This window comes from Rhinoderma darwinii, chromosome 4 (genome assembly GCF_050947455.1).
Source record: "Rhinoderma darwinii isolate aRhiDar2 chromosome 4, aRhiDar2.hap1, whole genome shotgun sequence".
NCBI classification, from domain to species: Eukaryota; Metazoa; Chordata; class Amphibia; order Anura; family Rhinodermatidae; genus Rhinoderma; species Rhinoderma darwinii.
The window spans coordinates 245,594,981-245,739,159 of record NC_134690.1 but is presented as its reverse complement, the minus strand read 5'-3'; the positions used below and the strand labels follow the sequence as shown (position 1 = coordinate 245,739,159).

General features: G+C 42.3%; 2 protein-coding genes across 5 annotated transcripts; both read right to left on the bottom strand.

Annotated features, from left to right (window-relative positions):
- Positions 1 to 27,811: 27,811 nt before the first annotated feature.
- On the bottom strand, positions 27,812 to 46,089 carry KIAA0408 (KIAA0408 ortholog). The gene is made up of 7 exons (XM_075862347.1): positions 46,008 to 46,089; positions 42,102 to 42,269; positions 39,958 to 40,209; positions 38,114 to 38,431; positions 37,944 to 38,023; positions 34,057 to 35,251; positions 27,812 to 30,774 (listed from the first exon to the last, which is right to left on the bottom strand). The coding sequence occupies exons 3-7, from the start codon at positions 40,090 to 40,092 to the stop codon at positions 30,643 to 30,645; spliced, it is 1,860 nt and encodes a 619-aa protein (XP_075718462.1). The 5' UTR covers positions 40,093 to 40,209; positions 42,102 to 42,269; positions 46,008 to 46,089; the 3' UTR covers positions 27,812 to 30,642.
- MTCL3 (MTCL family member 3) lies at positions 46,045 to 92,737 on the bottom strand. 4 transcript variants are annotated; one of them, XM_075862346.1, is made up of 7 exons: positions 91,924 to 92,737; positions 91,206 to 91,430; positions 86,794 to 86,952; positions 75,986 to 76,057; positions 72,113 to 73,285; positions 67,602 to 67,896; positions 46,045 to 46,129 (listed from the first exon to the last, which is right to left on the bottom strand). In XM_075862346.1, exons 1-6 carry the CDS (start codon positions 92,686 to 92,688, stop codon positions 67,786 to 67,788), a joined length of 2,505 nt encoding a protein of 834 aa, XP_075718461.1. In that variant the 5' UTR covers positions 92,689 to 92,737; the 3' UTR covers positions 46,045 to 46,129; positions 67,602 to 67,785. The 4 variants fall into 4 exon arrangements, with proteins under 4 accessions (XP_075718461.1, XP_075718457.1, XP_075718458.1 ...); XM_075862342.1 differs by having other exon boundaries at positions 72,113 to 73,288; positions 91,924 to 92,736; XM_075862343.1 differs by lacking the exon at positions 46,045 to 46,129 and adding an exon at positions 58,584 to 58,762 and having other exon boundaries at positions 72,113 to 73,288; positions 91,924 to 92,736.
- Between the last annotated feature and the right edge of the window lie 51,442 nt (positions 92,738 to 144,179).

Sequence of the window (144,179 nt, the reverse complement as noted above, 5' to 3'; positions counted from 1 at the left end):
TTCACTCAGGTCTTTGGTCTTTACTTTGAACTTTGCTGATGTCATCAGGACTTGGTTTGGTCCTTCTCATCTTTCAGACCCCGTCTCTTTTTGTATACATCACCGGGCTGTATATAGCACCTCATGCTGTGAGCCTGGGGTGAGATCCCACGTAGGTGGATTAGTGGAGTGTTATTGTGACCACCACAAACCCTCCGCTCAGCTGTCTTCTTCCTCCGGTAAGTTACTTGTCTGGGCGGCTGCTTGGAATTGTGACACTGCCGTCAGTACATGACAAATGCGTTGTACTGGCTCCAGCTGCGCCTGCCGCACCTCAGTAATGGAGTTCATCGTATTAAAAATCTTTTAGTTCATGTTTACTGGCACTTGCTGGGGACCCCCAACCCTTGTCAATTGTTAAAATAAATACTAATCCGGTGATAACATCTACGTACTATAAAAGTTGTTCTAAGTACATACAATAACAATGTCAGGCCCTTAAACTAAATCAAACAAACACCTTTTATATAAGAAAAACTTCACTGTTCCAATGGACATGGCACCTAGAAGATGTGTAATTATTGGGTACATTTCATTTGCACTTGGTGTCACGCTTTCCAGGAGGATTTGTACCTTGATCTGAGCTGATTGCCTGGAACATTTCCAGCTCACCAAAATATACACAGATTCCACATGTTTATCTGACAAATGTCGCAAACCAATTTTTCTTACTCTAATTTGTATTGCATGGGAAGGCCTCTCAAGGTCTGTTCTCTTCGTGGGAGGCGGGTATGATAAGGTTGGCACCGGTCTGCCAGGACTGTTCTGTAGGCAAATCAAACAGCTCTAACAAAATTTAGCAGCAACAGCTGTAAAGCCTGGGACATACCAATTAGATCTTACCAAATCGATCCTTGCAGTCTTGGGGCATATGTGAGGTCATACACCATCAATGCAAGGGCCATCAAGAGTGCCTTGGGTGTTACCGGTTCACCTTCCCTTATCCGTCCACATTCTCTTAGAATCTGGTTCTCACGCCTTCCGCTCCCAGTTGGACTTTTCCTGTGGAGAACAAGCTTTTTCATTGTATAAACATTAATTGATCTTAATCAAATAATTAATTTGAAGAAAAACATTAACAAATAACATCTTTACATCAAACGTTCACATTGAGCAATAACTAGAAATGATACATGCAAACTCATTTTTCTTCTTTATATATATATATATATATATATATATATATATATATATATACATATATATATATATATATATATATATATATATATATACACACACACACACACACACACACACACACACACAAACACTGCACAGAATTTTCCTTTCACAATAACAACAAAAAAAACAAATGACTAAAAAATTTTTCAAATGGGAATATTCCACTTCTGTACCTTTTATCTGACGCATGACTCTAATAGTCCAATGCTAAGGCTGGTCCAGAACTTTACATGAAACTTAACTTCAGTATTTAATATTCCCACAACACTTCTTAAATACAATTATTAAACAAACTAACTTTGGAATAACATCTGGAGAACTGCTGATATCTTATTGTACAAACATCAGGTCAATACTTGGGATAACATTGTTCCCCTGTCACTTACACACAACGTCTGCAGTGGGGGAAATACAGGCCGGGCTTCAGGCCCCCCTGAGAACAGGTCTACACACACGAGCACATTGTCATACACTTCTACCTCGGGTAGTTGTATGTTCTGCAGTCGCTGGGACTGGTAATCTGGCCGGGCTGCACTTTTCACAGGTACCTTTGCTGTTTTACCTATGTCATGCCGTGCGCACATCATGCAGGCTGCTACAAACCTAGTGGTGGCATTATTGTATCCAGGGACAAGCCAATTTACTGATACCTGGCTGCACATACCCGTGTTGTCAGGTCTGTCTTCTCTTGCTCTCTCAATTGGCTTACCCGATGATCCAATAAAGTTCCTACTACCAATGGGCCCATAATTGTGGGCGATGCCAAAAGCGTACCTAGAGTCAGTGTAAATGTCGGCCGTCTTTCCTTCTGCCGGGTTACAAGCCTCAGCGAGCACCTCCAGCTCCGCTCCTTGAGATGAACAAGAAGGTGAGAGTGGTTTCTGGGTAATTTACCTTGTGCCTCGTATCCTGTTCTACACATACTGTATATGATAAAGTATGTCTATATTACAAATTTACATTGAAAACCCATGTCACATATAGATAGAACATTTCAAAAGGGTGGAGTTTTATTGTTCCACATTCATCTGATAATCCAGAACACTTATAAATCCCACCCACAAGGTCCTGTAAATACCTGATTAATACAAAAACAAACAAAATATGTTACTGAAATCTGGCATAAAATAAACAATATTCAAACTATTTTTTTGTTTTGCCTTCTCCCCATCTAAATCTATAAAGATTCATCTGTGGGTGACGTCACCTCTGCCTCCTGTGTAAATTTGCTGGAGGGGGATGGTCTTTTACACAATACCTCATATTGGATGGAGACTACAGCACAGCTTACCCAGTGCCATATTTACCGTTCTGGAAGGATCTGGAACCATCTACACAGAAAAACCTCAAAATGTAGGTTACTGTCATACACATTTAATCTGGGTTACTCCTTGAAGCTCATACACATTTTGTAGATCTCCTAGAACCAAATTCATTAATTCAAAACAAAATAAAACACAAAACAAAACTACCTGATCAGTCCCTTCAACATTCCCTCCTATTTGAACTCTGCGAAAGTAATGTAGCAGGGTTCAAAACGACATATCAACATAATAAAATTAGGCACTCTATCGGGGTGGCACTAATTTAACCCCCTGTAATACACAACAGCCTGGAACAAAAAAGATTACTTTCTCCTGACAAAAATAAATTTTATCTTTAAAATAACCTGCAACCATTTACCTGTAAAACATCTCACATTTTCAAAAATAACATTTAGGCAGCACCATAGCACGTGCCTCATGTGTGAAAACAAAAAAAAAAAAAACAAGACAAATGTAATTAGTTATTCAATAACACAGAAAATATTATATCTGGTAATATTAATTACTGCAAACCAATAAGCTGTACATAAAAATAGGGAACAGAGGGGGCACATACATTTTCAAGACCCCGTGTCTCACAATATCTGTAGTTTAATACATTTGAATTAACATCAAAACATTCCAACATTAAATCTTAACACTAACACATTAATATGCAGTATAGCTTTTATCTTTTTACAAACAGATCCAGCCGGCTGTAATATTTTCCTCACTTGGTGTAGTTACAGACGACTGCACATGCGCGAAGATAAGACACGTTCCATAAAAAAATGAAAAAAAAGTGGAACTGATTTTAACCCCATACACAAAACACTAACATTTTTAGACATTACTGCTGTTAAAAATAGGAAACATACAATATAGTTCTGCTTTTATTTGGCCATTAGTTTCAAACTTCAGACATGTTACATTACACACATCACATCACACATGTTACATTACACACATCACACAGATGTCTCGTCTCATCACATCACACATGTTACATTACACACATCACACATCACACAGATGGCTGATTACATTACATATGTATCACACATCACACAGATGTCACATCACACCTGTTCACATTACACTCCCCCCGTTCTGACCCACGTTAGTCACTGCAATGTACCCGACTGCTCCGTTTTCTTCACTCTTCCAATGAAAATTTACACCTGTATTTAAATTGTTCTTTCTCACATCATCTTACTTGTAACCACCTGTAATCACCTGCTTTGTCCTTTTAACTTATGCCTTGTCTTGGCCACTCCACTCCCTTTCTCAACTTTCCACAAACCATTGTCTTTATCACATGCAAACATCCTTCTTACGGCTTGCCAGCCTCTTCAACAATTTTTTTCCAGTGTGTTATTTTGCCTTCACATACTTTACAATTAAAGCCCCAGCTCCTTTTGCTCATTCTAATGTTGGCCGGGACCAGTGCCCCAAAGCATCTTTGTCCAACTTCCTCCTGACCCCATGGTCGGAGAGCAGTAGGGTGATATCCGGTAAATCCCCCACCTCCAGGCAAACAGGCCACGTTTGCCGACAGATATCTCAGACCAGTCTATCTCCTAGACTGTCTTACCAATACGATATCAAAAGTCGTTCCTCCAGACATTCTAGCAGTAGGATCCTCTGATCCCTCACTGTATTGAACATCAAGAATAGACAAAATGCTGCCAATCAACAATTACAAGAGCAAATTCTTCAACACAATCGACATTCATGAACCTCCATTGATTCAAGCAGGAGTTGGTAACACTTCACTTATGCAGAACACTTGCTGCCGGGGTGTGTCTTTCGGTTCATACAGCCCGTGATGTAGCATATATCCCAAACTCTTTCCTCTAGCACTTTGCAATGGTTTCACATGCAAATTATATTTGGTAACATATATATATTATCCTCCCCGCTCAGCCGTACACTCTGTGGGTTGTAGTTTAGGGGGCTGTTATGTATGTTGGTGATAATTTCTTTAGGGGCTCTGGGTCTGAGCCAATACCAATGTCCTTCACTGTAATTACTACTACGACACAGGTGGTGGCATCAGGGGTAAATGTCAGGGTCATTCATTGAATACAGGATGTTATATTACAACGGTATTCAATCCAGCGGTCTGATGTTATACTACTACAGACTTAATTACTTGGATGTTATTTTACATCAAAGTGTATATGCCGGATTATCATGTGTGCTAGAAATCAGTCTGTACTGATTCCCAACTTGTGCCAGTCTGGCAATGCATACAACTGGTTTATGGACCCTTACACACAATATCACTGTCTGGCAATGAGTTAGGAAAATATAAATGATTTTCTAATACAGTATTCAAAGTTGTCCCTGTTGCACTGGGTAATGGTATTGAGTGCAAATTCAATATAAACACAATTGCTTCTCCTTGCACTGGATTCTCCATTATCAGGACTTAACCATTGAAGCCCCTGTGGTACTACAGGATATTACTCACAACTATCCAACTGTCCTCTCACCTACAAACAGTCAATACCTCCCAACTATAATCCCAGACAAACGGGTAACAGAACAACTATTAATCCTCAACAATTTTACACAACTAAATAACAAATGACACTACAACAAAGCAGCAAGCAGAAGTTTTGTTTTTTCCCTCACAGTCCAGACTACAATCTTTTCATTTCAAATACTTCACATGTGAGTTACGACTTCTCTCCGCCATGCACTACGTCACTGCATTCCAAAGGCGGAGGTCTTACACTTCTCACAATTTTTCTGGTTAACAATGTAATTGCTGGCAAAAATTCTCTCATGTCTTTCATATCAACAGTTTAAGATCACGTACACACCTGCAATCCCTCATCACACAAAAAGCTTCAACATACCTTTTTGGATCCATCTTTCAACCCACTTCTGACTAAGGAGCCTCGTCCAAAAGAAGAGACGTCTGACAGCTAGATTCCAAGGCTTACGCAATACATGTGTGAATGGTGTAAGAATAAGCTCCTTACCTACCGCGGTTTTTTGTAATTCACAGATGCAAAGCCAGACCTCTCCAGTGACAGCTTATCAGACGTGCAATCTTCCTGGGTTTTATCGGCACCATTACTGTCGTGGAAATCCATCGCTCAAAATATATTAGACTGAAATTTATACGAGTCCAAACAGACTCTCAAGGCCAGACCCCATTAGTCAGTATCCTAATTAGGATATTTCACCGATATATATCGAGAGAGGAGAAGAAAACACACAGACACGCTGATATGTTCAAAAATACTCCTCTGAAGGATTTATTATCAGACTCAAACTGTTAAACTGAAATTCAGAAGGAGTGTAGGCTTGAGGTAAACCAATCAGAGACAATGTAACAATATTTGTTATTCAGTAAAAAGCATACAATAAAATACATCCCAGATACATCATTATAATTCTTCACACATTAGATTTTGCAGGTGTCTTATCTCTTTTGGACAGAATATTCTCGTGGAGATGGGGGAGACCTTCCCTCACGCATACTTGCCACCCTCCCATCTCCCTCCCTGTCCATTCCTTACCAACTTCGCATGGGAACCAAGGTCAAAGATAAAACATACGAAATCAACATTACTTGTATTAAAGGAACAATGACTTTTCTATTCACTACAAAGAACCAAGATGGGAACTCCAGACAAGATGGCTGCTGCACGAAACTAAATCATTTAAACATTATCATCACTTTCACATAATACATATCTTAGTAATTCGGCATCCTGCTTGATAATTCACAATGTAATTTCATACAGAGAATATAAGCAAATAAATCATCCTTCACATTACCATTACCAAGAGAAAAAGCAAAATAAAGCATGAAACCTAAGAAATAGCAGCATGAGTCCTGTGACCAAAATGCAGAGTTATCAATTCAAACCATTATAAATTGTGGTTAAACAATGGGAGTTACTAAGGACAAAGAGTGAGATCCCGAGGATATGGAAGGTAGATATTTGGTCCACGGTTCCCATAGTGAAAGGATTTTAGGCAGCCGATGAGTCATTAGAGCAAACATACGTTCCATTGTAAAGGAGATATTCACCAGGCTAATGAGTTCAGAAGTGGAGATAGTGGCGTTAAGTTTCCAGGATTTGGCTATAAGCAGGCGGGCCGCAATAATAATGTGACACTATTTAGGATGCAATCGGGATAGCGTGCATTTTAAAGGAAACATAAGGCCATGGCTGGGTCTGGCAGGATAGACATGAGGAGATACAAGAGATCATTTCAAATACTCTTAGCCAACAAGAGTGTACCTCTGGACATTGCACCACATGTGGAAATATGAACCCTTGCATCCGCATCCTCTCCATCACAACTCCGAGTATGAAGGATTAGATTTCGCCAATTTATGAAAGAGTCAGATACCAACGTAGCAACAGCTTTTGGGAGGATTCCCAATGTTTAACCCCTTTGGAGACTTTTTTAGTCCAGGAAAAAGCTAAGCACCAATCTTCTAATGAATAGAAGGACCGTAGTTCCCCCTCCCATTTTTCACAATAAGGAGGCTTGCTGGAGAGAAAGCGGGCGCACTTGTCATAATAAAATACAGATATACCCCTCTTCTGGGAAGTAGGGTCAAAAGAGAAGTAAAGAGCTACAGAAGGGAATAAAGGCGTATTAAGATTCAAGGAAGCAAATAGGTGGCGAATGCATACATATTTATAAAAAATCTCTATTTGGTATAGAGTATACTTTCACCAATTCTGAAAATGCTAACAAAATGAGATCTTTAAACAGCAGATGTATATGGGAGATTCCCGAAGAAATCCAGTTGTCCAGAGATATGCCCGAAACATCGGAAAGTAGATACTTCAAGCGTAAATTCACAAGAGGGCGATCCGCTTTGATCTGTTTAATATGGAGCCATCTCTTTGAAGGCAATGGGACACACCAAAATTTAAATTGGTCTAAGGTCCCCCAGTAATATCTCTGAACATCTGGCACACCCATACCACCCTGTTTCCAGTGTCTGAACATTATGTGCATCCGAATTCTGGGCTTTTTCTGCACCCATATAAAATTATTCCGGATCCTCTGAAGATCTTTCAAGTACGATTTAGGAAGGTGGATTATCACTGTTCGGAAATGGTAGAGAATTGTGGGTAAGATCATCATTTTGATGATCGCAATTCTCATCACCCAAGATGTGCAAGCATGGGAGTATGAAGCTAGTAATTGGGGAATGATATGCAAAAGGGGAGTAAAATTATGTTTAAAAAGAAGATTAGTGGAAGTAGTAAAGGAAATAACTAGGTATGAAATCTTGAGTAAATTCCATTGGAAGGGGAAGGAGCACTGGATTTTAGCTTGGACATCCAAAGGAAGTCCTACATTCAACAAGTGTGATTTACTGCAATTGACCTTATAGTAGTATATGTCCCCGAATTTGCCTAGAGTTTTTCGGACTTCCACCATGGAAGATAAGGGATCTGATAGGGAGAGTATCACGTCGTCAGCATAGAGACCACTTTTATGAAGGGCATGGCCAATTTGGATACCTTTTATGGAAGGGTTCTTTCTAATAGCTACAGGCTCTATTACCATAGTGAAAATCAAGGGCGATAAAGGGCATCCCCGTCAAGTCCCATTAGTAATTGGGAATGGGGTAGATATGAAGCCTGAGGCCAGCACCCTGGCAGAGGGAGTGGAGTACAGTGCCATAATCGCAGATTTAATCATTCCTGTAAAGCCAAATTTAGTGATAATGCATCTAAATATCCCCAATGGACTCGGTCGAATGCCTTCTCCGCATTCAGAGCAAGGAGCACGGAAGGCACTCGATGTGTCCTAGCCCAATTAATCAAATTCATGAAGCGTCTTGTGCGGTCAGGTGCCTGTCTGACAGCAATAGATCCCACCTGGTCCTCATGAATAAGGTTGGGGAGTAAAGTAACTAATCTGTTGGATAGCACTTTGGCGTAAATTTTTATATCCACATTCATGAGTGAAATTGGTCGGAATTTGGCAGGAGAATCCGGAGAATTCCCTGGTTTCGGGAGTCTGATTATTGTAGCAAATAACATCTCCTCCAGAAGGAACCTGCCATTGTGGCCCTATTAAACACTTCAGCTAATTTTGAAGCTAGTACATTTGAGTATTTTTATAATAAAAATTAGTAAAACAGTCTGGTCCTGGAGCTTTACCCTGCTTTAGCCCTTTTATGGCCCGGGATACCTCAGTTTCAGTAAAGGGCAACATTAAATTAAAGCATTCCTCAACCGAGAGGGAAGGGAGATTAAGGCCGCTCAGGAAGCCGTCAATTTCCAGGAAGGACGGCTGGCGAGTCACAACATCTTCCTTAAGATTATATAGGCTATGCTAGTAGTTCCTAAATTGTTCACTAATGTCTTGGGGGTGGGTAATACGGATGCCTTACTTGTCCAATAGAAACGCAGTTCTTTGCTTTGCGTTAATTTTTTTGATCATTTTAGCTAAAAGTGCACCTGGCCTATTACCGTGAACTTAAAAACCAAACTGCAAAGATTTGGTTAGTGCCATATATGGGGACATAACAACACTTTGGACTGGTGGTCTCTGAGTGCTTTGATTCATTGGGAAGTATTTTGGGTCACCTGTTTTTTTTAAAGAGATTCCAAAGTGTGCAATTGGGAGAGAATATCATTGGAAGTTTTTTCCCTATGATCTTTTAGTCTGGAGGCGGCCTGAATCCCCATTCCCCTCATGTGGGCTTTATGGGCGTTCCATAATGGGAAACAGTTATCGGAGGAGGGGGAGTTTACGTCAAAATATGTTTGAAGATGGGTATCCATTAGTTCATTAGTCAGGGGATGGTCTAATACCAGATCATTCAGATATCAGGATGAGAAGGGGGGTGAGAGTGATTAATCTAAGAGATCCAGAGAGATTGAGGCATGGTCAGACCACGACATGGTCCCAATCGAGGATGCAGAGATATATCGTAGGCTGAGTTTACTTACTAGAAACATGTCAATTCTGGAATAAACCTTATGTGCTGCAGAGAAATATGTGAAGTCACGTTTATTAACATGTTGGCAACGCCAAACGTCGTACAATTCCTCCACATGCAGTTTTGTGTAAATGAGAACGGGGTCTATGGATGTTGGAGGAGTCAATTGCAGGGTGCATGACCTCATTAAAGTCTCCGCCAATAATTAGTAACCCTTTCGCAACTTTCTGAACTTTGCGGAGTATTTTATGAAAGGCACTGAGTTGATGGGAATTAGGGAGATATACACTACCGTTCAAAAGTTTAGGGTCACTTAGAAATTTTTGCAACAAAAACACAGTTTTTTTCATTGAAGATAACATTAAATTAATCAGAAATACACTCTATACATTGTTAATGTGCTAAATGACTATTCTAGCTGCAAACGTCTGGTTTTTAATGCAATATCTACATAGGTGTATAGAGGCCCATTTCCAGCAACCATCACTCCAGTGTTCTAATGGTACATTGTGTTTGCTAACTGTGTTAGAAGGCTAATGGATGATTAGAAAACACTTGAAAACCCTTGTGCAATTATGTTAGCACCGCTGTAAACAGTTTTGCTGTTTAGAGGAGCTATAAAACTGACCTTCCTTTGAGCTAGTTGAGAATCTGGAGCATTACATTTGTGGATTCGATTAAACTCTCAAAATGGCTAGAAAAAGATAGCTTTCATGTGAAACTCGACAGTCTATTCTTGTTCTTAGAAATGAAGGCTATTCCATGCGAGAAATTGCCAAGAAACTGAAGATTTCCTACAACTGTGTGTACTACTTCCTTCAGAGGACAGCACAAACAGGCTCAAACCAGAGTAGAAAGAGAAGTGGGAGGCCCCGCTGCACAACTGAGCAACAAGACAAGTACATTAGAGTCTCTAGTTTGAGAAATAGACGCCTCACAGGTCCTCAACTGGCAGCTTCATTAAATAGTACCCGCAAAACGCCAGTGTCAACGTCTACAGTGAAGAGGCGACTCCAGGATGCTGGCCTTCAGAGCAGAGTGGCAAAGAAAAAGCCATATCTGAGACTGGCTAATAAAAGGAAAAGATTAATATGGGCCAAAGCACACAGACATTGGACAGAGGAAGATTGGAAAAAAGTGTTATGGACAGACGAGTCGAAGTTTGAGGTGTTTGGATCACACAGAAGGACATTTGTGAGACGCAGAACAACTGAAAAGATGCTGGAAGAGTGCCTGACGCCATCTGTCAAGCATGGTGGAGGTAATGTGATGGTCTGGGGTTGCTTTGGTGCTGGTAAAGTGGGAGATTTGTACAAGGTAAAAGGGATTTTGAATAAGGAAGGCTATCACTCCATTTTGCAACGGCATGCCATACCCTGTGGACAGCGCTTGATTGGAGCCAATTTCATCCTACAACAGGACAATGACCCAAAACACACCTCCAAATTATGCAAGAACTATTTAGGTAAGAAGCAGGCAGCTGGTATTCTATCTGTAATAGAGTGGCCAGTGCAGTCACCAGATTTCAACCCCATAGAGCTGTTGTGGGAGCAGCTTGACCGTATGTTACGCAAGAAGTGCCCATTAAGCCAATCCAACTTGTGGGAGGGGCTTCTGGAAGCATGGGTTGAAATTTCTCCCGATTACCTCAGCAAATTAACAGCTAGAATGCCAAAGGTCTGCAATGCTGTAATTGATGCAAATGGAGCATTCTTTGATGAAAGCAAAGTTTGAAGGAGAAAATTATTATTTGAAATAAAAATCATTATTTCTAACCTTGTCAATGTCTTGACTATATTTTCTAGTCATTTTGCAACTCATTTGATAAATATAATTGTGAGTTTTCATGGAAAACACAAAATTGTCTGGGTGACCCCAAACTTTTGAACGGTAGTGTATGTTAACTAGTGTATACGTTATATGATTGACATCATATATTAGGATCAAGAATCTACCTTGGGGATCTGAAAGAACCTCATATTTGTGAAAGACAAACGAGTCTTTAATTGCAATAAGTACCCCTTTCGATTTGTTGAGGTTAAACGCCTGATACATAGTTACATAGTTAGTACGGTTGAAAAAAGACACATGTCCATCAAGTTCAACCAAGGAATGGGAAAAGGGAAGGGAAAAATTTCTACACATTGACATAGGAGCTAATATTTTTTTGTTCTAGGAAATTATCTAAGCCTTTTTTAAAGCCATCTACTGTAGCTACTGTGACCAGCTCCTGCGGTAGACTATTCCATAGATTCACGGTTCTCACAGTAAAGAAGGCTTGTCGCCTCCGCAGATTGAACCTTTTTTTCTCCAGATGGAGGGAGTGCCCCTTTGTTCTTTGAGGGGGTTTTATATGGAAAAGGATTTCACCATATTTTTTGTATGTGCCATTCATGCATTTATATAAGTTAATCATGTCCCCCCTTAGTCTTCTTTTCTCAAGGCTAAATAGGTTTAATTCTTTTAATCTTTCCTCATAACTTAGATTCTCCATGCCCCTTATTAGCTACGTTGCTCTTCTTTGTATATTTTCCAACTCCAGGGCATACTTTCTATGAACTGCAGCCCAGAACTGAACTGCATATTCTAGATTAGGCCTCACTAATGCTTTGTAAAGTGGTAATATTATATCCCTGTCCCGTGAGTCCATGCCTCTTTTAATACACGACAATATCTTGCTGGCCTTTGAAGCAGCTGATTGACATTGCATGCTGTTATTTAGTTTATGATCTACAAGTATGTATATGAGGGAAGGGAAGAAAGAAAAAAGTATGTGATCTGAAATTAATATTTAACTTTTATTAATATGCATTAAAATAGAAAATTGCACTAAAAAGTCCAATGGTGCAAAAGATATGTGTGAGTGACCCCAAACTCACATACCTATAGGCCATGTATAATTTAATGATGTTATGAATTGTGAATATATTACTATAAAGAGTGTTCAATCGAAGAACACATATGCTTCTATGCTTCCAGAGTAGCAAGCATGTAATCTCAGGTTGCGACAGTGCAGAAATAGGGGCAATGGTAGCCAATTGCACTACCATGCAGCTGCACTGCGGCAAAGTCTGAACATGAGCCTGCAAACTGCGCCCTCACGCTGAATCTCTGTAAGCCAGAGCAACAGCGTGAAACGCAGCCTATGGCTGCACTGCTGTAAATTGCAAGAAACCGTAAATTGTAGTACTGTTATGACAAAGAGCTATGTAGTAATCAAATTGATTTTATTATTGAGCAAATCAGTCGGTTTAGGTGTAAAGGGTAACAGCAGCATAAATCTAGAGTGCACGAGTTGGAATAGTTAAAGCTACTCATGCCTTTGATACACCTGCAGAGCGTGACAGTGCAGTGAGTCAGGGCAAATGTCCTGCCGCACCATCGTACATAACTGCCGCAGAAAGTGTGAACAGTCAGCAAACAGCTGCACTCTCACGCCGCCGTCCCTGTGTGCCAGAGCAGCAGCGTGGAGAACAGCCGTAGTTCCCTTGCTGTGCCCGCGCTCAGCCGTCAGCTGAGAAGCGGCACAAACACCGTACCAGAGTACAACTCCACTGTAAGTGGACTTAAACTCAGCGTGAAACCCTATTCCCGTAAGTAAACGGTTTAGGCAGCTGTGAGGAAACCGCACGGCAAGTACACCGGCGGTAAAATTGGAGCGTAGCGGCTGGATGGAAACACACAACCAGCTGCTCGCAATTGACAGCAGGGTGCGCTACGCTAACAGCACAGTCGTGCTGTAAGCTGACAGCCAACTGCTGTCAGCCGTGCATTCTAGAGGAAGCCAGAATGCTGGCGAAACGCGCATCGGTTGCTCAATCATTTTAAAATTCTCCTTGGTGCAATACATGGCCTTAGCTGCCACACTCAGGCCAATCGATTGTGAATCTACCATTGCTTCTACCTCTTCCATCCTACCCTGTGGGGATTTTCTTTCTTCCAAGGACTGACCTGTTCCAGCCGCTGATTATGGTCATGGCTGTGCGGAATCCGACTCTGAAAGTGATCCGGCGCCATCTTGGGAGCCGTCCGTTGCTGGAAAGTAATCAGGGAGCTTTTTCAGCTCTGTTTTCATCTGCCGTCTCGTAGTCGTGGTACACAACCGATGTAGGTAAAGTTAGGAGTACAAGGAGGGAGAATGGAGCTCAATGTGAGGCAAACTGTCGCTGTGAGACGCTTTTTTGCTATGATGAAAGCAGGGGAGTGTTTACCACACGGCCATCTCAGTCAGCGGCAAGTTCTGCCCCCCTCAAAATATATTTTTATTGACTTAAAGATTCAGCCAGCTATACCATTTCCCTCCAGCAGTTGTTGCAGGGGAAATGTTGTATTGCAAGGCGGCCATTCAGATAGAATAGACAGCCCTAGTCCATTAGAGTGAGAGCTGAGGATTGTAAGCGGCTCTCTTTATGATGTCCATATGCCCTAATATGCCCTGACATGTAGCAGTACATCTCCCAAATGGTTGTTCCGCTACATAACAGAGACTCAGGGACTTTTGTTTTATTTCTTAGTTCTCTTCTTCTGTTCTCTAATACGTTTCCATCTTCTTCCTCCAAATCCACTTTGTAATGCTCCCAAGCTTCACCCACTCCCCTATGATGTTTAATTGGTTGATCCTGCTGTTATTCTTACACCCTTGCAGCATACGTCCCTTCTTGATTCTAATCCCTTTATTTCTGTTCCTGCCCCAACTTGTGATATCCAGTGATATCTTTGTTTTTGTTTTTTACAGTCCAAACCTCCTTAACCCCGTCCCGCATTTGGGCGTAACTGTACGTCCGAAAACCAAGTGATTTCCCGCACACGTGCGTACAGTTACGCCCTGCAGATAAAGCGAGCACAGGAGCTGTGCGCGCTTTATCTTCAGCGGCTGTCAGCTGTTATACACAGCTGACATGCCGCTGCAATGGCTGCGATGGCTGTTACCGCCGATCACAGCCATTTAACCCCTTCAATGCGGCTGTCAATGCTATGGCAACCAGGAAGCCGTTAATAGGCTTCCTGGTTGCCAAGGTACGGTAGCCTATTAGGTCCTGCCCGAGGCAGGACCTAATCGGCTAACTGTCAAATGAAAAATGACAATTACGATGCACTGCACTACATAAGTAGTGCAAGTGCATCGTACCGGGGATCAGAAGACCAGATCTTCAAGTCCCCAGGTCGGTGTAAAAAATGTGAAAAAAAAATGTGAAAGAAAAATAAATATATAAAAGTTAATAAATAATAAATAAATAATAAAAACAACACTTGCCCTGTTTCCCTGATCAACTCCTTTATTAGAAAAAAAATGAAAATATGAAAAAAAAACTATACATAATAGGTATCGCCGCGTTCGGAACGGCCTGATCTATAAAAATATCACATTATTTTTACCGCACGGTGAACACCGTAAATTGTTTTAATAAAAAACAATGACAGCATTTTATTTTTTGGTCGTCTTATCTAAAAAAAAATGTAATAAAAAGTGATCAAAAAGTTGCAAGTAACGCAAAATGGTACCAATAGAAAGTACAGTTTGTCACGCATAAAACAAGCCGTCCCGCAGCGATATCAACGAAAAAATAAAAAAGTTATGGCTGTCAGAAAATGGCGACACTTAAACATTATTTTTTTAGAAAAGAGTATTTCTATTGTGGGAACGCAGTGAACCGTAAAAAAACGATATAAATTTGGTGTCACTGTAATCGTCTCGCCCCGCAGAATAAAGTTAACATGTTGCTTATACTGCACGGTGAACACTGTAAAAAAAATAAAAATAAGCCACGTGCTGGAATGGCTGTTTTTTGATTTCCTCATCTCCCAAAAAATTGAATAAATAGTGATAAAAATATCGCATGTACCCCAAAATGGAACCAATAAAAATTACATCTCGTTCCACAAAAAACGCGCCCTCACACCGCTCCGTCACCGGAAAAATAACACGTTATGACTCTCAAAACGCAATGATGCAAAATGATGCTAAATGACGGCCCAGACTCATTTTTAGGTCCAGTAGAATTTCACGAAATACCCCACATCGTCATTTGCTGGACCCCACAGGTGGACCCCATGGACACAGCGGAGATGAGGAAACTTTAGGGCCTTGTGCGGCTTATAGGGCTAGTGAAGAAGTCAAATATAAGGCAACACTGGAGCGCAGATATTTTATATAATACCCAATAAACCCGGCCTGTGTATAAAGGATTGGTTCAAAGCGTACCACACCAATCCATGGATTATTCATTCACCCCATTATTACATCATCCTATTATGTATGACCTGTTGCACTCCGCCAAGCTTACATATACCCTGATGTACTCCGCACAGCTTACATATACCCTGATGTACTCCTCACATATTACATATACCCTGATGTACTCCTCACATATTACATATATCCTGATGTACTCCTCACATATTACATATACCCTGATGTATTCCTCACAGATTACATATATCCTGATGTACTCCTCACATATTACATATATCCTGATGTTCTCCGCACATATTACATATACCCTGATGTACTCCGCCCAGCTTACATATACCCTGATGTACTCCGCCTAGCTTACATATATATACCTTGATGCACTCCGCCAAGCTTACATATACCCTGATGTACTCCGCACAGCTTACATATACCCTGATGTACTCCGCCTAGCTTACATATATATACCTTGATGCACTCCGCCAAGCTTACATATACCCTGATGTACTCCGCACAGCTTACATATACCCTGATGTTCTCCGCACATATTACATATACCCTGATGTACTTCGCACAGCTCACATATACCCTGATGTACTCCTCACATGTTACATATACCCTGATGTTCTCCGCACAGATTACATATATCCTGATGTACTCCTCACATATTACATATACCCTGATGTTCTCCGCACATATTACATATACCCTGATGTACTCTGCACAGATTACATATACCCTGATGTACTCCGCACAGCTTACATATACCCTGATGTACTTCTCACACATTACATATATCCTGATGTACTCCTCACATATTACATATACCCTGATGTACTCCTCACATATTACATATACCCTGATGTACTCCACACAGCTTACATATACCCTGATGTACTCCTCACATATTACATATACCCTGATGTACTCCGCACAGCTTACATATATCCTGATGTACTCCGCACAGCTTACATATACCCTGTTTTACTCCGCACAGCTTACATATACCCTGATGTACTCCGCACAGCTTACATATACCCTGATGTACTCCTCACATATTACATATACCCTGATGTACTCCGCACAGCTTACATATAGCCTGATGTACTCCGCCCAGCTTACATATACCCTGATGTACTCCGCACAGATTACATATACCCTGATGTACTCCTCACAGATTACATATACCCTGATGTACCCGCACATATTACATATATCCTGATGTACTCCTCACAGATTACATATGCCCTGATACCACATATGGGGTATTCTGGAGAACCCGCTTAACAATTTATGGGATGTGTGTCTACGGTGGTACAAGCTGGGCACAACTCATTGGCCACTGAAATGGCATATGTGTGGAAAACAGCAATTTTCAATCTGCAACATCTATTGTTTACTCATTTTTGCAAAACACTTGTGCGGTCAAAATGCTCACTACACCCCTAGATCAATTCTTTGAGGGATCTAGTTTCCAAAATGGGGTAATTTTTCGGGGGGTACCACTGTACTGGTACTATAGCTCAATGCAACATGGTGTCAAAAAACGAATCCTATAAAATCTCCACTCCAAATACTAAATGGCGCTCCTTCCCTTTAGAGCCTTGCTGTGTGTCCAAATAGCAGTTTATGACCACGTGTGGGGTATTTTCCTACTCTGAAGAAGTTGCTTTACAAATGTTACGGTGCTTTTTCTCCTTTATTTGTTGAGAAAATGAAAACATTTTAACTAATGCTGCGTCTTATTGGAAAATAATGTAATTTTTCATTTTCACTGCCCATTTCTAATAAAATATATGAGACACATGTGGGGTCAAAATGCTCACTACACCCCTAGATGAATTCCTCAATGGGTGTAGTTTGCCAAATGGAGTCACTTTTGGGGGGTTTCCACTGTACTGCTACCTAAGGGGCTTTGCAAAAGCGACATGGTGCAGAAAAACCAATCCAGCAAAATCTGCTCTCCAAAAGCCAAATGGCGCGCCTTCCCTTCTGAGCCCTGATGTGTATTCATACAGTACTTTATTACCACATATAGGGTATTTCCGTACTCTGGAGAAGTTGCTTTACAAATGTTATGGTGATTTTTCTCCTTTATTTGATGAGAAAATAAAACATTTTTACCTAAAGCTACGTCTTAGTGGAAAAAAAATGAAATTTTTCATGTTTACTGCCCAATTCTAATGAAATCTATGAAACACCTGGGGGGTCAAAATGCTCACTACACCCCTAGTTGAATTCCTCTAGGGGTGTAGTTTCCCAAATGGAGTCACTTTTGGGGGGTTTCCACTGTACTGGTACCTTTAGGAGCTTTACAAATGCGACATGGTGCCGAGAAATCAAACCAGCAAAATCTGTACTTCAAAAGCTAAATGGCGTGCCTTCCCTTCTGAGTCCTGCCGCTTCCCCAAACAGCCGTTTATGACCACATGTTGGGTATTTCCGTACTCTGGAGAAGTTGCTTTACAAATGTTGGGGTGCTTTTCATCATTTATTTGTTGAAAAAAATAAAAATTTTGAGGTAAAGCTACATCTTATTGGAAAATAATGTAATTTTTCACTTTCACTGCCCAATTCTAATGAAATCTATGAAACACCTGTGGGGTCAAAATGCTCACTACACCCCTAGATGAATTCCTCAAGGGGTGTCGTTTCTTAAATGGAGTCACTATTGGGGGGTTTCCACTGTTCTGGTACCTTAGGAGCTTTACAAATGCAACATGGTGCAGAGAAATGAATCCAGCAAAATCAGCGCTCCAAAAGCTAAATGGCATGCCTTCCCTTCCGAGTCCTGCCGCTTGCCCAAACAGCAGTTTATGACCACATGTTGGGTATTTCCGTACTCTGGAGAAGTTGCTTTACAAATGTTGGGGTGCTTTTCCTCATTTATTTGTTGAAAAAAATAATAATTTTGAGGTAAAGCTACATCTTATTGGAAAATAATGTAATTTTTCATTTTCACTGCCCAATTCTAATGAAATCTATGAAACACCTTTGGGGTCAAAATGCTCATTACACCCCTAGATGAATTCCTCAGAGGGTATAGTTTCCCAAATGGAGTCACTTTTGGGGAGTTTCCTTTGTTTCGGCACCACATGACCTCTTCTAACCTGACATGGTGCCTGAAATATAATTTAAGAAAAGGAAGGCCCAAAAATCCACTAGGTGCTCCATTGCTTCTGGGGCTTTTGTTTCAGACCCGTAGCGCACTAGGGCCACATGTGGGATATTTCTAAAAACTTCAGAATCAGGGCAATAAATATTCAGTTGTGTTTCTCTGGTAAAAACCTTCAGTATTACAGGAAAAATTTATTAAAATGGAATTTCTGCAAAAAAAAAATGAAATTTGCAAATTTCCCTTCAACTTTGTTTTAATTCCTGTGAAACGCATAAAGGGTTAAGAAACTTTCTAAATGCTGTTTTGAGTACTTTAAGGGGTGCAGTTTTTAAAATGGGGTGATTTGTGGGGGTTCCTAATATATAAGGCCCTCAAAGTCACTTCAGAACTGAACTGGTCCCTAAAAAAATAGGCTTTTGAAATTTTCTTGAAAATGTGAGAAATTGCTGCTAAAATTATAAGCCTTGTAACGTCCTAAAAAAATAAAAGGATGTTCAAAAAACGATGCCAATCTAAAGTAGACATATGGGAAATGTTAGCTAGTAACTATTTTTTGTGGTATAACTAACTATCTGTCTTACAAGCAGATACATTTGAATTTAGAAAATGCTAACTTTTTGCAAATTTTCTCTAAATTTTGGTGTTTTTCACACAAAAATATTGAATTTATCGACCAAATTTTTTCACTAACTTAAAGTACAATATGTCACGAGAAAACAATCTCAGAATCGCTTGGATAGGTAAAAGCATTCCCGAGTTATTACCACATAAAGTGACACATGTCAGATTTAAAAAATGAGGCTGTGTCATAAGGTCCAAAAGTGGCTGCGTCCTTAAGAGGTTAAACCAACATCATATCCAATGGGTAATGCCTTTTATTACGGTTACACAAGATGGTATAACAAAGAGGTTATGTAAGGGTATGTGCACACGATAACGGCAATTACGTCTGAAATTACGGAGCTGTTTTCAGGAGAAATTTGGTCGTGTGAACATACCCTAACGAGCAGGCCTGAGATTGGATAAGGCCATTGCAGAGTAGTCTCGGAAAAGATGGAATGAAGCACTAGGATGATGGCAAACAAAGTCTTTACTATGACCGCAGTTACTTCATACCCATTTACAGAAACAAAAAACACAAAACACTTCTCAGTAGTTATGTGAGGCACAGTTCTTCTTAGCAACGTTACAAACTCGCTCAACTTGGTACAGGCAAGCAGACAGTAATGACTGACTCACCGCAAACATGACAGAGTCAAGGGCACTCCTCTTTAAAACAGTGGACCTCCTTAGCAAATTCAAGCAATCCACTAGGCCTGTGAGGCTTGCTTACTTTCTGGCTTGCTTGCCTTGCAAGGATGCTCCTGACCCCTACCCGTCAATATTACTGTTTCTCTTGGGAAGGCTCCTGCCTAACACTTGTGCCGTACAGGCAATGCAGCAATGCAGCAGCACCTCTCCCCATATGGGCCGTAGACCACGCACTGAACGCCTTTAGGTGAGAACGGATGCCACTTATGTACTAAGCATCGCCCCAGTGTGAGGACACAGCGTAGCCATGCTGGTCTCGTCTTCCCAGCTGTTATGGTGGGGCAATGCTCCTGACTAAGATGGCACCCTAGCCATTTCTCCTGGCGCCAAACATATTTAAAGCAACAGTAGCCAGCCATGAATCCCTTGTGAACCAACAGTACAATACAAGTGACAATACACTTCATGAAATACACAGCAGGAACATGTCTTCCTCTAGAACTCTAACCCTGGGGAGGAAAACACAATTAGCAGCAAATACAATGTAATCAAAGACACAGTATTAATTACATAGGTCTTTACTATACGCAACACAAAATAAATATATTTGTGACCCATTGTGGGATGAGGAACGTCCCCACATTCTTACACCTATACAGATATTATAATACATAATGCATTGGTTGTAGGTAAGACAACAACACAGAGAACGATGGACCTTGATGACAACAAGCAGGATTACAGAAATTATACAAAAAGATGACAGCTCTCCTCTGCTTCTGCTGCGTGACCGCAGCCGTAGGATTGCGACCCAGTGTTGCACGTGACATCACTCCTCCTGGAGCTTAAAAGGGAAACACTATATTGCTGCAGTGCATGCTTATCAGCCCATAAGGTGAGTTTCCTGGCAAATAACCTTTTTCTCACTGTTTTTTTTTTGTTTTACCTGGCTTTTGTCTTGACTTCGCTTGATCTGACATATTCGTTTACCGGCCTCTGACCCTGCCTTTACCTCCTGATACTCATTACTAGACCTGACATTGCCCATCTGTTACTGACTCTGATTTAACCGGGTAAGATTTGACCACAAAACAATTCACACCCAAGATCTGCAGCCTGACTGTCTACTGGGGACTATCCTGGGAACCGCGACCTGTGAATCTTACGGGAAAAGTCAATATCTCCTTGCGGGGGTTAAGGGTGAAGAATGAGAGATTTCTTAGACCCCCACACCCCAGTTATTCATTTTTGCTGTTGGCTGCCAAATGTCTCCTATGCTACGGGGGGAGAATATTTTGGCCACGCCCACTTTCCCCTATCATAGAATGAAGAATTATGTTACAGAATATGTACACATCTGTAGTATGCTACTATTTAGCTGCTGTAAAGTCTGTGTAATTTCTGTTGATAACTGGCGTCCTGCAACTTCTGACACAAATCCATGAGTCCACTGCTCCTGATGGCTGACCAATCTTCTCTACAGTACTCGGCAGATCAGAGCTTGGTGGAGGGGCAGACCATCCAAGTGTTCAGAGAGGGCATATCGCATAGGCTGAAGAGTGTAGATAGGAAGGAAAGCACACAGGCAGGGGAGGCAGATCACAGAGGCTGTCAGTATCAAAGTGTAGATAGGGAGGAAAGCACAGGGGGAGGGAGGAGGAATCACACAGTATACAAATTATGGGAGCACGGCCCGTAAAAATCGAAAAGTAGGACATGCTCCATAATTCCCGGCACGGACAACTATCCGTAGCGATATGGAAAGGTGTCCACGGACAATAGAACCGAGCGGGTCCGTAATTGTGGACCATATTGCGGTCCGCAACTAAGGAGATTTTTCATAGTCGTGTGCATGGGGCCTTAGAGTGTAGGTAGGGAGGAAAGCACAGGGGAGGAAGGACAGATCACTCGGGAAATCAGTTAGATGCTTCTCCACATTTTGATCTGCCATACAACCTCCTCCCGCTCCATGCTACTATCTCTAAGGCTGGATTCACACGAGCACATTACGTCCGTAATTGACGGACGTATTTCGACCGCAAGTCCCGGACCGAACACAGTGCAGGGAGCCCGGCTCCTAGCATCATAGTTATGTACGATACTAGGAGTCCCTGCCTCGCTGCCGGACAACTGTCCCGTACTGTAATCATGTTTTCAGTACGGGACAGTAGTTCCATGGAGAGGCAGGGATTCCTAGTATCGTACATAACTATGATGTTAGGAGCCCGGCTCCCTGCAGTGTGTTTGGTCCGGGACTTGCGGCCGAAATACGTCCGTCAATTACGGACGTAATGTGCTCGTGTGAATCCAGCCTAACACTGAGAGAAGGGAGAGCAGAGAGAAAAGTTGAGTCAGCCCGTCTGGGGCAGTGAACGGAGAGATTTGTGTCAGAATTTTCAGTTAAAATCAGTTATTTACAGGAATTACACAGACTTTACAGCTGCCAAATGGTAGTACATGTTTAATGAAGACTGAAGACTATTTAGAAAGTTGCTTAATTTTGGAGAAAATAATTCAGTGTGAAGGTGTGTGGATTCACACAGCGTTTTGCTGCGTGTTTTTTTTTGGTGTCATTTCATTTGTATTTTTTGTTAGCTGCAGCCAAATGTTACTTTAAACTCTATAGTGAATTATTGAAAAGGCTACATACAAAGTGTTTTGGTTTGTGGCATTTTTTCGGGCTTTTGTTGAGTCAATGGCGTTTTTCCCAAAACACAGCGTGCTCTGGGTATGGTGTATTTTCTGGCATTTTTCTCATAGGCTTCTCTAAAGGACCTGTAAAATACCATAAAAATCCGTATTACATTTAAAAAATGCTGCCATTTTTTGTGTTTTCTCATGCTTTTTAAAAGTCAGACAAAAACCCTGCGTCAAAGAGGCCTTTTAGAATAAACCAAAGGTGAAACTCCACTTTAACGTCTTAACCCTTTCCCGGACAATATATTTGATAAGTCCTTGCCACTAACGGCTCTAGCTAGGTCGCATCTAGCTGAAGTCTAAGGCCCCATGCACATGACCATAGAATTTGTCCATAATTGCAGACCATAATTGGGGTCCGCAATTACGGACCCATTCATTTCTATTGACCGCAGACACCTTCCCGTATATTTACAGGAAGGTGTCCGGGGCGTAACAAGCCACTGCAAAAGATAGGACATGTCCTATCTTTTGCTTTTTATGGACCGTGCTCCCATACTTTTTATGGGAGCACGGGCTGAAAATGCACGCGGCTGTCCACGATCGGCCATGCTCGCAATCACGGCCAGTGATTACAGGCATGTCTGTGTGCATGAGGTGCATTCAGTTTTTTTTTGTGGGATGTACGCCATCACAATATGTTGCGGGCTCAGGAGCTGAGGCCATACCATACGCAGCAGGTGCCGGCTGTTTGAAATACCTGCCTACAAGGAAACCTGCTTGACACCTACCTGCGATGGCAGTGATCAAAATAAACTTTGAACCCGACCATTTAACCCCTCAGATGCCATTGTCAATAGCGCCCATGGCATCTGAGCAGTTAGGAAGAGGGAGGGGACTTCCTCTGTCCCCGATCACCCATTACGACAAAACCAGAGGGAGCCGATTGGACGACATTGCAGCCAAAGGCATATTGAAGGCCTCCAAAGGCAAAACTTAGTAGTAGAGCACAGATAAAGGCAATACAGTGCAATATATAAGTTTTGATGTATTGCACTAATAAGCATGGAAAAATCCCCTAAATAGACTTAAACTTTTTTTTTTAAACAAATTTAAAAAAATATATAAAAAGTTAAAAATAGCTAAAAGTTTAGAAATAAAGTTACCATATAACAAAAAATTATGTAAGCAATAAAAAAAAGTAAACGTAATTGGTATTGCCACGTCTGTAAAAGACTAAACTTGGATGAACGATTTAGAAAAAATAAATTAACAATGCAAGCATTGCTGTTTTTTTGTCATCTCCCTTCCCCCCCAAAAAGTGATCAAAAAGTCGAATGTACCAAAAATGGTACCATTAAAAACTACAGAATAGAATATGGCTACACAAAACAATTTTCTTTTTAAACAAATAGTTTTTTCTTTGTTAAAGTATTTAAAAAAACAATATAAATTTGGTATCGCTGTAAAAACAAAACCCAAAACACTCATTCCACCCCAACAAATATTTTTTTTAAGTTTTCCAGTACATTATATCGTACACTAAATGGTGCTATTAAAAACTACACGCCCCAGCAAAAATAAGTACTCATATTGCACTGTCAAAAGAAAAATAAAAAAGTTATGGCTCTGAAATCCGACAATGAAAACAAATGAACTGGCTATGTCTCCAAGAGAGTAAAAAAAAAAATGCTCATTTGTAGACTTGACTTCTTGGTGTGCCTGCTGCTGTGAGCCCATCTAAGGCTTCGTACACACCTGTGTTGGTGCGTTCCGTTGTACTGAACAAGAGACAAGCCCATTGACTTTAATGGGTTCCGTTGGCTTACGTCAGGGTGTCCGTTATCTTACTGGAGACAATAGCGTAGCGTGCTGCCCTATTGTCTCCGGTAATCTCGGCCGGATCTGTGACAGAGACCCCTAACAGAGCCTTCAAAGCAGATGTGAATGAGGCCTACTCCTAAAGACAATAGTCTTGTTACCTTAACTTTTCACAATAGTAAAAACACTGTGCACTAAAAGGGTCTACCCTCACTGCCATTGCAGCATATGTTCAGCGTATGTGCTATAAAATGCCACTGGCGAATTTGCCAGCATATACATTGGGAGATTTTGACAACTCATACGCGGAACCTACCGTGCATCATGTATCCCTATTGTTTAGTTCTGTATACTCCACTGTTAATTTCATAGGGTAGTGTACAGGTGATCCATACTTTTCAATTATATGCTAATCTACAGGACAATACCTTTTTCTTTTTTTTAATTTACAGTCAAAACAGTCATTGATTCTTATATTTTTTTTTTGCATATTCAATGCCTACTCAACGGCTGTGTGTTGGCAGCGGTTATTTTACCTGTAGCCCAAATTCCAGCTTCTTCCTTGTTCATACATTTGTGTTCAGCGCATTCTGTTACTTCTGTGAACTTGGTGCCTTCTCTATTCATTTCTGCTGAGCTCTGTCTAATTTCTGTACTACCCTGTTCTTGACAGCTCTTGTACTGTTTGCTTTAACTTCAGGGTCCTGTATATTCAGTATATCTTCATCGGTGCTATCATATGACATGTTTTTGTCTAAGTGTGCTGCTGTTTTTGTGGTGTTTCAATAGAGTTTATTGCAAAAGTCTTATGGGTTATAGGAAAAGCTTCTATCATGTAACTGTCATAAAACTATATGCCTAATTCTCAATTGAAAAAGTTCTCCAAGAGTAGCAAATAAATATAAGGTAAATTGTATGGTATTGCATTTAGCGATGTGGTTTATAACAGTAGTCAGGAATTGTGGCTACTGGACTGGAGCTCCTTTGTTCACATGAAATACTTCCATTGACAAGACAGGTGCAAATAGATCCCAAATACAAGCATTCCTCATCCATGTGTGTGCAGCAGGGAAACAAATACAAAAGAACCAGCATTCTCTGCTCCTAAAATGTTTAAAGACTGAGTTGGGCATGAGATCCATCCATGATGGAATGCAACATTGTATAATGAAAAGGTTGGTGCAAAGGTCTGTATCACTTTCATGTCATCAACATATCAGATAATCTACGTATCCGGGCCTGGAACAATAGCCAGATCTAGGAGCCAGCTCCAAAATTTGGGAACCAGCAATAACACGCTGTAGGTCTTGGCCAACACAACGCATTTAACAAGTAAGGCCTTCGTCACCTCGCTTTTTGTCCTACGTTTAGTGTATACACGGGAAAGGCAGGCTGTGATGGATGCCTAACAGTGGCATCCATTACCCATAGGCTATCCTGGCATCCTTTAAAAGTATACATCACAAGCTTTTCATGGCTTAGTTAAACAAATGCCAAAATAGCCTATGGGTGACAGATCCCAAAGTTATGGGTAAAAATGTCAAGCAAACACACTGCAACTGGGGATGTGCAAGCCTGGCCTTACACATCACTTGAGGTTTTACTACAGTCTGAATAGAGCTCCCCAATAGTTATAGCAGTGCCCCCTCTCTCTAGAAGTACAAACTGTGTCCACTACTCTCCTCCCCAAAATAGAAAAGGAGCTGCATGCTGTCATTGGTAGATCCATCTCCACGCATTTTGCAGCGGGTGGAAGCATGAATTGCGGTGAGCAAAACCTGGTCGTCAAGGCAGATTTTCTAGTCGTCATGGTGACCTGGCAACCGGCTGTTGTCCTAATTGAATATTCACAAAACAAAATGTTCACCAAAAAGACAACCATTTTATATAAATCAACATCCAGACAACACATAGAATACTGTGCAGTTTTGGGTGCTTGTGTGTAAGAAAGACATAGGGGCAGATTTTCTCTTCAAAGTAGGCCAGAATTGTGGTGTACATGCTGTGCGCCACATTTATCAACTGTTTTAGATTTTTTTTTTTTAGAAAAGCTTGGGAAAAGGGGCGTGGCTTAGGGAAAAAGAATTTTATCTTGCAGAAAGTGTCTTGCCATAAAAGTCAACGCCGTCTGCCAAAACTGTGCCAAAATTTTGGTGCAAAAAAAGTGGCAGAAACTAAGCCAACCAAAAGGTGGTATTAAAAAAGAGAAAAGTGTCTAAAATGTCTAGCTAGATGTGCCAAATTTATCAAACAGCATGCACCACTTTGATAAATTTGGCGCATCTTCTGACTGCCTTGTCTAAGTTTACAAAACTTAGACAGTATTAGTTAGGCTCACTTCGGCCCTTAGTTTATATGTTCTTCTGTTGAACAGCTGGATCACCGACACTAACAGCGTCCAATGGAACCCATTGACTTTAATGTGTTCCGTCAGGTTTCCATGAGGATGTTTGTCATTAGACTGGAATAAAGCATCAGACATGCGACGGAGTCTAATAACGAAGCCTCCAACACAGATGTAAACAGAGATTTTATTATGACCCTTGAGTAAAAGTGGCTTCAGAGGCTGGCAACAAAAGTAATTAAGGCTCTGTTCACATCTGCGTTGGCCCTTCCGTTTTTAAAGAATCCGTCAAATTTAACAGAAACAAATGCAAAAACAAATGCCAAATTTAAACAAACAGAAGGTAAATGGCAAAATAGCTGGGGAAGTAGCCGCTACCTGTTTCTAAGTAACTGATGTCCAAGTTGACGTCAGTTACTGCATCTGATGTGCAGACCTCAACTGTGTCCGATATAGAGAGAAACCTGCCTGAAGGAGAAAAGCACGGGTTAGGGCTTTTGCAAACGGGAGTGCATTGTGGCTGGCAAAGAGCATTGTGGATAGCATTGCGGGCATAGTGGCTGTCACAGGGGCATGAAGGGTATTGTGACTTTCATGGAGGAGAATTGTGGCTGGCATAGAGGGCATTGTGACTGGCATGGATGGCATTGTGACTGGCATTGTGGCTGGCATAGGGACAATGTGGCTGTCATGGGGACATTGTGGCTGTCATGGGGACATTGTGGCTTGCATAGGGGTATTGTGGCTAGCATAGGAGGCATTGTGGCTGTCATGGGGTAATTGTGATTGGCATAAGGAACGTTGTGGCTGTCATGAGAGGTATAAATTATAAAAGCACTGCCCCATGGAAGTTGGAAAAAGCCTTCATGCTGGTTTTGACCAGATGGAAAAGACAGATAAAGTGAAGCACTAAAATCAGAGAAAGGTGTTAACTGTGAATCATTGGGTTTAATTGTGATGCAAGAAAAGATTAACAATGCAAAGTATTGAATCATATTTATTACCACACTCTAAATCAATTCTACAAATAGCCAAAAAGATTTGAAAAAGTGCTAGAAGAAAAGGGTCATTCCCCACTATCTGCAGACACTGATGTTCTATTTTTTAAAGAACACTTTATTCATACAGCCATATAAAACTCAATGCAGATCACATATAATTAAAGGCACCAAAGCTTTGGGATTTTACGATTCAACCACCCATATTTTACATAAAAGTAATAAATATATTAAGTGGATAATGTGGTGCTCTAGCAACATCTAATACTCTGGAGTACAACTTAAAAGATGTTCAAAATCCTTCTGGAAAACAGTCATGGAACAAACCAGCATCCAAAGCCTTGAATGATAACTTTAGGGGTATGTTTCATAAAACAAAAAGGTTTAAGAGATCTATATATTACAGAAATTATATCAAGGGCAAGTATATATAAGATCACCACCATGTTGGTGATGACGGATGGGAGGGCCACCAGGAAATAAATACTACAATTTGTAGAACATTCTTCATCCTTGATTTATCAAAATTGGTAACCAAAGAACAACATGGCTTCTTCTTCTTCCTACTAAGATTTTTTTTTATTTTCTAAAGTTTCCCTTTTATTTTATGATTTGACCTTCCAAATGAAACGCCCATACACACAACATGCTACTGAAGTCTACTTTAAAAGAAGAACATATAGGATTAACAAGTGTTATGTGCCCAACACGAGTATAAATTGAAAATGTAAACTACATTTACTACTCCGTCATCATTTTCTCATAATCTTATTTATAATGGCTTTTGCTATGTTCTTTATATCGTTCAGTATAGCAATTTAAAGAAGAATTGTCAGCTCTCCTGACATGTCTATTTCAGTAAATGCTTGCAGTCCCCATAAAATAATCTAAGAACTCTGTATTGTGCTGTTCCTCTGTTATTCACCCTGAAAAATTATGAATAAATTGACAACGGCCATTACAATTCTCCATGTCAAAAAGGTAGGTCCTTACAAGGTCTACAACCCTAATTGAACAGTGTCAGAATGTATAGAGACAAGCCCCATTGACATGGGGAATGGTAATACACCCAACTGTCAATTTATTCATACACTTCCAGGGGGAATAAGAGAGGAATGGAATAGTGCAGAGTTCTATGAAAAGATGCTCCAGAATTAATTTATGGGGAATGAAAGTATTTACTAAAAACAGACATGTCAGGATAACACAAATTTAAGGGCTTAAAATTTTTAGAAGTGAAAAAACTTTTCTAAACCTCCGGTGGTAGATGCTACAAAAAAATAAATTCTACATTTACAAAAAAATTATAAAAATTATGGGATCAGAGCAGTAGTGGGATGTCAAAAAAGAAATGTAATTTATTACCAGTAACTGGAGATGATAACAACATATTTGTAGATGCATAGTAGGATACCTGGCACCAAAGTATTATATTCCTTGGAGCTACTGCAATATTTGTGTACGCAAGCTGACGCCAGAATACAGGCTAAGTTTATTACTGTACTTCTAATATATCTGTCAACACAGTTTACCATTGGCTGAAAGATATTGAGAAACATGCTAACAGGGTATTGATGCTTGTAACATAAGTTATAGTCCTTCCTTCCGTCTACCGTACGTACAAACACTGAAAGAAACTTGATATCAAATATCCCATAATCATCATGAAATCTTAAATTTCACTGGAAAACCATGGATCCACACAATAGAACTAGGACTACTAAGACACTACAGTTTGGCAATTAATATGTAATGGTCTTATGTAATGAGATAAATACATTTTTGGAATGGCTCTGCACATAAAAAGCCATCATTATAAAAATAAGCAATTGAAGAGCATTAGCTGTTCTGGTGCAGCACAATGCAAAACCTTTGTGCATTTCCAAGATTTTTTTAAAATAAATATTAGATACTATAATTGATCATTCAGCCTATCAAAACAGAAAAATGGATATTAGCTACTAAAAAGCCTATAAGGACCTATATAGGAGTTCCTCTATATCCACGCAGGACCTTCTATAGGAGGAACAAAAGATCATATAGCAAGTATATCAACAGAGATACATGCCATTTATAACCAGAGCTAATATATGTGTTGATGATCTATACAATATAAAGCATATCTTCAGGCTAATAGAAAATGAACACCTATAGAATAAATTTGAGATATTTTTACAACTAAAGGATGGATGAAATAATAAGTGTATGTCCTGCAGTGTATATGTATACATGTTCTGTAGTTTGTATATGTACATCACATCAGCAATGGCTAAACACAGCACGGCCTGTACTTAGAAACATGCATTATGATCATGTTACATGCATATGGTTTCAACAACGGATGGTGAAGATATATTTAACAAAATGGATCTGTACAAAAGTCTACTAAATATTCTATAATAAATGGCAACATAAAATATATAAAGAAACAATGACATATAAAAAGTACAGAAATATGTTTCTGCTAGTCATAAACACTGAAGTCAGTAATGGACAATAGGGCAGTATAAAATATACATGTATTATCAAAGCTTCCATCAGCACAAATGTTAAAGAAAAACATGGTCACATAAAATTTTCATTTCATTTTATGATACCTGTGTATGATGGCTCCTTTAACAAGTATGCTGTAACTGTAATATTAAAAGTGTGGTATTATTTCCAAAGTCCTATTCTTCCGCAAGACAGCTGCCTTACATGCACCGCCTCAGCACATCCAATAATATAATCCACCAAGAAATTGCCACTTTTTCTCCATTCTGTAAGTCACTACATAATTTATAATGTGGATTGTTAGCAACAATTTTAGACATTAGTGTGTTGCTCTCCCAGCAGCTGCAGGCATTGATGGAGATCTTGCTGAAGCCCATCTAGAAGGTGGACGTCGGTTTGCTGGTCGTGCAGGACGTGAAAATCCTCTCTCACTTGAAGATGTTCTTGATACCTAGATGAGAAAAGATTGTATAGCAACTATCAATAGGGGGGCAGCGGTCAAGAAGGCATAGACAAGCAATGTAAGCAAATAAGGTAATAGGTAAGCAACTATGAAGGACAGGGACCATCCATAAAGATTTCATAATACAAGCTGCATACAACATCAAATAGATCTCTTAGACCTGATGAAACTTGTGTACTTAATTTATAAATGTGTAAGAGTGGCTGTATAATGATATAATGCGGCTTCCTAAAAATGTTTTGCCAGCTATTAACACGATCATTTTATGAGAACAAGTATATGCATGAGATCAAGTATAGTCATGATGTAATCTCAATCTCCTACCACTTCAGAACTGACAAGCTCCTATCAGTGTCCCTCCTCCCCCGCACAATTATGAAATCTCGCATATGCTCAGTGCAGGTTGCAGTCTCTCTAGCTCTGCAGTAAAATAAAGCAGCAAATAGAGTTAGAAGCTGTAAGTCCACACTAAAATTGCTGCTAGAAGACAGGCTCTCACTGCTTAGCCAGGGAATCTGCAACTTGTACTGAGCATGTGTGAGATCTCAGCATAGTGCAAGGGAGCAGGTACACTGAGAGCAGCTTGTCAGTTCTAGGTAGGAGGAGATTGAGATTACATCATCATGCATATGCCTGGTCTTCTGCATATACTTGGTCTCATAAAATGGTCATTTTAATATCAGGCAGGAAAACAATGAGAAAGGATTACACAGTCATTCTTAATCGAATTTTAAAAGTAAGTATACCTGCATCATCAGGTCTAAGAAATCCATTTAATAATGTATGGGGCTTGTATTATGAAATCTTCTGACAGATCCTCTTTAAAGCACAGCATTTGCAGTCATTAAATAAAATATATTTTATTAGGTAACTGTATTATGAGCAATCAAATGCCACACAGCTTCTTTACAAGAACTTTATGCAGGCTAGAACTGCAGTTTATAGCAGCCTGTTTTCTCGGGAAGAGTGTTCTCACAGAGGCTGCTATGAAGTGCTGGACATTGGGAGAGTACCTATATGTATACCATTCACAGAATACAAGCTCTTAAAACTAGTGGTAGGTTGCTGCCTGAGGAAGACGGGGATGTAATTTATGGTTCAAAAGAAAAAGTACACACACACACTGTCCTCAAAGTTATTTTGACAACGAATTGAATAATGTTTTCAAGTTTCTCATAATGCTGCAGATGATGGAATACAATATGACTTTTTGTGAGGGGACGGTATCTGCCACACTATCAGTAATAGATTTTCACTGTGGGACATGCGCCCCTTGTATCTGCTCTGGTTCATGGGTGGGAGGTCCCGAATGAGAAACTTTCCTCTGATTTGACCATACAAAGGGTTTGTTGAGATGAGGCAACTCCTTTAGAGTGGATTCACACACATCATACTTTTTTTTTTTTAAATGCAGTTTTTCATGCAGTTTGGTTGATCCAAGTGGATTGAAAAGGATTGGGAAATAAAAAGAAATGCTTCTTCCTGCAGGATCTACTTCTGGCTTTGGATAAAAACTGAATCAAAAACTACAGTGGCGCTTTTACAAAAAACGTAGTGCGTGAAACCACCCTAAGACCAGGATCACACACAGCGTTTTAGTTTTTGGTGTAGTTTTTGGCTTCGTTGTTTGAGCCAAAAGGAATTAAGGGTAAAAAGAAAAGAATGACGTATGTTCTTTCTTTTGGGTGCATTTCTGTTTTTGGCTCGAAAAACAGAGAAAAAAGTCTACCAAAAACCGCATGGAAACTGCAGCACTTAGCCGGCCTGCTAGATTTTTTTTTTAAGCTTTCTTTGCCTAGTACAGATACACAACTAAATCCATTGTTTTACTTAGGCCCCCTGCACACGGCCGTAGCTCCCATTATGGGCCGTAGCTCCCATTATGAAGTATAGGAGCACAGTCCGTAAAATAAAAAAATAGGACATGGCCCGAACACCTTCCCGTAAATATGAGGGTGTCCGTGGGCAATAAAAATTACGGTCCAATAAAAATTACGGTCCGTAATCTGTAGTGTAGTGCACAAATCTGGTGTTTTTAGAAGTAGACAATGAGACTGTGTTCGCACGTCTCGGTCAAAGTGCGTTTTTTTTGCCACAACTTAGTGAAACATGCAGCAAATGTTGCGGTTTTTCAGTGAATCACGCAAAAAAAAAAACATTTTGAATGTGGTTTGGTGCATTTTTTAAATGTCTTCCAAAGGCATTGAAACTGATATAATCTTTAAATTAGGGAATTGCTCATAATGCATTACACCAATACTAAAGTTTAAATTGCCCCATTTGACTTTATGGGAAGGATGCAAAGATGAGAAGGAGATTAGTTAATAAACGTTCTCATCGCTGTGTGGATTTCTGACCAGTTTATAGATTCCCTATGCCTGTTCTGCAGGAGACACTTACACCACCATAATAACTAAAAAACAGTGAAAGAAGACAATAGTTGAACATAGTATCAATAAGCTTAGTATACCCAATTTATAACATATTCAAGATCTCTGCCTGCTGTCAGTGCATGAAAACAGTCTTGTTTACATTCAGAGGCTGAACATCATGGTCTATTTTAACACAGCTGCATTTTGTTAAAAAGAGTCAATGTAGGCAGGAGCTACCAGCATGTAGTCCAGGACAGGAGAGAGAGTTGCGCTGCTGTGTAAAGCTCAAAGGGAATTGCCTGGAATGATACATTGTAACAATACCTTATCTACCTCTGAATGTAATAAAGAATGTTTCTATACCAGCAAGCAGGTATATTGAAAGTGTTGATGAACTGAAATAAAGTGTTTTAGAAAGTTGCAGAACTTTACCTTCTAGAGTGATTAAACGTTAATAACGTAAACTCGGAAACCCGCTTTAATGAATATCTCTAGCTACAAAAAACTGCTGATATGTTATAAAGACAGAGTTTTCATCACTCTAGAACAAAGCTGTTAAAGCGCTTGTCAGAGTGAATACCTGCTTCAGCTCCTATTGGTTTTTACCAGCTATATTTGGGAGTGTTAAACATGGCCAATTGACCAATTGCTACATTCAGCTATCCCGAGTACAACTGGGAGAATGAGAGGACTCAGAGCCCAGACCCTCAAAAAACTATATCTCATATCAGAAGTTTTCTGAAACTAGAGATTTGTTTTACGTAATGAATACTACTTGTATTAAATGGTGTGGTATGAGACGCCTGCTGTCATACTGCCTACAATTTTCTTTATGTCAGTGGTTATGTAACTAGTAAAATAACATAATAAAACCTTAGCAATGGAATGATATTCTTACCTCGGGCAGCTTTAGGCTTAACGATTCTTGCTGCGGATGCCAGTGAATGTCATTCTGTAGAACCTTTGCTGTCTGTTCAAGATGAAGCATCTCTAAACATTGAGTCAATGTATCAGCTCTGTTATCAGCCAACAAGAAGTCCGACTGCGTCCATTTGCTTACAGACTGCTTAGAAATACAAATAGGAGCCGCGACTTTAGTCTCGTAGCTTTTCAAAAGCTTTTCCACAACCCCATAGTTGGATCTTGAGTCGGCTGAACGCGGTCGTCCTGATAAATTGATACCTTTCCAGTTGTGTTTTTGTAGCAAGTTCTTATAGGTACTTGTAGTTTGAGGTCCATACGTCTGTTGACGTGCTGGCGTGGCAGGTTTCTCCGCTTTGGCGCCATTATGGGATGTGCTGATTATACAAGGTGGCTCCCTTATCTCAGTAACAATAAGTGGCTTTGTAATAGCGTTTACAGTAGTTGAATGCTGAGATGATGGAGGACTTAAGGGTTCTTCATCCATATCCAGTGCCATTTCCATAGATGTTTCATCATGACTAACTGTATTTCCTTTGCCAGCTTTAAATACTACTCTGTTAAATTCATCAATCTTTGCTGCCAATTTTCCATTCTTTATCGTATTACCGTAACTATAAGCAGAACCTACAGTGGAACGTCCTAACATTATCATTTCTGGATATAAACTATTTGAGTTGAAAAAGTGATTTTGTGACACCGAGAGATTTTGTTTGTTCATTTCTGGAGTTAAGCTGTTTATATCTGTAAAACTATTAAACAAAGACTCTGTAAAATCTCCATCTTCAAGCCCTCCGATGCCACATAACCATTCCAGGTGGCAAAGTTCTCCATCATTGTTGTGAGGTTCAAGGTCAGTAATCACTTCCTTGCTTGGGATAGGAACTAGCTTTTCATTCATGACTGGAATCTTATCCTGAAACAGAGAGTTTGACAAAGGCCATGAGAAATTAAAGGAAGAAAATGCTGTATCTTGAGATTCCAAGGTCCCGTCATCTTTTTCTGTATGTTGTGATGGTTCAGGAGTGAAAAAAGAGACTTGCATGGTCTTGCTGCTGCTTACACAGTCTTTTTGTTTGCTTGTAGACACTTTAGAACAAGATGTATGATTTCTAGTTGTTTTCAGGTGAAGATTTCGCCTGGATTCTCGAACAACTGAATCTGACACAGCTCTGTGCAAGAATAAACACAAATGTATAGAATAATCATTTAATGATCTAATGTTAGTACGTAATACATTACCTATAGAATGCCCAGTCATAAACATTTAAATGTGCTATGAGAGATTGAAAAAGTGTTCAACAAATAAGTGAAGACCTTCCATGTACCACATTTCTATGTGTTCTCCCCATGCAGTACCTTTCTTTGGTACTGCTCCCCTGCTCTATTATAATATCCCATCTTATCTCATTTTAATGTTTATTTATTCCACCATAAGAAAGTAATTATTATTTACTTGCTAAAATTTAAATAACCATATGGAAAAGTGAGGTATTTAATAGAAATGTATCATCAGATATGACATCAATTAGATCATGCGTTTTTTTTTATAAATTATTACATTTTTGTTGCTCATTTGTCAGCTTTGATGTATATACTGGCACAGGATTAGGAGAATCATCTCATTATCATAAGGGGATAGGCAAGTTATTGACTGTTCTATTGCACTACTGGAAGCCTAGATAAGGTAGGATAGAAAACACTATACACACAGATAATGCTCTGTGCATCTTCCCTGGTCTCTGCAGGAGGAATCTGTACTGCATCACTGGAGATTGTAATAAAGGGGTTTTACACTGGCCGATTATCGTGCAGACAAGCGTTCATGTAATGCTCGTTGCCGATAATTGCCCAGTGTAAACAGGGCAGCGATCAGCAGATGAACGAGCCAACGCTCGATCATCTTCTGATCGCATTGTTTTAAAAGAGAGAAATATTATCGTTGTCGGCAGCGCGTCTCCCTGTGTAAACAGGGAGATGCGCTGCCGACATGATGATAATGTAGGGGTACGAGCAATCAAAGTAATGACCGCTCATCCCCTTCCATAGCCCCGGGTGACAGGAGCAAACGATTGCCGATCAATGATGTCTTGTTGATCGGCGTTCGCTGCACCAGCCAATTGTCGGCCGATGTAAAAGGCCATTAATTTCAGCTGCCATAAAGAATATACACCCTATTGTACCGACTATACAGGACTGAAGTACAGGAAAGAAGTGAGTGTATCCAGTATGGCCGCCCCAGGGAAGGTTTTACAAATAAAATAAAAAATAGCTAGAATATTGAAAAAAAAAAACAAATACATAATTTATCATCCTTAAACATAAATAGAATTAATAAAACTAAAATTAAAGACATGACACATTCCCTTTAAAGAAAAACCTCTGGTTGTATACAGTACCTAGAAGAGGAAGCCAATAAGTATTTTGAGCTGCTATCACCAGGAATGTTCTTAGCAAATTTCTCCCAAATGTCCTTTCCAGGTGGATACTAGGTTTAGTATAAAGCCCCCCAAACTCGGGTTCTAGAATCTATAGCACCCACTAATTTAGTCTTGTATGTGTCTCTCATAGGCACGTTAGCAATTTGTGTGAATCAAGAATCACCTTTTTGACTAGTACTTATGCACAATAAAGTCAGCTGTTTTCTGGGTTTATAGTTTAGTGCACATTTTCTATGGAATAATAGAACAAATATCCATAATAAGCAATTTGAGACCCCCTAGAACTAAACATGTATTTATCAAACAATATCTAATGTGCTGAGCTACAAAGGTGCAGTCTACAGCTCTACCCAATGTATTTCATTTTGAAGGAATCTATTGTGCCCCACTTTTATTTTTTATTTGTTAATAAAAAAAAGGTGTCTTAACTTTTTTATTCCTGCCAAAAACAGAATAAAAAGTTTCTTCTGTTAAGCTGACCTTAAGCACATACCAAAACACATTCCAAAACCCAATGACTGAGTATTGTAGTCTCTACTTCTAAGTTGGAGGAAGAACCGTAATGTTTCTACTCATGTGAAAAATACATTATTCTTGTGAAGATAAAATTCATGTTTTAGATATAAAGGCCTCTTTCTTAAACTACATTGAATCTATGCCAATATTTGCCTGTTCTATCAAGTAAAACTCTGGGATAAAAAAGGATTTGGCAACATTATTAGAGCCTCATGGGAAATGTGATTCTTGATATGAGTTCAAAACCATATTTCTTAAGAGCATTTCTTGAACAATTTGGAGACAAAACGTTGTCTTAAAAGCAACGATGTTGTGTGAAATATCCATATAATTGTTAGCTCCAGATCATTCTGGTAAAAGATCTAATATTCCAGTACAATCGGCACGTGATTTCCATGAAATAACCTCTTAAAAATATTTTTTTGTAGGGGGGGGAACAAATTTTCAAAATCTCTACAAACGCATTCTTTCTTTGACAATTGTATCGTTGGCCTGAAAAACCTTTGTGTGTACCATGTATGGTAATAGGATTTGATGAGAATTAAAGGATCTTACTGCCCAACATTGCAGGTAGGAAGGTCCAGTGCTCACCTTAGTGCTTGACTGCAGGAGACTGCATCAATTTATATTCAGGAAGGTGGCGCATAGCTATGACTGTAAAAATGTATTCATGGTAAAATGCAGCAAAAAATCCATTTAAGAAACTACATTCCAATATTTTAGCACATCTGTGATGACAAAGGCATCTTCATGAAGGGCTCTAACCTTGGAATGTACTTGGAAATTTGTTTTCGCTCCGGTATATGCTAAAATAAAACCTTTTTCCAGATATGACATTGTCCTGTCTACCTACATTGACACTGGTGGTTCCATACACATGATTGACAGTTTTCAGTAGAGTACATACTTTTTGCAGTTGGTTCTTGACCGGATTTCTTCCTGGTATTTACACAGTTCTTCACTTACTCTGGCAATCTCTTTTAATGCCTGTAATAAATAAAATGTTGATACTGTAGTTATTCATTACTGTAATTTACAACCATATCCAACTGGATAAAGCGTATATACTGCACTTACATCATTTAGGGTGTCGTTTTCCGTCTTTGACATTCTTTGGGCAATGTTCTTTTCAGATTCAACACTGCAGACATGATGGTTTTGATGGGACATTTTGAACTCTGTCTTCTCCAGCTTGGTATGAGAATAGTCATTAAGCCATATTTTGTCACTTCTGTCAGGTTTGATGGCGACCACATCATTTTGTTTTGCTATATTTGTTGTTTTAGTGGGTTCGGCCTGTAAAAACGGCATGGAGAACGGCAGCATTTTTTCCTGTAGTCCGTCTTCAGTACCATTCAAATTTTTCTCCCTTCTTAATTTGACTTCCTGATACAGCTGAAAAAAAATGAAAATAAATGTCAAGAACAGGCTAGAATATAATGTATGACCTCAAAATAGTATGAAAGAATTCCTTGTGAGAAAAGCACATTACAAATGTTTGGTGTTGTAGTTAAAGTAGTGATCTAAAAACGACCATTAACTCCTTACACCTTGTCTCCGATATATTGTTAAAACTTTAATAAACACGGATTAGAAAATAAAAAACTACATCGACTATTATCCACAAAAGCAAAGTGAACATTTGTGAGAATTATAAATAATATTTTCCAAATTTATATAATCCAGAGACATTCTGCTATAGCTATGCTTTTTTTATTAAAAAATAAACATAAATAGAAATGAGTTAGATATATGATGAGATAAATAGATGATAGATAGACAGACAGTCAGACAGACAGACAGACAGACAGATAGATATGAGATAGATAGATAGATAGATAGATAGATAGATAGATAGATAGATAGATAGATAGATAGATAGATAGATAGATAGATAGATAGATAGATAGATAGATAGATAGATAGATGATAGATAGATAGATAGATAGAGCCAGTGAAGACGTGATGTAGTGCCAGGTTTGCATAACCCTGTTTTGGAGCGATGTTCAGCCAGTGAGCTGCTGTCCAAGACATGTGAGCCTGGCCTGGATGTTCTGTTCATGACACTGTGCATTTTTTCCTCCTCAGTAGTCAGAATAGAGCTCCCATTGTTAGTTATAGCAGTGCCTCCCTCCCTTCTATTTGTAAAAATTGTGTCCCCGCTCTCCTATCCACTTCTCCAGTAGAAACAGCAGGTGACCACCCAGCTTCCCCAGTGGTCACATTAGCCCTCCTCCTTCCCCATTAGTGACAGCAGGCACACCCAGAGTCATGGTGCCTGAGGAGGTCCTATGGCCCCGCAAGAAAACACCAATATTATAAATGGCACATAGAAAGAGGGGGCCTTGTTACAGACCTAGAACATTTAAGTTAATCCTCTGTCCAGCCTATCCCCCTAGTCCTATCCAAAAATCACAAGACTCCCATCTTCTCAGTAGTCACTGCAGAAGTCTGCCAAAACACCACCATCCCAGTTGTCACAGTAGGACTTCTGCCTTGCCCATGTATGGCATATACTCACCTACCACATGGTCCTGAGTTGCACCCTCTGCTGGTAGGGTAACTACATACAGCATCATATTGCCACTTTGTGCTCTCTACCCAGCAGGAACAGTCTGTAATCCCTTCAGCCGGAAGAGATGTACTAGACACTGTCATGAATGCACCCAGCTGCCAAATACATGAAGTACAGGGAGCAAAGCCCAGTTGCCAGGCTGATTTTCAAGTCGCCATGACATCTGGGTCTTGTCCAGTCCGATATATATATAATAGAAAGATAGACAGACAGAAAGATATATGGAGATAGATAGACAGACAGACAGATAGACAAGATTATTTAATTACTTATGGCCTATATATTTATAGCATTTACAGTATCCCTTTCAGCATTGATTTTATTTGAAGTTGTAGTCAGTACATACCTCTTCTATCTTTTTTTGCATAATTTTCCACTGGCATTCCCACTCTTTCCTTTCACTGTCAAATCTTTCTAACATCTCCATCTTTTCCACTTTCCAGTTCCGTTCATTATTCTCTGTCTGTGTCCTGAGTTCCATGGCCGCAGCAGTGTTATCCTCCAGTGGCTGTTTCAGTTGTGATTTCTCGGTCTTTGTGTCCTTCTGGTTGTTTGGATTACTCGGACTGGCACATGTCTTAGTAGAGATATCTTCTAGCTTTTAAAGGTTGAGCAAGAAAACAAATGTGAGAAAACAAACACCACATAGTGATGTTATATTATGACAATATCTGGCACACCAGGGTTGGGCATTATACCATAATATTGGATTGCCACAACCTCATGGTTAAGGAGGGGCACTGTGGCTGTCCCTGTTATCTATCTTGTTTATAAAACTCCTTTTCACATACCCTATTTGGAAATTGTGAGGTAATAGTGGAGGGCATCTGTTCAGGACACTCATCTCTTGGTGAGTGGCATATCTCTTGTCCTGGAGAACCTTTCCTGTATTACACAGGCAACCCATTGATGTGAATGGGCATTGTGTAATGCCTAATTTCTCCTCTGATGGTGGTGCAGGGAATTGAACTCTTAGCGCCAGGTTTTCTCACAGATTACCGCTTATTGCTGGGGTTCCCAGTAGGGGGACACTTTGTGATGACTTACTGCCAAGGGCTCCTTCTAACAAGTAGGGATCACCCAAAGCAATCATCACCTTTAAAGAGGGGGACACTGGACTGTGATGGTTACGAAGTGGGGTCACCCTGGCTGTCATTATTAAAGAGTAGACTGGACTATAATGGGGACTGTGTTTTTCACTGTTAAGAGGTTGTCTGATGTCAGACATTGGTGGTATATCGCTAGGAAATGCCATTTTGTTTTAGTTGTCAGCGGAGATCACAGCGGTCAGACTTCCACCAATCCAACATTGATGGCATATCCTAGATATAGGCCATCATTGTCCATCAGGAGACAAGCCCTTGAAGAAGGTAGACACTATGAATGTTACTGTTAAGGATGGGAAAATGTGTCTGTTACTGGTAAGATATGGTAAAAGGTTTCTTTTATCATTGTAATTTTTTTAAAATATAACATCTAGCTCAATATCATTAGTGATGACATTTTTGATATCGCCCAACCCAAGTATTAACAGTTTGTCATTTTCATGAGAATGATCTATCCAACAATCTAGTCTTTTGACCAAACAAGACAATTTAGAAATGTCTCCCCTGAATATTTATTTCGGCTGGGGAACTCATTTTTTCTTCCATAAGGTAAGTCTGTCTTCTATTCAGTCCAAACAATTTATATGCTTAGTAACAAAGAATCAGTGGATGCAGGATTAAAAGTGATATGTTATAATATAGTAATAGGATTTAAATGATTATATATTTTAGGAAAAAAATAATCTTAGCATTGATTTAGAAATTGGGGTACATACAGATATCATGGATCTACATATTGTGGCTTATTACATTGCTATCTTTATAAAGCAATTGGGCTTTTCTAAAATTGGATCATAAAAAAGTTAATTTTTTCAAGAAAGTTAGATTGTACCATAGAGGCAACCACTGCACTAGTTATGAGGGTCTTTGATGAGGTAGGCAGCTTGGGTTGACCCCCATCTCCATGCTCTATTGACAGTATCAAACTGTGCAACCTTTTTCAGGATCATCCTAGGGATGTAGGGAGTGTGAACTTGTAACATAATAGGGGCAATTTGAGCATTGCTATGGTGTTCCCTCTTCTTTATGTATAAGGTTTATATCACTGCGACAGAGTTATTGTAACTGCCTGAAAAGCAGGCATACCATTGAGTGGATTTTGTAGGATTATGAGACTTCCTAACCAAAACAGAAAGGATTTTCCTTTAATAGGGCCCCAACAAAGTTCTGCATGTTTGGATAGTATAGTCACTACCTTTCCACTGTCAATCATAGATTAATAATCGGCCTGGCTAACATCCAAATATATAAAGTGTGGCTCTATAGGAATGGATGACAATGTAAACACTGCTGTACTGTAGGAAATTACTGCCGAAATTTTCATCATTATTACTATTAGGTGCACGGTTAATATTTAGTATTATTAAAGAAAAAGTTACAATACCTTGGAGATGTACTGCTTCAGCTCTAACCGTTCAACCTCCCAACCACATCGATCATTTAGAAACTGCAGGAGAAAGTCAGTCCATTTTTTTTCATCTCTTCTCTGTTCCCTCTGAATCACTTCCAAAACAGCCTTCAGCTCAAGTAAAATCCCCCTGTTTTCACCTGCCTGCAACATGCAAGATATTGATGTGATGGAATATCACCATACACACAAAGAACACAGCATTCCTAAGATGAAATAAATCTGTTACTACTTTTGGACAAGCCAAGTCCCCAGCTTCCAACAGAAAGAAAAAAAAAGTCAGCGCACGGCAACCCATAAGCAAACAGCAAGACAATTTGTATGGAAGCATTATGCGGCGCTAGATACCGTATCAAGAGAGTCACTGCCGTCCTATATATTAGGAATGTGTTTGTAAGAATTATTGGATAGTTTACAATATGATCCTCTTTCAACCCAGAATTCCTATAGCCATTGTTCTGATTATACTCTGCGAGAGAAATTTGGGAGTTTCTCTACTTTAAAGCTCCTTAGGCTTCTATTAAGATTTGCAAATAAGACAATCCCCACAAGAAAAGCTAATAGACAATAACAACGTCAACTATGGTAATATGCAGGTCACTTGACTATGCCCAGCCCTTCAGAGTATGTTACTAACGCATATACCGAGTCTTGGTTAATTCCCCTCCTAAAAGGTTTGATCTGCGTTCAGAAACAACATCTGTCAGTGATTCATCTGTTGGACTTTGAAAGCTGAATAATGCTTCCTGTGCCAATTAAATATATTATGCTGCACTTTTAGAAAAATATTCTTCCGAATGGAAAATAAATGAAATATATTTTTATTCACTTTGGTCTTTCTGAAGTAAGAATTTTTGATTTTAGTTATACAAACACTGCTGCATAACTAAACAGATTTACCATTCGGAATTTAGCAAAAGTTGTGCGACAACCACTGTGGGTACTATAATGGTGGCCATAGCGATTGTCAGAGGGTATTCCCAGAAAGAGAGAACAAAAGTACAAATCACATTGCGTTATTTTGTTTTCTCAGGAGCTGACTGGAATATTGAACTGCATTTCTACAGATATAAGTCAGGCATCTTTCACACGGCAGTATGAGGGTATGTTCACACGGCAAACGAAGAACGGCCGTAAAATACGGAGCTGTTCTCAAGGCAAAAAAGGCCTCTGTTTTTCAGCCGTTTTCAAAGCATCAAGCGTTTTTTTACGGACGTTTTTGGAGATGTTTTTCTATTGAGACAATGAAAAACGTCTAGAAAAATTTCTCAAAAAGTAACATGCACTTCATTTTTACGGGGCGTTTTTTTACGCGCCGTTTTTACAAACGTGCATGTAAAAAAAACGCCCCATGGGAAGGAAACGCAGTTTTTCCCAATGAAAACAATGGGCAGATGTTTGGAGGCGTTCAGCCTCCGTGTTTTTAGGGGCCCGAAAAACTGCTGAAAATAAGCAGTGTGAACATACCCTTATGGTCAGTAGTTTGCTTCAGTATTTGTTAGCCAAAACCAGGAGTGGAACCTAAACAATCAAAATATGTAATGGAAAAATCGATATCTCTTCCCTGTTTTAGACTCACTCTCGGCTTCAGTTAACAAATACTATGCAACTGTTCTTTACGTGTATACAATATACTTTTTTTGCGTGGAGATGTATTGAAAAGAGTAGTCGATTGCGTATTTCAATACAGTTGATGACATATCCGGGTCAAACTAACATATATCTAATCCGAATGAAGTTAGTTTTCCTTCTCTCGATTAATACAGCGCACTAGATACATTCCAAATTTTTCTAAAAATGTGGATAGCCGGCCTTTATTCATCACACAAACAGTACCAACATACCCTTTGGCACTAGCTGGAATATTCAGTGTCTTTGAAGAGTGGAGATTGGGGGCACATTTCACAAAGTAAATGACTAATGTTTTCTCTTTTCACTTGAAGGCTAAATGCACACGTTGCGTATTTTGCTGCGGAAAATATTCAGCAAAACCTGGAGGAAACCGCAAGAAATTAGCAGGAAATAAACGCCCCTGAAGGTGTTTTTAAATGCATTTTTCGGTGCGTTTTTTACGTTTTGCTGCGTAAATCGCAGTGTTTTCATGCTGCAGGTTTTGCTGCGTATTTCTGTAGAACTACAGGGATAGAATTCGCAAGCGGAATCGCGGGATAAATTGACATGCCCCGATTTTGAAAATATGCACCGTGGGTCAATATACGTCCCGAAAATTACAACAAAACCGCACGTAATACGCATCGTGTGCATTGACCCTAACCCTCCCCCTGAAAAGTATAAAAATAATATAGTCCTAGAAACACCTTTTAATAGGTAATAACTTCCCAAATTGTCCAGCAGGCATTGAAGCCATATATGAATAGCACAATGCACCTTATGCACTAATTTAGAAATGTATTCCTATACATCATACTATACACCAAAATAACCAAATAAGAATCAAACGTATAGGACAACTACCCCAACAATTTCACCAATAAAACAGCTCCCAATACCTGTAAGATTTACAGGCACCCTCCACCCCACAATGCTTTTGCCCTCATTTTGTGCTGGGTCTATTGCCTATACCAAAGAGTTATCCTTCTGTACAAGAGAAAGTTATATCAATAGAAATGCAGCCCATTATAATAAATTCTGACATAAGACTAGCTCGGAAATCTAAAATGACAAAAAAAAATAATCATATTTACATTTTTTCTTTTTGCATTTCTATAACCAATGCCCCAAGCAAGAGATGGCAAGTTGCCATGTGTTGAATGAAATAATCATCCCTCTTTGGTAATAAAATTAAAACACAGAATTTACTTTTAACTCCGTAACATCCTTTACAAGTCCTTCCTTCTCTTTCTGCCACACTTCCCGTTCCTTCCTATGGCGTCTCCTCAGATCATCACACTTCTTCTTTAGCTGTAAATTCTGGTCCCGAAGTCCCAATGCATGGTCTTGGCAACCACTACTCAGAAGCACTTTAGCAGCTGAGTTGATGGCACTGTTCTTGAAAGGGCTTAGACTTCGATCCCTATCTTTTACCTTACTGGCACTCCCAGTCCCATACCTGCCTTGGTATCTCTGGCAGTTACATATCTCTGGAGTGTTGTCATTTTCATTCCCCATAGCTCGATCAGTTACATGAGATGGGAAATCTACCAATTCCGCCCCCTTGTTGTGGCATGGTTTCCCTCTAGGTGTAAATATCCATATCAATCGCTGTAGTCATCATTTCCTTCTGGATCACGGGGTCTTTGGCATCTTACAGACGTCTCCTCCAAGGTCACCAGGACACTGCCTTCATACTTCTACTAATAAACATCCTCACTTTAGTCACCCTACTTGTCACGCAGCCAAGGTATACTCCTTCCATGAAGTCCTACACTACAGCTAATGCCTGCAAGCAGGAAAAAGAGGCTCAGACCCTACGAGCCGGGTGCAGTTACTAAATCTAAACTCCTACTGACGTAAAAGCACGGCTGTTATTTTTAACAAGTTGTCTTTGTGGTATGGCATTCTGTGTAAATATATATATATATATATATGTACATGGCGGATCATAAAAAGTGCTACAGGTGAAAACATTTTCTAAATAAAGAACCTGCTGGCTAAATTCACTTGTGCCGTCATTTCACTCAACAGCTGTTAAAGAAAACGTACATAGAAGAAATGCTATAGTTACCTCCTAGAGACATATAAGTTACAGTATAGCTTGTCAATATTGTCTTGTTAATAAATCACTGGTCCGAAGAGGAGATGAACAGCTGAGGTGTCTGTAGAGACTGTCTCTGTCTTCCAAGGCAGAGTCACATTTCAGCAAACCATTCCAGCATTCTGATGGTTAATGCAGGATATTTAATAACATCTGTAAGAACTTACCTTCTGCGGATTAGTGATTATCTGGTGAACATAGCTGACTCGGTACCACCGGCAGCTGGATGTAGTCTTACGGAATCTAGAAGTATGGATTGTTCTACAGAATCTCTATGAAGTTCTTCCAGCTACAACGAGAGGGATCAAGGCAGTCACTTCAGCTGCGAGGTGCAGAGAAAACCGTTTAAAAAAGCAAAAAAAAAAAAACAACATTTGAACGCAAACGTATCCAGATTAAAATGACCCAGGCAGATGAGTCCCCAGTGACGTAAACCTGGGAGTGGACAATTTTTAAGCCTTCACATCCAGCCCCCATTCTGTAACTTTAGATCTGCTGGTATTCTGTGTAAACAACTTCAAGTCCAAGACATTTTTAGACTTTATAGTGTAGCTCAGAAATTCATGAGGCTAAAATCCAACCAACGTGAATTCACATGAAAACTATGATAGCTGTTATAAATGATAGACGGCAAATGTTCATTTTTTTCATGGCTGAATGGAATATGAACAAGAATATCAGAGGAATTAAAGCAAATTACTTTACAATTAGGGCGGGTTCACACATGGCGGAATTCCACTTAAATTCCGCTGCGGACACTCCGCAGCGTTAATCCGCAGCGGAGCCGTTTCTCCATTGACTTTCACTTTAAATTAGCAGTGTTCGTTTACACGATGCGTACAATTCCGCTGCGGAGCATAGGCTGCGGAGCGGAATTTGGTGTCCGCAGCATGCTCTGTCTGTTGCGGAGCAGTGGCGGACTCATGGCGGAATTTCTCCATTGACTTCAATGGAGATTCAAAGTTCCGCAATGAAGTCCGCAGCTGTCATGCACATGTCATGTGTGCTGCGGATACGTCTTGCTTTTTTAACTTGACATTTCTTCATTCTGGCTGGACCTATGTATTTCTAGGTCTACAGCCAGACTGAGGAAGTCAATGGGGCTCCCGTAATGACGGGAGCGTTGCTAGGAGACGTCTGTAAATAGTCACTGTCCAGGGTGCTGAAAGAGTTAAGCGATCGGCAGTAACTGTTTCTGCACCCGGGACAGTGACTACCGATCCCAATATACATGTATCTGTAAAAAAACATATAAGTTCATACTTACCGAGAACTCCCTGCGTCTGTCTCCAGTCCGGCCTCCCAGGATGACGTTTCAGTGTAAGTGACGGCTGCAGCCAATCACAGGCAAAGCACAGGCTGCAGCGGTCACATGGACTGGCGCGTCATCCAGGGAGGTCGGGCTGGATGCCGAAAGAGGGACGCGTCACCAAGACAAGGGCCGGTAAGTATGAAAATCGTTTCCTTTCACTAGGGAAAGTGCTGTCCCTTCTCTCTATCCTGCACTGATAGGGAGAAGGGAAGCACTTTTCCCGCAGTCTGCAGCAGCTAGTCCGCATCAATGTACTGCACATTTTGTGCAGATCCGCTGCAGAATCTGCAACGCAGATTCTGTGCGGCATCGATGCGGACAGTTGCGGAGGAATTCCGCCATGTGTGGTCATGCCCTTAAGGATTTAATTTTATTTATATTCTCTGCTTACAAGAGAAACTGTAATGTAATAGGAATAAGGCAGGAAAGCCGCTGGCAGAGTGTAAAATATTGTACATGATCAAAATGATAATCTTTTGTTTGCAGTTTTCATCCAGATTAAGGCTGAATTCACACACAGCGTTTTGGTGCATTTTTCATGTTGTTTTTTGCAGCTTTTTTTTTTTTTTTTTAGTGTGGTCAGATGTTACATTAAAGTCTAGAGTAAAATATTAAATGCACTACATTCAACTGCGTTTTGTTTTTTGGCACTTTTGAGGCAATTTTGTGGTTAGTGACGTTTTCTTTCTCCAAATTCAGCATGCTTTGATATGGTGTTTTTTCAGGCGTTTTTCCGATAGGCTTTTCTATAGGAAGAACGGCAGAAAAAAAGCATGTACAAAATGACACCAAATGAAAAACGCCACTAAAAACGCCAGAAAAATTGCATATTACTTTTTAATAACGCTAGTGTTTTTCGATGCAGTTTAAAAAGCTCAAAAAGTTTCTGTGTGTGAAGGAGGCCTAAGACCCATGGAATCCCCATGTCAAATAAAACTGCCATAGGCCGGGTTCCCACGTAGCGTAAACGCTGTGGAATTTCCGCAACGGAATTGTGTGTGTAAATTCTGCAGCATTTACAGTAGCAGCAAAGTGGATGAGATTTAGAAAATCTCATGCCCATGCTGCGGAAACGCAGTGTAAACGTTAATAAATTGACCTGCGGTGCGGAATTTAATTCCAAAGCTTGTCAATTTATGCTGCGTTTTCTTTGATTTTCTGTTGCAGGTTTTCCCCATAGAATTCAATGGGGAAGCAAAACCCGCAACAGAAAGCCAAGTGTTGCAACTTTTGCGGTGTAATCGCAGCGATTGCGCCGCAAAAATCACAACTACGGAAAAACAAAAATCATACTTACCCAGAACGCCCTCCTTCTTTCTCCAGTCCGGCCCCCTGGGATGATGTTTCATCCCATGTGACCGCTGCAGCCAATTACAGGCTGCAGCAAAACCTGGCCTGCAACGTCATCGCAGGAGGCCGGAGCAGACATCAAGGGAGGGAGGGGGTAATTTTGAGCACTTTTTTACACTGAGGAAATTCCATCTGAAAAACCAAAATGTGGTGTGATTTTTTGGGCGGAAGGTGAGGTGGGTTCCAGGTCGGATACGCTGCATAATTTTTACACAGCGTATCTGATTCATGGGAACCCGGCCTTACTAATACCCCTATTAGTGTTCCAATTATACAGCCATACAGTGCCCAAATAACACCAGTATCCAAATTAGGGTCTATTTACACAGTGAGGTGAAATCACGTGTTATTACTGCAAAATCGTGGCCAAACGCCATGTTTTTTGCAAAATTGCTTTAATTTTGCTGCAATAAACTGTGTGAATAGATCCTATGACTGGGTTCACATGTCGCGGTCAAAAAGCTTTTTTTTACGTGTTTTTTGGTTGCGGCAAAAGAAAACCGCATTTTGACCATGCCGTGTGAACACAGCCTATTAGTGCTCTCACACCCCTGCAAAGGCACTGACCTACTCAGGTCTAGTTACTTACCCACTCAGGTGCTCCCACTTGGGGGGCATTCGCACATAGTGGTAGCTGAAAACACGTGGACAAGAACTCTGACAAATGACGGTAATTTGCTGTAATTTACCGCAAATCTGCACATTTTGTAAATGACTGCTAATAAACAGCAATTTAACCTGCAAAGAACAGGCCAAAAATAACAATCATTGAAAAATGAGTTCTTTTTTTGCGGCATAAATTCATTGTCGACTACGTGTGTCCCTATACTTACCCACTCACTCCACAACTCAGAGGCTCTCACCCGTACATTCACCAGCCCAGATGTTCTCATATGTGCTATCACTCACTGAACAGAGAAGGCCTTTGTGGGTTCGGGAAATTGCTTGGCTGAGAAAACGATAGGTTCACACCTGCTCAGGGCTCTCTGAATCTGACAAGAGCATTACTTGCACTTCTAAATGGCAGTCAGATATAAATGAGTGTAAAAGCAGTTGCAAAAACAAGTGTCGACAAAAGGTACGATGTATGGACAGTCCAAACTACTTAAAAAACTGCCAATAAACGCAGCACAGAGTATTTTTTCAGGACTGTAGGGGAAAGAAACTGAAGCTTTTCATTGTCACTTTCAGTCTCATCTCCAAACCACTTCTTCATATCAGACTAAACAGACGTATGCTTGTGCCAGGGAGGTAGTAGGGGTGGGACTCAGGAGTGACAAGGAAAGGATGCATGTTGTTCTGGTGCCAAGGCCCTGAAAACAAACGGGCTACAGGGAATAGGGTGACGTGCTTGAAACTTTACTATTTAACATGAGCGACAGGAAAAGATACAGTATGTGGAAACATGTAGGGAAGAGATATATGAAGACAAACCCCAACTGTAAGTAAAAAACACGATATGATGTGAAAAAATACAAAACTGTTTATTTAAGTCAAAATTAAACAAGAAATTAAAAAATCCCGGGAGAGAACGCCTACGCGTTTTGAACTTTTCAGTTCTTAATCATGGCTACTCTCTGCTGTATAGAGTCTGCTTTTATGGATCAGACATAGGGAAAAAGTTGTGTCCTTTCACAAATTAGTCCATTTATAAATCAGGTGCTTGGATGGTGAGGCAAAGGGTGAATGTGCTGCCAAATCAAGCAATTAACCCTTTATCGTACACAAACTTATTATTATATGGGCAACATCATTAAGCTTTTTTTGAAACCACGTTTAAGGTATCTATGTGAATTGGAATAATATGGAAAGGGAAGTTCATTAGATGAACGAATGTAAAAAGCTATAGATTTGTGAAAGGACACAACTTTCCAGGAGACAGATAAATAGATTGTATTTTTTGTATCTTTTAATCTGAAGAGGTGAGTACATATGCATTTAATATAATAGAATGCTTCACTTATACTGTTTATTCCATTGCTTGCATTGTACTTTGTCTCCTTTTCTGTGATTCTTTTTAGTATGCTGCTAAAAATGTGCAAAGAAACTGTGTACCCAATAGCCAATCAACTTGAAGGGGTTAATTCTAAGCACTCCCACTTCCTTGTTTTTCCCTATATCTGATCCATAAAAGCAGACACTTTACATCAGAGAGTAGCCATGATTAAGAACTGAAAAGTTTGAAACGCGTAGGAGTTCTCTCCCGGGATTTTTTAATTTTGACTTAAATAAACAGTTTGGTATTTTTTCGCATCATATCGTGTGCTGGACCTTTAACATTTTTCCTTAAACCCCAACTGTGCCAAAGTAGCCTAGGGCCTTATTCACACGACCGTGTCCTTTTTGCGTGCAAAAACTAAATTTTTCTTGCGCTGCAGTTCCATGTGACATCTGTGTACAGTGCGTATCTGCATTTTTTACACGCGTATGTCACTCGTTTTTTACGTCAGCAAAATAAACTGAAGGTGTTTTTTTTCCCTCATCATTTCTTTAGCAACTGTTGCGTGAAAAACGCATGGCACATGGATGTGTGTCAGTGTGCTGTCCGTGATTTTCACGCACCATTGGCTTTAATGGGTGCGTGATGCGCAATAGGACATGCAGTTAGGCCTTATTCACACGAGCGTATATCACGTCCGAGTTACGCGCGTTAAAACAACGGACGTCACACGGACCTATGCAATTCAATGGGGCCATTCAGAAATTCTGTGCTTATCACGCAGCGTGTGTCCGCTGCGTGAAACTCAATGCATGTCCTATACTTGTGCGTTTTTTGCGCATCACACACCCATTGAAGTCAATGAATGCGTGAAAACCACGAACATGAACACGGACGCACATCCGTGTGCTGTCCGTGTTTTTCACGCACCAGTTACTAAAGAAATGATGAGGAAAAAATAAAACACCTCCTCCAGTTTTTTTTGCTGACGTAAGAACCGCGTGACATACGGATGACATACGTGCGGAAAAAACGCAGACGCGCACCATATAAGGATGCCACACAGAACTGCAATGCAGGGAAAAACGCTGTGTTTTTTACGCGCGCAAAACGGACACGTTTGTGTGAATAAGGCCTAAGTTTCACACGTCTGAATGGCCCCATTGAATTGCATAGGTCCCCGTGACGTCCGTTGTTTTAATGTGCGTAACACATGTTCACACGGCTTATTTTCGGCTGTTTTTCGAGCCGTATACAGCTGAAAAACGGCCGGAAAAACGGAAGCAGAACGCCTCCAAACATATGCCAATTGTTTTTTTTTTTTTTAATCAGTTCAAGTTTATTCAACAAACTCCACATCAGTACAGGTCATTATACAGTCTTATACATTGTGAAAACATATCTCCAAGGACCCAAGCATGTATTTCCAACAAAACATTCCCCTTTCCCCAACTCCCCCCTACAACCCCCCGCCGACCCTCACATTACAAGCTTCCTTATCCTATCTCCTTCTCCTTCCCATTTCCACTCCCCATCTCACTCTAACTCTCCACATGTACACACCCGTCAGTAGCATCATTCCTGAATGTGTGACCTTGCCACCCCTGCTCCAGTGCCCCCCGTGCCCGTAGTATTCCCTGGAACCCTAGGACCATTTAGATTGAGACAAGCGCGCGTAGCGCCAGGAGTTCCGAGGAAGCACACCCAGAGTGATCAATCCACCTAGCCCATTGTTTTTCAAACTTAGTCTTGGACCCCCTCTTGGAATATATCCTATACTCCATCAGAACCTGAGAGTTAAGTGCACCTATAATTTCTTGCTTTGAGGGTGGTTCCGCATCCAGCCAGTGTTTTGCTATTCCCTTCCTAACTTGGTATAATATTTTTGCAATTGCCAAACCGGACAACCTATCCCCCTCCAAATCACCTACATACCCCAGCAGCATTACCACAGATTCCAATGGAATCTGCACCTCAAACACTCGACCCAGTAACTCTGACATTTCTGTCCATAAGGTCCCCAATCTCCCGCAGGACCAAAACATGTGAAGGATGTCTGCCTTTTCTTCCGGACATCTAGGGCACCTGGCATCTGCCCGTAATCCCATCTGTTTCAGAACCCAGGGGGTCCAATACACCCTATGTATCAGAAATAATTGGGACCTCCGTTGCGCTACATTGATAGACAAAGTACATGATGACGCCAAGACAGCCTCCCAGTGGTCCGTAGGAATAGGACCCACATCTCTTTCCCATGTAGCTTTGACTGGTGTCATAAGATCTCCCAGATGTTCCGACAGTAACCTACGATAGACCAATGAAATTAATCCCCTTGACGTAACTGCTTTTGCAATATGTTCCAACACTCCGGTGGCATGAATCGTCATGTCTACACTAGCAGCTTGTGTCTGCACAGCATGCCGAATCTGCAGGTACTGATAGAACATGCGGGAATCCAACTGAAACCCCTCCCTTAATTGCTGAAAGGATTTGAGTATGTCTCCCTCGTACAACTGACTCAATCGTATTATGCCTCGCTGCTCCCATCCCTGCATCCCTTCCAATTTGCACAGTTCCCCCAGATATGCATTCCTCCAGAGTGGAGTATATTTAGTACAATCCCCTATCTCCAACAAGTGCTTACACTGCCACCACACCTTATGTATGAGAAGCAGGGTGGGTCGAGTACTCGCCAGCCTTTTATAGCTGTGTGCTTCCAGTCCTGCCAACGGATTCTCCCCCCCCCCCCCAGATATGATAGGATGCGCGCGCAGGACCCCCAGGTTTCCTCCTGCTCCCACCCCCAAAAATGCTGACATTGGGCAGCTAAATAATACACCCAAGCATTGGGCAAAGCCAGGCCCCCTCCTCCTTAGGCAATTGGAGTTTATCCAGTTTAATCCGGGGCACCCCCTTCTTCCACACTAGGTCTCTAAAAAGGTTATGCAACCTCCTAAACCAATATTTGGGGATCCATACCGGGGAATTATGTAGGACGTACAGCACTTGAGGCATAAGGATCATTTTAATCAAATTCGTCCTACCCAGAGCAGATAGCGGTAGCTTATTCCAAGCCTCTACTTTGGCCTTTATCGTTGTTAACAGTGGCATCACATTAAGGGACATATAATCCTGCACTTTCGCCGTCACCCTAACCCCCAAATATTTAAACTCCGTGACCACCGGTATCTCCACACCCTCTTCCCCATTCTGGATAGCCCCCGGATCCATGAACATATGCCAATTGATTTTAATAGTAAAAACGGTGTTCTGTTCCGATGGGCCATTTTTTTTACCCGCCAGTTTTACAAAACGGCAGCGTAAAAAAACGGCTGCGAAAAAGAAGTGCATGTCACTTCTTGAGCTGTTTTTGGAGCCGTTTTTCATTGACTCTGTAGAAAAACAGCTCCAAAAACAGCCGTAAAAAACGCAGCGAAAAACGCGAGTTGCTAGAAAAACGTCTGAAAATCAGGAGCGGTTTTACCTTGAAAACAGCTCTGTATTTTCAGAGGTTTTTTTAGTAAGCGTGTGAACATACCCTAAGAGTTTTTGGATCCATCTATAAAACACAATCTAGAGATCTATAAAAACTAGAGCATAGATGAAGTGACAGAGTTGTCTAAGACGCCATTTAACCGTGCAGTTTTTTTTGCAGCCCTTCGTTGTATTGAAAGAGTAGTTCATTACAGTTGAAAAACAAATATGCCAATGTACTCTGGCCAACAGAACTCTATGGGCACATTATACAGTACTGTGTAAAAGTTTTAGGCAGTTGTGAAAAAAAGCTGCAAAGTAAAAATGCTTTCAAAAATAGAAGTGAATGAACAGAAGAGAAGTCTAAATCAAATCAATATTTGGTGTGACCACCCTTTGCCTTCAAAACAGCATCAATTCTTCTAGGTACACATGCACACAGTTTTTGAAGGAACTCAGCAGGGAGGTTGATCCAAACACCTTGGAGAACTAACCACAGATCTGTGGATGTAGGCTCCCTCAAATCCTTCTGTCTCTTCATGTAATCCCAGACAGACTGGATAATGTTGAGATCAGAGCTCTGTGGGTACCACATCATCACTTCCAGGGCTCCTTGTTCTCTTTAGTATAGTTCTTAATGACATTGGCTGTATGTTTGGGGCCATTGTCCTGCTGCAAAATACATTTTGAGCCAATCAGACACCTCCCTGCATGTTGGATAAGTATTTGCCTCTATTTCTCAGCATTGAGGACATCAATAATCCTGACCAAATCCCCAACCCCATTTGCTGAAATGTAGCCCCAAACTTGAAAGGAACCTCCACCATGCTTCACTGTTGCCAGCAGACACTCATTATTGTACCGCTCTTCAGCTCATTGGTGAACAAACTGCCTTCTGTTACAGCCAAATATTTCAAATTTTGACTCATCAGTCCAGAGCACCTGCTGCCATTTTTCTGCACCCCAGTTCCTATGTTTTCATACATAGTTGAGTCGCTTGGCCTTGTTTCATGCCGAAGTTATGGCTTTTTGGCTGCAATTCTTCCATGAAGACCACTTCTGGGGAGACTTCTCCAAACAGTAGATGGGTATACCAGGGTCCCACTGGTCTCTGACAGTTCTGAGCTGATGGCACTGCTGGACATCTTCCGATTTGGAGGGAAAGTAAACAAGATGTGTCTTTGATCTGCTGCACTAAGTTTTCTTGGCCGACCACTGCGTCTACGGTCCTCAACGTTGCCCGTTTCTTTGTGCTTCTTCAAAAAATCTTGAACAGCTAATCTTGAAACCCCAGTCGGCTTTAAAATCTTTGCCTGAGAGAGACCATGCTGATGCAGTATAACTACCTTGTGTCTTGTTGCTGTGCTCAGTCTTGCCATGGTGCACCTGGGACATGAAACTGTCTTCCACAACTTCACCTTTTGTAGCAGAGTTTGGCTGTTCCTCACCCAGTTTTAAACCTCCTACACCAATGAGCTGAAGAGCGGTACACTAATGAGTGTCTGATGGCAACAGTGAAGCATGGTGGAGGTTCGTATCAAGTTTGGGGCTACATTTCAGCAAATGGGGTTGGGGATTTGGTCAGGATTATTGGTGTCCTCAATGCTGAGAAATACAGGCAGATACTTATCCATCATGCAGGGAGGTGTCTGATTGGCTCAAAATGTATACTGTAGCAGGACAATGGCCCCAAACATACAGCCAATGTCATTAAGAACTATACTAAAGACAACAAGGAGCCCTAGAAGTGATGATGTGGTTCCCAAAGAGCTTTGATCTCAACAGTATCCAGTCTGTATGGGATTACATGAAGAGTCAGAAGGATTTGAGGAAGCCTACATCCACAGAAGATCTGTGGTTAGTTCTCAAAGATGTTTGGAACAACCTCCCTGCCGAGTTCCTTCAAAAACTGTGTGCAAGTGTACCTAGAAGAATTGATGCCGTTTTGAAGGCAAAGGGTGGTCACACCAAATATTGATTTGATTTAGATTTCTATTCTGTTCATTCACTTTGTATTTTGTTAATTCATTTAAAAAAAATATTAACACTTTTATTTTTGAAAGTAATCTTACTTAGCAGCATTTTTTCCACAACTGGCTAAAACGTTTGCACAGTACTGTATATGTACATGTCGAGAGCATCTCCCAACGTATACACCGAGCATAGAGCCCAAATGTGATATGAATATATTGCCTTACATGCAAATGGTCATTGGCCAATAATTTCCTATGCAACCAATTCAAATGCTTAAAAATATTGTTGTTCTTAAGTCTACTGCTATATTAAGAAGCATATTTACGGTTTTACGCTCACAGGCTTATAATATTAAGTGTGTTGCTTTCATGTTAAAACATGAAAACATAATAATGAACTAAATAAATTCCGAAATCATATTGTTTGTTTTTAAGAATTCAGTTGACACTACCATGACATTTTTTGTATATTTTTCGGTGACATTTAGCAGAGAGACAGTATAACATGACTCATGCAATTAAAGTTAGAGAGTAAAACAGTAAGAGAGTTGGCAAGACCTCTTTTAAAACTTGGAATGTATTAGATGTTTCCTGGCATCGTGTGGCAGGCTGTTGAACTGGTGTGCTGTATGTCTCTACGGGTGATATTTGTTCCAATATTCTCCTCATTAGGGTCAATAAAAATATAGATAAATGTTACAGCTCATTAGGTCATGAAGATCCATATACACTACAGAGAAAAATATATTATTCTTAGGGCTCAGTCACACGTGGCAGATTTTATTGCAAGACATTTCTGCAACTGAAAATAAGTTATATTCATCTGAATGGAACTTGCATTATCTCATGAGGTTGCTGCAAAAACAACTACACTCAGATGAATGGAATAGGTTTTCAGTTGTAGAAATTTCTGCGTATCCGCCCTGTGCCTGTGGTGGTTTTTTGACTGGAATGTCCGCTGCGGGAAACTGCTGCATTACCCGGCCTGCGAGCAGGCCAGCCTCCTGGGATGACGTTTCATCCCAAGAGACCGCTGCAGCCTGTGATTGGCTGCAGCGGCAGTCACATGGGATAAAGCGTCATCCCAGGAGACCGGCCCTTTGACGTCATCCAGGCTGGCCTCCTGGGATGATGTTTCATCCCATGTGACCGCCGCTACAGCCTGTGATTGGCTGCAGTTGTCTCCTGGGTAAGTATGAGGTTTGTTTGTTTTTTCAGAGTTGCTGCGAACCCGCCTCAAAAAACGCAACAACTGCTATTCGTTGAAGGATTAACCTCCCCATTGAATTCAATGGGGAGGACCGGCAACAAATAAGCAGTGTTTGTGCAAATACAATTGACATGCTGTAGAATAAAATTCCGCACCGCAGGTAAATTTCTGAGCGTTTGGTTCCGCTCAGTGTTTACGCAGCGTGTGGATGAGCTTTGTTTTAACTCATCCACTTTGCTGCTACTGTATTTGCTGCGGATCTTGCGCAGCAAATTCCCACGTAGCGTAAACGCTGCAGAATTTCCACAACGGATTTCTGTGCAGAAATTACGCAGTATTTACAGTAGCACCAAAGTGGATGAGATTTGCAAAATCTCATGCCCACGTTGCGAGAAAAACCGCAGCGCAAATGTTAATAAATTGACCTGCGGTGCGGAATTTAAATCTGCAGCATGTTTTAGTTGATTATCCGCTGCGGGTTTTTTCCTTTGAATTCAATAGGTATTCAAAACCAGCAACAGAAAACCAACTTTTGTGCATTATCCGCAGCGATTACGCCGCAAAAATCTCAACTACGGAAAACAGACTTACCCAGAAGTCTGTTTCTTCGTCCACTCCGGCCTGCTGGGATGACGTTGCAATTCATGTGACCGCTGCATCCAATCACAGGCTGCAGCAGTCACATGGGCTGCAGCGTCATGCAGGGAGGCCGGACGGACTGCACAGGAGGGATGCATCGCCATAACAACGGCCTAGGTAAGTATGAGCGTTTTTTACCGCTGCTTTCCACAGCGGAAAATCCGTCCGACAAAACGCACCACAATGTGGTGCGGTTTTTCTAACGGAATGTACCGCGCGTTCCAGGTCGCAGTTTTTACACAGCATATCCAAACAGTGGGAACCCAGCCTAAGACTTTGTCTGCATTTTGCAAGCCAAAAACACAATTGGTTCCATTAGAGCAGACCTATAGATTTCTTCTGTTTAGATTCCGTTCCTGGTTTTGGCTTAAAAAAACACATGCAAAAATCTGCAGCAAATCTGCACTGTGGGAGCGTAACCTAAGGGTGCAGTTACAGTCACGTAAAAATACAGTGATTCTGCAGCGGATTTTTTGGTGCATTTGTTGCATATTTGGGTTGTGTGTTTCAGTGCAGAATTTCACATAGTATTAAAGTCTATGATGAAATTTTGCCTCCAAGGTCTGCAACACAAACAGAAAACGCTGCGTAAAGTATTTCCACAACGCAATAATTCCTCATGGAAATTTAAACCATGTATGTATGGTAGGTTTTGTTTTCACCCAAAGGGATGCATGATGTAAATTTCTGCAGTGTATTTTTTCACTACATAAAATTACACCATGTGTGACTGCACCCTAAGGGTATATTAACACGTAGCGTATTTTCTGCAATTGTTTTAATCCACAGCATATCCACTTAATAAAAAAAATAATGAAAGATTATACTCACCTCTTTCAACCCCTTTTTTTATAACCCCTCTTCTTCTCCAATGCGGAAAATCTGGCCGAAAATTTTCATCCTGCATTCCGTAATATGGGTTGGATTTTCTGCTGACTTTTCCGTAGCAAATCCAACCCGTGTCAACATACCCTAAGGCCTCCTGCCACTGAAAATCCGTTCCATTCATCTGATTGGGGTTATTTCTGCAGTAAGCACAAAATCGAAAACAAAATCTGCCGTGTGTGAAGGGGGTCTAAGGCTGGAAACACGCATCAAGTTTTTATTGCATATTTTAGTGCAGATTTTGATGCAGTGTTTTCAGCCAAAGCAATCAGTGGATTCAAAATTAATGGAACATATAAAGGAAAAATGTATACTTCTTCTCCTGGATCCTCTTCTGGCTTTGAGTAAAAAAACTACATCAAAATCTGCACCAACAACTCAATAATTGTTTCCAGCCTAAGGATCTGTCCACATTGCGTTTGCAGTATACGTTCATCGTGTGCACCAGGAAAGTAGACATAGACCCCCATTCACCAGATGAAGGCCTAAAGAGTGTCCTTTTGGCATCCGTTGGGGGGGTATAACGTAGACGACTATAATATTCTATCCAGAGGCATCCGTCAAAAAAACATATACTGTGTAAAATACGTTTTTTTAAAGAGAGCATATGGGCGAGGGGTGCCACTGTATGCCTATACAGTGGCATGTGTGGTAGGTATAACTCGGGACATTCTCCCGACTTGTGCCCCTGACGTTTACAAGTTGTATGTGGCTCAAAATGTCACCTAAATCTGCAACCTGTGACATTTCCTACAGTGACATGCCCTGCACACTACTCCGAACTGTGAATCAAGACCGTGAAGCAATGCACATATACAAAATATGGACACCTACACCGTTAGGCTGGGTTCACACGACCTATTTTCAGGCGTAAACGAGGCGTATTATGCCTCGATTTACGCCTGAAAATAAGGCTCCAATACGTAGGCAAACATCTGCCCATTCATTTGAATGGGTTTGCCGACGTACTGTGCCGACGACCTGTCATTTACGCGTCGTCGTTTGACAGCTGCCTCGTCAAAGAAGTGCAGGACACTTCTTTGGACGTAATTTGAGCCGTTTTTCATTGAATTCAATGAAGAACAGCTCTAAATTACGGCCGTCAATGACGCCTCGCAAAATGCGAGTATGAGCAATTACGTCTGAAATTACGGAGCTGTTTTCTCCTGAAAACAGCTCCGTAATTTCAGACGTAAATGCAGTTTACGTGTTCACATACCCTTACACCTGCAGCAGCATTTATGACATCCGATCATAAATCCATAGGCATTAATATGGAGTTTTTCCCCCTTTTTGAAGCTAAAACATCTTCCACTCTTCTGGGAAGGCTTTTGGAGTGTGTCTGTGGGAATTTTTGCCCATTCATTCAGAAGAGTATTACACTGATGTTGGATGAGAGGGCCTGGCTCACAATCTCCGGTCTACTTTATCTCAAAGGTGTTAGATGAGGTTGAGGTCAGGGCTCTGTGCGGGACAGTCAAGTTCTTTCACACCAAACTCACCCAACCGTGTCTTTATGGATCTTGCTTTGTGAACTGGAGCACAGTCACGATGGAACAGAAAAGGGTTATCCCCAAACTGTTCCCACAAAGTTGAAGCATACAATTGTCCAAAATGTCTTGGTATGCTGAAGAATTAAGATTTCCCTTAACTGGAACTAAGGGGACTAGGCCAAACCCTAAAAAAACCACCCCATAGCATTATCTCTTCTCCACCAAACTTTACAGTTGGCACAATGCAGTCGGGCAGGTAGAGCTCTCCTGGCATTCGCCAAACCCAGACTCATCCATCAGACTGCCAGATAGAGAAGCGTGATCCGTCACTCCATAGAACATGTTTCCACTGTTCCAGAGTCCAGTGGCGGTGTGCTTTACACCACTCGATCCATAGCTTGATGTACGGCTTGCATGCAGCTGCTCAGCCATAAATACCCATGCCATGAAGCTTCCGGCATACAGTTTTTGTGCTGATGTTAATACCAGAGGTTTGGAACTCTGCAGTTATTGAGTCAGCAGAGCGTTGGTGACTTTTGATGCACTATGCGCCTAAGCACTCAGTAACCCTGCTCTATAAATTTACGTGGCTACTGTGGTTCCTAAACACTTCCACTTTGCAATAATACCACTTACAGTTGATTGTGGAATATGTAGGGAAGAAATGTCACAAACTTATTTGCTGCAGCGGTGGCATCCTATTACAGTACCACGCTCAACTTCAATGTGCCTTTTAGAACACCCCATTCTTTCACAAATGTTTATAAAGGCAGAATGCATGACTAGGTGCTGGATTCTATACACCTGTGGCAATGGTACTGAATTAAACACCTGAATTCAACGATTAAGGTGTGTCCCAATACTTTTGTCCATATTGTGTATGTGTGTGTAGTGCGGTTAGTGTGAGGTAACGTTAGTGGGGAAGGAGTAGCAGACAGCACAGTTCGTGTGGATTCCCACCGTCAGCGCCCAACTTCTAATCCCTATCTCATAGCGGGCACACACAGCTCTACATTCAAAAGGAATTAGGTATGGCAGGGGATGTGCAGGTAAATAAAATTAGTGACTCAGGTCCAGTGGCGTTAAATGTACTTTTATTGTGTGCGGAAGAATAGCATTGAAGCCTCCTCTACACAGCCTGGGGTATTGCTGGGCTTTGTTGCTACTGCCATTTTCTGCACTAGTACTGTCTTAGGCCCCATGCACACGGCCGTACCCATGATCACTGCCCGAGATTGCGTGCACGTCCAGGACATGCTCCATAATTCCCGGCACTGTTCTATGGCACGGACACCCATCCGTAGCGATACGGAGGTGTCCGCGGCCAAAAGAACTGAATGGGGCCGTAATTACTGGACGTAATTATGGCCGAATTTAAGGTCGTGTGCATTGGGCCTAAATAAGTTCACTTTAACTGCCAGCTCAAGAAAACAGCATACTGCTAGGAGATATAGGAGCCTCTCCTCTTTCCATAATGACTCCAGTCGTCTGGTACTGCGCTCCCTGCCTGGGAATCCCAGCCTGACCTACACTTTCTGCCCGGGACATATAGCATCTATGCTTGATAGCTGGCACTCTTTCCTTGAGGACACATTTAGGGATGCCATAGGCTTGTGGGGTGCATTATGACAGACAGTACAGAAGGGGGTAGGCTCTATGTGGAGGGACATTGTAAAGAAAAGTATACCAAACTATATATGTTTGTTTTTTTACAGTGGGAGCTTATGGGCAACTCATACCACTGTATGCAAATACAGTGGAATACATTATAGCCTTCCGTCGGAGGTATATGTCGGAAATTCTCCTGGCATATACCTCCGACGTAAACACAGAACACAGTGTGAACAGAGAATTAATATTAAATATAACTGGGCTCTAAAATATTTGTCTTTCTGAACTTTGTGAGGTTGGTAAATATTCTGTATGATAAAAATAAGCAGTTACAAACTAGAATACATGACCATGCTATTACATGCCCTTTTACCTCAGTCTGAAAAGTTTATTCATTTTAATACTGTATACAAGACATACATATCAGCATCATTTTTACAGAAGTATTTTTCCAATAATGTTAACATCTCAAAAAAGAAGACAAAAAAAATTTAAAGGGGTTTTCCACTTATAAATAAAGCTTAATCTTTATATAATAAAAAGTTTTAAACTTTCTAATATACTTAGGGGGAGATTTATTAAAGGGTAACTAAACATTCCACAAACTTCTGACATCATAGTGACATGTCAAAAGTTTTGATTGGTGAGGGTCCGAGCACTGAGACCCCCACCAATCGCTAAAACGAAGCGATTCGGGTGAGCGCTGAGCCGCTTAGTTTCTGTTCTGCTATTTCTGGAAAGCCGATGTAGCGATGTATGGGCTCATAGACTTTCTATTGAGCCCGTACACCGCTACATCCCTTTCCTGAAAAAGCCGAAACAACAGCCGTCACATGGACCTATATTATTCAATGTGGCCGTTCACACGGCCGTTGTTTAAATGATCTGTGTGAAAGGTCTGTGAGAAAATAGGACATGTTTTTTTCACGCTTCACGCATCTCTCCATAGACTCTAGTCTATGGGGGATGCGTGACATCGCATCCTGCAGCGCAGAGCACGGATGCACCTCGGACAAGAAACACGGCCGTTTTTCATGTCCGAGATGCGCAACACCCGTGTGAATCTAGCCTATGGCCCCACCCACTTTTTAAATCAGCAAATTGTGACTTTTGTGCTGTTTGTGACTTTTCCAAAAAATTGGTGTTGAAAAGTTTATAAAGTCCCTAGTGTTGAAATTCCTCCCAATTTTCATGATTTTTGTTTGCTGTGAATGAATGGAAACATTCTTGTTTACATTCACAGGCTGAAAATCTGAACAGACCGAAGGAGATTCCCTGGAACTGGATAAATTGGTGCAAACTCTCTGTAGTAGGGGCAATCAAACATGGCAGATTTTGTTGCAGAAATTTCTGCATCTGAAAATTAGTTCTATTCATTTGAATGGGGTTGTTTCTGCAGCAAGCACATGGATTTCTGCAAGTTCCATTCAGATGAATGGAACTGATTTTTTGTCGTAGAACTTTCTGTAACAAAGACTGCACCCTTAGGTCTCCTTCACACACAGGCACACATTTCTTGTTTAAAGGGGTTATCCGTGATGTGAGAATTATTCATAAGGGGCTGGAAATGAAATAAATAAACCAAAAAAGCAATACTTACCTATTCTAGCCCCCGGCGATCCAGCGCTGAGGCTTCGGCAGCACTCTCAATGGTTATTTACATGCACATAGCATGTGACTGCTGCCGCCAAATAAGAGGCCTCAGCGGCCATATGTTGAATTTCTGGCATTTGACCAGAAATACGATTGATCACCGCTGAGCCCCCTGATTGGCTGCAGCGGTTACATGCTGTGTGCATATAAATAACAATTGAGAGTGCTGCCGAAGCCTCAGTGCTGGATCGCCGGGGTCAAGGATAGGTAAGTATTGCTTTTTGGTTTATTTTTCATTTTCTGCCCCTAATAAAAAATTTCCACATCCCGGATAACCTCTTTAATGTGTTTTTGGCTCATGGACGGGAGCCCTAAAGTCTCATGGACATGGCAGAGCAGTGTAGATGGAGGCTGTGGCTCTGTGTGCCAGGGTTCAGCAGAATATTACGGTTATTCTCCACTAGAAGCAACGTTTCAGCGTGTACTTGAAGGTTGTACAGAGCTGTAATATGCTTATGTGCATGAGGCCTAAGCTCTAGAAACCGGAGAACCCATTTAATTCCAATTTTGGTATGACAGAACAGTGAAAACAGCTCAATGCCCTCAGAATGACAATTGTGACGTAATGTGACAGCGCTAATACCACAGTTATCAGTTGAGGACATATACTGAATCCTCATGAAGATAAAGCTATAGGATATAGCTATCTGCCTCCATCAGTTCATTTGGTTACCGCTAAAAACCTTTTCGAGTGCCACAGCAAATAGCAAAATTGACTTTCCATTTCCATTTTACTGAGGAATTTCCTTTAAGCCTTGTTTCATTACTCAGGGTAAAGTTCAGGGTGTGTCACTGAATAAATGTGATGCGAGTCCAAAAACGTAACAGATGTGGCCCAGAACTGTGCACATTACTCACCCTCCAAAGGGGACGACATTCTGTAATCCTACGCAGACCATGAGTTATATACATGCAGAGTGATTTATATTTATATATATACAGTGCCCATAAAACGTATTCATGTTCAGGCCAGAATCACACACACAGTTATGATGCAGTTTTTGGCTCAGGTTTTTGAGCCAAACACAGAAATGGACACAAAAGAAAGGAGATGCATCAGTCTTTCCTTCCATTTGGATCGACTTCTGGCTTTGGCTAAAAAAAACTGAGCTAAAACGGCCACAAAGTCTGCATCAAAACTGTTTGTGTGAACCTGGCCTTACTGTGTAACAACATTGAACCGTAGTGGATTTAATAATGACCTACAATCAAATGAAATCAGATCGCTGTAGTGATCTACATCTAAATATTAAAGGGGTTTTCCCATCAGGGAGATTTATGGCATACCCACAGAAAATGCTATAAATGTCAGATAGATGTGGGTCCTACTTACGCCCCCGTTCTACCTTTCTCGGTTCCCGCTGCCTCCTGGCCACTTCCTGATTACATTGTCGGAAATTACGAAAACAGCGTAGCTTAACGAGTGAATGGCAGAAGTGAATGGCAGTTACGGAAACAGCATAGCTCGCGCGCTACGCTGCTTCCCTAACTGCCATTCACTTCTATGAGAGTTACGGAAACAGCGTAGCTCAGCGAGCTACGGTGTTTTCCTGATTACATGTTCGGAAAGTACGAAGTGGCCCGCGATGCAGCGGGAAACGAGAAAGGTAGAACGGGTCCCCGTTCTAGAGATAGATGCGGGTCCCATAGGTGGGACCTGCATCTATCTGACACTTATGGCATATCCTGTGGATATGCCATAAATGTCCCTGATAGGCAAACCCCTTTAAGTCCTAGTTCACACAGAGTATTTTGGTGCTGATTTTGACACGGAAACCACATCGGTATCAGCTCCAAAAAACGTCCGAAATCGCCTTCCATCGATTTCAGGCGCTTTTTTGCCCCCCGCAGAAAAAAAGAGGAGGCAGGTCAAAATCTGCTTTAAAATTCATTCAGGAATTTTTAGACCGATTTTTTTTCTGCCTGCAAAGTACTCCGTGTGAACTAGGACTAAGGCTGGATTCCGCATTGCGTATTTGTTGTAGATTTTGATACAGAATTTTGAGCCAAAGCGGATCCAGGAGGAAGGAGAATTATAAGTTCTTTCTTTAAATTTCTTATTCCTTTTAAAATCATGTCTGGCTTTCAAAAATCTGCATCAAAACCTGCAGCAAATACACAATGTGTGAATCCGGCATAAAGGGGGTTTCTAGTTTTATGTCAACACATTTTAGTTGTTGTATAATGAGATGTTATACCACTTTCTGATATACCTTGGGGCATATTTATCAGAGCAAAAACGCCAGTTCCAAATAGATATTTAATATTTGTTGCAAAAATGGGAACCTAGCTTTCAATACACTAGACTAGTGCTTCCCATGCTGTGACGCAGACCACACTGGTGAAGGGGCACAGTCATCACCATGTATTGGCTGGTGAAGCCCAGTAGAAAAAGACTGAGAAGCCCTGCACTATACCACCAGGCCTGCTGGCATTAACCCTTTTACTTGCTTAGACCACCTGGGTTATTGCCATTATATGTTTCATCCACATAGAACATCCACAATATAATACAATAAGCCACCCACCAGCAGGGATAATATTAACCCCTATATGCTGTCTCATACCACTAGTAATATTTGGTATTAATCCTTAAACAGCGCCCAGCTGCCAAGAAACAAAATGTATTAATTCCTAAACTACAGTAAATCTTAAGAGATTGACATAAAAATATTCCGATGGCATAGCTATGATTAAATAATTGCTGTGTGCAATCTGCTCGTGGCATGTGTGCGCTCCTCCTCTTGACACCTGCATCCCCTAAAATAGAGTGTGCTTTATAACTGCAGAGTGGGGGAGGGGTTGTGCAACATTTTTTTTAATTTTTTGTAAAAGGGCAAAAATTCCATATTGATTAATTTGATTATATATCTTTATGGGGTCAGTGCTCTGTTTTCCTGTTACAGGAAAATTTTTGTAAATCCCCTGATTATCTTAACACAGGAAGACATTGAAGTGATAAAATACTGGCTGCATGCTGCCAACTCTAGTGGGAATTACTGCATACAAGCTCCCATTGAACTCAACAAAAAGTGTGCCCCTTCACAGTTCTTTCCCTGCACAGTGGCGCTGCCAGTCACTCGTTGTGCAGGGAACTACAACAAAGCTTGCGGCCGAAATACGTTCCGTCTTTACGGACCGAACATGCTCGTGTGAATCCAGCCTTATCCTGCCTGTGATGATAATGAGATAACTGCAGAGAAGTGATCTCTACAGAACAGGAAGGGTCAGTCTATTATGATAGTGCATCCTGTGTTATATAAATATATATATAGGGGTGTTACCTTTCATTGTAATCCTGCCTGTGATCATAATGTGATGACTGCTGAGAAGTGATCTCTACAGAACAGGAAGTGTCAGAATATTATGATAGGGGAATCCTGTGTTATAATATATAGAGGTGTTACCTTTCATTGTAATCCTGCCTCTGATGATAATGAGATCCCTGCTGCGAAGTGATCTCTACAGAACAGGAAGGGTCAGACTATTATAATAGGTGGATCCTGTGTTATCTGTGCATTGAGATGTTACCTTTCAATGTAATCCTGTCGGTGATAATAATGAGATGACTGTGATATCTACAGAACAGGAAGTATCGGTCAATACAAAAAAAACAACTTCATTTTAACAATACACCATTTTGCGATGACACCTTCCCTTTAAAGAGACATATCACTACTGACATGTCTGTTTTAGTAAATACCTGTACTACCCGTAGTGTATCTTAAAACGAATTGTATCATTCCTCTGTTATTCCTCCTGGAATTGTTTGAATATACAGATAACTTGACGTTACTATTTTCCTTATCAATAAGGTGGGTCCCTACACAGTTTGACATTGTCATCACTCATTGGACAGTGTCAGAGTGTGCAGGGACACGCCCCATTGATAAGGGGAAAGGTAACCCTCAGTTGTCAGTTTATTCAAACATTTCCAGGAACTGGAAGGAGTTAACTGGGCAATTGACTCAAGAAAAGATGTTACAGAAGTGTTATGTCTGTTTTAGTAAATACTTGCTTTGTCCATAAAATGCTGGGAGAGCCGATGGGTCTTTTTTAAGCTTCATTTACATAAAACCTGAAAACCCCTTTAAGACATGACATTTTTAGCTAAAAATATGGTTCATCATGAAGCACATGTCTACACAACGTTTTCAACTATAATATTAATAAGCTTTATTGATCCCAGAGTAACAGAAGGCATAGGTTTCCATGAACTTACTTATAGAAGCTGGCAGAAGTGTTGGTTGGTTTATATATACAAGTATGTCGTCTTCAGTGTTTTCTGTAACAGTAGATGGAGCAGAAACTATATTTCTTTTACTTCTTGTCTTGGTGAGTGGACAAAACAAACAAAACTGAAAATAAATAACTACACAAAACAAAAATAAAAATGGTGGAAAAGGTTACAGGACAAAAAAGAGGGTGAAAAGGAAGACAAGCTTAAATATAGTTGTGTAGGAAAGAGAAGAAAATAATACTAGGATGAGGATAAGTAAAATAATAGGCTGGAACATCTGGGAAGGTAAATACAGAGATAGAAAGATTTATTCACTCACAGTCTGCCAGAAATAGTCTGCACACATGAAAAAGCAACAGTACTGTATCTCAAGCAAATACTGCCGGCAAGAAGACACAGACATTTATTTATCATTTCACAGGATGTTTTATAATCTGCAAGATAATTCCTTGAATAGTTTCCTGAGCAAAGCAAAGGAAATATAAAACAGGGCACATCATTATTTCAATGTTAAAGGAGAACTGCTTGAAATTATATATATATATATACATACATACAGTCGAGTCACATTATTATGACCGAAGGAGCGATTTATCAGAGTTGCATAAAGGGATGATTATTGGCTTTCGGGCCAAGGGTGGCGGTATTTCTTAAACTTTGCAGTTTGTGAACTGTTCGCATGCTGCTGTGGTGAAAGTTTATCGTAAGTGGACAAATAGCACCATTGGGAATAACCGACGTGGAAACTGTGGAGCACCATGTGCCATTGATGTGAGAGGTGAACGTCGGCTACGAAGATGCGAGGGCCGAGCTACACGCTACAGTGGAGCAGCGCACCGTGAAAATCAACCGGGGGCTACGAGACATGTGTCTAAAACAACAATTCAGTGAACCCTACTGCGTATAGAGCTCCGAAGCAGACGAATGGTCACTGCTCCTATACTAACAAAGGTACATCGGGAAAAAAGGCTTCAATTTGTATCGGAATTGGACCACTGATGATTGGCAAAGGGTTGCCTTCTCCGATGAGTCACGTTTTCTGCTTCATAGAACGGATGGACGTTGGCGTGTCAGGCGAGAAACATCCGAGAACAAACACCCTGCAACCATTGCTGGAAGAACACAGGCTGGTAGTGGCAGCGTTATGGTCTGGGGAATTTCTCCTTGGCATTCCATGGGCCCACTCATCCATGTTGAAGGCAATCTGAACCGATTTGGGTATGAATTTATCGTTGCAGATTATGTTCACCCATACATGCTGCTTGTCTTCCCTGGGGCAGATTGAATCTTCCAGCAAGACAATGCGACATGTCACATGGCTAGAAATGTCCGACAGTGGTTGGAAGATCACGACCAAGACTTCCAAGTACTTCCCTGGCCCCCTAATTTGCTAGACTTGAACCCAGTTGAGCATCTGTGGGGCCACCTCGATCATCTTGTTCACTCTATGGATCCTCCCCCATGCACACTCCAGCAAATCTGGGATGCACTGCAGTAAGTAGGGCTCCAGATACCTGAGACAACCTACCAGCACCTTATTGAGTCATTCCTATCCCATCTAGCTGCTGTCCGTGCTGCACACATCAGTTACTCTGGATATTAGCTGGTGGTCATAATAATGTGACTCAACTGTGTATATACGAATTTCTGTGTATATATAGCTTTTTTGCGTACATGAAAAAACAAATTTCATTGCTAACTTTTTTGCCAGGTTATTATTGCTTAAAATGGATTGCGACCTAAATTAACATTATGACTTTAAAAAAACATAATAAACTTGCCAGAGCACAGGCAAGAAGTGTTGTCATAAGAACATAGGAGTAGAAGAGCTGCAGACATTGGGTCTGTAAATTCAAGCCCTGATAAGTCTGCAAAGAAGTTAGCTACTAAAATAATAAAGCCTTTGTATATAACATTTATGGTTGTTCTTCTTTAAAAAGAAAACAATAAAAAAATGGAGATGAATATCCTATTAATTACGAAGTTAGATCTTGGTACCTAGCGGACTACACTAGATTAGAATCCCATTTAAAAACTTTAACATAAAAAAGCATAAACAATTTAGAGCATATGGCAGATATTTTTCATATATATTCTCCTTTTTATTATAACATGAGAAATAAAGCTGTTATTTAGAAGATCGAGTTTATGGACATTGTTTAATCCATGCATCTGGTTGTGTACTTGCGCCCCATCTCCATCTATAAGGCTTTGTTCACATCTGCGCCAGGGTCCCATTCTGACTTTCCTTCGGAACGGGACCCTGACTGACATAAACGGAAACTATAGGTTTCCGTTCCCATCATCATTGAATTCAATAGTGACGGATCCGGTGACAATGGTTTCCGTTTGTCTCAGTTGTGCAGGGGTTCAGCCGTTTTGCCGAAATGAATAGCGTAGTCGACTACGCTATTGATTGCGTCAAAACAACTGAACCCTTGCACAACGGAGAAAAACGGAAACCATTGTCACCGGATCCGTCACTATTGAATTCAATGATGATGGGAACGGAAACCTATAGTTTCCGTTTGTGTCTGTCAGGGCTGCGTTCGGAACATCGGAACGGAGTCCTAGTGCAGATGTGAATAAAGCCTTACCTACTAACTGGTAGTTGTTTAGCAATAGTATCAGATAAGATGGTTCCTCTCTGCATTGAAAGGGCATCTGCTAACCCATGAAATTAGGATATCCATAATCTAATGTGTACTAGATATTGTTCCCCAGTCACCATTTTAGTGGGTCCTTTAAATTCATGCATTGTTTTAAGATTACATACTGAGCTGATCCTACAATTTATATTTATCAGACTAAATGGATCCTTAAATGAAATTCAACAATAGCTTTCCACGAGGATATCATCACACCAGCAGTCAAGCATGATGATAGATTGATAGTGTGGGGATGCTTTGTCCCCTCAGGACCTGGTGGAAGGAACTATTCATTTTGCACCATCCGAAGTTTTATTGGGTAGCAAGATGATGATGGCTCAGGAGAAAAAATATTAAAGTTATGGACTGGCCTTGTCAAACTCCTGATTTGATCCCAACAGAGATGTGGTGGCGGAAACAAGCCCAAAACTTAACAAATTGTCTGAATTAAAGCCATTCTGAAAAGAAGAATGGGCTGTAATTCATCTCCATTATGAGAAAGTTACTGATGCTAAAAGACGTTAGGAGGGAAATTTCTGTTTCACATTGGTGATCAATCAATAGGACCTACTTTTTAACTAAAAGCTTTAACTAATGTCAGATAAACTTGTGATCGGTATTTCGGCCACTGGTAAATGCTGCACACAAATAGCTATACAGCCTGATTGTATGACTGTGCGTGGCCAACGCTCAGCCAGAAACAGAGGGTATGGACATTTCCGTGCTCAGAATTAGGTGGGAAAGCCTAAGGTGAAGGTCCTAGCAATCTGTCCTACATGATCAAACATTTATGACATTAAAATTAATACTTCTAAAAATGTTAATTGTGGAAAACCCCTTTAAGGATCGGCAACCATTTAGTATTATAAATAAGCAATAATAAGGGATGTCTGAAGGAAGGTAAATATTTTATTACAGATCACTTTACTTTTGAATAAACTATTTAATGATAAAGTGTTTTTATATATTCACAGATAATTAGAGAGATCCCTTCATGTGTACAGTGTGGGCTACTTCAGAAACCTTAAAAATCCTTGTCATTATATAGTTGGTCTGGCAGCCCAATAATCACTGTGCCGATAGAAAAGCTTCTAATGACCTAACGCTGGATTGCGCTTTTACCACAAATCAGCAGTTTTCAAAATGACTGTTAATGGCCGCACAACTGCAGCTAAATGCTAATGGCGGCACAGTTTTTCTGGTAAAACTATTGCGTAGCTTCAAAATTGTGCAGCTATTAGCAATCAATTTAAAAACGGTACCGACTTGCGATAAAACTGTATGGCATGTCTCGATTGTCCGGCAGCCGCACCGCGTGGCCCTATTCTTAGTCTCCAGCATTGTTATGTGTGCTCATCACATACAAAACAGCAGGTCCTGTGTCTCAGACCATCTGTACCTGACATTCATATATGCTGTGGAACGTAGACAATAAGTGAAGGGACATGTAGATATTGTAAATATTGAGGTCCCCCTAGAGAATGGACAAGACTTTTTAAGTTAATAAAGTAGCTCACACTATAAACGTGTGGTGATTTTGCTGCTAATCTTGTTAAATCAATGAATGAAATGATAAAATGTCTTATATTTTCACATGCTAACCACCTTATATTTATTTTACTATAACATTTTCTTCAAGGCTACAAAAGTTATTGTACTTTTTTTGTGGTAAATTTTCGAGTCAACCTTACTAGACACAGTTAAATATCATTTATATTCATGAATATAAGTTGACGGTTATATTTTTTATAAACGTAATGTCTCCTACAATATATAAACTACAATGTGCTAGATACATGCTATGATATACTTTGCATACCTATAATATTTCATAATAAAACATACCTGACTGACTGAAAGAGGATCATCAGCACTCCTGTCTTCAGAAGACTTTGGAACCTCCAGCCTATCGATAAAGGTTTGAAGTTCTTTTTTAAAAGCCTTCATCTGTGCATTGATTCGGTAGAGTAGCTCATGTTCCCTTACTCGGCTTCCCTCATCCTCCTCATCCATGAGTCCAAACAGATCGCCATTGGCCACATAAATCCTAGCTTCAGTGATGATCGTGCTTGTATCCGATATAAGACGGTCAATTGTTTTCCCCAATCGTTCAGCTTCAGAGCGAATATCTTTCATTTGTTGTCTCTCAGCAAAGTTTTTTTGCCAGACACCAGTGGAAGGATAGAATGACCTAGTAGGAGTTATGCAGCGAATATTGCGAACCTCTTCCGAGTCACTTTCTCCACCAATAGGACCTTCTCGTTTTCTATGGGGAGGTCGGGAATCATCATCACTTTCTTTTTTACCTGCATCACTTTCTGCATCACTGTCTCTGGGACTTCCTCGGATACCTAAGTGAGAGGCCAGATCGTAGCGTTGCATGTTGGACATAAGAACTCTGTTCTCATATTGAAGTTGCATAACTTTTCCACTCAACTCATTGATCTGCAAACGTGCAGTTTTCAGCTCTTCTTGCAACGCTTCAGTCTTGACATTGTCACTATGTCTCGAACTATCATGTGTTCCGGATTTAAACTTATACTTGTTCATTTCTGCTGTTATACGTTTGTTCTGTTCTTCTAAGTCAGAGAGGTTTCGACGTAACAGTTCAGCCTCATCTTCCACCAATTGCAAATGTTGCCTCAACTCTGAGACAGATTCGCTCTGCTCTCTTGGGATTGAATTTGATGCTTCAGAGTACTCATCACCTCTTAAGTCATCCAGTTCTGCTTTCAAGCCTCTATTTTCTACTTCTAATTCTACTATCTTTCTTCCAAGTATGTTAGCTTCCTCTTCGACCAGACGAAGCCGGAGTTTCAGTTCAGCTTCTCTTGTTGTGGGAGGTCCACTGGCCTCTCCTTTTGGTAATGGACTATCAAGGTCACCATAGAATGACCTGTATTTCTGAAGTTCATACTCAAGCCTGTCTTTATCTTTGTCAATCTTAGCCATTTTCTTTCTCATCAAGACTGCTTCTTCTTTCACAAATTGCAATTGACACTTCAAATCTTCATTGTCCTCCTCATCATAAAAAGCAAAAAACATAATTACAATGTAGAACAAGACTGACATATATTTCTAGGTAAATATAAGCCAAAGAGAAGTACCTTTGTAAATACTTGATATTACTTCGCTTGCACTGAATTATAGTCTAGAGCTGCATTCACACTGTAAACTGGTACTCAAGGGTAAAATGCCCATTTGAAATAAGTTACTTGTTAGTATGGTTCTTAAAGAGCTCTTTACTGCATTTATAAGATGGCAAGTGGAATGGGAGATAGTGGGGACTGTAGGCTAATCAGGGCACCTAAGTCCTCTTGGTGCTCCCTACTGGTCAAGATGGCTCACTTGCTGGCTCCTTTCACCTAGTCAGATGCGCAGCTCAAGTTTTGAGAGATCAGGGGCCATTGAGAGGGTGCAAGCGCACACACTATCTACCCCTTTCTGGGGCATCTTATAGACTCTGTAAAATAAGTTCTATAAGGTGACGGTGAAGTTCCAAAGTGATCAGTTTTAAGTTACAGTATTTGGAAGCCCAAGGCCTTCAGACTTTTTGCTGAAATGCCACCATGAGAACAATTCCAGACCTGTCCTCTTGCATACAACTTAGCATTTAAGTGTGTATAAATGTGAATTTGCTTAAATAGAGACTTTAATCCACACAACTTTGCTATAAAACAGTGACCTCCTAGGTAACAGACCAGTAAGTGTTGTCATAGAGACACATGAGCAAAACTGGAGTTGTTACTATTCCCTCGCAGAGAAAGTAGAGAGGAAGCTCTCTTAGCTTAAGAAACACATGTGCCTTGGTGATGTGCATCATGGTACGGACACAATGAAAGAATACCTTGAGACCCTAATGTTTCATCACGCTCATCCAGACAACTGCTGTCCATATGCACTATTAGGGACCTCCAATATTAGCTAGAGGAAGATAGCGTATTAGCTCAGTAAGAGTGGCTCCTGCAGTTGTGGACTTAGCCCAGCTTGCCCATTCATACTTGTATGTATTACATGGCCGCAGCAGAGAAAATGTATGGCCAGTCTCGGCAATATCAGCGGATTGGCAGGGGCGCCAGAAGTCCACTTGTCTTCCTTGCATTTGTCCCTTAAATCTAGCCAACATACATTTGGTAGGTTAGAAAGAAATAGGGGACAGACTAAAGAGAATGACTGCAGGATCAGACTACGCAGGCTTTGTTTGTAGTCTGTAACCATGGAGACACATAGGTCTACATCCGAGCCGTTTACCGAAAATGCTAGGATATTTTTAATCAAAACTATTTGCAAAGTGGCTTCATTCTAAATGCATAGGAGCACTAAAAATGGTTGCAAAGCTGAACATTGCCTTTTAAATACAAGGAGTCCATATACATGTGTCTTTTGTCTCACAAGCTTGTTACTTCACTTGTAATTTTAACATAATCTTGTTATATACATTGACCATCACGTGAGATATGCACGCAAATTATTATATATTACCTGTATGTGTATATCATGTATTCTTTGAAAAGGAATGCTTATTTATGGCACATTCTAATGTCAATTTCAGAGTAAGAGACACATCAAACATGGTATATTTGGCCTGAATAGTAAATATTTGCATTCTTTGGAAACAGCTAGTCTTTTTTCGCACATAACCATTTCCCTACACAGGAAAATTAAATCATATTGTACTTAGATTTACTGATAAAAGACAAAGATCTAGACAGAAAAGGATATTGGGTTCTTGTAAAGAAAATAATTTGTGCAATACATATAATTATATAGCAGTAAACAATAATAATAATTACTACAGTAACTATTATTCAGTTCAGTGGGTAATGACTCTGCACGCATGTGATGGCTGGAGCCGGCACCAGCCCATTCATTGGACCATTATCAGACCAATTCAGCCAGACCCCTACTGACCACTCATTAACATCACTTCTGTCTAAAACAAAGTTTTATAATAGATTTTTGGTAAAACCCTTTACAGTAGGCTTTTGACAAATGTTATATAAAAGGCCAGGGGCGGGACTAGCTCCCTTGGTGCCCAGGGCAGAGGTTTCAAAATACTGCTCAACCCCACCCATCCACTCTTGGTTCAACATCATACGCTTAAAGGGGTATTTTAGGTTTAGCAAATGTTATAAAATGATAACATTTTCCAATATACTTTCAATATCAATTCCTCATGATTTTCAAGATTGCCATTCAATAGTAACTTTTACTGTTAAACCAATATAAAAGGGGATTCTTTACTGTAAGAGCAGTGAGACTATGGAATGCTCTGCCAGAGGACTTTGTCATGTTTAATACATTGAAAGAGTTCAATGGGGGCCTGGATGCTTTTCTTGAAAGATGTAATATTATAAATTACAGGTACTAGATTCTGGGGATTAAATAAACTGGCGTCTGCCTCATGGGGGTTGTTTTGTCTTCCTCTATATCAACACTGTAGCATTATCTTTATATGCAGGATGTCTTTTTTTTTTTTTTTTTTTTTAAACTTACCAACTATGTAACTATGCTTTTAATCCAAAAACATATTTTGGAGTTGTATTTGATCAGCATTTCAATGGCCATACATTTGGCATATGGACCATTTTACAGTATGAGTTAATGATTGGTTACTATGGGTGACTGCTCATCTGTTCTCATGTTCATAAATGCAATTCAAAGACAATGCACTGAATGCAGCTCAAAGTCTTTTAATAATTTAAATATTCTACATACCTCTGTTGGTGTCGGTAGAGTCTTTTTTTCTGATTTCTGGGCATCTTTGCTTCCTCTCCTCTTCAATGATAACTGAGTAGAACAAAAAAATACAGGACGTTGTTACACAAAGATGCTCTACCACTGCTCCATATAACTCCTCTTATCTTTGGACAGTCTGGTCAAGAGAAATGGGGGACGTGTGGCTCCCATACTAGTGATTAATGGGGATCCCAGTGGGGTAACATTTATCTCCTATCCTGTGGTTAGGTGATAAATATTTTTAGTGGGAAAAATCCTTTAATTGCTCATGTTTTTATACCCAACAGACTGACAACAGAGCTGGATTTTTTTAATTGGTAGTCATAATTTCTTTTACAATTCTGTTTTTACTTGTGGCTAATAATATGTTATCTGGGAACACCAAAAGGTATATTTTATTTTTGTATCTAGCAATTTTTATGGGTGCATGGTTTGTTATGCTAAAGGCCAAAAGTATTGTCACTGTGTGGATCATTCATCTGATGGTGAGTTTCCATGTCATGTAAGTGGCCAGCTTTACAATGTTGTAGTAGTGGTTATAGTCCTGAATATTCACTGAGCCTAAGGAAAAGGACAGTAGAAAATTGCTACATTGGTGAAACTGTTCCATTTTCAAAATACAATACAGCTGCATGAAAAAGTAAGTGAACCCTTTTGGAATTACCTGGATTTCTGCATTAATTACTAATAAAAATGTGGCCTGGTTTGTTATCTATATGTCATGAATATAGACAAACACAATCGTAATAAACTAATAATACACAAGCGTATGGTTCATTTCTTTTATTGAGCACATTGAGTAAACATCCACTGTGCAGGGAGAAGAAGTAAGTGAACCCTTGCATTTAATAGCTTTAGATCCCCCTTTTAGCAGCAATCACCTCCACTAAATATGTTTCCTGTAGCTGCAAATAAGATTTGCACAACATTACGCATGAATTTTGGACCAATCCTCCCAGCAAATGTGTTTCATGAATATTTCTGGGATGTTTTGCGTGCACAGGCCTCTTCAGGTCATGCCAGAGCATCTTGATAGTGTTATGCCAGTTGCACACGACCGTATGGCACCCGATAGTTTTGAGAAACCCATTCTCTTTAGCGGGTGAACTCGGATCCGACTCTCTTCGATCTCCTATCTTTCCACGGATCACGGACGGCACTCGGGCGGCACACACAGTCGTGTGCATCAGGCATAAATGTCAGGATTCTGACTTGGCCATTCCAAAACACAAATATTCCTTTTCAACTATACTTTAGTTGATTTACTTGTGTGTTTTGGGTGACTGTCTTGTTGCATCACCCAACGTATACCATGACCGCATCCACAGCTTCTTTCCCCCGCTCCTGCCATGTACCTACCTGTCACCAGTGTCTCCTCCACCTGGGCCGCCGCGGCAGTCTTCCAGCTTGCGACCACGCACTGGGGTGCTCTCAGACTCCCCTTTTCTTAAAGGGCCTGCGCACGCCAATCCACCCAGCTTTCCAGGGTACAAAAGGTACCGAGCAGCCAAGTCCACATCTCAGAATGGAGGTTAAAGGGTGAAAACCTGTAAATCCCTTAGACTCCAATCCCCCAAATTAGTCCCATACAAAATCCGTTGCCAACACAACATCCTCTGCACAATCAATTTTGAAGTGATGGCACATCAGTTTTCTTTTAATAGGGCCAAGGTGCGCTACATCTTGTTACTACTGTCTGGAGAAGCGTTGGCATGGGCATCACTTGGATGTAACAACCCATCATGGTTGATGCTCCAGCATCGTCTAAATGTATCGTCAAAACAGCACTATTTATCAAATTACTGCTAAGCCCCCGATGACATCCATGCAGTATACATTAAAAATGGTGAAGAAACGCATAGGGCTTTGTTAGTGTTAGACTTGGGTATTGCTATATATTACCTTTTGCTTTATCAGTTACTTTAGCCCTTTATTTTGCTAATGTATTGAGGGAAGATAGGGTGATATTGGAAATAATTGAAACCACTTATCAAGTGTTTTCCAATAAGAAAAAATATTGTGTGGTTTCTGGCTAAAAACAATAAAGTTGGGAACTAAGGAGTCTAATAGTTTCCTGACTTATCTTTTAAAAAAGAAACGTCTTTTGCTACTTCTACGTAATCACGTGCAGTTGCACGATCTGCATATATACATATGTATTTTATTACATGTTGCTCCGGCTTGATTCACTTTTTTTTTTTAAATGAAATATTAAAGGTTATGTTTTAGCCTATGGTAACCGCAGTTCAAATGTTTTCCAGTGAAAGGGACCGAATCATGTAAAATACTGGGACGTTCCTATCAATTTTTAAAAAAGTATTTGAAAAACTAGGTCGGGCTTCATCTGACGATTCCTCCTAACTTAGACTTTGTCAAGGAACTTCATCTTTTGGACAATATGCCATCTAGTTCTATACCCTTGCCACTGAGTTGCAATTGAATAACGAGACCCTAGTGGCCACTTTTTGGAACGGTCTGGCAGGCCGCATTACAGGGGTTGACCGGTTTCAGAACATTTATGTTATTTTTTTTCTATAATTCAAAGTCATATAATTTTCAAATATTCTGTATTCATTCCTAACAGTTTTCAAGATCTCTGCTTGTTGTTATTCAGTAGAAACAATGTTTACATCCAGTGGATAAAATTCTGTCCATCGTCATGTGATGGTGACACAGGTGCTGGGAACATTAGAAGACACAGCTCTAATACACATACTGTAACTGTAACGAGCCATACACCTGTGTGTCCATCACATGATCATGGACAGAATTGTATCCACTGGAAGTAAACAATGAATGTTCACAAACAAGCAGAGATTTTGAAAACCGTAAGGAATTAATACAGAAATTATATTGGAAAAATTGTATAAGTTTTAATTGTACAAAAAATAACATTAATTTGCTGAAACCAGAACTACCCTTTAAGGATGAATTAGCAGTTAGGAATGAATCAGTTTCCTTAGACTACCTAACCTCTCTAGCCAGCCGTATTGATATCGGTTTACGCAAAAGGCACCACGAAATAGACTGTATCCGCTGAGTACGCTGGCTTGCAACAACTTTTCAGAAACGTCTACTAGCACCCGCTCCTGCTCACTCAGATGGATCTATACAGGTGGAAAGACTTTAAAAGGATTTTCCCACTAAGAACTTTTATCCCCTATCCACAGGATAGGTGGTAAATGTATGATCGCTCGGTGCCCCACCACTGGGACCCCACTGATTACTAGAACAATCGCAGTTGAATTCTAGAGAGGTGGTCACACATGTCCGCTGCCACTCTTTTCAATGTCTATGGGGCCGTCGGCTCAATAGACATTGAATGGGGCAGCAGCGCACGCACATATAAGACCACTGTTCCATTCAAAATCCTTATCACTACGATCGTGCAGCGAGGAGCAAAGGGGATCTCTTTCTATTGGTGAGCCCTAGCAATCATTTATTTATAAGCTATACTGTGGATAGGTGATAAATGTGCTTAGTGGGAAACTCCTTTATAGGAACCCTATCCTGCAGATTATGCTGCACTCACTAAGGGCAGCATAATGTAGTGACAGACATGCCGATTTCAGCGGTCTACCAATTATCTGCTTATGTGAAGCTGGATATGAAGAACTTACATGAAGAACCCGGGCAGTGTGGGCAGAGATGAGTCTAGAGTATTCAAGATCTGCCGCTACATCTGCCAATCAGTGGAGAGTGAGCGGAGCATAGTGAGAGAGGCATAATGTACATGACAGGTTCCCTTTAAAGAAGAACACCAAAGGAGGAATACCAATAATCTGTGTCTGAACTGTGGGGGCAAGAGACAAGTGATTTTACAGTGAGACCAGAAAACTGCAATTCCTAGGTAGGAGAGGCTACCATAGGCAGAGATCGTTCCCTTAAAAAAATTTACTGTACCAGTCTCCCTGTGTACCTGTCTAAGCATTTCTGCATTATTTGTCATTTACAATCAGCCAATATCAAATGCCGGTGATCCAACCGGAAGCGCCTCTGGACACTACTCTGGTGTAGCGACATGGGATTACCAGCAGCCAAGTCTACATCTCCGCACAGAGGTTTAAAGGTGAAAACCTGGGAATTCCTTAGACTTCGCTCCCCAGATAAGGCCCACGCCAAATCAATTGGCTAAGAGAGTCCACACCATCCTCTGCTTACCGCGTGACAACATCTCTTCAGCTTGAGGTCACAAGCTGCTGCCCTTACATTCCTGTAAAATGTTTTGATACATCTTTTAGTACAGTATTCCTCAACCTTTTATACCTTGTGAGCCACTTTTGAGTAAAAAATGTTAACATCTTAAAAGTAGAAAACCACAAAATCATGAAACTTCAATTTGCAGGTAAATATTTCAGTTTGAAATTTAACACTGGTATTTCACCACACAAATTGGTACTTTCTAGGGATGGGATGTGTCTGTAATATTGCTAATGTACATAACATATTGTAGCAAGAGCATACAGTTATAACTCAAGGTTCCTATGGAGAAGGAACACAAGGAGTTGCGAGCTACATGTGACCCCCGAGCCACTGGTTGGGTACCATTGTTCCCCTAATGACCACAAGATATTCGGGCCCCGAGGCAGCAAAGCAACCCCAAACCATGATGCCCCCTCCAGCATGCTTCCCAGTTATGATGAGGTTTTAGTGTTGGTGTGCAGTGTTCATCTTTCCCCCAAACAGCATTGTGAATTTGTGCTTAAAGTTCTGGAAGCCCTCAGGCGTATTAGCCGCTGGGCTCATGACTGTGCGGCACAGCGGGGGTTAAAGGGTTAACAGGCAGGACAGGACGGGTAGAGCAGGGAGCAGCGTGTGTAAGGAGTCATGATGGGGACATAAGGACCCGCCCCTATGGGCGTTCCGGAGGCGGGCTGCGGTCGGGGGCATCTCCCTTCATGGCAAGGGTTCTTAAGTCAGCGGAGGGCGGCCATCTTCCTCTTCTGGCCATTTGCTTGTCCACGGTGGTGAGTAAACTTACCTCGGGAACATGAACCGGCAAGAGTTAGAGGAACTTATCCGCTTTCGCCTGCATAATGAGGGTTCGGTATGGCTGCGGTCTCTGTTAGACGAGACCGTGGCACCCGAACTTCCTGGAAGCAGTCAGCTCCCCGCGAGGCGTTCTGGGCGTCGCTCTAGGCCGCCGGTGCGGTTGTCTCCCTCCGGTACCCAGCGAGTTCGGGCAGAGGCCCCTAGTCGGGTGGCGCAGGCACAGTTAGGTCCCGCGCAGCAGCTATCGCAAGACCGGCAGGAGGACGTGATCCCCCCGTCTCCAGGCCCGGCTACTTCCACTGGACTGGGAAGGGCTCGGCCTAGGGCAGCAGCACGTCCGCCACTGGGGTGTACACAGGCTAATCCGGCAGCGACTCTCCTTCCAACAGGTCGTGGGATGGGAACTAGAAGCAGCACCAGAGGGTCAGTCCCGCAGCACATCCCACCTAGCGCTGCTACGGGAAGGTGGCATGAAACGTCACCCCCCCCATTGGATGTGGCGGACAGCGATTCAGTAGGTGACAGTGAGGACTTCTTTCACTGCGGACAGGATCCGCCAGGAGTGACGCAACCGGCACCACTACCGCCGCCTCTTCCCACGACTACTGTGGATGCACTGGTCGTTCCTACTGCCGGGGGTCCTAGTCTTGCGGCTACGGACGTTATTGAGCGGGTGTCGTCAGTCAGCTCAAGGGGCACCAACAGGACTCGGCGATCCCGCTCACGGCGGTCTTCCAGACGCCGCTCTTCCAGGCGCAGCAGGCGGCGATCGCGACGTAGACGGACTCCTTCATCCTCAAGTTCTGGATCGTCGAGCTCTTGCACTGGGTCGTCCCATCACGGCAGGCGCCGCAGCCATGACGGGCGTCGCCATAGCACACGGGCGTCCGGTCGCCGAAGGTCCGCGAGTGCGAGGATGGGAGAGGTGCCAGTAGCATCCTCTGCACCTGCCCCTCCCCCACCGCCGCCTTCAACGGCTCTGGTCCCAGCGCCAGCTTCTGGACGCAGCGTTCCGTTCACTTTGCCCACAGGCGGACTCGGCAGGGGCCAGCTGCCCGGACTCGTTGTGGAAGATGATGGACTTCAGTTGACCCCCCTTGTGAGAGCATCGCTCGCACCATCCACTTGGGCGGCATATGGTAAGGCGTGGAACGAGTTTCCTTGGGGTTGGTGGTTGAGCGCCCCTTGGGGCCGGACGCGGCTAATCTTAAGTCTTACGTGTTGTCATACTTGGCTAAATTATTTCAGCAAGGGGTTTCGGGTGCGATAGCGCAGCGGCGACTCTCGGGTTTGGCCTTCTTTTTTAAATTGTGCGCGTGGCCGGATGTTACCAAGTCCTTTTTCATAACACAGGCGTTGAAGGGATGGAAGAAGTCTGCGGTCAGGCGCGAGTCGAGGCGCCCGGTCTCTTACCCAATTCTAATAAAACTGTTACAGGAGTTGCCTGTAGTTTGTTCTTCTCCCTTTGAAGTTAAGTTGCTCACTGCGGCGTTTGCATTGGCCTTTTTCGGTGCCCTACGCATTTCCGAATTGGTAGCCATGGCGGCCACCCGCCCGGGGGGTCTGCTGGCTGACGACGTGGTGTTGGCTAGTGCCGGCGTCCGTTTCCGCATACGGAGGTCCAAGACAGATACGTTTGGGAAGGGTTGTTGGATTTCTCTGCGGCCGGTACCTGGGCCGGCTTGCCCGGTACAAGCCATTTCACAATACGCGCGGGCCAGGTTGCCTGGGGCCCAGTTCCTAGCCCATGCAGATGGCAAACCTCTTACCAGGTTCCAGTTCACGGCGGTGTTCAGGTCCGCCTTATCCAGGGCTGTTTCCCCCCAAGGAGTTTGGTACTCACTCATTCCGGATAGGTGCTGCTACTATGGCCAGCGAGTTGGGTTTGCCCGATGGGGAGGTTCGGCGCATAGGGCGCTGGCGTTCTGAGTGTTGTTTTGCTGGTTATATTCGCCCGGATTTCATTTTACATTAATACTATGTTTATTGCAGGTCCTCGTCCGGTTATTTGGATTATCGGCCATTCCTATGTTTTTTGGGCTGAACGGCGGGCTTCTATACGGCCAGGAGGTCTTTCGTTGGGGATCCTGGGAGCTGATGTGCACTGGAGAGGAGTTCGTGGACTAAGATGGCTGGATGTCTTACCTGAAGTGGTGGCGATTAGTAGGCAGCGGGCGGCTCCTACTGTGTTGGTGATACATGTTGGAGGGAACGACCTGTGTTCGGTGCGGTTGGGCGAGCTGATAGCGTTGATTCAGTCTGATTTGGAAAGGTTTACGTCGTTCTTCTCCCAGTTGGTTTTAGTATGGTCTGAGGTGATTCCGCGGGCGGAATGGGCGGGAGCACGTGACCTTAACGCTATTGAAAGGGGGAGGCGCCTGTTGAACACCAGGGTCTCGAGGTATGTCAGAGCTGGTGGGGGGGTGGTTATTCGGCATAGGCAGTTGGAAGGGGATAATAGGTGTTTACTGTTGCCGGATGGGGTGCACCTCACGGATATTGGGCTGGACATCTTTTTGTCCGGTCTTCAGGATGGCATGGAGGAGGCTTTGTTCAGGTTGACCGGGGGTCGTGGGGGAGGAGGGGTGCACAGTTGAGAATGCGCATCCTCCTCGAGGCGGTATTTTGTTATAAAAAAAGTGACCTACATGCCCTGCCCTAGGTAGGCTGGCATACGGGTATGAAACGGTTAATAAGTTATGTGGAAATTGGATAATAAAGAAATAATAAATAAAGCTGTGGCCGACCCTCGAGTCAACCCACGTTAAAAGGAAATTGGTGTCGGTCTAATTATTTAAGGGTTATAGGTAGACCCCCCCCCCCCCCTGGCCTTTGCAGGATGGTGGCATGCGCACAGTGCCTCTTTTGTCTAATCTGTCCATTTTCTCAGAAACATTGTGGAACATCCAGGTGGTCTTGGACAAACTTAAGATGGGCCGCAATATGTTTTTTCTGACAACTGCGGCTTCCTTCCTGGTGTTCTTCCATGAACACCATTCTTGTTCAGTGTTTTTCTAAAAGTGGACACATGAACAGAGGTTTTGCAGTTTGTGGTCTGCAGTATGTCTTTTGCTGTTATCCTTGGGTTCTTTCTCACCTCTTTCAGAATTGCCCATTGTGATAGGGTGTGATCTTAAGAGGAAGAGGGAGAGTAGCAATATTCTTTTCTCCATTTGTAGACAATTCGTAGCCTTTTCCAGCTTTGTGCGTCTCTATAATATGTCTTCTGAAAGTTGTTTTTGGCTCGCGGTTCACACTAACCAATCTTTCTCGAGAACAGTTTTGTCAGTGACCAGGCTTTGTGTGCCTTTATTTAATGGTCAAAGCACCTGTGAAGCCCACACTTCCAAATTCATCAGCTCCTTAATTGAAACACCTTTTACCAATTAGCTCTTGGAGAAGTCATTAACACAGAGGTTCACTTACTTTTTCTCCCTGCACTGTAGATGTTTACTAAATGTGATCAGTGAAAGACAAGAACAGTACATCTATTTGTTTGCTATTAGTTTAGTTAGATTGTGTTTGTCTATAATTGTGACTTCAATAACAATCCACATTTTATTTTCAATCAATGGAGAATTCCAGATCATTTCAGAGGTTTCACTTAGGCCCTATTCACAACACATTAGGGGTTTCTGTCGTCGGAGTTATACGTTGGGAAGACCCCCGACATATACCTCTGGCAAAAGGTCCAAACGTATCCCACTGTATGGCATACAGTGGGATACGTTGCCCAGGGACCGGCTCTGGCAAAACTACTGAAGTCACTGTGCATTTATGGACAGTGACTTGACGAGTTCCCTATCGCTGGATTCGGTGAGCAGAGCTTCAGCTAAATCAGCTGATGCTCTGCTTGGGGACCCCAGCACTCCCCTTGATGTCACTGTCCATATATGGACAGTGACATCGGGAGTTTTCAGGGGGCCGGAATTCTGGGACAGGGCCACCTAATATCGCTCTTCCCAGGGACTCCAACACTGTGGAAGCTCCTGACTTCACTATCCCTATATGGACAGTGATGCCGGGAGCTCCCCAAGATATACGTTTAACGTATACCTGTGGCGGATGCCATACAGTGGCATCTCTCACCCATAGGCTCCCATGTTAAAACACGTATACTGTGTGGTATATGTTTTTTTCTGTGGGATCCCTCAGGATGGAGCAGCGTAATCTACTACGCTACTCCATCCTTCAATAAAAATGTATACTGACGTATACCAGCCCAACGGAGGCCGAAAGGACACTCTTTTGGTCTCCGTCGGAATAATGGAGTCCTATGGAAACGTTTATCTTGTACGTCGGGAGCTTTCCCGACATACAAGATAAACGTGGTGCCTTAACGTGATGTGAACGGGGCCTTACTTCGTATTGCAACTGTATAGTCACCTTTGGGAACCTTCCATTGTCCTATGGCCTGTGTAAAGTTTATTGTTTTTTTAATTTTTAGCAGGTTGCATCTTTTTAAGGCCAGACAACCCCTTTAGGTTTTTTAAGTATTTTCAATAACTATAGCATAGCTTTTAAGAATATAAATGTTCCCTCATTTAACAGGTAAAGGAGGGTTCTATGATGATCTAAGTTTGTTTCAGTAGAATAATGAGGGGTCTGAGTGTTGTGGCCGTAATTTGGACATTAGAATGTTGCCTTGTTATGGCCATCGGAAACCGGCCTAAGGCTTTATTCACACGGAAGTATTTTAGTCAGTATTTTGCATCAGTATTTGTAAGTCAAAACCAGGAGTGGAACATAAACAAAGAAAAGTATCATGGAAAAATGTGCACCCCTTGCGTGTTTTGGACTCACTCCTGGTTTTGGCTAACAAATGCTGATGCAAAATACTGATCACAATATGCAAGTGTGAATGAGGCCTAAAGATGGTACAAAACTCGTAGTAGTTGGGGGCTTGATTATGACATTTTAATAGTTAATTTTTCATTAGGCACCAACCAGCAAACAATTGCAGAAAATGATGGGCATTCGGGCACTTCCCAAAAAACGGTGTGCATGGACCTAGGTATAAATGCACTGCAAATAAAAGTATGTTCTCAATATAGTATATAAAGGGGTTGTCTAACAAAGACATCTGGTTCAGAAGCTATATGTCAGTCATGCATTTACTCTTCAGTAGAAATGAAGTATTACATGCCAGCCATTCAGATGTTGGGTCCACCTTTGTAACTTCCATATGGAAAGGTATTGTTTTCATGGGGCAACCCCTTTAACGTAAAAAACATTTTGCAATTTTTCCCTTTCCATTCTAAATCAAAATTATAAAGAGGTAGAAATCCAAAAAACACATGAAAATATGTATTATGATTCAGCCCTAGAAATTGCTTAAACTGAGATAACAGCAATTCTTCGACAACTAAGGGTCTGTTCACATCCGCGTCGGAGGCTCCGTTAAGAGCCTTGATTGCATATCTGGTCCGAAATGGCGAAAATTATAGCCCTGAATTCTGTGCTATGACGGAAACCGGATGGAACGCGTTAAAGTCAATAGGTTCCATCGGACGCCATTGATGTCCATCGTGTGACAGATACAACAGGTACGTTTTTTTCCATTGTTTTACTCTTATGACGGACCAGAACAACGGAAAGCCGAACGCAGATGTGAACATAGCCTTACCCGTTAAACTTTGTTGATTGTGCAGAATAATCCATCAACTATTTCTGCTTGACTTTGCAGAATATGATATGTCACAAGTGAAGAAAGTGCTGCTAGTGGCATCTTGTAGTTTGCTTTAATACACATCAAGTCCTCAACGTCAAAGAATATGTAACTGCAATACACTGACCTCCTTTAGCTTCTCCAGCTCATTCTGCAGTGCCTGCTTGGTTATTTCGACTTCAATCAGCTGCTGCCGTATCTTTTCATTCTCCTCCTCTGTTTTTGTCCGCTTTTCTTCCACATTTTCCAGCTCATGATGAAGCCTCACTGATACATCCTTGGCTACCTAAAGTAATAATAGTAGAGTGCGCCAATTCTATAGCAATGTATGTAGGATTTTATGCATGATATTTTCATCTACTAGTCAATTATTTTAAATTTGGTCCTAATTAACATAAAAATATACATATTGACTATAGATGGCATTTTAAGAAATTTAAAGAAGATTATATAATGTATAGTAATTATAAACCAGTAGATAGTCCTGTTACACATAGTTCATATATATTGTGTAGTTAGTGAACCTACACTCATATTTTACAGAGTCTTTAATCCAGCACGTTATGGTCCTGAAATTCAGATAATCCAGAATGTGAGATTAACCTGTTAGTCCAGCACTTGGCGAGTCCACAGCAGATGTTCAGTAGTCCATGGCGGGTTTAAGGCAGCTTTTGAAGATCATGTTGAAGTCCCCAAGTCAGCTCCAGTGCTTGCGTCAGGGATTTCATCGTGATCTTCATGAGCCCATGCCGGGGAGCAGGTAGGTACACGTGTGTGTGTGTGTGTGTGTGTGTGTGTGTGTGTGTGTGTGTATATGTATGTGTGAATGTATGTATGTACTGTTTTTGTTTGTATATATATATGTTCATATATGTATGTATGTACTGTGTGTGTAGTTATATATGTGAATATATGTGTTTATGATGGTTTAGAATATCCAATAATCTGGCATTTTGGCAGTTCCGGGGATGCCAGATTATTAGAATTATACCATAGTACAATATTTCTATTTTTAACTAAGAGTGATCTAAAATAAAATAGGGCAGCAGGGTAAGAATCAAATGATCTATCTCACTTGTCGGGCTGTCTGTAGACACTTGCTGTTTTATGATATTGTGTAGTCTGTGGCTATTTTACAGTCTATGAATTCTGCTGGCAGGGCATCATTTTCCTACTTCTGTATTATCTGAAGACTCCTATTTTAATAATAGGAATATGGAGTAAAATTTATTTTATCTGGCATTAATGGAACCTGATGGATGCCAGATTATACAATATTCTGGAGTATTGGATGATAATTTACTTGCTAGAGTGGAGAACCTATAGGAAGACATCCCAAAATAAAATGACGCTATTATCATTGTTGTTTTTTTCCTTTTTAAACAGAAGAGACTCAAAATTGGTTATCTTTGCTAAGCATTCTACTTCTCATCTTAAAGAGGCTCTGTCACCAGATTTTGCAACCCCTATCTGCTATTGCAGCAGATAGGCACTGCAATGTAGATAAGAGTAACGTTTTTATTTTTTTTAAAACGAGCATTTTTGGCCAAGTTATGACCATTTTTGTATTTATGCAAATGAGGCTTGCAAAAGTCCAAGTGGGCGTGTTTACAGTAAAAGTCCAACTGGGCGTGTATTATGTGCGTACATCGGGGCGTGTTTACTTCTTTTACTAGCTGGGCGTTCTGACGAGAAGTATCATCCACTTCTCTTCAGAACGCCCAGCTTCTGGCAGTGCAGACACAGCGTGTTCTCGAGAGATCATGCTGTGACGTCACTCACAGGTCCTGCATCGTGTCAGACGAGCGAGGACACATCGGCACCAGAGGCTACAGTTGATTCTGCAGCAGCATCGGCGTTTGCAGGTAAGTCGATGTAGCTACTTACCTGCAAACGCTGATGCTGCTGCAGAATCATCTGTAGCCTCTGGTGCCGATGTGTCCTCGCTCGTCCGACACGATGCAGGACCTGGGGCAGGAAGTGAGTGACGACACAGCGTGATCTCTCGAGAACACGCTGTGTCTGCACTGCCAGAAGCTGGGCGGTGTGAAGAGAAGTGGATGATACTTCTCGTCAGAACGCCCAGCTAGTAAAAGTAGTAAAAACGCCCCGATGTACGCACATAATACACGCCCACTTGGACTTTTACTGTAAACACGCCCAGTTGTACTTTTGCAAGCCTCATTTGCATAAATACAAAAATGGTCATAACTTGGCCAAAAATGCTCGTTTTTTAAAAATAAAAACGTTACTGTAATCTACATTGCAGCGCCAATCTGCTGCAATAGCAGATAGGGTTGCAAAATCTGGTGACAGAGCCTCTTTAAAGAAGACCTGTCTCCTGCTCATATAACTGCAGGTCATTTCCAGTTAGATTTCCGGTGCCTCGCAGATGCTGAAGTTTTTTTTCTTACTTCTATTTCCCATTGTTTCTGAGATATCGGTGCCGTTAATTTTGGTGCTCGATGTACAAACTAGGCCTTTGACTGTCAAATGGGCGGGTACCTCTAAGCAAGTGCCCACTTGACAGTCAACGGTTACATTTGCCTATCGGCACCAAAACTAATGGCACCCATATCTCTGGAACGGTAGGGGCTAGAAGAAAAAAAACTAGTGGCAGAATTTGTAAGGTGTCGGCAATCTAAGATGGCAGCTGAAATTTTTTGGGCAGGTGATAGGTCCTCTTTAAGAGAGTACAGACTACTAGTCCTTCTCAATGAATTAGAATATCATCAACAAGTAATTTTATTTCAGTAATTCAATTCAAAAAGTGAAACTGATATATTCTATAGATTCATTACACAGAGTGATCTATTTCCATCATTTTCTTCTTTTAATGTTGATGATTATGGCTAACAGTTAATGAAAACCCAAAATTTAGTCTCTCAGAAAATTAGAATATTATATAAAACCAATTTCAAAAATTATTTCTAATACTGAAATGTTGGCCTACTGAAAATTATGTACAGTATATGCTCTCAATACTTGGTTGGGGCTCCATTTGCATGAATTGCATCAATGCGGCGTGGCATGGAGGCGATCAGCCTGTGGCACCGCTGAGGTGTTATCAATGCGGCGTGGCATGGAGGTGATCAGCCTGTGGCACTGCTGAGATGATATGGAAGCCCAGGTTGCTTTGATAGCGGCCTTCAGCTCGTCTGCATTTTTGGGTCTGGTGTCTCATCTTCCTCTTGACAATACCCTATAGATTCTCTATGGTATTTAGGTCAGGCGAGTTTTCTGGCCAATAAAGCACAGTGATACTGTGGTTATAAACCAGGTATTGGTACTTTTAGCAGTGTGGGCAGGTGCCAAGTCCTGCTGGAAAATGAAATCGGCATCTCCATAAAGCTTGTCAGCAGAGGGAAGCATGAAGTGCTCGAAAATTTCCTGGTAGACGGCTGCACTGGCTCCGGACTTGATATAACACAGTGGACCAACACTGCTGCTCAGTGGTCCAAAGTCCTGTTTTCAGATGAAAGTAAATTTTGCATTTCATTTGGAAATCAAGGTCCCAGAGTCTGGAGGAAGAGTGGAGAGGCATCAATCCAAGTTGCTTGCGGTCCAGTGTGAAGTTTCCACAGTCAGGGATGGTTTGGGGAGCCATGTCATCTGCTGGTGTTGGTCCACTGTGTTATATCAAGTCCAGAGTCAACTTCACTTTTTGAATTGAATTATTGGAATAAATTAACTTTTTGATGATATTCTAATTCATTGAGAAGGACTAGTATGTTGCAGTTCTGTGTTAAATTCTACTGAATTACTTCTAATATCCATTTCTAACAAAATTGAGTAAACAACTTCCATTTCCATGCCTACAATACTACTGAATGGGAAATATACATAGTAACACATCAATATGGACAGGGGCATGTATCACTGCATAACTAGGCAGATGTGCCGTTTATGAGTCCATGACACTGAGGCAGAAATTGTAGCGGTGCCATATAGGTTGTCACCCAGCTTTCTCAAACACAGATACTTGACAAAAGTGGAGAACCCAATGCCCTACATTTACTGCTGATTGGTTTGATTTTCCATAAAATGCTCTTTCATTTGCTCCATTTCCCTAACTTGTAAATTCAGACACCCGATAAAACTTTCCCCATTGTCCTAAATTAACATTTTACATAGTCTTCGGTTTCATTGTTAATAATTGAATAACCACATTAGTAACAAAACCAATATATCTCATTTATCTATATGTGTCCAATGACCACAAAGCATTTATTTCCATATAGTTTCACATAATGATTTAGATGCTAGAATTTTGGGACACATTTTACCTTCTTTTTGATTATTCCTCATAAAATGTGATATAGACAAAACCGATACACTAAAAAACTAGAGAAATAACACAAAGAATATAACACACAACATGCAGTATATAATAACTGCATAGCTTATAATAGTGTGGTTTGTACAAACAGCTGCTGATATCAGCTATATCCATAGACAAATGGCTGATAACATAGAACAATACAGCACATTCAATTACACAGCAAGTGGAAATCTGGTTTATTGTTTATTAGATCTCACCTTCAAGTCTTGCTCCAGGCTGCGTAGGAGCTCCCCATCTATCTCCCCAGTCTGAGCATAGCGGAGCCTCTTGCGCTCCGCTTTCCGGAGACGGTACTGCAGAATCCTACAGTTTTTATTGGCTCTCTCCAACTCATGACGCATTTCCTGAAGTTGACAAGCGTCCTCCTCAAAGAAGGTGTCTCTCATCTCATCCATCTCCGTCCTCATCTCTTCTATCTCAATCTAATCATAAGAATATGGGGGAGGGGAGAACCATTAAGAGTGAGAAATGCTTACAGTTTAGAGAGAAGCTAAATGTGACTTACCCCATACCTAGTCGATAAGGTATATGGACTACAGGAAGAAACGTTAACAGTACCTTTACTAGCTTTAGACCTTTTTTTTTACTTATTATAATTGGCTATAACTGTTTATACGGTATACAGCTGTAGCAGAGCTGAGTTTGTCATTTAACTCTTATATGAAAATAATGCAGAAGATTTACCTGCTGTCCTGGGGAAAAGCAGAAATAAGACATTGGGATATCAGCATGACTTGTGCTACATGACAAGCTCAGCTCCACTACATCGGGATGTGATTATGTTATACATGTGGCTGACACTGCAGTAGCGCTGTACGATGATCAGAGCAGGACAGGCCTTGTGTCCCTGCAGCTGCGAGGCCCGATGACATCACCGCCTGCACAGACAATGGCAGCCATAGACAGCTCCCTCACCTTCAGGCTCTCGTTCTCCTCCCTCAGCTTCTCCACTTCATCCTGCAGCTCGTTGGCAGCCCTTGATGCCTCCGCCGCAGCCTGCTGCTCCTGGGGCCGTCCTCCTGCCTGCTCTCCCTCACCTCCATTGCCCTTGGAGTTCATGGCAGTGCCCGCTGCAGCTAGGCCCTTCTTCAAGTGGAACTGCATGAGCTCGGACTGCAGGCAGCCTTCCTTCCAGTACCCCCCTCCGCTGCTCTGCTTCTTGGGGCTCTTCCCCACCGCGCCTGACGCCTGCGACGATTGTGCGCCATCCCCTCCTTTGGGGGAGCTTTTCCCTTTTAGCTTCACGTTCTTCGGGGATCCGTCCCCTGATTGCTCAGGGGTGGCCACTCTGCCTGGCTCCGTCCTTGCAGGTGACAGGTCGGAGGGGTCTTTGCGATGAGCCTCCAGTTCTCCTGGTGATGTCTCTCCTGCAGCGGCCTCCGCCCTGGATGCTGCGTGTTCAGCACCACCGTCGCTGCGGACAGCTCCCTGCGCGCTCTGCCAGGGATGCTGCTTGGCTGCTGTGCTGCAGGATGCCCGGCTGCCTTTCACCACCTGCTTCCCACCAGCAGCCCCGTCTCCAGTCAGTGCCCTGGTCCCTTGTCTGCTTGCGATGTCCCTGGGTCTGGCTGGTGACGGTGCTCGCTCTTGTTTTCTGCCACTGCTGCTGCCCTCCGGATGCAGGCGAGGCTCAGCTGCAGTAGGAAGAGACGCAGCAGCGCCACCAGCTGGCCGGCTCATGTTCTTACCTTCGTCTGAGCTCGGCTAACAGAGGATGAGCTGTGCAAAATCCATCACTACAGGGCAATCTCCACCCAGACTGCTGGAATAGAGAGGGGGAAGGGCGATGACATAAAGATTGCCTGTTTCTATGGCGTGGAACAATGACATACCGATCAATCGATGATAGTAACAATAACATAGTCAGATATCCGGAATCATGGCTGTATGTGGATATCAGTAGGCAACTAAGTCCTGAATACACACTAGGAATATGTAAATTGTCATTGGATGTGGAAATAGAACTTGGAATCATGGCAAAGGGAAACAGATGAAACCCTATCAGGCCCTTTTGTAGAGTTATATCAGTCCACATGATGCTTTTAGCCTATTTCATACTTGAGGGGAAAAGTAATAATGCCCCCTTACCCTTTCTAGGTTAGAGACAGGAAAGTGCATGGATGGTATGTATATCTATCAAAATGCTGACCCCAGTCAGAGTAGGTTGCCACCTTAGGCGAAGGTATAAATTTATCTACACACCCTCCTAATTTAGTCCCCCACAATATATGTGTCGTGATATGGTCATATATCTGCCAAAATATACACAATGTATGTGCCCTGCATCAGGGCCGCCATCAGGAAATTCTGGGCCCCATACAGCCAAGATGTCTGCCCCCCCCCACCCCCTCCATTACCCGGGATGGGCAACGGAATGTGTGGTGCTCACGTTTGTACGTTATTCGCATTAACTGATTTTGGTGCTGATGTCAATTACAGTGAAGGAAACCATGGAGCCGGCAGTGACCAGTTAATGCTCTGGATTTTGATGTATTTAGCCAAAACGTATCCCACCGTATGGCATATAGTGGGATACGTCGCCCGGGGAAGGCCCAGGGGAAACCACTGAAGTCGCTGTCCATGAATGGCTTTCCCAGGGATGGAGCCTTATACTAGCGCTCTGCCCAGGGACTCTGGCGCTGTTTCTGATGTCCAAAAACGTAAAGTGACGTCAGAAGCTTTGCAAAGCCAGAGTACACGGCCGGAGCGTTGACAAAGCTCTGGCCAGGAATTCCGGCCCTGGAGAATCCCCTGATGTCACTTTACATATATGGACATAAAGTCCACGGGTAGAACACTTGTGATGCTCTGCCTGGTGACTCCAGCATTGGGAAGCTCCTGACATTACTGTCCATACTGGAGCGGTATAGGTTTTTTTTGTGGTATCTCTCACGGCCGCCCGCATTTTCAGGCCGTGCTCCCATACAAAGTATGGGAGCACAGCCCGTAAAACACGAAAAAGCGGACATGCTCCATAATTCCCATCACAGTTCTACGGCACGGAAACCCATATACCCATATACCCTTATACAGTACCAGCAAAGTAAATGAGATCAAGAAATCTGATGAACACATCGCAGATTTTGTCTGCACAAAAATTTACCTGCGGTGCGTATTTGAAAATATGATACATGTCAATTTATCTTGCGTTTCCATTTGCGAATTGTTTCTGACTAGTCTGCAGAATAAAACCGCAACCTATTTCCGCATCAAAATGTAAAAAACGCACCTAGAAATGTATAAAAAGAACGCACTATTAGGTGCAGATTTTACCTGCAGAAATACCTGCAGTTTTGATGCGAATTTTGTGCACCAAATTCCTCAATGTGTGCGTTACAGAATTTGCTGGGGATTTACAGCAAATTAACCCTTTACATTGTGCAGGATGAAATACGTTACAATTCTGCAACATAATAGGCATGCAGCTGATTTAAATATCAACTGCACGTCCTAAATTCCATGCAGATTTTTTTTCTGCTGCACGTGCATGGCGTTTAGAAAACCCCATTCACATGAGTTAGTGTTTATTCAGACGAACGTGTTAATCGTCTGCGTGACGGACGTTTTTTTTAAGGCTGGCACACGACTGCAAGTATTTCTATGGGGCTATTCACGCAGTTGTTGTTTTAACGGACCGTGTGAAGGGCCTGTAAAAAAAATAGGACATGTCGTATTTTTGTCCATGTTCACGGATCCCTCAATAGACTCAAGTCTATGAGGGATCTGTGAAAACGGATCCCGCACGGGTTCAAATCGCCCGTGAAAAACTACCATTATTCATGGCTAATTTCGCACACGTTCATCTGAATATATCCTTATATTGTTATTTGTAGTGAATTTTCAGTGCGCAATCCGCAACAAATATAGGAGACAAGTAAGTGGCCTTATTCAGACGTCCATGTTCAATCTGTGATATACGGACCATGTGTCAGCCATAGAAGCTCGGCTCCCTGAACTGTGGTCAGCCTGGGAAATATAGCCAATACACGGTCTGTATATCACGGGCCAAACACGGCCACCTGAATAAGGCCTTAGCCCTTATTCACACGACAGGGTTTCCCGGCCGGGTAACGGCCGTTCATAAAACGGCCGTCACACGGCTGCAGTAGGAACAATAGACCCCTAATGGAGCTATTCACACGACCGATTTTTTTGACGGCCCAGGAAACCTGGCCGTCAGAAAATGGGACATGCCCTATTTTCGGCCGTTTACCCGACCGCCCGGCTCCCATAGAAGTCTATGGGGCCGGGTAATACATGACCATCACCGGAATGTGTCCCGAGTGACGGCCGTGTCTTCCGTCGCTCGCGCTCACTCTCCTCCTCCTCCTCGCAGTGCAGAGTGCATGTGAGGAGGAGGAGGAGGGTCTTTTTTTGCTCCTTGTAGGAGTCGGAATCCCCAATCACTGGCCGGGGATTGGGGATTCCGCTACAGGAGAAGTGAGTGACTACACTGTCCATATATGGACACAGCGACGTCACTCACTTCTGAAGCGGAATCCCCGACCCTGTGGCAGGGTATTCCGCTACAGGCGAAGTGAGTGACTACACTGTCCATATATGGACACAGCAACGTCACTCACTTCTGAAGCGGAATCCCCGACCCTGTGGCAGGGTATTCCGCTACAGGCGAAGTGAGTGACTACACTGTCCATATATGGACACAGTGACGTCACTCATTTCTGAAGCGGAATCCCAGGGTCGGGGATTCCTCTCCAGGAGAAGTCAGTGACTGCACTGTCCGTGTATGGACATTGAAGTCAGTGACTTCTCCTCGAAGGGGGGGATGGGTGCAATCTACAGAGGGCTGTGTGGCATTACCTACAGGGGACTCGGTGGCATTACATACAGGGAGCTGGGTGGCATTAACTACAAGGGGCTCTGTGGCATTACCTACAGGGGACTTGGCCTTAGGCCTCATTCACACGACAGGGTCCGAGTGTCGGCCGATAAAATCGGCCGTTTTGGGCCATTTTTCCCAGCCGGCTTGCATCTATTTTGCATCCGTTCCGATTCCGTTCCGGGCCGTGTTGCCGTTTTTAACAGCCGATTTTGACCCGTTTTGCATCCGTTTTTTTCCCTGTCCGTTTTAAAATCGGATGAATTTCATTTAACTTTGTTGCTACACACAGCCCTCTGTAGATAATGCCACAGCCCGCATGCTAGGTAATGCCACCCAGCCCCCTGTAGGTAATGCCACCCAGCCCCCTGCAGGTAATGCCACCCAGCCCCTGCAGGTAATGCCACCCAGCCCTCTGCAGGTAATGCCACCCAGCCCCGTCAGGTAATGCCACCCAGCCCTCTGCAGGTAATGCCACCCAGCCCCCGGCAGGTAATGCCATGCAGACCCCGGCAGGTAATGCCACCCAGCCCCCTGCAGGTAATGCCACTCTGCCCCCTGTAGGTAATGCCACCCAGCCCCCTGCAGGTAATGCCACCGAGCCCTCTGCAGGTAATGCCACCCAGCCCCCTGTATGTAATGCCACCCAACCCTCTGCAGGTAACGCCACGCAGCCCCCGGCAGGTAATGCCACCCAGCCCCCTGTAGGTAATGCCACAAAAGTCCCCTGTAGGTAATGCCACTCAGCAGGTAATGCCACCCAGCCCTCTGCAGGTAATGCCACCAAGCCCCTGGCAGGTAATACCACGCAGCCCCCGGCAGGTAATGCCACCCAGCTCCCTGCAGGTAATGCCACCCAGCCCCCTGTAGGTAATGCCACCAAGTCCCATGTAGGTAATGCCACCCAGCCCCCTGCAGGTAATGCCACACAGTCCCTTGTAGGTAATGCGACCCAGCCCACTGTAGGTAATGCCATGCAGCCCCTGACGGGTAATGCCACCCAGCCCCCTGTAGGTAATGCCACTCAGCCCTCTGCAGGTAATGCCACGCAGCCCCCGGCAGGTAATGCCACGCAGCCCCCGGTAGGTAATGCCACCCATCCCCCTGTAGGTAATGCCACCCAGCTCCCTGTATGTAATGCCACCAAGTCCCCTGTAGGTAATGCCACACAGTCCCTTGTAGGTAATGCCTCCCAGCTCCCTGTATGTAATGCCACCAAGTCCCCTGTAGGTAATGCCACACAGACCCCTGTAGGTTGCACCCATTCCCTCACCTTCCAGGAGAAATCACTGACTTCAATGTCCATATATGGACAGTGCAGTCACTGACTTCTCCTGGAGAGGAATCCCCGACCCGGGGATTCCGCTTCAGAAGTGAGTGACGTCGCTGTGTCCATATATGGAAAGTGTAGTCACTTACTTCTCCTGTAGCGGACTCCCGGGCCATAGAGTCTGGAATTCCGCTTCAGAAGTGAGTGACGTGACTGTGTCCATATATGCACTAGGTAGGTGGGTGGGTGAAAACCCGTTCCCATCAGGACGCAGACGGGTCAAAGAATGCTGCAGAAGGAGTGTGCATTAAATAGTGATAGCCCCTCCCACTAGCCTTGAGGGGAGTGGCGGACTAAGTGCTCAAAGGTGTGCGATAAATGAGTGTCAGTGTAGTGCTAGGGTGTGAATGGATGGTAAAAAATAAATATGTATGTATGAAAGTGTCAGAACTGTGTAATAATGTAATAAAAATAAATAAATAAATAAATGTGATGAATAGGGACAGTGTAGTCATGCACTTCTCCTGTAGCGGCATCCCCGGCCATAGAGTCGGGGATTCCGCTGCAGAAGTGCGTGACTTCGCTGTGTCCATATATGGACAGTGTAGTCACTCACTTCTCCTGTAGCGCAATCCCCGGCCATAGAGTCGGGGATTCCGCTGCAGAAGTACGTGACTTTGCTGTGTCCATATATGGACAGTGTAGTCACTCACTTTTCCTGTAGCGGAATCCCCGGCCATAGAGTCGGGGATTCCGCTGCAGAAGTACGTGACTTTGCTGTGTCCATATATGGACAGTGTAGTCATGCACTTCTCCTGTAGCGGCATCCCCGGCCATAGAGTCGGGGATTCCGCTGCAGAAGTGCGTGACTTCGCTGTGTCCATATATGGACAGTGTAGTCACTCACTTCTCCTGTAGCGGAATCCCCGGCCACGGGGTCGGGGATTCCGCTTCAGAAGTGAGTGACGTCGCTGTGTCCATATATGGACAGTGTAGTCACTCACTTTTATTTTTTGGGGGTTTTTGCCTCTATGCCCTCAGCAGCTGTAACCTTTTTTTTTTCATCGACATGGCTGAATAAGGCCTTGTTTTATGTGTTAGAATTTTTTTTTTCCCCTGCGCAATTTGGGCATACAAATAAACTACTGTGTAATTTATTTAATTATAGAAAAACAATTAGATTTTCCTCATTGTTTTCCTTGTTTATTTTTCATACTGTTCACGTTTCACACTAAATAACCTGTTAAATAAATTCTTCAGGTTAATATGGTCGTTTAGATACCTAATATGCGTAGGGTTTTTGTTATGTAATATATGGGCAATAAAGTATATTTTATACTAAATAATGACTTTTTTGGACATTTCTTTATTATTGATTTATTTATTTTAATCGCGTGAATGGATAAACTTTTTAACAACTTTATTTTTTTACTTATTATGTATTAGCAGATTCCTGTATTCTAATACATTACACTGTGTCACTATGACACAGGCTTCTGTTAGAGCAACACATAGTGTCCCCTAACAGCAGGCATACAGTACAGACCTTTCTAGGTCCCCAAAGCTGACTGCAGAGGGTTCCCCAGTCTCCGATCGCGTCACCGGATTTCCAGTAACGCGATCGAGGAGGGGAGTCCTCTTTGATCAAGCCGTGGTCACGGATTGCGGCGATCAAAGGGTTAAACAACTAGGATTAGAGCTGGTTTCTCTGATCCCAGCCGTATTCAGGAGGCTGCTCTAAGTACAGGAGCTGTTAGAATGAGTGCTCACTGGAGCGCTCATAAGCCTTTTCTACAGCGACGCCACTGTAGTCTCAGGACCTGCACCGCCCGTCATCAAAAAATAGTGGGCAGTCAGAAATGGGTTAATAGGAATCTTCATTGTTTACTTCCATTGGATAAACATCTGTCCTGGTCATGTGATCACAGGTGCACAGCTCGTTACAGGACAGAAGCTCTCATAACCATACTGTAACTGTAATTAGTCCAGCACCTGTGTGTCCATCGCATGACCAGGACAGATTCTTATCCACTGGAAGAAAACAATGTAAGTTCCTTTTAATTACTGCAAGCAGAGATCTTGAAAACTGTTTAGAATTGATACAGGAAGTATATTGGAAAAATCCATAACTTTTCCCTGTACAAAGAATAACAGTCATTTGCTGAAACCAGAATACCCCTTTAACTCCTTTTAGACACAGACAGTTTAAATTTTTACATTTTCTTTTTTCCATCTTGCCATTCCAAGAGCCATAATTTTTATTTTTCTGTCGACATAGCTGTATGAGGGCTTTTTTTGGCGGGATGAGTTGTATTTTTTTAATTGTACCATTTAATGTACCATATAATGTACTGAAACACTTTTAAAAAACTATTTTGTGGGGTGTTTTCTGTGCGGTAAAAAACGTACATGTTGTCTTTATCATTTTTCCAGTGGAAAGCCCATAAAACAGTCCTACGTGAAAATTTTTATCTGCTGTGACATCCGGACAAAAAGAGAATGCCTAACACACTAATATAAATTAGAAGATCAGGTGCTCCTCCTGGAGTCTCAATTGAAACTGTTTGTTACACCTCAGTTTAAGAGTTGACCCGGGCCCGGCGTTAATAATCCTTTCACTTAAAAAGCTGAAAGAATTATCCATTGGTGCCAACAGAGTTACTATACGCTGAACAATAGGAATAATTCTCACCTGGCTCACAAACTCAGATGTCCAGTCCTGGCGTTGCCCCCATCAAATTGCGCACACAGGTTGGGAATATAACCTCAACCCCTCAGACAATAGTGTGTGAATTTTGGCAGTACTTCTCTTACTTATACACTTAACAGGCTACTCCCGACCTATGCACCATTGAGGATTTTCTTTCTGCCATCCCATTACCACTCTTGCCCAATAGGTTGGCTGACCTCTTGGTTCAAGTGAGTTCCCCTGAAAAAGTAGAGGTTGCCATTGAAATGTTGGAACTTAATAAAGGGACGGGCCCTGATGGTTTTACTGATTTGTACTATAAAAAATATGCCTCTATTTTGAGTATGCCTCTTTCTAAATTCTTCAACTCTCTTAGGAATGGTAAGATCCCCAACTCCACCAAAATTACTGCATCTATCTCTATGATTCCAAAACCTGAAACGACCACTTAGTTAGTAACTATCGTTCAATTTACTTAATAAATATAGACGTTAAATTGCTAGCTAATATTCTCGCCCCGCATTTAAACACTGGCTTAGGTACCTTGATATATAAAGATCAGACTTGGGAGTAGAATTATCTGAAGCCGAGTAGTCATCCAGCACTACAGTAGAGGACTGCTCAACACTCTGTTGCTTGAAGCCAGTATCAATGTCCTGACAAGGTGGTACTTGGCTCCTGCCCATATGACTAAGGCGGTCCTGGGGTACTCTCCATGCTGATTTTGAGGATGCTGGGAACTGGGGATATGTTTCTTATGAAGTGGCAATGTCCTAGAGTACGGAGGCTTTGGGTACAGTCATATTTCCTTGTCCTGACACTTATCGGTCAAAACTTAATTAAAAATCCCTGGGAGGCCCTCTTAAAAAGAAAATTCCCAATACTCCTCATCATTCTCATGTCTTAAATGGACAGTAACTTTTCAAACAACTTATGTTAGTGATATAAGTGGAGTTATTAAACTGGATTGTGTTGCTGTGTTCCTGTGTGTGATACTGTGCGAGATAACTGAATTGAGTGCTTACAAATAGAAGATAGCACAAACTGACACAATTTAAAAACCTTTTTTTCATTGCAGCTTCTTTCCTGCTGAGCAGCTGACTAGGGGGAGGGGTTAACTGCTCTCAGGTGATATAAATTAGCCTGCAGACCTCAGTTTTTGGGCTAGATGAATTAAGAGGCTTGTGATATAAGTAGAGTTATTAAACCAGAGTTAAAAGAGGAGTTAAAGCCCCTGTAAGTACTCTTCTTTTCTTTTACTTTTTCAATTGTTCACTGTTTTTTTGTAACTGGGATAATGGACAGCAAGATTGGAGGTTTTCTTCGGTGCACAGTTTGCCATATGTATGCACGACTGGAACAGGAGTTCCAGGGTGAATACCTCTGTGGCAGTTGTGAGCATGTTGTTCACCTGGAAGCTCGCATAAGAGATCTGGAGGAGCAAAATGCAACACTGAGGGCGATAGACAATCTTGAGCGGAGCCTGCTGCTCACTGAGCAAGCAGTTAGTGGGGTAGAACTGGAGGGTGAAGACATAGGTCAGCAGGATCAGGCAAGTAGCTGGGTTAATGTAGTTAGGGGCAGTAGAAAGGGGTCCAAGAAAATGAAGGCCAATCCTCTTTCTGATATTCCAAGCAAAATTGCCAAGTTGGGTGATGATGCCAGAGTGTCGGTCTCAGAAATAGCAGCCCTAGTGGATACTGATCTCCCTAACAGCCAGGAGAACAGCCCAGCTAGTAGTGCGTGAGATGGTAATGCAGGTAAAGCAAGACAATTGGTAGTTGTAGGGGATTTTATAATCAGGAAGACAGATAGAATAATTTGTCGCCAAGACCGCCTCAATCGAATGGTTTGCTGTCTCCCTGGTGCCATGGTTCGGCATGTGGTGGAACATGTGGATAAATTACTGGGAGAGGCTGGTGATGATCCAGCTGTCGTGGTCCATGTGGGTACCTTAAGAATAATTGTAAAGAACTAGGCTACAAGCTGAAGGGAAGGACTTCCAAGGTAGTGTTTTTAGGAATACAGCCTGTGCCATGCGCATTACAGGAAAGACAGCGGGAGTTCATGGAGTTGAATGCATGGCTTAAGTCTTGGTGTAGAGGAGAGGGCTTTGGGTTCCTAGAGCACTGGGCTGACTTTTCATTGGGGTACAAATTGTATTCTACAGATAATTTGCACCTAAATGGAAGGGGGTCTGATGTGCTGGGGGAGAGAATTCTATCTGGGGTGGCGGAGTATTTATACTAGGGCTGAGGAGGGAGGTCAATGTAGAAAATAAAGGGGTAGTTAGGTTAGAGAGGAGTCAGACTATATTGGAGGGGGGAGAAACAGACTGTGGGGAGAGGACTAGACAACAGGATAAGGAGATCCTTTTGTTACAAAACAACAATGAAAATAAAAATGCCCAAATAATCACATTTCTGATACTGAAAGTTAAAAATTGAAAGTCAAGTCAAAGTGTATGTTCACAAATGCCAGAAGTCTAGAAAGCAAAATGGGGGCGTTGGGGGCCTTGGTACTGGAAGAAAATATAGATATAGTTGGTGTTGCTGAAACATGGCTAGACTCTTCACATGACAGGGCTGTAAATCTACAGGGTTTTACACTTTCGGAAAGACAGGACAAATAGGAAAGGTGGTGGTGTATGTCTGAATGTGAGAAGTGATATAAAGGCGAGTGTGAAAGAGAGAATAGTGGGTGAAGATTGTGAGGAGGTTGAAACCTTGTGGGTGGAATTACAAAGGGAGGTAAACACTGAAAATATTACTTTTGGTGTAATCTATAGCTCCCCAATATAACTGAAGAGATAAAAGGTCAAATATATAGACAAATGGAGTGGGCTGCACAGGCTGGTACTGTAGTGATAATGGGAGATTTTAATTACCGGGATATTATTAGGGGTCATGGTTCGGCTTCAATTGCAAAGGGGAGAAATTTCCTCAACCTGTTGCAGTAAAATTTTATGGGCCAGTTTGTGGAAGACCCGACTAGAGGTGAAGCTCTGTTGGATCTGGTCATTTCTAATAATGCAGAGCTTGTTGGGAATGTCAATGTTCGTGAAAACCTTGGTAACAGTGATCACAATATAGTTACATTTTACCTCTACTGTAAAAAACAAACAGGCTGGGAGGGCAAAAACACTTAAAGGAACAGTGTCATCACAAATAATTTTTTTATATGTTAAAGATGTTAGTGCCTTAATATAAACGTTTATTTTCATTTGTGTGTTTGTGTTTTACTGTTTCTTATTTTTACACTTTTTCTTCCCTATGGGGGCTGCCATTTTTTGTTCCATTTCTGTGTGTGTCGATTAACGACACACACAGACATGGAATACGGCAGCCACAGTCCCATAGGGACTGTGAACGGCTCCCGTCCCATTGACTGCCGTGTACGGCGTCTGTGTGGGAACTGCGCATGCGCCGCTCCCACACAGTCCTATTCGAAATTGGCGCCGTCCGGCGCCATTTTCCTGTGGACCGGAAGTCGCGGCCGGACAGTAATATTACTACTTCCGGTCGCGGCTTCCGGACTTGTGCACATGGAACAGCGGCAGCAAAGGGAGCGGACGGCCCGGAGGGAGCCGCGGCGGCAGGAGCAGGTAAGAGATTTCAATGTATGTTAGTGTTTGTGTGTGTTTACTACTGTATGTAAACCTACTACACTGTGGGTTACCTCAAAAAATGGCGACACACAGTGTAGGAGGTTAAACCTTTCAAACCCCTCGTTTATCCCGGCACTAGCCAGGATAAAGGAGGGGGGGATGCTGAGAGCTCACTAGAGCGAGGGCTTTTAACCCAACGTTGCAATGCTGCAATTTTGGGAACAGCTCCATCTAGTGACCAAAAATGGGTAGTATTATAAATTAGAAATAATTTATAATATTTCCTGGACTCGTGCAAAAAAATAAAAAAAATTTGAACAATGTTTAATCACCCACACACTAAATGTTTAATTTTTTTAAAAAAAACATGTTTTTCTGGCAACACATTCCCTTTAAAGAGGCTCTGTCACCACATTATAAGTGCACTATTTTCTACATAATGTGATCGTCGCTGTAATGTCGATTACCGCAGTGTTTTTTATTTAGAAAAACAATCAATTTTGACAGAGTTATGACCCATTTAAAATTTATGCTAATGACTTTCTTAATAGACAACTGGGCGTGTTTTTACTTTTTGACCAAGTGGGCATTGTAAAGAAAAGTGTATGACGCTGACCAATCAGCATCATACACTTCTCCCCATTCATTTATTCAGCACATCGTGATCTTGTTACGGCAGTGTAAGATCTTCTCAATCTCCAGAACGAACTCACATGGATGCCGGCTTCTTTAGGTTAAAGAAGGTCTACTGTGTGTACATAAAGATCTGAATTCCTATTCAGAACTGACATCATCATTAAGTACAGCAGTTTATATAGCCAATATGATGTATGTGTGACATGTGCACCAGGAGACCGATAGAATTAGTATACAATAGTACATGTTTACATTACATAAGGTGTAAAGTTAATTTATGATATACAATGTGGGTAAGATAAAGTAAATTTATGATATAGAAAGAGGTACATGTCTACTTAATATAATGCAGCAAAGATAAGGTTACTTTATTACATACAATGGTTAGTTGAACAGATGGAATTTCTATTCAGGAAAACAGCAGCACAGCCACAAAAAATTCTTCAGTGTGAAAGGACAACTCCCCAAACATGGGTGGTGCACGCAGTAAAGAATCCCAGGTCCAAGGGAGACATTCAATATGCAATCGAAGAAAGGAACTGCAGCACTCAAGATAATCCAAAGAAGTGTATTTGATTTATTCACCAATAATAAAAACACTTGCAACATTTCAACCCATGAATGGGTCTTTATCAAGCAGATGGAATTCCTGTCACTTACTGTCTGTTAAAGAGGCTCTGTCACCAGATTTTCAAACCCCTATCTCGTATTGCAGCAGATCGGCGCTGCAATGTAGATTACAGTAAGGTTTTTTTTTTTTTAAAAAAACGAGCATTTTTGGCCAAGTTATGAGCATTTTTATATTTATGCAAATGAGCCTTTCTTACGTACAACTGGGCGTGTTTAAAGTTAAGTCCAAGTGGGCGTGTATTGTGTGTGTACATCTGGGCATTTTTACTTGTTTTACTAGCTGGGCGTTGTGAATAGAAGTGTATGATGCTGACGAATCAGCATCATCCACTTCTCTTCGTTAACACCCAGCTTCTGGCAGTGCAAAGACACACAGCGTGTTCTCGAGAGATCACGCTGTGACGTCACTTACTTCCCCAGGTCCTGCATCGTGTCGGACGAACGAGGACACATAGGCACCAGGCGACAAAGGCTACATCGACTTACCTGCAAACGCCGATGCTGCTGCAGAATCAACTGTAGCCTCTGTCGCCTGGTGCCGATGTGTCCTCGCTCGTCCGACACGATGCAGGACCTGGGGCAGGATGTGACGTCACAGCGTGATCTCTCGAGAACATGCTGTGTGTCTGTGCACTGCCAGAAGCTGGGTGGTAACGAAGAGAAGTGGATGATGCTGATTCGTCAGCATCATACACTTCCATTCACAACGCCCAGCTAGTAAAACAAGTAAAAATGCCCAGATGTACACACACAATACACGCCCACTTGGACTTAACTTTAAACACGCCCAGTTGTACTTAAGAAAGGCTCATTTGCATAAATATAAAAATGCTCATAACTTGGCCAAAAATGCTTGTTTTTGAAAAAAAAAATGTTACTGTAATCTACATTGCAGCACCGATCTACTGCAATACGAGATAGGGGTTTGAAAATCTGGTGACAGAGCCTCTTTAACTCAAACAATAGAATCAATATAGCTTCTGTTTTCCTAAAAGATATGTCACCATTCTCCATATTAATACATTAGCAAAAAGTTGAATTGCGTAATTTTTCCCTATCAGGAGATAGAGCAGAGACAGACATGCTGCCCATAGAAGTCTATGGAGTGGGGAGGGGGAGGAGAAAGAGGGAGCAAAGAGAAAAAAGACCCAGACACACTTCCCATACAAGTCTATAGAGAGGGGAGGGGGAGAAGGAGAAGATGCAGGGAGAGAAAGACACAAACATGCTGCCCATAGATTCTATGGCAAGAGGGGGAGCAGGAGGAAAAAGCAGAGGCACACAGACACACTGCCCAAAGAAGTCCATGGAGAGGGGAAGAGGAGCAGAGTGAGAGAGACACAGACGCTGCCCATATAAGTTTATGGAGAGGGGAGGGAAAAGCAGGAGGGAGCAGAGATACAGACACACTGCCAATAGAAGTCTATGAAGAGGGGGAGGCGGAGCAAAAAGGGAGCTGAGAAAGACAGACATGCTGCCCATACAAGTCCATGGAGAGGGGAAAGGTGGAACTGCTGAGACACACAGACATACTGCCGATAGTAGTCTATGGAGAAGGAAAGCTGAAGAAGAGTGAGACACAGACACTGCCCATAGAAGTCTATTGAGAGGAGAGGGGGAGCAGGAGAAGGGATTAGAAACATACTGCCTATAGATATCTATAGAGAGGTGAGGGGGGATCAGGAGGATGGAGCTGCTCCACCCCTTGTCATCAAGCAAAATCTGGGAGAGGACACAGACAGCAAGAAGTGTGCGTGGGGTGTCTCTTCACAGCCTTTCCGTAGAAGTCTATGGAGAGGGGGAGCAGGAAGAGAGAAAGACACATACACTGCTGCCCATAGATGTCTATGGAGAGGGAAGGGGGAGAAGGAGGATAGAGCAGAGACACACAGAAACGCTGCCCATAGATGTCTATGGAGAGCGAGGGGGAGCCAGAAGAGGAAGGAGAGAGAGGAAGATACAGACATGCTGCCCATAGAAGTTTTTAGAGGGATGAGTGGGGAACAGGAAGGAAAAAACAAAGACACACAAATATACTTTCCATTAAAGTTTATGGAGAGGGGAGGGGAGCAGGGGCAGAGTGAGAGAAACACAAAAGCTGCCCATAGTAGTCTATGGAGAGGGAGGGGTAGCAGGAAGAAGGAGCAGAAAGGAAAGACACAGACACACTGCCCATACAAATCTGCTGTCCATTGAATTCTATGGGGTGGGGAGAGGGATCAGGAGGAGGGAGCAGTAGCACAGTGAGAGAGACACAGACGCTGCCCACAGAAGTTTATGGAGAGGAGGAGCTGGAGGATAGAGCAGGAGAATGAGGCAGACACAGACGCACTGCAGGAGCAGAGTGAGAGACACAGATACATACGTAGAGACGCTGCAGATGCTGTTACGAGTTAAATACCCCTCTAGTACTAGATTTTTGGCTACACTGCTGCATAATCTCCTCTATGCTGCTGCTTATATATCCATATATATATATATATATATATGGATGTCAACATTTTCTTGTATATCTATATATATATATATATATATATATATATATATATAGATATATAACGTTCAACACAAAAAAGATTGGTCAGCACATCTTAACAAAATGGAAAAATGTGCAGGTGCAAGTATGCTGTGACTGCAAACATTACATATAAAGAAAAAAAAAACATTGGAACAGCACACTACAAATGCTAAGAAGACCTAATACACTATATATAAGTAAATATGGTACGTGTACTTACCATGGCCGGAGGCTCCGCTAGCTGCCGCTATGGCTACTACAGCGCGACGCCACTTAACACTACGGCAGAGCAGGGAGGTATCTCCCCGCTCTGCCATTAAAGGGGTTATTCCTACAAAAGACATGTATCCCCTATCCTAACGCTATACAGCCCCCCCTGTAGGTAACGCTATACAGCCCCCTGTAGGTAACGCTATACAGCCCCCCTGTAGGTAACGCTATACAGCCCCCCCTGTAGGTAACGCCATACAGAACCCCCCTTTAGGTAACGCTATACAGCCCCCAGTAGGTAACGCTATACAGCCCCCCTGTAGGTAACGCTATACAGCCCCCCCTGTAGGTAACGCTATACAGCCCCCCCGAAAGGTAATGCTATACAGCCCCCACTGTAGGTAACGCAGCACAGCCACAACCCCCCAAAAAAATCAGACCTATAGTTTGTCCTACAAAAGGATAGGGGATACATGTGTGATCGCTGGCAGCGATAAGGAGAACAGGGGACCGAAAGTCCCATGAAGTTCTCCATCACAAACCTCGGACTTCCGGGGTCTGTGTCGGCGTGTCTGTGTCGGCAGCTCCGTAGAAATGAATGGAGCGCCGGTCGCGCTTGTGCGCATGCGTGACCAGCGCTCCTTTCATTTTTATTGAACTGCGCAGACGCCGGAAGTCAGAGGTTAGTCATGGAGAACTTTGGGGGACTTTCGGTCCCCCGTTCTCCTTATCGCTGCCAGCGATCACACATGTATCCCCTATCCTGTGGATAGGGGATACATGTCTTTTGTAGGACAAGCTATAGGTCTGATTTTTTTGGGGGGTTGTGGCTGTACGGCGAGTCCGCTGCGTAAAACTCTCGACATGTCCGTTCTTTGTGCGTATTTCGCGCAACACGCACCCATTGAATCAATGGGTGCGTAAAAACCACGCATGGCACACGGAAGCTCTTCCGTGGGACGCGCGTGATTCGCGCAACAGCAGTGAAAAGTATGAATGAAAACAGAAAACCACCACGTGATTTCTGTTTACAAACATACAGAATGTCATAATGATGGTGGCTGCGCGAAAAGCACGCAGCCGCGCATCATATGGTGATGACACACAAAGCTGTTAAGTGCCTTTTGCGCACGCAAAACGTTTTTTGCATGCGTGAAATTCACACGCTCGTGTGAATCCGGCCTTAGAAACACTTGGATAAGTGAAAGTATTCCAAAGTTATTACCACATAAAGTAACGTTAGATTTTAAAAATGGGGCTGCGTCCTAATGTCCAAAATAGGCACCGTCCTTAAAGGGTTAAAGGGGATGCCCAGTCCCAAAAAATGTATGGCCTATTCTCAGGATAGGCCATTATTATCTGATTTGTCCGTGTCAGAATGTCGGCACCGCCGCAGATCAGTTGCTTTGAAGGGGACGCAGCGCTCGTACAAGCGCTGCTTCTCCTTCATTTCCTTTATTGCTCACACTGTAAATCGCCGACACACTTGCTGCGGCAGTTCACAGTATTACAGCCTTGAATTGAATGGGAAAAGGCTGTCATAATGTGAAGTGGCACCCTACTGCGAGCACTGCAGCCCCTTTAAAACAACTGATCGGCGAGATGTCGGGAGTTGGGCCCCTACCTCCTTAGGATAGGCCATGAATTTTGGACTACCCCTTTGAAGCCTCAGCATGCTCTAGTGTTCTGAATTTTGGGTGTTTTTGTAGTGATTTTATCAAAGTTTTCCCTGTTGACTTCAATAGGGAAAGCTCTATTAGTGACATCAGATCACCTCTTTAGGTCAGGTTCACACATTGCGTAAATATTACGGTATTGAATCGGCCTTGTTTTACTACTTTTGCACAATAAGAACACTTTTTTTTTTTTTTAATAATTTGTTTTTGTGTTGCCGCATTCCAAGAGCCATAACTTTTTCATTTTTAAACGTTCAACAAACTTCTGACATGTCATAGTGACATGTCAGAAGTTTTGATCGGTGGGGGTTCGAGCACTGAGACCCCAAGCAATCGCTAAAACGAAGCTGCAGAAGCGCTCTTGTGAGCACTGAAAAGATTTGTTTTGTGTACGGGCTCAATAGAAAGTCTATGGGCCCGTACACCGTTACATTGGCTTTCCGTGAAAAGCCGAACAGAAATGAAATGGCTCAGATAAGCATTATTTCCACGACATTACATCGTGCCAAAACCTGGGTTAGGTGACCGGCAGGCAGAATGAACGAACGAACGAACGAACGAACGAACGAACGAACGAACGAACGAACGAACGAACGGAGGAGCCTCTTGGACAAAACACTGACATACAAAACCGGTGAGTAACATTTGTTATTCTGCCTCAGTTGCTTTGTTTGAGACACGTTCCTTGGGTCTGTAACCTGATCCATATAACTCTATCCCTATGAACCTCTTCTGACTGATCTATATATATATATATATATATATATATATATATATATATATATGTGTGTGAGTGTGTGTGTGTGTGTGTGTGTGTGTGTGTGTGTGTGTGTGTGCATGTCTCTGTCTTTGTTAAAATCACAGAGTGATTTAAGAGTTTATTCTTATGGAATCGAGTAATATGACAGCTCTGTCTTGGGCCTCATTAACACTTGCATATTTAATCACTATTTTGCATCTGTTGTTTATTTTAAGCCCAAATCAATCGCTGGTGATGTTGTTCTCAGTCTATGTTTCAGTAAGGAGACGGTTGTAAAGCCGGTGCCGTTAGGCTTTACTCTGAGCATTATAGACTAGCAACGATCTGTTCTATTTTTAAAATAAGCAAATATGTTCATGGATAAGGAAGTTGAGATACCAGTCATAGTAATCTGTATAATACTGTATATCGTGTTTATGGTGTGGTTAATGTGGAAAACAATAAGGGACCAGAGGAAGGGATACCCCACTGCACGTCCGCTTTAGAAAAAGTATATTTTGCAAGAGCTGTTAGCCTGGAATAAACTGATAAATCCCAATTGTGGGAAATTGTGATGACTCGCCTGTGCCAGTCATATAAAGGTATCTCTTTCAAGGCATAAAAACAGACCTGCGAGATAACCTAGTCTGAAGAACATGGGGTCCGGACAAAGCAAATCAGACAAGAGAGAGAATCTGGGAGCCTGGGTCCCTGCCATAAACATTGTAGAAAAAGTATCAGTAAGTGAGGCAGTAAAAGATTGTAAAAGAATGTTAAAAAAAAAATGAGAGTTGGAGTGTTTGGGACACTAGAAGAAAGAGAATGGGACAGATTTATTACCAATTATTATGGGTGGTTACAGGAAACCAATTTGCTGCAAAAGGCTGAACAATGGAGAACTGTACCATGTAGAGTGAGCAATACAGAATACAAGAGTTGTGAAACAAATCATGAACATACCTACGACTTTCTCAGCCCATTACCATGATCGCACCAAGCGCCCCTACCCACGACACGGGCCGATCGCCCGTTAGTTAGAACCAACCCAGGCACGTCCAACCCCCCCCCCCATACAACTCCACGAGGAAAACTGGGTGGACAGCTGACTATTGTGTATCTTGTGGCGGCCCAGTGGGCCTGAGGGACCCAATAAATTATACCCCCTGATACAAAAATTACACACCTTTAGGACCCCTGCCCCTGCTGACCACCCCAATGACCCAGCTGTTGTAGAAACCCACATAAGCACTTTGTACCATCCATGGAAACCTGCAGAACTACTAGCCATGAGCAAAACCCGCCCAGACCCGAGGAAAACCCAGAATGCATTTCTTCGCAAACTAAGGGCCATCCAGGTAGCATATCGGGGTACATGGGCAGATTTAAAATACGTAATAGAGACAAAATGGGGGGTGGTTCTAAAGACACAAATGGCTGCGGGAATGCAAAATCCAGTTCCCAGTAATAAGACTACACCTAATTCTGGGGAAGAATACTCAATCGCCATCACTCCATGGGTTGAGGCTGCCTGGGCAGAACAAACAGATAATTTCACAGCCATGTCACAACATATAAAACAGTCAGTTTCGGAGTTTGCAGCCTCCCTACAGAAAACCTGGTTTGACCATGGTTATGAGGAGGGTGATCCCAAAGATCTGAGCCTATTAAAAATAACCTTTATGTCTGGTGTCAGACTAGGCATACGAGAAGCAGCAAAAAAAAAATCAAGGCCTGATTGGCCTACTTGCCAGTTCAATGACCTATAGCTAAGGGAGCGGAACTAGATGCCATGCAGAAGCGAACCCGCCTGGCCGTAATATAACAGCATAGAGGTAAACCCTGTGGACAAGGTAGTGATGGCCGCTTCCAGGGCCCCCAGGGCAGGGACTTCAGCCAGATATAATGTTAGAACTGCGGCAACAAAGGCCACTGCTCTACCCGATGCCCCCTAAAACCAGAGAATATCCCCCCTTCTACACCTTTTGGTGTATCTCTCGCAATAGGAAATCGGCAATCCTAGTGTCACTCTCTGCCCCGCGATCGCCCCCACAGGTCCTTCTATTACTGTGCCTGCCACACTACACACAGGGGAACAGTATTAGAAACATGGTTTGTACCAGAATACTTATTGTCTTCAGATTACATTGCATGTGAAGGGGTAGGGGGAACACCCTTTAAATTACAATTGACCAAACCTATGAAACTGAACATACATGATGCCCATTCAGTAATAACACGGGTACTTGTGTCGGCCAACACCCTGTACAATCTCTTGGGAACTGACGTCTTGACGGGCGTGGGAGTGTCTTTAGATTTCTCCTCTGGCACCCCCAAATTAATAATCCTGATGAGGGAAGATTTACTCAGCACCCTTATATCCTTAACTATGCACCCAGAGGTGCATGTCAGGCCCGAATGTCCGGATGACTACCTCTAGTTACACAATTTCTCACCAACATTGTGGACCAAAAATAAACTTGATGTAGGTCAACTTAATGCCCCCTGTCAGCATACATCTTAAACCAGGCGTCGAGGAACACCCTGTGTGTGTCCGGCAGTACCCCTTAAATACCCAACAAGCGGAGGCCATCACCAAAGACATAAAAGGCCTACTAGATACGGGACTTATTGTTCCTATTGTGTACCCCTTTAACAATCTACTCTACCCAGTAGAGAAAAAGGGAAAACTTGGTGAACCAGTAGCGTACCGTATGGTACAGGACCTGAGGGCCATGAATGCTGTGACAGTTGCAAACACCCTACAGGTACCAAACCCACATACACTGCTTAATCAAATGCCTTCACACACAGGGGCCAGTAATATCCGTGGATTGTTCTCCCTCAAGGGACAGTCAACTGCCATTACATATTTTCCAGAACCATGAAGTCAGTCCTTGACCTATGGAACCCCATACACGCTCACACCACTCTTCTACACTATATAACCTAAAAGAGACAGATGCTAGGTAGACAAGGGAGTATGCAAAAATAGAAAAGTAATAATAATAATCTTTATTTATATAGCGCCAACATATTACGCAGCACTTTACAATTTAGAGGGAACATGAAACAAATAATATCAGACATTACATAGTGACAAAGTTAATTTAAAATTCAAACCTGAGGAGTGAGGACCCTGCTCGCAAGAGCTTACAATCTATGAGGAAATAAGGGGGACACAAAGTGTAACAGTGTTTGTTCAGTACAATAGTCCAGCCATTTTTATACACATGGGGTGGTGCACATAAAGCTGCATGTGGCGGTCACCAGCCGGTATCCGTGTATGACGGACATGAAGAGAAGGAGTGTGAGGGAATCTTATTCTGATGACTAATCTAAAAGGAGGGCCATGGAAAGGAGTCAGATTAGGGAATGTTGTAGGCCTGTCTAAATAGATGTGTTTTCAGGGCACGTTTAAAACTGTGGATATTGGGAATTAATCTGATTGTCTGGGGTAGCACATTCCAGAGGACTGGTGCAGCACGAGAAAAATCTTGGAGACGGGAGTGGGAGGTTCGGATTATGGAGGATTTTAATCTAAGGTCTAAGCTCGTTGGTTCCTAATACAGTCTGGTATTTTACCTTCAGGTATGGATTTATCCTGATTAAATAATTCCAAAAAAACCCGTAAGGTTTCTTTTTCCTCTGCTGTTGTAAAAATATTATTTTCCTCCTTAAAGTACCATTTCTTGAAGATCAATGATTTCCCGAACAGTTGCAGATCTTTCACTGCCAGAAAAGGATCAAAAGGGGAAGCAGGGGAAAACGTCAAACCCTTTTCCAACAGAGAAATATCGCTGTTGGTCAGTGGATGTTTAGAGAGATTAATTGCCTTCATATTTTGTTGTCCTAGGTTGGATTCAATATTTGTGTCGCCCTGTTTGGAATTATGCTCGAATCCCTTATTGGTCCTTTTCTTTGGGTACACTGAATTGTTATAATTGACCTTCCGCTTTTGTCTAGTAGTGGCATGTCTAGAACCCGTACTTCTTAAGGTCATTTCATGATGATCACTGAGTGATGAAACAGATGAAGAGCGACTCATATTCGCATTAGTTGGCCTCCGATTCCAACGATAATTTTTTTTTTGGGCATAATCGTCATTATCTCCAATGAGTTTTTTGGTCTTAGCGGACTCAATTTCTTTTTCCCATATAATACATTGTTGTTCCAATTGCACAATAAAGCTCTCAAGATTCTCTTTTGACATTTCTAACTTCAACCGTGATTGGACTACTTCTAATTCAATGTCCATATTATCCAATTATTTATTATTCAATTAGATCAATAATTCCATCATTCTACGTGAACAAGCACCACAATTATCTTCCCATAGAAATGTGACATTTTCATCATCTATGGGGAATGATGGAAAAAGCTGGACACGTAGTCCCCTTGGAATGAGGTTACGTTGAAGATAATTTTGCAAAAATGCGCGGTTCCACCAAACTTTCATTCTTTTGTGAATGATGCTTTTAAAATCATTTGGAGATTCTCTGATGTTTCTCTGATTGCCAGCACCTGTGGCTATGGATTCATCTTTAAAAACATTGGAAATTTATGATAGCCATGACTGTTCTCTGGGCCGAAAATCCATAGTGGAATTGCTGACACTGTCTGTAATGAAACAGAAACAAAACAAATGAACTAACCGAAAATACAGCATGGATCTAATGGCCCAAACATATGAAGCAATGATTAATATATGTGAACTATATGGGCTGATCCTAGGGTGTATACCCAAAAAGCATCAAAAATAAATATATATAACCTAAAAGAGACATGCTAGGAAGACAAGGGAGTATGCAAAAATGGAAAAGTATTTTATTGAGTTACATAATAAAAGACCATAGATAAAATAAGGAATCCATTACCTGTAACACTAAGGCTGGGTTCACACAACCTATTTTCAGGCGTAAACGAGGCGTATTATGCCTAGTTTTACGCCTGAAAATAGGGCTACAATACGTCGGCAAACATCTGCCCATTCATTTGAATGCATTTGCAGACGTACTGTGCCGACGACCTGTCATTTACGCGTCGTCGTTTGACAGCTGTCAAACGACGACGCGTAAATTGACTGCCTCGGCAAAGAAGTGCAGGACACTTTTTTGCAACGTAATTTGAGCCGTTCTTCATTGAAGTCAATGAAGAGCAGCTTAAGATTACAGGCGTCAAAGACGCCTCGCATAATACGAGGAGCAGCATTTACGTCTGAAACGACGCAGCTGTTTTCTCCTGAAAACAGTTTGTCTTTTCAGACGTAAAAGCCTCTCATCGTGTGCACATACCCTAAAAGGTGTCATTTACTATGCCACATGCCCGTGCTCTAAAATTCACATAGGCAAGACTACCCGTGAATTGCGGGTTCGTGTGAGAGGACATGTTAGGGATATAGAGAACGCCAAAATGGTAGAAGATGTTGAACAATTAAAAACAATTCCTAAACATTTTCGACTCCACCACTCATGTAATTCAAGATTGTTGAAGGTGAAGGGTATTGATCACATCAAAATTGATAGGAGGTGATCTTAAAAAAAACTTCTCTTACAGAGAGAGTGCAAGTGGATTTGGAGGCTTCAGACTGTACATCCTAAGGGCCTCAATGAGACCACTGGGTTCTCCTCATTTCTCTGATTGTCAGTTCATTTTAGTGGTGTGTAATGGTGGGGGGGGTAGGGAAACGGACAAGTGAGCCCTAATCTACCCGCCACTCTGTCCCTGCCTACTTGCAACGACCCGCCCTAGGCGACGGGGTACAACTGGGCGGCGGTCCCTGCGCTCAGTAAGTGCATGACAAACACGACAAACAAACAAGGGAATACAAGCAAGGGAAATGGGCAGTTGCTCGCGGAAACACCGTGAGCAACAGAGTAGTGAACGAGCCGAGTCAAGCCAGGAGAGTGCGAGGTACAAAGCGAAAAGCAGAAGAGTAGTCGGTAAGCCAGGGTCTGTATGGAGCAGGATCAAAAAGTAGCAGGAGCTGTAGCTGGGCCAGGAAACCTCAAGGAAAGAAATCACAAGCACAGATGGACAGGAAGAGCAGGCTTAAATAGACCGAGGGCGGGAGCTAGCTGAGTCTGGCCAGGTTGCGATAGGCTCTCCCACTCCTAAGCCTGCCAGCCTGAGTGGAGGAAGCTGGTGTCTGTCTCAGGGATGTACACTCAGGTGTTGACTGATTAATTCTGGGAATTAACCCCGAAGCAGTGCCTGGCAGATCCTTTACATGGTGTTTGGTTCATTCATTGTTTTTTTTATCTGTTGTTTGTGATTTTAACTCATTACATATTTCTTATTATACAGATTAGATTCATATTGCATAATTCCATTGTCACATTCGCAGTTTCCATCTTCCTTACTTAGGGTTCCTAAATAATTTTGCGCCTATGGGCTTTTTCATGTTCGTCAATCAATATTGTTGAAATCTATGCAACTCCAGAAGAATCTTTTTGATGATAAGAGAACCAAAGCTTGATATATGCCTATATTTATAAATTTATATATATATTGTCAGCAAATTGTATGATTTATATGCTTGAATGCCCCTGTCGTTTACAATACATTGGCCGCACTACTCAGTGCCTACGAACCAGAATCAATAGTCACAGGTTCAATGTAACTTCTGGTTTTATGAAACATAGTGTTTCACGTCATTTTGCCTCCACTCACAATAATCTTTTTAATGAAATAACAGTCACACCCATTGAACTAATTTCACTTAATACTGCAAATAGATTTAATAAACTTAAGCAGCGTGAAAATTATTGGATTTTCAAACTCAGGACTCTACAACCATATGGTTTAAATGATCTCACTGAATCTTCCCTAGATTAATGATTATTGATAAACAATCATGTTTATCCATTTAACAATAATTTCTGTGCTCGTTCGTTTGGGTCCGTTTTTTCCTCACATTTGCCATTGTTTTGCAGTTCCCAGCTCCATGCACTCCTTCAAATTCGTTTAGCTCATAATTCAGGTCATTCTGATATAGCGGCTTTTTTACAATTACATAGGGATTATTAGTGTCACTCCCTTACTGCTATTTATCTTCTCGATATCCTATTTTTTCCACAACTCCTTCATGTTTAACTTTTTCTTTACTTAGCCATCTGATGATATAACTGAATATTGGTTGGCGTACATCCTTTTCCCTTTTATCCTGTTTTTATGTCTATAATTCGTTTATTTACCTATTTTACTGTACCTATATGATTGTATTCCATAATTGTATAATATTGCATAATTGTATTCCATAATTGTATATCATTTCATCATTACATCAGTTCATAATGGTAACTTATTGTATCACATTTGTTATCATTTTCATAGTACAGATTTAATGGATGCCCGTCTTTCTATTTATAAATGTGCTGTCATTTTAGCATACTTTCGGATGCTATTACTTTCAGCATATGTTTCAGATGTTTCTAACATCATTCTGTTATCATTATTCTGTCCTTCCGAATTCATTCATATGCTGTCTTTTTAACATCCATTTGGATGCTTTCTTTTTCCAAGTAATCTTATTGCCGCACATATATATATAAGTTTTACTATAGATTTGGATCTTTCTTTTATAAATTTCATATTTATACTACTCCTACATTATTAGTATTTTAATAATATTTTATCCTATTTGCAATTTTATACTCTATGTATCGCTATTGTTCTGTTTGCTATGTGTTTTCCTCTGATGCAGTTGCGTATGTTTTTCATTGCTGCTGTCCATGGTCCTGACCGCTGACTATACCATCTACTGCCTCGTGTGAATGGTTGCATTCCTTTTCATTTGTGACGTCATCCGAGCACTTTGACCCCGGTCACATTGGCGGGTTTTTTTCATTGTTCAGTGTGTATTTAAACTGTGCAGTTGATATGTTTCTTTTATGGCCTGATGAAGATGCCGGTGCGGCATTGAAACGCGTAGCCTTGTTTTCAATAAACTATCTATTTATTACATATCCTTCATGCTCATTGCCTTTCCTGTGCAGCAGCGCCTTGGAGACTCCATTTTTATCTGCATATCAGTATTCTCTTGCGGTTTTCCTTGGAACACCGGCACCGAGTCCCGGCAGCAGCAGCAACTATTCTCTCCACTGTTCGTTGTCCTCTGATCCTAGGTGAGCACCTAATTGGATTTCTGGATTTTGTACCTTTTTACCCCTGGTAATCTACACTATGTGGCGCTGTGTTTTGTATCTCTTATCAATCAATATTGTTGAAATCTATGCAACTCCAGAAGAATCTTTTTGATGATAAGAGAACCAAAGCTTGATATATGCCTATATTTATAAATTTATATATATATTGTCAGCAAATTGTATGATTTTCTATGCACTTATATGTAATTTATACACTATTCATATCATAATTTTGTACACTATTTATGCACATATATTACAAATATATAAACTCCTAGAACAGTGTGATAACGGGCTAAGTTATGTCCACAAGGGAAACCTTCCCTTTCATAACATTTGGGCCACTCTAAAATTAATGGCACACAGAAAATACAGAGTACAAAGCCATGTATATATAAAAGTATAACAATTTTATTGACATAAAGGTTAGACAAAACAATTAAAAATTGGTATCAAAAGCAGAGAAGACTCTATACAAATTCACATGTACATGACAGAATAGCAAAAATATGCCATAAACAGAGTACACTATAGTCTCCACATATATGGGTATGGCTGGTGCAATAATCTCAAAGTGTCGGTATCCTATCAAAAAGTGCAAGTGCATAGGATTAGGACCGCGTAGTCGATATAAAGAAAGGAAAAGACAATAATCTCAAAAATGGAGCAGCACCTTACCCATCTCAGTGGTCCTAAAAGCCTGCATGTCATGTACCGGACACCAACGCGCGTTTCGCGAACAGTGCTTCCTCAGGGGGTATTCTCTGCTTTTGATATGAATTTTTAATTGTTTTGTCTAACCTTTATGTCAATAAAATTGTTATACTTTTATATATACATGGCTTATGCACATATATGTTCATTATTTCTTTTACTTTTACACATATATTTTTTCAGTATTAGTATATACATTCTTTCACATTTACATATTTTGCATGAATATTATTATATGTTTACTGTATACCATACAGTGCATATACACTGTGATTTTGTGCTGTACGTTTTGTTTTTTATTTATATATTTTCTTCACTGCATCAATTGTTTGGCTTTATATTTATTTTCTGTGCAAGTGTATTGTGTAGTTTTGATTGCTACTACATTTTTATATGGATTCTCTTTATAGTCCTTACGGTCATCAATACTGTATTGCATAAATATATTATGAACTCCCAGTGGGCTAAATTACCTTATGTCATGGCGCGGGGTGTGGACCCACTGGGCGATACCGCGTAGCGGGGTAGCAGCTGGCCAACAAGGTACAAAAATGTCTATAGTTCGAAACGGGTACCTGAGGCAATGTAGACAGTAGCGGAAGCACGACTTGACTTTCACAGCAGGTGGCACCGCTGGTGCAGCGGAAGACACGACTTGACTTTCTCAGCAGGTGGCACCGTGGATGCAGCGGAAGACACGACTTGACTTTCTCAGTAGATACAATAGCACGGGATACAGGGTACAGGCAGCAGGAAAGGGTAACACTGGGAACTGGAAAACACTGGGAGAAAATTTGCAAGACAAACTAGGTATACAACAACGCTCAGACGAGGAACATGTGGGCAGAGCCCCTTTTTATAGTCCAGCAGCCATTTGGGCTAATTATTGATGGGTGACTGCTGGACGCGTACTGGCCCTTTAACTCCTTAAGGACGCAGCCTAGTTTGGGCCTTAAAGGAACAGTGTCACGACCAACTTTTTTTTTAATATGTTATGTGTTTTAGTGTGATAGATCAATAAATTTTATTAATGTATGTTGCTGTGTTGTACTTTTTACGTTTTTAATTGATTTACTTCTCTATGGGGGCTGCCATTTTTGTTTCCATTACTGTGTGTGTCGATTAACGACACACACAGACATGGAATACGGCAGCCACAGTCCCATAGGGACTGCGAACGGCTCCCGTCCCATTGACTGCCGTGTACGGCGTCTGTGTGGGAACTGCGCATGCGCCGCTCCCACACAGTCCTATTCGAAATTGGCGCCGTCCGGCGCCATTTTCCTGTGGACCGGAAGTCGCGGCCGGACAGTAATATTACTACTTCCGGTCGCGGCTTCCGGACTTGTGCACATGGAACAGCGGCAGCAAACGGAGCGGACGGGCCGGAGGGAGCCGCGGCGGCAGGAGCAGGTAAGAGATTTCAATGTATGTTCGTGTTTACTACTGTATGTAAACCTACTACGCTGTGTGTTAGCTCAAAAAATGGCGACACACAGTGTAGGAGGTTACACCGTTCAAACCCCTCGTTTATCCCGGCACTAGCCAGGATAAAGGAGGGGGGGATGCTGAGAGCTCACTAGAGCGAGAGCTTTTAACCCAATGTTGCAATGCTGCAATTTTGGGAAATAGCTCCATCTAGTGACCAAAAATGGGTAGTATTATAAATTAGAATTAATTTATAATATTTCCTGACTATTTCCTGACTCGTGAAAAAAATAAAAAAAATTTGAACAATGTTTAATCACCCACACACTAAATGTTTAATTAAAAAAAAAAAAACATGTTTTTCGGTCAACACCATGCCTTTAAGGCTCAGAGCCCATTTTTCAAATCTGACATATTTCACTTTATGTGGTAATAACGTCGGAATGCTTAAACCTATCCAAGCGATTCTGAGATTGTTTTCTCGTGACACTTTGGGCTTCATGTTCGTGGTAAAATTTGGTCGATATATTCAGTCTTTATTTGTGAAAAATTGCAAAATTTAGAGAAAATTTACAAAAAATAGAATTTTTCAGAATTTAAATGCATCTGCTTGGAAAACAGACTTTTATACCACCCAAAATAGTTACTAGTTCACATTTCCCATATGTCTACTTTAGATTGTCATCATTTTTTGAACATTTTTTTATTTTTCTTGGACGTTACAAGGCTTAGAACATAAACAGCAATTTCTCATATTCTTAAGAAAATTTCAAAAGCCTTTTTTTGAAGGTACCCGTTCAGTTCTGAAGTGGATTTCAGGGGCCTATGTATTAGAAACCCCCATAAAACACCCCATTTTAAAAACTAGACCCCCTCAAAGTATTCAAAACAGCATATAGAAAGTTTTTTAACCCTTCAGGCATTTCACAGGAATTAAAGCAAAGTGGAAATGAAATTTGCAAATTTCATTTTTTCTGCTGAATTTCAATTTTATTCAATTTTTTTCTGTAACAGAGAAGGTTTTACCAGAGAAATACTACTAAATATGTATTGTCCAGATTCTGCAGTTTTTAGAAATGTCCCACATGTGGCTCTAGTGCGCTCGTGGACTAAAACACAAACCCTAGAAGCAAAGAAGCACCTAGTGCATTTTGAGGCCTCTTTTTTATTAGAATATATTTTAGGCAGCATGCCAGGTTTGAAGAGGTGTTGAGGTATCAAAACAATGGAAACCCACCAGAAGTGACCCCATTTTGGAAATTACACCCCTCAAGGAATTCATTTATGGTTTTTGTTATCATTTTGACCGCACAGTTTTTTCACAGCACCTATTTGAATTGGGCTGTGAAATGAAAAAAATGATATTTTTTCCAATAAGATGTCATTTTTGATCAAAATTTATTATTTTCACAGGGAACAACATACCCCATTTTGTTGCCCAATTTGTCCTTAGTGCGGCAATACCCCATTTGTGGTGATAAACTGCCGTTTGGGCCCATGGGAGGGCTCAGAAGGAAAGGAGCGCTATGTGTTTGTTGGAGTCCAGATTTTGCTGAATTGGTTTTCGGGTGCCATGTCGCATTTGCAGAGCCCCAGAGGTATCAAAGCAATGGAAACCCACCAGAAGTGACCCCAATTTGGAAACTACACTTCTCAAGGAATTCATTTATGGTTTTTGTTATCATTTTGACCGCACAGTTTTTTCACAGCACCTATTTGAATTGGGCTGTGAAATGAAAAAAATGATATTTTTTCCAATAAGATGTCATTTTTGATCAAAATTTCTTATTTTCACAAGGAACAACATACCCCATTTTGTTGCCCAATTTGTCCTTAGTGCGGCAATACCCCATTTGTGGTGATAAACTGCCGTTTGGGCCCATGGGAGGGCTCAGAAGGAAAGGAGTGCTATGTGTTTGTTGGAGTCCAGATTTTGCTGGATTGGTTTTCGGGTGCCATGTCGCATTTGCAGAGCCCCAGAGGTATCAAAGCAATGGAAACCCACCAGAAGTGACCCCATTTTGGAAACTACACCCCTCAAGGAATTCATTTATGGTTTTTGTTATCATTTTGACCGCACAGTTTTTTCACAGCACCTATTTGAATTGGGCTGTGAAATGAAAAAAATGATATTTTTTCCAATAAGATGTAATTTTTGATAAAAATTTCTTATTTTCACAAGGACCAACATACCCCATTTTGTTGCCCAATTTGTCCTTAGTGCGGCAATACCCCATTTGTGGTGATAAACTGCCGTTTGGGTCCATGGGAGGGCTCAGAAGGAAAGGACCACCATTTGGCCTACTGGAACTTTTCTGGTGCTAAGTCATGTATGCAGAAGCCCCTGAGGTACCAGTACAGTTGAAACCCCCGAGAAGTGACCCCATTTTAAAAACTACACCCCTTAAGACATTCATCTAGAGTTGTAGTGAGCATTTTGACCCCACAGGTACTGTGTAAAAGATAATGCGCAGCAGATGGTGCAGTGTGAGATTTGCAATTTTATATATATATATATATATATGCCATTTCAGTGTCCAATATATTGTGCCCAGCATGCGCCATCGGAGACATACACCCCTTAAATTGTAATGTGGGTTCTCCTAGGTACGGCAATACCCTACATGTGGCTGTTATCAGCTGCCTGGGCATACGGCAGGGCTCAGAAGGGAAAGATGAGGGGGGTAAGCTGTGCGTAGTGCATCAGGGTAAATTAAAAATCAAGGGATGTATGATACATTTTAAAACAATCTTTTATACAGAGCCCTGTTTTTTCGGGACACGTGTCACATTGGTATATTGTGTTCTTCCTTATCCCCCTCTTATAGCAGACTCTGCACCTCTTTTGACTCTTTCCCTTTCCACCGGTTTGGGGAACTTCTCCTGGAAAGTGTTGCCCTGGTACGATGCGTGTGGCCTCACCTCCAGAAGTACTGGGTGCCCCCCCTTCCTGGTCCCTAAAGATTAGATCTTGAAATTCCAGGAAAGATCCCCTCTGGCCTGCACATCGACGTAGCACGTACGCATTGTACAAAGCCATCTGTATGATGTGCCCGGCCAGCTTCTTATACCACACCGCATGGCGCTGTAGGGCTTCAGGACTTGATTTGACAAGTCCTTCCCTCCCATGTACCTATTGTAGTCCAGGATGCAGTTTGGTTTGGGGGTGGCCTTTCCTTCATATATCCTAAATCTGTAGGTATACCCTGATGCACTCTCACAGCTTATACATTTTCACGCCATACCTTGCCCTCTTACCCGACAGGTACTGGCGGAATTGAACCCTCCCTTTAAAATGTACCAGGGACTCATCAATAGAAATATACTTCTCGGGGGTGTATGCTTGGGAAAACCGGGCACTGAAACGGTCTAATAGGGGTCTCCGTTTATACAAACGGTCAAAACTGGGGTCATCTCGGGGTGGGCACGGCTCATTATCAGTATAATGTAAGAAGCGAAGTATTGCCTCATTTATTTATTTTTTAGGTTACAGTTCAGTTCTGAAGTTGCTTTGAGGGGCCCATATATTAGAAACCCCTATCAAATACCCCATTTTAGAAACTAGACCCCTCAAAGCATTCACAACAGCATTTAGAAAGTTTATGAACCCTTTAGGTGTTTCACAGAAATTTAGAGCAAAGTAGAGGTGAAATTTACTTTTTTTTTTGTCAGAAAATCCTCTTTATACCATTTTTTTTATAACACAAAAGGATTTACCAGAGAAACGCAACTTAATACGTATTGCCCAGATTCTGCAGTTTTGAGAAATATCCCACATGTGGCCCTCGGGCGGTAATGGACTGAAGCACCGGCCTCCGAAGCAAAGGAGCACCTAGTGGATTTTGAGCCCTTTTTTTTATTAGGCACCATGTCCGGTTTGAAGAGGTCTTGTGGTGCCAAAACATTGGAAACCCCCCAAAAGTGACCCCAATTTGGAAACTAGACCCCTTGAGGAATCCATTGTAGTTTTCTTGGGGTGCATGCGACTTTTTGATCAGTTTTTATTCTATTTTTAGGTGGCGTGGTGACTAAAAAACAGCAATTCTACTATTGATTTTTATTAAAAATTGTTTACAGCGTTCACCGTGCGCTATAAATGACATATTCACTTTATTCTGTGGGGCGATACGATTACGGTGATACCAGATGTTTATAGTTTTTTTTTATGTCTTATGGCGTTTGCACAATAAAATACGTTTTGTAAACAATCATTCACTTTTTGTGTTACCTTATTCTAAGAGCCAGAACGTTTTTATTTTTCAATCAATAAAGCCGTGCGAGGACTTATTTTTTGCGTAAGGAACTGTAGTTTCGATCAGTACAATTTTTCGGGACATGCGACTTTTTGATCTCTTTTTATTCCATTTTTTGGGAGGTGAAGTGACCAAACAATTGTGATTGTGGTTCGGTTTATTATTATTTTATTTTACGGCGTTCACCGTGCGGGATAAATAACAAAATAATTTTGTAGTTCAGGCCGTTACGGATGCGGCATTACCAATTATGTATAGTTTATTTGTTTGTTTATATATTTTTATTAATAATAAAGGACTGATAAGGGAAAAAGTGGGACTTTTACTTTTATTACTTTTAAAACTTTTATTTTCTTATTTTTACACATCTTTTTTTAACTTTTTTTAAACTTTTTTACTTTGTCCCACTAGGGGACATGAGGGCAGGAGGCCCTGATCGTAATTCTAATACACTGCACTACATGCGTAGTGCAGTGTATTAGAACTGTCAGATACTCACTGACAGCAAGCATAGTGGGTCCTGACGTTGTCAGGACCCACTAGGCTTCCGTCTATGGCATAGCCGGACGCCATTGTTTGGTGTCCGGTTGCCATAGTCACCATCGCCGGCCGCTATCGTGTAGCAGGCCGGCGATGGCGGATTAACCCCTAAGAAGCCGCGATCGCTATTGAACGTGGCTTCTGAGGGGTTAATCGGCGGGGGAGCTCCGCGATCGGTCCCGGCACATTGAGCAGTGATAGTCTGCTGTCGGAAACAGCAGCTATCACAGCTCATGAACGCGCCCCGCGCGAACGGCGCCGTGTTTACTCCATGACCTACTATTAGGTCACTGAGCGCGAACGCTACAGTTAGCATGACCTAATAGTAGGTCATGGAGCGTTAAGGGGTTAAGGCCGTGCACGCGCGGGCCCTGCGCGAAACATTCCGAGGACCCAGAAGTGAGTGCGGGCGTCTCCTGGAGGGAGCTGACGCCGCGAAGACAGATGTCCATGGCCGGGGCCATCAGAGGCTAAGTCTGAACGACGGGCCCTGGCCATAGATGTTACTCCTTAACTGCGATCTTGTGTTCTTTGCTCACTGTGTCGCTTTGTGATTGGTGCATGGTGACCGGCCTCCGTTTGGTCGCTCATGACGTGTCGGACTCTGGACTCACGTGACCGTGTCTGTTAACGCGGTGACATGTATCTGGCTCCGACCCCTCGTAACTGACGCTCCCGGTGGTGCGGCCATCTTAGGGTATGTGCACACGTAGTGACCAAAAACGTCTGAAAATACGGAGCTGTTTTTTACGTCTGTTTTTGGAGCTGTTTTCATTGGAGTCTATGAGAAAACGGCTCCAAAAACGTCCAAAGAAGTGTCCTGCACTTCTTTTGACGAGGCTGTATTTTTACGCGTCGTCGTTTGACAGCTGTCAAACGACGACGCGTAAATGACAGGTTGTCTGCACAGTACGTCGGCAAACCCATTCAAATGAATGGGCAGATGTTTGCCGACGTATTGTAGCCCTATTTTCAGACGTAAAACAAGGCATAATACGCCTCGTTTACGTCTGAAAATAGGTCGTGTGAACACAGCCTTACTCTCCATGACAAAGCGATCGGTAACTATACAGTGAGGTAAATATATTAAGAATGGAGTATTTTTCACCTGACGCATGTCCTTGCAATTGGCCAGTGCCCATTTAAATATGGTGAGTCTATTGTTCAACGCCACCCCCAGACGAAGGCATTAGAGCCGAAACGCGCATTGGGGCAGACGTTCGCTGTGTTTCTGTCTGCATCCATTATGGGTATGATACATTCCTTTGATTTGCCTTAGTATTTTTGTGTACAATTACTTTCCCTCACGTTTATATGAACTTTAAACATATTTCATTACCATTTTGTACTTTTTGTGCCTATGTAGCACACCGTTATATGCATATATGGTCTCTTCACTTCAGTCTATAGTAAAACTTATTGGAAAGCGTGTCATTGGTACAATTTTGTACTGTTTATCTGTTAAACACACAGCTTATTGTCCTTTTTATCTGCTGGTTTATGGATTCCTTATTTTATCTATTGTCTTTTATGATGTAACCCAATAAAGTACTTTTCTATTTTTACATACTCCCTTGTCTTCCTAGCATTATCTCTTTTAGGTTATATACATATACTCCCTAGGATCAGCCCATATAGTTCACATATACTAATTATTGCTTCATCTGTTTGGGCCATTAGATCCATGCTGTATTTTTACTCTTGTTAGGTCACTCTTTTACAGTATGTAGATGACTTGCTTCTTTGCTGTGATACCCGTGAGCAATGTGAGCATGACACAGAATCCCTCCTGCATTTTCTCGCTCGGTAAGGATGTAAAATATCTAAGACTAAGATGCAGATAAGCAAGCAGACAGTCACCTTTCTGGGCCACTGTTTGCTGCCCGACATAAGACCTCTTACCCCTGACATGCTTAGTGTCATTCAGAATAATCGCATCCCAAGGACCCACAGGGCTCTCCGTGCCTTTCTGTCCTTTCATCCCAAACCATGCAGTGGACAATTTCCATACCCTTAAACTATCCCTTTCCACAGCCCCAGCCCTGGGACTACCGGACTACAACAAACCCTTTTTCTTGTTTTGCCATGAGAGTTCAGGGCACACCTCCGGTTTCCTCATGCAACAACATGGAGGCCGGTCACAAACCAATACAATATTTCTCCACCAGCCTGGACTCTATTGTCCACGGCTTCCCACATGTTTCAGAGCCATTGTGGCAGCTGCCGAACTGGTGGAGAAATCAGCCGATATCGTCCTTCATTGTGACTTAATCCTACAAGTGCCTCATTCTGTTGCTGAACTTATGCAAACTGCTAAAAACAAACACTTGTCCACAGCCAGGTAGGCAAAGCTGAAATTGGCCCTTATTACTCCCAATATTAGTACTGTTCTGAACCCAGCTACATTACTTCCTGTGGATTCAGAAAAAGGAGGGAAAGTAATAATAGTAGGTCATTGTTCCACCAACTCGCCTTTGATAAAGAGATGTTTGACATCACACATGAACACGATTGTCACAGCTTCGTGGAACTAGAATCAAAAGGGTTAGAAACAATCACTGATGTACCCATGACTAACCCTGATGCTGAGTATTTTGTAGATGGCTCCCGATACTGCAATGAGGACAAAGGGCACCTCATTACCGGGTATGCAGTAATCCATAACGGTAAGGCCATAATTCAACAGCCCCTGCCCCCTAGCTGCTCTGTGCAGAAGGCGAATCTAAGAGCACTCACTGAAGAATGTAAGCTGGGCAAGGGACAATGTATAAACATCTACACTGACTCCAGATACGCCTTCGGGGTAGCACATGAATATGGCCAAATCTGGAGGGACCGTGGCTTTCTGACGTCAGCAGGGAATCCCATAAAAACCGCTGAAGCCGTAGAAGCTCTCTTAGCAGCCATAACGCTACCAACCAAGATAGCCATAGTAAAGGTACAGGCACACACTGGAGATAATACTCCCCTAGCTCGAGGCAACGAGCAAGCTGATATAGCCGCTAAAGGAGTCGCAGTGCTCACCCGACTAACACTCGGAATCCTTTGTGACTCAGTAACAGAATTCCTGCTTCAAGCATTCCAAATCCAGACTCCCCCCTCATTAACAAAAAGTATGGATGGAGGGAAGGGCCACACAAGGGGATGGAGGGATGTGGCGGGCAGACAAGAGTCTTCCGAGATCACTGTATCCCATCCAAGGTACATAACTCGAAAGGTGTCATAAGTAACATGGTCCTTAAAACCTTGGTTGTCCCGGGGGTTCCAGAATGCTGCAGCTAGGTATGTCGAAGGTTGTCTGACGTGCCAGGCATAAACAAGGAAGGGTGGTGAAAACACCAAAGAAGCATACTCCCAAAGCCCATTACCCATTTCATTGACTGCAGGTGGACTACATTCAGCTACCCAAGACAGATAGCTATGAATACGTCCTTGTCTGTATAGACTTGTTCTCAGGGTGGGTAGAAGCCTGGCCAGTGGCTTAGGCCACAGCGAAAGCTACAGCTAAGAAACTATTGACAAAGGTGGACTGCCGAAACGGGGTACCAGAAGTCCTACATTGTGATAGGGGAACGCACTTCACGGGAGAAATCATTCAGAATATTCTAAGTAGCCTTGGAGTAAGTCAGGCTTTTCATACCCCTTACCACCCCCAGAGCAGTGGGAAGGTAGAAATACTGAATGGCACCCTAAAACAAAATCCAGAAATGCATGGCTAAAACTTCCTTGCCCTGGACCGAGTGCCTCCCACTAGCCTTATACTCAGTCAGGACTACGCCTAGGGGCCTTGAAAAACTATCCCTGTTTGAAATCTTGTTTGGTTCCCCATCCAAAACTGGCCTCTGCTTTCCCCAACAACTGCAGTCCCACTATGATGGATTGACAAGTTACCAGCAGAAACGTCTCACTGTAACTCGTAAACGTGTATTTTCCTCCACCCCAGGTCCAAACTCGCTTCAGAGCACCCACAAGTTACAACCTGGAGACTGAGTTGTCATTAAGAGGCATGTGAGGAAAACTCTGTAACCTCGCTACAGTGAAACTGTCCAAGTCCAACTAACCACTGCTATTTCAGTAAAACTTTAGGGGAAAGAAACCTGGATCCACGCCAGTCACTGCAAAAAGGTTTTAAAGAACAATGGCCTCTTTACTGGCATGGCTACTGATGATGATAACCCTGATGACACTCTCAGCAACAATATATCAGGACAACATAAAGGAGGATTGGGACAATAAGTTCATCAAACATCACCAGGTGTTGTACCATGCTCTAAATGAGCAAAACAACCTGATTGATTGTTGGATTAGCATACACAGCCCTATCAATGCCAAAAGCATGCCCTACCTTGCTATCCCTGTATCCTTAAATGAAATAAGGGAACTCTATAATAATACTGTGATTACCACCATAACAGGGAAAAACAAGAATAAAAATGTACCATTACCTGTAGCCGCATGGATAGTAGTGTCTTGGATGTTGTTTAACAAATTTACACAGACACCTTGGGCTTGGGCTTGATGCTACTCTAGGTCTGATGCTCTCCTGTGTAAATACCATTGTACAATTACTTGGGGAAGCCTTGCGGTTATACGTCGTGAATAACACCGACATCACAGCTTTCTCCTCCACCGTAGAAGGTAAAATGGTGGCTAAATGGGTGACCAGTTTGTTTAATGGGTCAGTCATAGGGGTACCGAAAAACATGTATATTGTATGTAAAATGGCTCCCAAGTAATTTCACAGGTACATGTTGTAGCGTCCATGGCCGCGTGCCGTCGAGTTTACTCACCGCCCGACGCCCGCAGCCATGGATCCGTGAGCGCTGGTACAAATCTCCTTCCTAGGAGACGCCAGCACTCACTACCGCTCCGGTCTGCTGTGTCCCGTAGGGTGAGCGCGCACGCTCGTGCCCGGCCTTAAAGGGCCAGCGCGCGCACAAAGGAAATCATCATCATCAACTGCCACGATTTCCTGGTCTATAAGAAGGCCCCAGGCCTTCTGATCCTTGCCTGAGCAGTGTTAGGTTTCCCAGTCTGTCTTGCAAATGGTCCCTTAGTGTTTCCCGTTCAAGTTGTTACCCGTGCCTTGTTACCTGTTCCTGTTTCCCGTGCTGTGCCTCTAGTATCGAGTCGTGCCATGTCCTGTGTCATCTGCCACATCAGGAGGAATCTGCCACGTAATGTGTCATTTGCCACGTCCGTAGGAATCCGCCACATCTGGCGCAACCTGCGGCACCTGTGTCATCTACCACATTTGGCGTTATCTGCTGCACCCATCTCCATCAGTGCCAGAGCTGCGGCCACTGTCTGGACTATCCAGATACCCTTGTGCGGGACATTGTATTGCTGGGGTTTCCTGTTGTTTTGCCAGCTGCCTTCCCGCTATGGCGGTACAGCCTAGTGGGTCCACTAACCCGCTTCGTGACAGTACGCTCAGGCGATGGACCCCGCTGGTCAACCTGAGACTTTGACGACGCAAGCCATGCTGGCCGAGATGGAGGATCTCCGGTGTCGACAAGACCAACTCCTCCTGTCGGTGAACGCCATTGACCATCGTCTGCTTGCTCCAACCACAGTTGTCACCGCACCCATTCCTGCTGTTCCTCCTGCTACACTTCCTGTCTGTACCGGTGCCAATCCCCTGTGTTTCTTGCCGCTACCTCCACGCTATGACGAAGATCCGAGGTCCTGCAGGGGATTTTTGAATCAGTGCCTGATCCACTTCAGACTACATGCCAGGTCCTTCTCTTCGGATGACGTCAGGATCGCCTTCATCATCTCTCTCCTTACGGGCAAAGCCCTGGCATGGGCTAATCCTCTGTGGGAACATCAGGGACCAGAGACCCGTGACTTGCAGTGCTTCTTACAGACCTTCTGCTCGATTTCTGAGGAACCTGGGAGAGTTTCTTCAGCTGCTACATCCTTGCTAACCCTACATCAGGGAGACCTCTCCGTGGCCAAGTATGCCATTCAGTTCCGTATCCTGGCTGCTGAATTGACCTGGAACAACGAGGCTTTGGTGGCCACATTCTGGCAGGGACTGTCTTCAGGGATCAAGGACGAGCTGGCTGCTCGCGATCTGCCATCTACCCTGGACAATCTTATCCTACTCGCCTCCCGGGTTGACATGAGGATCCGGGAGCGTTCCCAAAAGGTTCTCCGGGAGAGAGTACTTCCTAGGCTGGATTCTACATTTCAGCAATCCTCCTCAGTCGTCCCACCAGAGGATCCTGTGTAGAGTAACTATGTCAAATTGTCTACCCAGGAGAGACAACGCAGACGTACTTCTGGACTTTGTCTGTATTGCGGCCTCGGAGGCCTTATTGTGCGCCTGTGTCCCCAGAGGCCAGAGAGACCCCATTGCCTAGGACTGATTGGAGAGACAACCCTAGGTGGAACGGTACCTTATAAAGCATTCTGTTCCAAGTTGACTATTCCTGTGACCCTTGTATCCGGTGAGAGGATGCATCTAGTTTCTTCCTATCTTGACTCTGGTTCTGTGCTAACTTCATCCAGAAAGAGCTAGTTGATCATCTTCAGTTGCCCACAGTTCCCCTAGAGACGTCTTTGGCTGTTGCCTCAGTTAATGGACTGCCTCTGCCTGATCCCATAGTTTCTAAAACCAAGCCGTTGAAGCTCCAGGTTGGAGTCCTTCATTTTGAACTGATTTCTTTCCTTGTTTTGCCCAAGGCCATCAATCCTGTTCTGCTTAGCCTGCCTTGGCTTTGACTACATGCCCCAGTCCTGGACTGGAATTCTGGAGAGGTTCTCCAATGGGGCTCCAAGTGCCATGGTCGGTGTCTGTTGCAGATTCATCCTGTCAAGCCTCCTCTGCCTTAGTCATTGGCGGGACTGCCTCCCTAGTTTGCTCAGTTTGCACATGTTTTCAGCAAAAGGGAGGCTGAGACGCTGCCTCCACATCAGACTTATGACTGCCCCATTGAACTAGTTCCTAATGCCTCTCTTCCCTGTGGTTGAGTATATCCTCTCTCCTTGCCTGAGTCTCTATCCATGTCAGCCTATATCAAGGAGAGTCTGGAGAGGGGTTTCATACGAAAGTCTTCCTCTCGGCCGGGGCTGGATTCTTCTTCGTTAATAAGGACGGATCCCTTCGACCCTGCATTGATTACCGTGGTCTCAACCAGATCACGGTCAAGAACAAATACCCGTTGCCACTTATATCTAAATTGTTTGATCGCATACGAGGAACCAAAATTTTCTAAGCTAGACCTACAGGGGCTTATAATCTATTCCGGATTCGCCGGCGTGATGAATGGAAGACTGCATTTAACACCCGGGACGGGCACTACGAATACCTAGTTATGCCCTTCGGACTGTGTAACGCTCCCGCAGTGTTTCAGGAATTCGTTAATGATATCTTCCGAGATCTCCTCTATGTCTGTGTTGTTGTTTATCTCGATGATATTTTGATTTTCTCCCCAGATCCGACGACTCATCGGAGGCATGTCCGTAAAGTTCTACTACGATTAAGGGAGAATTATTTATACGCCAAGCTGGAGAAGTGCGTCTTTGAGAGGAGTTCTCTGCCCTTCCTGGGCTACATCATCTCGGATCAAGGTCTCAAGATGGATCCTGAAAAAGTGAAAGCTGTCCTTGAGTGGCCACGTCCTCAAGGCTTAAGGGCCATACAGCGGTTACTGGGATTCGCCAATTTCTCCTGGCAGTTTATCCCAAACTTCTCATCTCTGACAGCTCCCATCTCTACCCTTACCAAGAAGGGTTTGAACGCCAAGGTGTGGACTCCAGAGGCAGAATCCGCATTTATTAGCCTCAAGAGAGCCTTCACTTCAGCTTCGATCCTCCATCATCTTGACGTATCTCGGCAGTTCTCACTGGAAGTGGACGCTTCCTCTGTTGGTGCAGGTGCACTTCTGTTCCACAGGAGATCCAAAGGAAAGGCAGTAGTATGTAGCTACTATTCTAGACTTTTTTCTTCTGGTGAGCGCAATTACTCTATTGGAGATCGGGAGCTACTGGCCATCAAATTGGCTCTGGAGGAGTGGAGACATCTTCTAGATGGTGCTGCTCACCCCATCCTGATCTTCACCGACCACAAAAACCTGACTGAATCTCCGTCAAGCCAGGTGGTCGCTGTTCATCACCCGTTTCCAGTTTGTGCTCATCTACCGTCCCGCGGACAAGAATGTGAGGGCCGATGCCCTGTCCAGATCGTTTGAGACGGAAGACAGGGGGGAGTCCCTTCAGACTATTATAGACCCGTCCTGCATTGTCACTGCTAATCCTCTGCAGATTAGAGACATCCCTCGGGGGAAGACTTTTGTTCGGTTGGCAGACAGGAGAAGAATTCTCAGCTGGGGACACAGTTCTAAACTGGCTGGGCACGCTGGTGTCAGTAAAACCCGAGACCTGATTGCTCGTCACTTCTGGTGACCCACGATACCTAAAGATGTTCTGGACTTTGTCTCTTCTTGCACGGTGTGTGCTTCTAATAAAGTTACTCAACTTAAGCCTGCCGGCCTGCTTCAACCTCTGCCTGTACCCAATGCCCCCTGGCAGCACATTGCGATGGACTTTGTCACAGACCTTCGCCCCTCAGCAGGATGCAACACCGTCTGGGTGGTCGTGGACCATTTTTCTAAGATGGCACATTTTATCCCGCTGACCAGCCTACCTTCTGCCCCTCGACTGGTGAGTCTCTTCATTCTACACATCTTTCGCTTGCATGGCTTGCCTCTTCACATTGTATTCGACCGGGGGGTTCAGTTTACTTCAAAGTTCTGGAGAGCCCTCTGTAAACTCCTGGATGTGAGATTGGACTTTTCCTCAGCTTATCACCCCCAGTCCAATGGGCAAGTCGAGAGGATCAACCAGATCTTGGAGAATTATCTCCGCCACTTCATCTGTTCACAGCACGATAACTGGGTGCAGCTTCTTCCATGGGCCGAGTTCTCATACAACAACCACACAAGTGAGTCCACCTCTTCCACTTCATTTCACATTGTGTACATTCAACATCCTAGAGTCCCTCTTCCAGTGTCGTCCACATCTCAAGTACCCGCTGTTGACTCTGCATATGGGGAATTTTTGCAAATCTGGCAACAAACCCAGTCCTCTATTTTACTGGCAGTCGATCGCATGAAGCGAAAAGCAGATACTAGGAGAAGAGAGCTGCCTCAGTATCTTCCGGGTACCAAAGTCTGGCTATCCTCTCGGAACATTCGTTTGAAGGTGCCTTCATACAAGTTTGCTCCCAGGTTCCTTGGTCCTTTCGAAATTCTGCAACAAATAAACCCTGTCTCCTATAAGCTGCGGCTGCTTCCTGCCCTCAGAATCCCCAACTCCTTTCATGTGTCCCTCTTTAAACCAGTGGTCCTGAACCGCTACAGCAAGACTTCTAGTTCCACAGTTGCTCCCAGCGGTTCTTCTGATGTGTTCGAGGTGAGGGAGATCCTGGACTGCAAGAGGGTAGGAGGAAGGACTTTCTATTTGGTAGACTAGAGAGGGTTTGGTCCTGAGGAGAGGTCCTGGGAGCCAGAAGAGAACCTCAGTGCCCCTACGCTTATAAAAAAAATTCCTCTCTCGCTCTGGCCCCAAGAAGAGGGGGCGTAAGAGGGGGGATACTGTAGCATCCATGGCCACGGGCCGTCGGGTTTACTCACCTCCTCGCAGCCATGGATCCGTGAGCACTGGTCCCCATCTCCTTCCTAGGAGACGCCAGCGCACACTTCCACTCCAGTCTATTGTGTCCCGTAAGGTGCGCACGCACGCTCGTGCCCGGCCTTAAAGGGCCAGCGGGCGCACAAAGGAAATCGCCATCATCATCTACTGACATGATTTCCTGGTCTATAAGAAGGCCCCAGGCGTTGTTAGTTTTCCCAGTCTGTCTTGCAAATGGTCCCTTAGTGTTTCCCGTTGCAGTTGTTACCCGTGCCTTGTTACCTGTTCCTGTATCCCGTGCTGTTCTTGTTCCTGTGCCTATTAGTGTCGGAGCCGTGTCACATCCTGTGTCAACTGCCACGTCCGGAGGAATCCGCCACGTCCTGTGTCATCTGCCACGTCCGGAGGAACTCGCCACGTCTGGCGCAACTTGCGGCACCTGTGTCATCTGCCACGTTTGACGTTACCTGCTGCGCCCTTCTCCATCTGTACCAGAGCTGCGCCCACTGTCTGGACTATGCAGGTACCCTTGTGCAGGATATTGTATTGCTGGGGTTTCCTGTTGTTTGTCCAGCTGCCTCCCCGCTACGGTGGTACGGCCTAGTGGGTCCACTAACCCGCCTCGTGACAGACTCCTAGTGGGATAATACTTTTTCTTTCTTAAACTCAGCCAATTGATTCAAAGGAATGGGTGATGGGTAAACTTCAAACTGTGTACCAAATCAATTTATTTTTCATACTAGTCTATATAGACTTTCACTTGTTAATATGGCTGACACTTTTATGCAAGAGAGCATAGAAGGTGTAACATCATAGGCCGAAACCCAGACCGTTCCGAAAAAACTATATCATATGAGAATGCAGCCTATCACTAAGCCCTAGGTGGATGGGCAGAAGCAGTAGGGAAGTCCCCCTCATCCGGTTTAGCGGATGACGATAGTAGCTCGGGGCGTCCGTTAATAGGTTTTAAGAATGAGAAAAAGGAGAGTCTGGGATGGTAGCCTGTGCCTTGTCATCCATTTTTGTCTTTTGCCTATGAACGAGAATCCATTTTGTTCTCTTTGTCTTAAAACTATTGTTACAAAGGGGAAGTTCTACAACTAACTTGTGTAACACTCTGTCTAACCTTTTTTTCTCTGTCCTAGAAATGGTCCATCACAAGCTCTGAGCACATAGCTAAGAATATGATGACTACATTTATGATAAATCATGTAACAATGTATACGTGTCCTCTTGTGATTAGACGTCTAAAGGCTGCAGCCCCTTGTGTAATTGGGGAGGGGGACATGGTCATCTCACTTTTTGTTAATATGTAACATATGTATTGTTCCTTAACCCCTTCAGGACCCGCCTGTTTTGGCCTTCAGGACCCAGCCAATTTTTTAAAATCTGACATGTGTTACTTTATGTGGTAATAACGTTGGAATGCTTTTACCTATCCAAGCGATTCTGAGACTGTTTTCTCGTGACATGTTGTACTTTATGTTAGTGAAAAAATGTTGTCGATAATTTTGGTATTTATTTCTGAAAAACACCACAATTTAGAAAAAAATTGCAAAAATTTGCATTTTTCTAAATTTAAACGTATCTGCTTGTAAAACAGATAGTAATACCACACAAAATAGTTACTAGTTAACATTTCCCATATGTCTACTTTATGTCTGCATCGTTTTTTGAACGTCCTTTTATTTTTCTAGGACGTTACAAGGCTTAGAACTTTAGCAGCAATTTCTCATATTTTAAAGAAAATTTCAAAAGGCTATTTTTTCAGGGACCAGTTCAGTTCTGAGGTGGCTTTGAGGGCCTTATATATTAGAAAATCCCCAGAAGTCACCCCATTTTGAAAACTGCACCCCGCAAGGTATTCTAATCAGCATTCACAAAGTGTTTTAACCCTTTAGGCGTTTCACAGGAATTAAAGCAAAGTAGGGGTGAAATTTACAAATTTTATTTTTTTTGGCGAAATTCATTTCTAATAAAAAAAAAATTTGTAACACAGAAGGTTTTACCAGAGAAATGCAACTCAATATTTATTGCCCAGATTCTGCAGTTTTTAGAAATATCCCACATGTGGCCCTAGTGTGATAAAGGACTAAAGCACTGGCCTCAGAAGCAAAGGAGCACCCAGTGGATTTTGGGCCTCCTTTTTTTTAGAATATATTTTAGGAACCTTGTCAGGTTTGAAGAGGTCTTGTGGTGCCAAAACAGTGGAAACACCCCAAAAGTTACCCCATTTTGGAAACTACACCCCTCAAAGAATTTATCTAGGTGTATAGTTAGCATTTTGACCGAACAGGTTTTTCGCTAAATTTATCAGAATTAGTCTGTAAAAATGAAAATCTACTTTTTTCTGAAAAAACATAGACATTTTTAATATTTACAAGAGATAATATAGAAAATGCACCCCAACATATGTAAAGCAATGTCTCCCGATTACGGCAATATCCCATATGTGGTAATAAACTGCTGATTGGACCCACAGCAAGGCTCAGAAGGGAAGGAGCGCCATTTGGATTTTGGAGCATGGATTTTGCTGGATTGGTTTTCGGTTCCATGTCGCGTTTGCAACACCCTGGAGGGACCAAACCAGGGGAAACCCTCCAAAAGTGACCCCATTTTGGAAACTAGACCTATCAAGGAATTTATCTAGGGGTATAGTTAGCATTTTGACCACACAGGTTTTTCGCTAAATATATTAGAATTAGTCTGTAAAAATTAAAATCTACTTTTTTTCTGAAAAAACATAGAAATTTGTAATATTTACGAGGAATAATGAAGAAAATCACCCCAACATTTGTAAACCAATGTCTCCTGATTACAGCAATATCCCATGTGTGGTAATAAACTGCTGTTTGGACCCACAGCAGGGCTCAGAAGGGAAGGAGTGCCATTTGGATTTTGGAGCACGGATTTTGCTGGATTGGTTTTCGGTGCCATGTCACGTTTGCAACACCCTGGAGGGACCAAAACAGGGGAAACCCCCCAAAAGTGACCCCATTTTGGAAACTGCACCTCTCAAGGAATTTATCTAGGGGTATAGTTAGCATTTTGACCACAAAGGTTTTTTGCAGAATTTAGTGGAATTAGGCAGTGAAAATGAAAATCAACTTTTTTTCTGAAAAAGCATAGAAATTGTAAATTTTTACAATGAATAAAGGAAAAAAAAAAACACAACATTTGTAAAGCATTTTCTCCTTATTCTGGCAATACCCCATATGTGGTAATAAACTGCTGATTGGACCCACGGCAGCGCTCAGAAGGGAAGTAGCGCCATTTGGATTTTGGAGCACAGATTTTGCTAGATTGTTTTTCGGTGCCATGCCGCCTTTGCAACGCCCTGGAGGGACCAAAACAGTGGAAGCCCCCCAAGTTACCCCATTTTGGAAACACCACTCAAGGAATTTTTCTAGGGGTATAGTGAGCATTTAGACTCCACAGGCAGAATTTTTTTCCACTAAAATGTTGAATTTTCCCATTTTCACAAGGGATAAAGGAGAAATAAACAACCAATTTTTTTAAAGCTATTTCTCCCGGGTACGGAAATACCCCACATGTGGTCATACATTTTTTTCATTAGAAATAAATTAACCCTTTCAGGACTGATCCATTTTTTGCTTTCTTATTTTCGTTTTTCACTACCCGCCTTCCAAGAGCCATAACTTTTTTCTTTTTCCGTCAGTAGAGTGATGTGAGAGCTTATTTCTTGCAGGAGGAATTGTAGTTTCTATTGATACCATTTAAAGTGCCATAAAAAGTACTGGGAAACTGAAAAAAAATAGGAAAATATAGGAATATAGGAAAAAAATCTGATTCCATTTTTTGGGGTTTTCGTTTTTACAGCTTTCGCCGTGCGGTAAAAACGAAAACGACAGCGATTTTGGCGGTTTAAATTATTTAAGTTTTTTACGGTGTTCACCGTGCGAGTTAAATAATGGTATATTGTAATAGTTCGGCCTTTTACGGACGTAGCGATATCAATTCTGTATATTTTTTTTATATAACTTTTGAAGAAAAATGGGAAAAAGTTTTTTTTTTTAACTTTAAACTTTTTTCTTTCTCACTACTAATAACTTTAATTCTTCTACACATTTTATTAGTCCCCTTAGGGGACTTGTACCAGCGATCATTGGATCCGCGGGTACAATATGCTGCAATACTAATGTATTGCAGTATATTGTTATTTTTACAGGCTTCTGTAACCGCACGACCGCTGTTCCTGTCCGTTAGTCCCGGGTGTCAGCTGTAATACACAGCTGACACCCGCAGCGTATGGAGCGGGCTCAGCACGTGAGCCCGCTCCATACATCACCCCCGCACCATGACGTGCTATTAAGTCATAGTGCTCAAAGGGGTTAATGCACAGTGGATGGTGTGAATATTGCAATTTTCCACTGATATGCCATTTTAGTGCATAATATGTTGTGCCTAGTTTGTGCCCCTGAAGACAAATACCTCATAAATCGTTAAGCGGGTTCTCCCGGGTATGGCGATGCCATATATGTGGGCACAAACTGCTGTTTGGGCACGCTGCAGGGCTCAGAAGGGAGGGACGCCATTTTGCTTTTGGAGCGCAGATTTTGCTTGGTAGTTTTTCTGTTTGGGGTTTTGCTGGTATTTCAGTTTATAATGTGGGGGCATATGTAATCTGTGCGGAGAACATCAGGGCATAATAAGAGGGTATAAAAATGTGGTAAATAAATAATAATTCATAGATGTGTGCCCGGTGTCGCACTGATAAATGGTGTCGGATCTTATCCGCTTTTAGAAAACACTGCACATTTTGCATCGCCATATTCTGAGAGCCAGAACTTCTTTCATTTTTCACCACCGGAGCTGTGTGAGGGCTTATTTGTTGCGGGACAATCTGTACTTTTCATTGGTACCATTTTGGGATACATGACATTTTTTTGATCACTTTTTATTACATTTTTTTGCAAGCCGGGTGACCAAAAACAAGCAATTCTGACAATGTTTTTTTAGTTTATTTTTTTGCGGCGTTCACCGTGCACTATAAATGACCATTATATTTTATTCTGCGGGTCGGTATGATTACGGCGATACCATATGTATATAGGGTTTTTTTTATGTTTTGCAGCGTTTGCGCAATAAAATCACTTTTTTATAAAATTATTTATTTTCTGTGTCACCATATTCTGAGAGCCGTAACTTTTTTATTTTTTAGTCAAAAAAGCGGTGTAAGAGCTTGTTGTTTGCGGGACGGGTTGTAGTTTTTATCGTTATTATTTTCGGGTACATGCGACGTTTTGATCACTTTTTATTCTCTATTTTGGGAGGGGTGGTGACCAAAAAACAGCGATTCTGGTGTAGTTTTTTATTGATTTTTTATGGGGTGTTCATCGTGCGGGAAAAATAACATTATAGTTTTATAGTTGGGGTCGTTACGAACGTGGTGATACCAGATATGTGTACTTTTTTTAACGTGTTCATTTTTTTCCTATAATAAAAGACTTATTATAGGAAAAAAATGCAGTGTTTGTTTATATAACTTCTAATTTTTATTTTTACACTTTTTTAAAAAAAAAATTATTATCTTTTTTTTACTTTTTTCACTTGTCCCACTAGGGGACACTTAGACTTGCAGCTTTGATCGCTGCTAGAGTACATTATACTACACACGTAGTGTAATGTACTCTAAGGGCATGACCACACATGGCGGAATTCCTCCGCAACTGTCCGCATCAATGCCGCACCTAATCCGGGTTGCGGATTACGGCTGCGGATCTGCACAAAATGTGCAGAAAATTGATGCGGACTAGCTGCTGCGGACTGCGGGAAAAGTGCTTCCCTTCTCCCTATCAGTGCAGGATAGAGAGAAGGGACAGCACTTTCCCTAGTGAAAGTAAAAGAAATTCATACTTACCGCCCGTTGTCTTGATGACGCGTCCCTCCTTCGGCATCCAGCCCGACCTCCCTGGATGACGCGCCAGTCCATGTGACCGCTGCAGCCTGTGCTTGGCCTGTGATTGGCTGCAGCCGTCACTTACACTGAAACGTCATCCTGGGAGGCCGGACTGGAGACAGAAACAGGGAGTTCTCGGTAAGTATGAACTTATATGTTTTTTTACAGATACATGTATATTGAGATCGGTAGTCACTGTCCCGGGTGCAGAAACAGTTACTGCCGATCGCTTAACTCTTTCAGCACCCTGGACAGTGACTATTTACTGACGTCTCCTAGCAACGCTCCCGTCATTACGGGAGCCCCATTGACTTCCTCAGTCTGGCTGTAGACCTAGAAATACATAGGTCCAGCCAGAATGAAGAAATGTCATGTTAAAAAACCAATACGCTCCGCACCACACATAACATGTGCATGACAGCTGCGGACTTCATTGCGGAACTTAGAATCTCCATTGAAGTCAATGGAGAAATTCCGCCATGAGTCCGCAACCAGTCCGCCACTGCTCCGCAACATCCCTTGCATGCTGCGGACACCAAATTCCGCTCCGCAGCCTATGCTCCGCAGCGGAATTGTACGCATCGTGTAAACGAACACTGCTAAATTAAAGTGAAAGTCAATGGAGAAACGGCTCCGCTGCGGATTAACGCTGCGGAGTGTCCGCAGCGGAATTTAAGTGAAATTCCGCTATGTGTGAACCCGCCCTAACTGTCATTGTGACGTGACAGTCACACTGACAGGAAGCCTCGGAGGACCGGCCGGAGGCTGCTCCTCCGAGGCTTCCATACATGGCAACCCAGAGGTTATTGTCTGACCTCCGATTGCCGTGACAAGCATCGGTAGCCCCCACGATCACTTCGTGGGGGCTGCCGATGTGCTTCAAACCACTTAAATGCGGCGACGGCAATCTGTCGCCGCATTTATGGGGTTAATTGCCGAAATCAGCGACGATGGTCCGCTGACCGGCAAGGCTGGAGTGTCAGCTGTCAGGGACAGCTGACCTCCCGGTTCCCGGACACTGTCTGTTAGGACTGTGTGCCCCGGGAACTACTCCGCAATAGTACGTCTGGATGCGGGAACTAACCCCTCTGCAGGACGTACTATTGCGGAGCAGCGCATGAAGAGGTTAATAAAGCAGAGAATCTTGATGTCACATACACGCTGCGTCTGTTTCTCTCTCCGATGCATCGTAGCTGATTCTTACTCTCCCAATAATTTGGAATCAGTCAGTAGACGAGGAGGCCGTCTTAAAGGGGTTGTCCCAAGTTGATAAATGGAGCTATAAAGCTCCCCCATGTAAAAATAAGAAGAATTCTAATTACCTGTCCGTCGTCCAGCGATGTCGTTTTCTTGATATCGTTGATTGAAGTTGCGGTCGGTCCCTCTTTGTATCCTGCTCGTTGCCTAGGTTCCCGGCCACCGCTATTTACCTTTAGCGGTGGCCGCGCATGCGTAATGACATCCTCTGCGTCCGGAGCAGAGGATGTCATTTACTCATGAACGCGCATCTCGGCGCATCTCGGCGCATGCGCAGGAGATGCAAGCAGATGAAGTGGAAGGCACCCGTCGCGAGAAGTCTGCGCTCCGCTAAAGGTAAGTGTGTGTGTGTGTGTCTGTGTTTGTCTGTGTTTGTGTATATATGGGTGTGTTTGTGTATATGTGTGTGTGTTTATGTGTGAGTGTATATATGGGTGTATTTGTGTGTATATGTTTGTGTATATTTTTGTGTTTGTGTATATTTGTGTGTGTGTATATATGGGTGTGTTTGTGTATATGTTTGTGTGTGTGTGTGTGTGTGTGTTTTTGTATATGTGTGGGTTTGTGTATGTGTTTGTGTATATATGGGTGTGTTTGTGTACATATGTTTGTGTGTATATGTGTATATGTTTGTGTGTATATGTGTGTGTGCTTTTTTGGTGTGTTTATGTGTGTGTGTTTGTGTATATATGGGTGTGTTTGTGTATATGTGTGTGTGTGTATATATGGGTGTGTTTGTGTATATATGTATATGTTTGTGTATATGTGGGTTTGTTTGTGTACATGTGTTTGTGTATATGTTTGTGTGTATATGTGTGTTTGTGTATATGTTTGTGTGTGTGTTTGTGTGTTTATGTGTGTGTGTGTTTGTGTATGTGGGTGTGTTTGTGCATATGTTTGTGTGTATATGTTTGTGTGTTTTTGTATATGTATATGTGTGTGTGTGTATATGTGTGTGTTTGTGTATATATGGGTGTGTTTGTGCATATGTGTATATGTATGCATATGTGTGTGTGTATATGTGTGTGTGTGTTTGTGTATATATGGGTGTGTTTGTGCATATGTGTATAGGTTTGTGTGTATATGTTTGTGTGTTTTTGTATACGTGTGTGTTTGTGTATATGTGTGTGTGTTTGTGTGTATATATGTGTGTGTGTGTGTGTATATATGTTTGTGTATATGTTTGTGTATATATGGGTGTGTTTGTGTACATGTGTTTGTGTATATGTGTTTGTGTATATGTGTGTGTGTATATGTGTGTGTGTATATGTGTTTATGTGTGTGTTTGTGTAATATATGGGTGTGTGTTTATATGTGTTTGTGCATATGTTTGTGTGTGGTTGTTTGTGTGTGTGTAGGAGAGTATAAGTATCGGTATTGTTCACATTGCTAACTTTTTTTTAATGTTGTTGCAGATTTTGATGTACCGATTGGACTACGTCTTTCGATTCGTTGGACTACTGCGTAGATCTAAGTTTTTTGAAAATGTTAATAAAATGGTTAACGAGGGTTTTGTTGGGGATTTCTTATTTCAATAAAAAAAAATTGTCTTTGTGTTTTTTTTTCAAACTTTATTAGTGCCTAGATAATGGTAGTTGGCTGATTGACAGCGTCCATTATTAAGGCGGTACTTAGTGTTAGCCGGTGCAGAGGCTAGCACTAACCACCCATTATTACCCCGGTACCCACCACCACCAGGGGTGCCGGGAAGAGCTTGGTACGATCCAGTACCCGACCATCTGTTGTGATGGTCGGGTACTGGGGCGGCCGTAGGCTGGTATTATGAGGCTGGGAAGGGCCAAAAACGGTGGACCTTCCCACCCTTGTAATGCTAGGCTGCTGCTGCTATGTTGTATCGGGCTGGTTATAAAAATGGGGGGGACCCCCACGTCGTTTTTTTGTAAAATTTAACAATAGACGTTGGGTCCCCCACATTTTTAATAACCAGCCATATACAAGGCCGCAGCAGCCTGGCATTACACGGGCGGGAGGGGCCACTGGTTTAGTACATTCCCAGGCTAATAACACTGTGTTGTTTGTGGCTGGTTATGATAAATTGGGTGGAACCCCATGTCTTTTTAATAAAAATAATAAATAAATAATAAAAAAAAATGACGTGGGGTCCCCCCCATTTTTATAACCAGCCAGATACAACACAGCAGCAGCAGCCTAGCATTACAAGGGTGGGAAGGTCCACTGTTTTTGGCCCTTCCCAGCCTCATAATACCAGCCTGCGGCCGCCCCAGAGCCCTACCATCACAACAGATGGTCGGGTACTGGATAGTACCCAGCTCTTCCCGGCACCCCTGGTGGTGGTGGGTACCGGGGTAATAATGGTGTTTAGTGTTAGCCTCTGGACCGGCTAACACTAAGCCTCCCCTTAGTAATGGATGTTGTCACTCAGACAGCGGCCATTACTAAAGTGATAGTAATAAAACTTGAAAAGAAAAGACAAAGATAT

Excerpts from the sequence above, each read along its gene's own strand:
- KIAA0408 (XM_075862347.1), bottom strand. The coding sequence starts at position 40,092 with ATGGAACTCAGGACACAGACAGAGAATAATGAACGGAACTGGAAAGTG. Across the intron at positions 35,252-37,943 it reads TCAAGAACCAACTGCAAAAA|AGCTGTGTCAGATTCAGTTG; the intron begins GTATGTACTCTA and ends ATTCTTGCACAG. Across the intron at positions 30,775-34,056 it reads TAAGCCTAAAGCTGCCCGAG|GTATCAAGAACATCTTCAAG; the intron begins GTAAGAATATCA and ends TTTCTCATCTAG.
- MTCL3 (XM_075862342.1), bottom strand. The coding sequence starts at position 92,688 with ATGAGCCGGCCAGCTGGTGGCGCTGCTGCGTCTCTTCCTACTGCAGCT. Across the intron at positions 91,431-91,923 it reads AGGAGAACGAGAGCCTGAAG|ATTGAGATAGAAGAGATGAG; the intron begins GTGAGGGAGCTG and ends TCTTATGATTAG. Across the intron at positions 67,897-72,112 it reads ATCCTCTTTCAGTCAGTCAG|ATGTTCCAGCCTATTATTTT; the intron begins GTATGTTTTATT and ends TTACCTTCCCAG.